We start from the raw sequence: 143,299 nt of genomic DNA, 5'->3' as shown, positions 1-143,299 counted from the left end.
AGACATGGCTGGACATTTGCTTTCTTTTTTTTATTTACAAATGTTTTATTTCTTTCCAATTATATGTGAAAACAACTTTTAACAGTTTTTTTTTAATTTTGACTTCCAAATTCTCTCCTTCCTCCTTCCTCTCCTCCCTCAATGAGAAGGGAAACAATCTGATATATGTTATACATGTTCAGTCATGCAAAACATATTTCCATATTAGCCGTGTTGTGAAAGAAAACACAGACCAAAAAGAAAGTTAAAAAAGTGCTTCACTCTGCACTCAGACTGCATCAGTTCGTTAGAGGCAGATACCATTTCATCATAAGTCCTTCAGAATCGTCTTGGATCATTGAATTGCTGAGAACAGCGAAGTCATTCACAGTTGATCATTGGACAAAATTGTGTTACTGTATACAGTGCTCTCCTGGTTCTGCTCACTTCACTTTGCATCAGTTCATATAAGTCTTTCCAGGATTTTGTGAAAGTGTCCTCCTCGTCATTTTTTATAGCACAATAATATTCCATCCTAATCGTATGCCACAATTTGTTCAGCCATTCCCCAGCTCAGATCCTTTAACGCAGAAGCGGTTAAATTATGTGTCATCCTGGCTCTGGCTCCTTGATATTTGAATCGTTTCTTTCTGGCTGCTTGCAGTATTTTCTCCTTGATCTGGGAGCTCTGGAATTTGGCTGTACTATTCCTGGCAGTTTTTCTTTTGGGATCTCTTTCAGGAGGTGATTGGTGGAGTCTCAATTTCTATTTTACCTTCTGGTTCTAGGATGTCAGGGCAGCTTTCCTTGATAGTTTCTTAAAATACGATGTCTAGGCTCTTTTTTTTTTGATCAAGGCTTTTAGGTAGTCCTATAGTTCTTAAGTTATCTCACTTTGATCTATTTTCGGGTCAGTTGTTATTCCGATGAGGTATTTCACATCTTCTTTTTTATTGTTTTGATTTTGTTTCTTGATGTCTCATGAAGTCATTAGTTTCTACTTTCCTACTTCTAATTTTTAAGGAGTTATTTTCTTCAGTGAATTTTTGTACATCTTTTTCCATTTAGCCTATTCTGGTTTTTAAGGTATTTTCTTCAATATTTTTTGTGCTTCCTTTACTAAGCTATTTACTATTTTTTCATTATTTTCTTGCATCACTTATTTCTTTTCCAAATTTTTTTCTCTACTTCTCCTACTTGATTTTTTAAAATCCTTTTTGAGGTCTTCCAGAAATTCTTTTGGTTCCTGAGACCAATTCACATTTCTCTTTTGAGGCTTTGCATTCAGCTGTCCTTGACATTATTTTCATCTGAAGTTATGTTTTGATTTTCCCTGTCACTAAAGTAACTTTCTATGGTCAGGCTCTTTTTTTTTCCCTCATTTCCCCAGCCTATTTGTTGACTTTTAACTTTATGTCAAAATTGGGCTCTGCTCCCGGAATGCAGGGAACACTGTCCCAAGCTTCAGGTTTTTCATGCTGCTGTTTTCAGAGCTAGTTCATGGTGTGTGTGGGGGGGCAGGGTGTCTATAAATTTTCAGTTCCTCTAAGGTGGTATGATCTAAAGAGAGGTGTGGTCACTGTTCTGGCCTGTGAGCAACCACGAGCACTCATTTCCCTCCTGGAACTGTGACAAGGGACCCCACCCCTGCTAGTGCTCCTCCTCACCCTGGGACTGTGACCCAGAACTGTGTATGAACAATGCAACAGAGTCCTGCACCCAGTGCCAGCAAAGGATCTCCTGTAACCTTCTGACCAGTTGTCTGACCCCCTTACCTATGAGCTGAGGGCTCAGAAGCTGCTGCCGCTGATTCAGTCACTCTCGAGCCTGCGTCTGGCCCGCTGGGTGTAGCCTGCACTGGCCTGTGCTCTGCTCTCACCCCAGTGAAACAGGCCTTTTCTGCTAACCTTCTAAGTTGTCCTGGGCTGAAGAACTGTTTCACCCCAACCTTTTGTTAGTCCTGCCACTCTAGAACTTGTTTTGAGGCATTATTTTAAAGTTGTTTGGAGGGGAATTTGGGAGAGCTCAGGCAAGTCCCTGCTGTCTTGGTTTTCCCCTTGGTCACTTGCTTTCTTCATCTTTAATTGGACACTGGACCACATTCCCAGTGGTTTATCCCTTCTGTCCCAGCCCGCTGCCGCAGTAGCTGCCCGTGACAGACTCACAAAGACAGCACAGGGCCCAACCATCCACCCCGAAGAGTGCCTGCCATCCAACTCTCCCTTGAAGACCGCCATCAAGAAGGCGTCCTCTCCCTCCCAGGGCAGTCCCTTCTGCTTTCAGCTGGCTCTGGGAGCGAGCTTTCTTTTCCTAACACAAAACCCAACTTTGCCTCTCAGCAGCGTCCACTAGTTCCTTGTTCTGCCCTCTGAAGCCAGGAATGGATTAATTCCTTCCTTGAAGACAGTCACCCTGTCTTTTCTTCCCTAGGATCATAGAATTTCCCCAGTCCCTTCATTGGATGGATAAGGCATGACCCCGAGGTCTTTCACCCTTTGTTCTGACCTCCCATGGGTGGATGCTACACAGTTTGCCTTTGAGAAGATCCTTCCTAAGATGTAACACAACAACACTGAGCACCGCGCTCCCGCGACTGGAGTGGAGCACGTGGCTGTCACCTTCCCAGAGCACATTGTGCCTCTTTTAATGCACCTTAAAGCTATGTCAGTGTTCTTAGCTGCTGTATTGCCCTATTAACTCATATCGAGCAAAGTCCACTAAGAGCTCTAGATCTTTTTCTCTCCAAACTCATCTCTCTCATCTTATACTCATGAAGGTAATTTTTTTTAACCCAAGTCTAAAACTTTATATTCATCCCTATTAAATTCCATCTGTCACAGGGGGTTTTCTGGTTTGTTTGTTTTTTGCAAAGCCTCTGGTCTCCATTTCTTAGCATCTTCTAATAGCCTCCACCTTTGCTCTTAATGGGCCACATCTTGCATTGGATCTCTGATGTCACTGCCACAGGCTTTCTCCTTCTCTTCCCACCCTGACCAGCCCAGCCTGTGGTCACATGGAGACGTGAATGGTGGAATAGATATTTCCCATCTAGCGTGATTTGTGGAAATTAGAGGCAGGGCCCACTACCACGAAGGATTTCACCAAGTGCCTGGTTCAGCACCTGAAATCCCATCGTTCTTTCTTTTGGCTTACCTTGTAGGTTCTGTGGCTGTCCTTGGGTAAAGCCCAGCAGCGGTCAGCACAGATCTGACTGACCTCTAGCCTCGGGACTGGGGCTAACCACTGTGGAAACAACAAAGCACAGACCATGTGTGCTGGCACACCCAGCCCTGACTGTGCCCTCCAAGTCCTTGGGCAATAGGAGCCAAACCTTGGCTTCCCTAAGCCACGTGTCCTAAAACATTGACACTCTCCTCTTCACTCTCCTTGCTCTCCCTCCCATTTCCTGTCTGCTCTAAGTTTCCCAGTGTTAGGTTCTCCAAACACCAGTAAGTATTCCTTGAGATCCTACTATCTATTCACAAGGCTCGCATCTGGGTGTTGTGAGGGATGGGAAAACATGTCCCTGAAATAATAGTTTAGAAGTTTCTGAGACTTTACAGGTCATCTCAGGCAAGCCTATCATTTTATGGATGGGGAATGAGGCTTGAGGAGCTTATGTGACTTATCCAAAATGAACACAAGCGGTGAGCATACCTAGGATTCCAACCCAGATTCTCTGGCTTCAAATCCAGTCATCTTTCAATTGCCCATCATACTGCCTCTTGTGGATGAAGGTCACTGAGCTTTGTGGCACTTCCAGGACTCCCTCAATGGGGCCCACATTCCCACCAAGTGGCGCCCTCCCCCCATCCTGTTATGATGGCCCCACCCCACAGGGCTACCAGGCCATGCCTGGCTATGATTAGTCTGGGCTTTGTTCCAAGGTAGTGAAGAGTCCAGGAAATCCCCAGTTCTGTGGAACCTTCAGTTAAACTAGCATTGATTAAGCGCCTTCTGTGTACAAGGCACTGCAGAAGACAGGAACCAAAAGCATTCCTTGCCCACAAACAGCTTTGAATCCCTGGGTGGCTCCTCCTGGGGCTCACACAACTCAGGAGTTATCGCCAGGTGTGTGGTTTGTTCCCTGTGTTCATGCTTGTGTTGACTTAAGGTCCACCTGTAATCATTTCCAGGGTCACCTTGGCAAAGAGCTGTCCTCTCAAATACCAGCTGGTCATTTCCCACTTGGGGAAAATTCCAGACCCCAAAAATGGCCATTTCCCAGAGTTGCAGGGGTCCTAGGATAATTACATATATAGTCAGATAGCCCATGGCCCTGCATGTATCCTTTGCCCAACAAATAGCCCATGTTAATCAGGGAGTAGTAGATGTGGTGATGTATTCCTGGCCTCTGGGAGACATACCGACCTGACCAACGCAAGGGTGTCATGTCATTCCACCATTTGGTCTGTTTCTTGGGTGATCCAGGCCCTCCAGGGGACCCAGGCTTTAAAGATTCCAAGGGAGACAGAGGAGATCGAGTAAGTACCTTAAACCTTCAGGTGAATCTTTACCAGGCCATTGAGTCCCATTTATACAGCCCTGAATCCATGGACTTCCTGAATATTCTTGTATTTACCTCTCCTTGTTGTAGTTCAAGCCACACTTTGTTTTTTAAAGATATGAAGAATATGGGGAGCTCTCTGATGTTCTGGCAATCAGTAACCATCCCTGCAACCCACTGAAATGTATGGTGAGGGCCAGTGAGGTGGCACAGTGGATAGAGCACCGGCCCTGAAATCAGGAGGACCTGAGTTCAAATCCAGCCTCAGACCAAACACTTGACACTTACTAGCTGTGTGACCCTGAGCAAGTCACTTAACCCCAATTGTCTAAAAAAAAAATTTTTTAAATAAATGAAGTGTATGGTGGCCAAGGTCTGCCTCCCCCAGTAGAACATAAGTGCCTTGAGGACAAGGATTATTTCATTCTTGTCTTTTGTCTCCAACACCACCATTCATCTATAAACAAAGAAAAGCAGCCAAGACTGTGGGTTGGGAGGGATCATTTTATCATGGCCTGGAGTCTTCCAGCCAGTGCACCAGGCTCATTCCTACATCACTCTCAAGCTAATAGGGCTAAACCCTTCCTCAGAGTCCTTATGCGTGAACAAGCTACATGTACATTAACAACAAAGAGACATGATATTTAATTAACCAAATATTTGTTGAATACCTACTGTGTGCAGAGCTGAGATATGTAGCAAGACCAGTGAACAACATACATAGAGCACTTGGCTTCATTTTGGAGCTTTGTATCTAGACTGTGAAAGTCACGGCTACCATTTTAGTTCTAATTTGAATTTGAGCCGGTACAAATTGGCCCTGCCCAGGACAGAAGAATCCCACGTGCAGGTGCAGTGACTGGATGAAATTGATAAGGCAAAACCATGAGCCCACGTTAAGCTTCCATTGGACATAACTGGTTCAGTGCATTTCAAAAGGAATGGGTTTTTTAAAAAGAAAGAATGGCAATGACTGAGTAGTAGGGGTTAGAGGAGAAACCTACTGACTGTATGAACTAGGCGGGAGTTTTAAAAACTATCCCAGGAGGAGTCTGAAAGTATCAAATGAGAGGCCCATAACTCTCCTGGATCTGGGGATTTCTCCCCATGCTTTTGTACAACTATGTGGAAATTGCAGGTTGTATTTTTTCATTGCTGGAAGCAAGACAAAATATGCCATTTTGTGCAGGTCATCTGTAAAATGCTTAAAATGATACTGACAAAATGAAAAGGTTGCTCTAGGACAGCAAGTCTAAACTACAATTAAGTGTGGACCTTGTTAAGTGTACATGCAGTAGGTCTCCATACGGTCTAAAGGAACATCCCACTGCCTATAAATAATACATGTTTCTTAACACAAGAACGTCCTTTTGTTTATGTTTGCTGGGAAATACATATTTCAAATTTCTGGCCTATTGCCTCTGACTTATGCCTCCTTTTCACTTCCACCATTCCCCTGCCTGTCAACCCTTCAACACCAGTTCTGAAGTAGAAGGAGAATTTGAATCTAGACACAAGACACAAGACACCTGGGGGAAGTCAAAGGCACAGGGGGGACTCTGCTTTCCCCTTACAAATTGTGCAAAGAAAGCTGAGAGTTCAAGTAAAGGGGAATAAGCCTCATTACCTTGTGACTTGTACGTACTTTTTGGTTCTTACTCAAATTTCAGGCTTTTAGCTTGACTTTAATGAAGTATGAGAGTTTATTTATAATGAATTGATAATTTTTATAATTCATTAGTGGTGTTGACATTAGAGATGGACAATACCATTCTCGGTTTATATTGTTGCTAGAAATAAGGAATATTTTTTCACTGCTATAATTATCTTGCCCAATTCTTTGAGCCTGATTTCAGTCATCTGAACTAAGGTTTCCTGTGTAAGCTTTTAAATTTTAAATAAAAACAAATGCTGAAAGAAGCAGGCAGAACCTTGGTTCTAATATTTCCAAGTCAAGATGTTAATTTGGTAATCGTCACAAAAGATTGTGTAAATGCATTATTTACACACAGTGCTATGATTAGTTATTCAGATATAGCAGACTAGTAGGGGAAATATGGAGGACGTATGCATATGTGCAAGAATACACACGCTTTGGATGACAACTTGGACACAGGAGCCATGGGTGTTTTCAACATTTTGAAGCATCTTATGGAATTTTTCAAATTTTCTTGTATTTGTTATTTGTCTCCCATCCTTTTGTGTTTGTTTAGAGACTGGTAGTCAGAGTAAATAGTGAGAAATCTCAGAACCCTATCTTTTGGAAATACTTGTTATCTGACGCTTAAATTTTACATCTAAAATCACAGTGGGGTTTAGATACTAGCAAACTCAAGCTTCCTGGCTGAAACCAAGACTACTTATTCTTTATTTACCTTTTGTCTGTAACAATCTTGTGGGTCTTTTTTCTGTGTGTGGTGTTTATATTTGCTTCTTTGGTGGTGGGAAAACTTTAGACTTCAGAATTCCTATTTCCTTGATTGAGATGACAGATTCAGTAGGCTGTGTGTGTGATGTATTTATGTGTTATTTTGAAAGAAATATTCTCATGTAGATGTATATTAGGTTATAGTAAAAATGGAATTATTCCAATGTGGTGTGGTAGGTGGCATTTTGGGAACTCAGATGCAGGTTGAAGTAAAAGACCAGTAGAATAATGATCATCACTTGCCATCACCATTTTCCCATCATCCCTTTTGTCTCGAGTTCATTTTAACAAGTTAACTTAAAGCTGTCTGCTTTGTGATTACAATTTTTAAAATCTTATGCCTAGAGTTTGGAAGATAGAAATATGCATGTTTGCATTTGTGTAAAATATCTGCAGTGTAAAGTTTTATAATTTACTCTTTTAAAAAAATCATTGTATTTAAATAAGAAATTAAAGCCAGCAATTCTTAAAAAAAAAAAAAGACTCACCAGCTAAGGAGGGGTAGCTGGTGAGTCTGCATACCAAGAAAGGGCCCCCAGAGTTCAGGCAAGCGGAGGGAGAAGAGGACCCACACGACTAAAGGAAATGGCTGTGGTTCCCATACACTGGGTTATCTGCTCCACTTGACCCCATGACCTTTCACTAGGGAATTGGGAGGTGAGTGGGGGCTTAGCTAAGAAACAGAAGCTGCATCTACAGAACCAAAGGGAAGAATTCCTTTTGGAAAGAGATCATTGTGATTTTATACTACACATTATGAAAAGGATCAGTTTCTCTCTACAGAGCTCCATATTTCCATGAATTACAGTATCCATCAATTCCAGGGACACACAGAAATCACAGCTGATGACTACCCCATGACATTAAAGTGATTCAGGAAATGGAGACCTGGCAACTCTGTGTAGAGAGAGGGCAAGGGCATGCATTCAGCAGAGAAGTCATGTTCAGGGGGAAGAGGAGTGGGGATGAAAAAAATGTTCCCACCAGAGTGGATAATGGAGTATTTGGTAAAAGAAAACAGAAGGTAGGGTGAGAGGTTTGGGCTCGGTAATCATCAACAGAGTCATGCTGGGAAGAGTCTGGGATCCTGTGAAAACGATGCAACCCCTCCAAAGAACCTCGGAGGCCATGGAGTCCCAGCTACCCCTGCCCAAGTAGAAGCCAGATGGCCAAGGAGGAGGAGCTCACACACAACCAGGCCAGCCCATTCCACTGCTGAAGAGCTCTCACCATCAGGGACTTGTTCTCCGCATCAAGCCTTCATCATGCCATTTCAAACAAACATCGTTCCTCTCACACCCAGCAGTTTCACCAGTGTTGTATTAGTGCGCTTCTCTTTGCACAGCCCAACCCTGACTATTCTCATCTCTCCTCATCTCTACCAATGTGCCAGATGTGAGCTGAAACTTGAAGGTGGCTCTGATATGCGTTCCTTTTGTTGGTGGTGATTGGAGCATTCTTTCACATACTAGTTAATGGTTGGCGATATTTTTATTCATACATCTTGATTACTTATCCATTGGGAAATGGCTTTTGGTCCAGTATATTTGTGTTAGTTCCCTCTGTACTTTGGATATAAGAGCCTTAACAAAGATATTTGATGAACAGAATTTTCCTCAATCAACTACTTAATACAATTATATATGATGTGAAATAATTATGTTATATATCATATCCTAATTTATATCTAATTATATTTCTCTTGTTCACGTAATAGCTTTGTTATTCCATGTGATCAAAATCATCTGTTTTACCTTGTGATGGTCTCTGTCCTTTGGTGGGTTGAGAACTCTCCCCCAACCATACCTATGAATGGTACCTCACTTGTGATTCTCTTAATTCTTGGGGTTTTTAAGGACTCTTCTAGAAGCCTCCCCCCAATCCCAGCCCCACATTCGTGGCACACTTCCTCTGTCCACAGAGTAACCAACAGGCTTCTGCTGCCCCACCACAAATATGATCATCTTCATGATAAGCTGGGATTTACTGACCTTCCTTTGCTTGATAACAATCTCTTTTTTTAATTCTTTCGTCTTATTTTAGGGTGAACCTGGTTCAAAAGGAGTAGAAAAGGGAAAAGAGGTAAAAATTGCCTAAATGTTTTGATAAGTGTATTCTCTCTCCTTATTTCTCATTGACTCATGTCTATCTGAGCTGGCTCAAATTAGGAGACTTTCAGTCCTTTCTTGATGAAGCAGCATTGAAAGAACATTGAATTTGGGGTCAGAGGATCTGGTTCCATAGGGTTCTAGATCTAGAACTAAAAGAGACCTCGGAGGCCATCTAGCCCACCCACCCCCATTTTATAGATGAGGAAACTGAGTCCGTGCCAGGTCAAGTGACTTGCCCAAGGCCACACAGAGTCAGTATACAGACACCAGCCTTGTGGCTCCCCTTGCCACTCCAGCCCCTGCCTCCTGTCATGGCTGGGACACTTGGTATGGTTTGACCGGGCAGGGCACCTTCCTGCGCTAAGCCCCCGCTGCCTTATCCCGCTCGGAGGGGACTGCACTCAATGACCTCCCGTGTCCCTTTCACCTCTACATCCCAAGATCCTAGGAAATCCAGAATGCTGAAGAGCTGCGGCAGATGGAGAGGAAACAGGAGGCCTGGTCCCTGTCCTCAGGGAGCTTCCAATCCTGTTAAGGAGACAAGAGATACACACACACACACACACACACACATGCTACCCAACAGTGTAAGACTGGGATAAGCATTAAGGTACATGGTCTAGACAGGGTTGCAGGAACTGAGAGGAGGCCAGCCCCTGGCCTGCAGCTCATGGGCCTGGGCTCCAAGGAGAAGCAGGAGCTGGTTTATAGGAAAGGCAAGTGGCAGCACATTCCAGGCCAGGGGAATGGCATGAACAGGCATGGAACCCACAGGGAACAGTGCATGAGCAGGGCTGGCCAGAGTCATGACATGTAGACCACCAACAGGAGGAAAGGCATGGGGAGGAGGGGGGAGGCGGCAGCTCAGGAAGTCACTGAAGGCTGCCGGTATGAGGAGAGGGAACTTTATCCCACAGACCGCCGAGGAAGGTTACTGAGGCAGAGGTGTGCAGGGCGGATTGAGGTAGAGATCATGGAAAGGAAGCAGCATAGGAGAGACATTTTGGAAGAAAAATTGGCAGGACCTGGGCACCGACTGTCATGTAAACACACACGCACACCCCACACCTAGTCAGAGGATTGCAGCCATTGGGTGACACCCCCTCACGTTATGGATGAGAAGATCAAGGTTCAGAGAAGTGGCCTGGCACAGTTTGGAGCAGGGGCAGGGGGCTGGGTTGGGAGTCCAAGGACAAGAATTCGAGTCCCAGCTCTGCCACTCACAGCCTGCAAGTCACTTAGCTGTTCTGGTCCTCAGTTTCCTCGTGTGTAAAATGACTAGATGGCCCTATGGGCCCAAACCGCGGTGCACGCAAGAACTCTGCCAGCATCTGGCTCTTTCCTGATCAACACCTGGCCTGTCCCCGCCGCCCCCAGACCTCTCCAAGGCCAGTCACAGCTTCGGCGGCCCAGCTTTTTGCCTCTGCTCCTCATACGTATCAAACAAACCTCCTGAGGTGGGTGCTTACTTGTTCCCACAGAGTGAGGGGGTACAACAGCTTCGAGAAGCCCTGAAGATCTTAGCTGAGAGGGTGCTGATCCTGGAGCACATGATTGGAATTCACGGTGAGTGTCCAGAGGACTGTGCTAGGCGGAGTCTGGAAGGACAGCCCCTAGAATGGGGGTGGGGGTGGGAGGGGAGCGGGAGCCCAGCTGCCCAGAGGCCAAGTTTACTGGCCCCATTCCTGCCTTGAGGGATGGGCCCTGTGGACTTGGCAGCCGCTGCTTCCTTCTCTTGTGGAATCCCTCAAAGAACCCCTGCCCATCCACCTGCCCACCTACCTCTCTCCTAGAGAAACAACAGGGGGTTTCCTAAGCTGCCCAACCTTGACATGAGCTCCTCTATTAGAAGCTGCTTGGGGACCCAAGGGGAAAGGCCTGGAGGACCTGAGATCCCCAGTCCCATCTATCTCCTGCTCCCGATGGCCTTCTGAGGCGCCCCCCTTCCCTTGGGGCTGCTGCCTTAGAGCCTCCCCCAGGCCGCCTCCCTCCTCAGAGACAGAGGGCATCCCTGGCCACCCGGAAGGCCTTGCCGCCCCAGACTGCTCTCAGTGCCCTCCTCGTCAGACAGAGACCGTGTCTTTCCTTTCAGACCCGCTATCTTCCGCTGAACCAGGCTCTGGACAAGACGGAGCCCCAGGCCCTGCCTCACGAAGCAACAAGATGAAGGGAGGGGACCCCCTGGCACCCCCCCAGCCCAACGACACCGTATCTTCCTTGCTGGACAGCCTGGGACCCAGAAGGGACAGTAATGAGAGCAGCAGCCTGAAATAGCAGCCTGTCTTCCCCCTGGGCAAACCTGGGCCCCGATTAAAGATACAGTATCTCTCTGTGGACAAAAATGCTCACTGGGGGTTGGGGAGCAGGGCTGTGGCCGCGCAGGAGGCTCTGCTCACGGCAGCAGGCAGGAGACTGCCCCCCCCCAACAGCGGTCATCTTCTCCCCCTCTCCTTCCTCCTGGGGGATTCCATAAGGGTGTGTTGAGAGCCTCGTCACTGGGCACTCCCAGCCGGGGGGCCCTGTGGGACAGCGGCTTCCCCAGAGCCCCACTAAAATGAGGTTTCCCCGGTGGTCCGGCTTTCCCTCAGCACCTTTTGAGCAAACCAAGCAGGCAAAAGTAGAATCTTGTTCACAGTGGCTTGGAGATAGGAGCCCAGAGCCCTTTCTGGAAAGGCCTGACCTGCCTCCAGTGCCCCCAGGCATAAGGCTTCATCTGCCCCTCAGCACACCCGGGACCAACCCTAGACCCATCCCCAGAAGAAAAGTCCATTCCTATAAGCTCTGCTGCCCCTTTCGTCCTCAATGCCATGCTCCCTCGTCACCCCAAGTGAAAGAGGAAAACAGAATAAAACATTAAGTGCCCATGTTGTGTGAACAGTGAGAGGGATGCAGATGCTCGTGTGATCCATCACGCAAGCACGCATTTGTTAAGCACCGAGAGGGTGCCAGGCCCCGGGCCTCTGCCTCCTTCATTAGCTCTCCCACCCTGGCTAAAAGTCACACTAACCGCAGCAAGGCCAGAAGTCAGGACATGGTGAAGATGGAGGCGCTGAGCTGGGCGGGGCAGGCGCTCTTGGTGTTTTCCCATTAATCCGATTTCTTCTCTTCCAATGCGACATCTCAAAGAATAAACAGGAATCACCTTGGTTCGTCTCTGTGCCCAACAAAGCCTGTCCAGAAGCCCATCTTGCAGGAGATCAACACCTTGGAGGAGCAAGCTTCCAAAACAGAGTTCTTGTTCCCATGTGATGGCTGGCCGGAAGTCTGGGGGAAGGGCAGCAGCAGCCGAAGGGAAGTAACCAGCCCATGAGCAGCGCCCACATGGCGCCCCTTTACCTCGACCAGTTCCCTTCTAAGGACTCCTTCTCCACTCCCAGACTCGGATGACCACTTGTTTGTGAGGTTTGATGGTTGGGTTCTTCCCTAAGGCCTCCAGGGGGGAAAAGCCCAGCTCGTTGAATCTAACTGATCTAACAGCTGGGCCTGAAACATTGCCTCCCAGCTGAAGTCACTCATTGGACCCCTTTCTAATCAGAAAGATGTTACCACCCATGTGACTTCAAGTCCCTGGAAGCTGGGAGTCCTGAGACAGGATGAAAGGTGAGTGGAGGACAGAAATTTGAACCAGATTACTTACTCCCGGAATACCATGCTTAATTCAGTTCAGCCTACTAAGATAGTTAAAGTGGTCACGTTCTGTGAGTGAGCAAAGTCCCATGCCCCAAAGCCCCAAATTCGAGTTCATGAGGGTGGCTGGGGTGGGCAGAAAGAGGACAAAGCACCATCTCCAGAGCCGGCCCTCCCAGCCTGAAGTGCGTCGTCCCCATCTCCACTAACTCCATCTTGCCAAGCTGTGAAGTTTGCTTCATCCCAAACACAGCATTTCCGACTCCAACAGTTTCCTCATTGTGTGGTCCTGTATCTTTAATTTTGGTGCTGTTAGAAACCAAATGTTGGTAGGCTTTCTCTGGACCTACCCAATCACCAGCCTTAGGATAATAATCTGTCCCCCCAAAGTCACTTTCCTAGTTCAAACAGAACTTTCCAGAGCCTTGTATTGTGTCTCATCTTACAGAGTCCCATGGACAGAGGCTAACAGCAGGTACTCCAAATCTGCCTCTGCTTTAGGCAGCTAAATGAGATCCCTATTGGCTGGACCTTTAATTGGGGTTCACTGCATTTCCACGGGGGTTCATTTAAGGGTCTGTTTCCATCTCTCCAATGTCACATCACCATGCCAGTGCCCTTCTGCAGCTTTTTGGATTTTCCAAGATCACCAGCCTCCCCTCTGCCTTCCTTTTAAATGACTTTTCAGTTTGGTTTATCTCACTGAGGGAAAAATGGAAAAAAAGAAAAAACTCTTTTCTTTGCATCAAGCTTAGAACTGAGCTGGTTCCATGCTGGGCTTCCTAGGCTCCAGTAATGGAATTCTCAAATCCCGGTGAGACTGAAATTAAGTGTGGAACACTTAGGAAAAAGTTATCACAATGGAGTCTTCAGAGAAAAAAAGCCAATTCCATCTTGGATGCATTTCCCAACAGATCAGGAAAGACGGCCGGCTTTACTGGATGGAAATTCCAGTCCAGAATGATTCTTCTTGTTCCAACAGCATTCCATGCTGTTGATTTTATAGCCTAGAAGAGCCACCTCCTGGTTTCTATGATTATGGCGAAGTAAATTAATCACAAGTTCTATACAAGTCCATGGAGCACATTTCTAAGCATTGAAGAAAATGCTGGTATTAGGTTCAGTGCTAATTTTTAGACTTTTTCTTATTTATGTTGGTGTGTTCTGTATGCATTAAGTGTCCCTGCTTTCTGAATTTTACTATATGCTCTAACCCTTTTATCTACACATTGCAATTCTGTGTAGGCTCTCAAAGGAAAACACTAGCTGGCTTCTGCTTTTTGTTTTATTAACTCACTTTAGCTTGGTTAAGAGTGGCAGTGTGGCCAGGCCACCAGTGGATGGCGACTCTCGGTTTCCCTATGGTGTTATGATTCATGTTACTGATTTCTCTCTCTTTGCTTTGGTGTCGTTGGGTTGTAGGGGACATCTTGTACTTGGCATTCTTACAGAGCAGTGGGACCACCGGTGCCAAGCCCACTGAGGTCCGAGGTCTTTCATGTAATGAACTGAGAAATAAATACATCGCCTGTGACAAAACTTGTCTCTGGTGGCCAAAGCCAAGTCGTCATTCCTGCTTTCTTGTCTTCATTCCCTTCCCTCTCAAATCCTGAGAGTGACAGGGAGGGTCTTGTTCCTTGAGGAAGCATTATGTAGAATACCAGGGCTGTCTACAACGTGATAAAAATGTTAGAACTGCAAGGGACCTCAGAGGGCAGGTCGTCCAAACAGATTAAGTGACCGACCCAAGGTCATTAGGGCAGTAAGTGGCAAAGCCAGCACTTGATCCCCGGTCCCCCAGTGACCTTTCCACTCCGCCTGGAGTGGGACCTGGTCCCGTGGAGGCTGCGTGGATTTGAGGTGGCAGGTCACTAAAGACAGGGGCAAGGAATAGAGAGGTTGTGAATTGTCTGTGATCACATAGGGAGTAAAGCACCGGCCAGGGCAGCCAACTCCAGATCTAGCTTTCCGTTTTAGCACGACACTTCACGGCGTCTTTTTTTCTTTTCATTCCTTATTCATTTTGAACTTAAATATATAAAGACCAAAAAAAGAACATTTCCATGTACATGAAAGGATTCAATATAAATCTATGAATTTCATTTCAGTTTATTTAAAAAAACAACTATGAACATAAGTCCTGCCCATCATTTTCTGTGCTCCCTGCTTTTCTTGTTCTCTGCTGTGCACTTTTCTTCCCCTCCCTCCCCAATTACACGCATTAGACGTGTGTGTGTGTGTGTGTGTGTGTGTGTGTGTAAAACTATATTATCCACACTTCTGTTTAGCAGTTCTTTCTCTGGAGGCCAACAGCATCTTCCTTCATAGATCCCTGGTAGTTGATTGGAGTATTTATAATACTCAAAATGACTTCGTCGTTCAAAGTTGTTCTAAAAATGTTCCCCTTCGTTCTGCTCCCTCCCCACATCTCACTATTTTTGTGGCCTGATTTCAGGAGCATGGGAACTGACAGGTTTCATGCTGAGTGTGTAAAAGCAAACAGCTACCGTTTATATAGTGTCTGCTATGTGCCAGGCACTGTGCTAAGTGCTTCAACCTTATGACTCATTTGATCCTTACAACAGCTCTGGGAAGGAGATGCTATTATTATCCCCATTTTATAGAGGAGGAACTTGAGGCAAATGGCAGTTAAGTGACTTGTCCAGGGTCATACAGCTAGTAAAGATCTGAGGCCACATTTGAACTCAGGATTTCCTGGCCTCCAGCCCAGCACTCTATCCACTGTGCCACCCAGCTGACATAAACCCAAACTTAAATATTAACCTGGCTCCTGGGCATGGGGGAAGAAGCCAGTCCTTGGAACTGGCTCCCTTCTCCAGCCTATGAGCCGAGGCAGCTCCTGTCCAGGGACAAGTGGGTAAAGTCTTAGACCTCCTGGGTAAAGTTCTGACGGAAAAGAAGCCTGGGCCACAGCAGCCCGAATCCCCTAATATCCCCATTTAGTGCCGAGTCCGTCATATCAGAGTGAACCGTAAGCACGATGGAACTTCTGAGGACCCCGGGATACCCTGGCAACTTCAAGGAGCCTTGCACCTGCTGTTACCTGGAAGAGCTTGAGGAGAGCCTGTTCTGTCCTGGAGGCATTAGCGCCTGGAGGGCTGCCTGTGAACAAGACAACTCCCGAAGCTACTGGATCCTTTGGACATACCAGAAAAATATTTACAAGGAGAAGAGGGCGTGCATCCCGGAGCTAGGTGTGTCCACCCTTGGCCCAAGAGCCTTTTGCTTTCCTGGGTCAGCTAGGGCCCGGGGCTTGCAGGAAGAACCTTGGGGAGGAAATGTGGTTTATGTGTGTAACAACCAGAAGGGATGGCTCCCTCCCTCCGTCCATCCTATGAGAAAGTCAGACTAACAGCTTATTTTTCGAGCCTGGATTGCTGAATTTCAAGTGCCAAGACACAGGTGGAGAGCACAGAGAAAGAATGAGTTGTGACATGCCAGGAGAAGTGGATCCCATGAGACTGTAACTTGTACAATCTACATCTGGCTTGGAGACTGGGAGGCAGCAACATGGCACCACTTTAGGGCCAACAAGGTAAAGGAGAAAAATTGAGAATTTCCACTGTTCTGGTTCCTGTGAGCTGGAGGAGAGATCATAAAGCATAAGACACTACGGCCCCCAGACACACAGTCTGGACAGGCTAAGGGTCACCCACAGGCTACCAACCATTACGTGCAAAGGGCCCCCAACAGCAAACCCATTACACTGCGTGACAGTGGGGCAGCTAGGTGGCACGGTGGATAGAGCACCAGGCCTGGATTCAGGAGGACCCGAGTTCAAATCCAGCCTCAGACACATAACACTTACCAGCTGTGTGAGCCTGGGCAAGTCACTTAACCCCACTGCCTAACCAACAAAAAAGAAAAGAAAAGAATATAATTTGTTATACAGAATGGCTCCCTGGAAGAAGGTTGGTATATGGGAAAAGTTTTGGTAATGTAAAATCTAATTTTATTGATTAATTTTTTTAAAGGTGTGAGAGTGTTAGGGTAATCAGTGGGACAACCTGATGGAAGGCTAGGGTGAGTGAAGAAGCCCTGGACAGGAACAAGCTGCAGTCCATTAACGGGTGACATAAGGAAAACTGTAAGGACATTTCCTCTCCTGTTCCCTTCCCAGATCCTGCAGGGCAGGCAACCTGATAAAATCCCAGCAGTTATCTGGGCTAAGGCAGACTGGACTAGTAAAGAAAGGGAAAATGCACAGTAAAGGGAGAGGTTGGGAAGGGGATGATGGTAGGAAGAACTGGCCATGCTGGGGGATGACAGCAGTTAGGACTGGGAGCAGAAACAAAGGTTAAGAGTAGGAGGTGGGGGGAAGCTGCAAGTTTATTTTGGTAAAATGAGAAAATATAATGTGGATGAGTATTGGGATAAGATTAGGATTGTGGGTCCTGCCAGGCCAAAGGCAATAATAGCTAAACCCTTTAAATGCATGTTTGTAAAGAAGCTACCAAAGGGGGGCACCTAGGTGGCGCAATGGATAGAGCACTGGTCCTGAAGTCAGGAGGACCTGAGTTCAGATCCGGCCTCAGACCAAACACTTGACACTTACTAGCTGTGTGACCCCGGGCAAGTCACTTAACCCCAATTGCCTAAAAGCAAAAAAAGACAAAAAGAAGCTACAAAAGGGAGGAGATCCGGGCCCTGTGGAAGCCCACTCCACCTCAGCAATTAGGCTTGGAGAGCTACCTGGGTCACCAAATCAGTCACTGACTCCCCTGGTGTGGCCCAGTCCAGGCCTTGAAACCAAGCCTTCCTGGCCCACGGAGGGCCCCTCTCCCCCACCCCACACCGCCTTGCCTCTCTGGCATGAATGAAGTAGATTTGACTGGGTAAATGCAACAAAGGAGACAAACCGCCAGGACAGAAGGGAGGATGGACGAGTAAGTGCAAGAAGGACTTTGAGCAGTTGTAACAGTTCTACCTCCACGGTAGGGAGCGAGGCCTGGATCTAGGATTGCATGGTCACAGGTTCCCTGCAGCACAGCCTAGCAGCGGCAGCTGGACAACTCAGGGTCTTAGAGAGCTGCCAGGGACTGGCACGTCCCGAACACGCCTGGAACCCGGGTCTTCCTAATCCCAAGCCTCTGCCTCTCTGTTACCTACATATACATATGACAGCAAAAACTAAAGGTGCGAGGTCATGGGTGAAGGGGAAAGGAGGTAGAAGAGACTCCTATGTGGGAACTGAATGAACCACACTGCCCCCATCTTGTGACTCGGTTCTGGAGCCAGCTCAGCTCTCTTTCTATTCAATGAGGGATCGAGTCCAATTTTGGTCTTGAAAGAAAACTTTGTTCAATTATGGGAATCGTGAGAAAGCTACTGCATTGCTTGAAGCTAGGCCTGTGTGGCTGGGAAGCTGGACCACCTCCACCTGCCGCTTAGAGCCCCTGAACTAAGCACCTAGATTACGCTGGCCAGAAAGCCAGTCAGATCCAAAGACTGATGAGGAGTTTTCTCACAATTATACATCCCAAACGGCCCATACTTGCCCCATCCCGATCAGCCAGTTAGTTTGTATGTTCCTCTGAGGGAATACAGACACCTGGGGGGCAGAGGGGAAGTGGGACACTTCTTTTTCTCATTTCAGGGAATTGCACCTGTTTACCTTCCCCCTCCCAGCTCAGAAACCCCCTAATCTTTCTTCCAATTAGAAACCAGATTACCTGATCTTGCATCCTGGTTTATATCCTATTAATTATTTTATTTTAATGCATAAAAATCTGTCTCCCCCTGTATTTGGGGTCCAGTGCCAAGCTCAGGAGGCCTGGTCTCAATTTGTTATGCAGTTAGCATACATTGCTTAGTCAATCGATACACTCAGAAACAGACTTCGCCCGCCATACCTATGAGTATTTGGTATTTGTGCTACTTATCGACAAAGCTGAGATGGGCCTCAACCTACATACCTAGTGGCAATGGAGACTCCCCTAACTGTCCTGTATTTCTAATCGGTATCCCTGGGGCCACGACCATAGGAAGGGGTGAAGAGAGAACAGAAAGAAGAAAAGGTCATGGGGTATACTGTAGGTCAACTGGCAAAACCAATAGAAAGGATTAAGGATTTGGGAAACAGACCAAGAAGTGTGGTATGGACGCGTGATGTGGTGATATGGGAGTTAAACTGTCCAGATGTCTCCTGGAGCTCTCCCTCTGGCAAACCCAGAACAACTAAGAAGTTCTTGACTTGCTTGATGATCATTCTGTTCTACAAAAGATGGAAGAAGGGACCAAGAGACTCTCTTCATGCACCGGCTTCTGACCAATAAGGAAGAACTAACTGCTGAAGCAGAAGTGATGGCAACCCTGACCAGAACAGAAGAAAGGGGGATGGAGCCTAAATCTGCACCCTAGATTCGGAGACAGCAGATCTGAAAGAGTTCTGGAAGGGAGGGTTACTATTTCACAACCTCACTATCTTCTTGAGAACTTGGCCCACGAGGAATAGGAAGCTTCAAAAATTAAGTGCCGGAAATGCAAGCACATGATTACAATAAAGGTACAGGAGGAAAGTGGGCAGCGAATCAATCTGGATGCCCAAGAAATGCAATTTAGAATTTGAAAATATACATGAAGAAGGACAAGAAAGTGAAGAGAAGATTAGTATGGTCAGTAAAACTGCCAGAAGTGAGTTCTAAAACTTAGAATAAACTGACACTTCCAGTAAATGCTTAAAAAATTAAAAGCTACTTTGCAGGCAAGGGGATCTAAGAAAGGATGAGGACAGAGCTCATAGACAGCTGCCGATGGTAATGAACAAGTGGGAAGGAGAAGCACTCAACCCTCCCTCTGCCTGTTTTCTCTTCCAAAGAAAAAGACGTGTGTGCCAGGGAGACCAGAACAAAAATAGCTAATCAGGGCTCAAAACTGAAAATAAGTGAAGAGTTCCACAGAGGGGGAAATGTTCCAGCCCAAGACACTGAAAAGAGCTGGTGCACAGAATTCCTGGGTCACTGTCAGCAATCTTCAGGAAGCTGTGGAGAAAGGCAATGCTGGAGAAACAAATATTATCTCATTCCCTAAAAGAAAGGAGGGCAAAGTCTTCAAGCCACAGACCCTTGAGCTTGAGTCTGATACTAAAGGGATGGCTTGTGAGCACTTAGAAGGGGAAGGGATCAGCAAGGGCCAGCGCTGATTCATGAAGAACAATTCATACCAGACAAACCGCATTTCTCTTCTGTCAGGGTTACCTCACTACTAGACAAAGTTAGCATTCATCCTAAGCAAAGCATTTGTCAGCCTGCCCACATTCCAGACGTGGCCAACGTGTGAATGACTTGTTTTGCTGGAACAGATTTATTTGTTACTGGGGATGAGGGAAGAAGGAGGATTTATTGATACTGGTGCAAAAAAACATCACAGAACATTTAAGATACACAGGAGAGAGCAGACAGAAGCTCAGGACACAGAGGAGCAGGGCAGTATTGGAAGCATCACATTAAATTTTATATTTTTTAAAAAGCTATTCATGAAAGATGCATGATTTCACATACAATCCTGTTTGCATTCTTTGTATAGGGAAATGTTTGTTAATAATATAAAAGAAATGTTATCTACTGCTATCCAAAATGGAAGAGCATGGGGTAAACACTGCATAGCTCTGCAATGTGTTGAAGCACCAGACTCTGAGTAGTCATTAAAACAGCAAGGTTTCTAGTGGTGTGCCCCAGGGATCTGTCCTTAGCCCTGTGCTATTCCAAATTTTAAATCAATGATTTGGATTAAAATACAGGTGGCATTACAATAGCTAATACACTACATTACAAAATCCAAATCCAAAATGATCTTGACAGGCCAGAATAATGGATCAAATTTAACATTATGCAATTCAACAGAGATAGATATCTAAGTTCCATACTTAGGATCTCCCCTCAAAATCAAATGAATGGAAGGTGTGTTTATAAAAAAAAAAAAGGTGACATGGCCATGGAAAAAGCTAACTCAATGCTAAGCTGCATTAATCAGCACACAGGGTCTAGGATACAGAAGAAAATACTGCTTAAAGCCCTTTTCAGTTCACATTTGAAAGGCTGTGTCTGGTTCTGAAGAGGTAGGTATTAGATTTTAGGAAGGGCATTAATAAAATGGAACATGTCCAGAAGAGGGAGACCAGTAACATTAGTGGGCTTCAGGCCATGCTAGCCAGGGATCAAACAAAGGAATTAGGAATGTTTAGCCTTACAAAGAGAGACTGAGGCTATTATGATGCCTTCAACTACAGGGCATCCCAAAAGTCTTAAGGCAGTTTGAAGCTGCTTGGATCCAAAGTCCAAAAGTAAGCATAACAGGTGGAAGCTGTACCAAGGAAAACTTAGGTTTAACGTAAGGAAAAACTTCCTAACAATTAGGGTAGTCTAAAACTGGGGTCAGTAGTAGATTCCCTGTCACTGGAAGACTTTAACGGCGTCACATTCAGGGAGACTGAAGGGAGCAGAACTGCTGTACAGGGGACCCGATGACTGACCTCGGAGGCCCTTTTCAACTCTCAGCTTCCGTGATCTTCTTTGATTTGCTGCAGTATAAAATCAGGCAGTAATTATGAAGAAGCGACAGATCCGTGCACAGTACACTGGGACACCGTATTAGACAGTTTATAGTGGCTTGCTCCTTTTTCAGCCTACTTAATCAACTCGATTACATTTTAGGAAGTTTAAAATCCTACAAGTATGGCTTTAATGGTTCATTGTCATAAAGACAATTTGTCAGGAACCATGCTGATTTATTGAAACTACTCCTATCACTGGACGACAGCAAAATCAGATTTGATTTCATGCACGTCGATTTATTTACATGAGCTTTTCTAGTAAGGTGACCTGGTACAAAAGTTAGGCCAGCCTGTGCTTAGTCGGCAGCTTTGTTTTAAAAGCTGTTGTCTTCTAGTTCACCCTGCTTTATCAAAACGGAAGATTTAGCTATTTAGCTTGGTGATTATTTAGGTTGGGGACAGCAATTTGCCATTTAGTGGCTTTTAACTGCAGAACTCAGACCAATGCTTGGCAATTCCCTGGTGGAGGAGGTAAGAAGGAAATTAAGGGGGGAAAGCAATTTGCTCTCAGCCTCCCCAAATCTAGTAACAAAGAATTCACAAGTATGGGGCACCTTCATCGCAATAACACTGTGAGGTAGAGAGTGCAAGACAAGTGATATTCCCATTTTACAAAAGAGGAAAATGAGGTTCAGAGATACTATGCGACTTGCTCTTGGTTAAACAAGTCAATACCAGGCAAAGCCAGGATTGGAACCCAGGTATTGCCTGACTCTCTGTCCAATGCTTTCCCCAGTAAGTCACCCTGCTTCTCTGAAGCAGAACTACTATCATATCTTGAAGGAATGACTGAAGGAAAACGTATCCTTATTTACTACATTCCCAGGGTTATTCTCCACCATGAAACCTCTGATGTCTGCTCAGTGCTGAGCTGCACCTGAAGGCTTTCCCACACGCACTGCATTTATAGGGTTTCTCTCCAGTGTGGATTCTCTGATGCTGGATGAGATGAATAATTCAGCTGAAGGCTTTTCCACACTCAAGACACCAGAGGGTTCTTCTCCGGTATGAAATTTCTGGTGTTGAGCAAAGGCTGTACTCCACCTGAAGTCTTTTCCACACTCCCTACGTTCGTAGGGATTCTCTCCAGTATGGATTCTCTGTTGTTTAGTAAGTGCCGTACTCCACCTGAAGGATTTCCTACATTGACTACATTCATGGGGCTTTTTTCCAGTATGAATTCTCTGATGCTGAGTAAGGAGTGTTCCCCACCTGAAGGCTTTTCCACATTCATCACACTGGTAGAGTTTCTCTCCAGTATGAATTTTCTGATGGTCAATAAGATGGGCATTCTGGCTGAAGGCTTTGCCACATGCACTACATTCATAAGGCTTCTCTCCAGTATGAATTCTCTGATGTCGAACAAAACGTGTCCTCCAGGTAAAGGCTTTCCCACATTCGCCACAAGTAAAGGGTTTCTCTCCACTATGAATTCTCTGATGTTGAATAAGATGGGCATTCTGGCTGAAGGCTTTCTGACACTCACTGCATTCACAGATTTTCTTTCCTAAACATATTTCTTGATGTTTAATTAGGTCAGAATTATGTTTGAACCTCTTTCCACATTCACCGCTTCCCTCTCCTATAAACAATCTCTGCTGCCTGATAAGGATTGAGCTTAGACTAACGTTTATTCCAAATTCATTACACTGAGGACCCCTCAGCTCAGTGGGAATGTTCTGTTGTGTGATGGCTGAAGGTTTCAAAGATTTCTCCTGGATTCCCAGCTGCCTCCCTAACTGGTCCTTATATTCCCCGGCTCCTGCTAAGGTGGAGTACCAGAAGTCAGCTCTAACAAGTCTTTCCATCATGACCTGCTGAGATGATTCTTGTTCCCAAAAACCCTGCTTTGGAGATGACTCCTTGGCTTCAGTCAGAGTCTGGAAGTCTGGAAGTAATGAGAAATGTAAATGTCCCCTCTTCTCAGTACCAGGAGAAAGAAAACTGCTGTCATAAAAACAGCAAAATGAAAAAGCTCTCTCCACAAATGAGAAGCAGAAACCCTGGTTGGCAAAGTTCTACTTCACCCTGGCACTGCCCCCCAAGATCAAAGGGAGGGACAGTCTCATCTTTGGAATCCCAGGTGTGGAAACTGCTCTTTAACTGTGCACTGAAAGAAGACTGCCTAGCAAATCATGGGGACAGTCTTACCCAGAGGGGCCCAGGCTGTGGAAGCTCAAAACAACATATATTCCCTCTTGCCCAACAGTTAACACGCCCCTTAGGTTCATGCCCCAGTATCCTGATTCTTTAATCCAATAAAGAAGAACTAAATGCAGGCCCTGTCTTGCTGTTTCCTCTCACTGGCCTCTTGTGCCCATTCACCTATGCCCCCATTTTCTACAGCCGGCCCCTAGCAATAACCTTTGTACACCGTGTTCTATTGTTAAAATCCCCCATATCCAGTCTGTTCCTAGTCCTGTAGCTTCTGCCATCATATTACCTTTCATTTACGCCCTCTTCTCTCCTCTGACACTGACCCTCATCACTTCATACCCGGACTATTGCAATAACCGCTGGTGGGTCAGCCTGATGAATCTGTCCCCGCTCTGGTCCATCCTCCACTCACCCATCAAATTAATCTTCCTAAAGCACAGATCTGACGCTCTCATTCAATGAACTCCAGTGCCTCCCTATCACTTCCAGGATCAAAGACAAAATCCTGTGTTTGGCATTCAAGGCCTTTCCCAAGCTGCTCCCCCTCTCACCAGCCCAGTCTTCTTACTCCCCAAGTGCTCTGCAATTCAGTGGCACGGGCTCCGTCTCTGCTGAGAGATGGCAGCGCTTCCTCCTCTCATCTCCTCTGGCTCACTAGAGGTGGAGTCAGCAGAATCCTTATTTCCAGGGCCACTTCCAGACCTCTGCAGTCAAACCTAATGAAGTCTACTCTGATGTCCGTGCCATCTACTTACACCACCTTCTTTCAATTATACTACTTCTATCTACTGACCCCTGAGAGCTGACAGGTGAGGGGGGAAGGGGTAAAGAGGACATCACTCTCCCCCTTTTCCATGGTTGATATCTAGGTTCTAATCTTCCTCTTGAACCCTTCTCTGGCCATCATTTCAGAGATGTAATCTTCATGTTTATGCCCCTTCCAACAACCTGTTCTCACAGTCTCTTAAGCCCCTCAAATCCCACACAACTTTTACTCCCCCTTTAATCCAGTAACCATGATTATGGTCACACTCTAGACCTAGATCATTCAAAATTCTGCTAGTTCTAAAATCTGAAACCATGTGACTTCCCCCATGCACAGCTGTCTTTCAGAACAGCCCTAGTCCTCACTCCACCCACACCTGTTCTGTGCCCTCACTGTACCTTCCAGGCCCTGATTCCTCCATGTCCCAGCCAATGAATTAGATCCAAGCCTCACTTCGCTCTTTCCCTGATCTCACTGCTATGGTTAGCAGCACCAATAGTACTTTTACCTCTGCCCTGGGACCCTTTACCCTTCAATGCTCCCAACCTGTTAAACCTGGTTAACTGCAACCATCTGCCACCATTCCTGAGCTACCAACTACTAATGAAAAAGAGAATAAAGTTAACAGAAGTCTTTCCTGATAGCTATAAATTACAACTTCATAGATCATGCTCAACTCAGCCTAAAAGAAGGAATTTTTATCATCCCTTCCTAAGATGAGATCATGGGTGTAAACGGGGAGAAAAAAAAATAAGACAGGAAGTGTTCTACTCTTATGGCCACTGCCCCTTAGACAAGCCCTGGAGATTTGGAAACTGAAGCATCATTAACATATTATTTATAAATCATTATTTATTTTTTAAAAAGGGGGGGACATTTGGGAGCAATCTGACCTGAGACGACAGGCATCACATGACCCCAGCTAAGCAAGACCCAGACCTGAAGAATCACAGCCTCCCATGCCCCTGGCCCTCAGGACATTGGCTAACTACAAAGAAATACATCTGATTAAATCCTGTTAGGATACTTAACTTTTCTGAAGGGACTATCTTTCTGACATGGATTACAAAAGTATCAGAAAGTGACCCATGTAGAGAGAGGGAGTGAACAAGAGCTCAGCCACCTCTTTATCCCAAAACTCCCTCCCACAAACTTCCCCGCTAATTCACCGAAAAAATTTAAGAAGTCAATGCTGCCTTTAGATTCTAAGGTTGGCCGCAAGTCATATCACTGAACATCCAATCTGGGAGAGACCGCAGAGGCCATCCCCACCTCCAGAAAATGAGGCTCCCATCCAAACCTGGGTTCGAGAGGGTGTAGCTGCCTGCATACATCCCAGGGAGCATCCACTCACTTCAGTCAAGAGAACTGACCCACTAATTGAAGGCTGTATGCATTTGGCTATGGTTATGGTGTGTCTACCTCTCCTCCAGGCCTCTCAGGACAAAGCGCCCCCGGCGGAGGGGTCCATTTGCCAGAAAGGGCAGTGTAATTCCAGCTTTTGACTCATCTAGCCTGGCATTTCACATGATGTCCTCTGCATATAAGTTAAACAAATAAGGTGACAGTCTACAGCCTTGCTGAACTTTCCCAATCTTAAACCATGTTCAGTTCTAATCGGTTGCTTCTTGACCTACATACGGGTTCCACAGGAGACAAGTAAGATGAGCTGGCACTCCCATCCCTTTGAGGACTGATATAAACTCCATAAAATAGAATAAAGGGACCACACCAACCTGCAGGCCATTACACTGTCCCCCACTAATTGTTACAATAAGGTGTGGCTCGTTAAATCTCCAGAGAGAAAAGAGCAGGAAGGAGAGGGTGGTCAGGAGAAAGGGTCACAACCTAAGCCACCCTTTAGGGAGGAGACAGGAAAGGCCTGGGAAGCATTCAGATCGGCCCCTTCTAGGACCAATCCTCTGTTCCTTCTCCCTAGATTCATCCACATTTTAGGAAGAATTAAAGTAAATTAAAACTACACATTTATGAGCTAAAACCTCAGCTGAGACTTGACTTGACTGCCTCTAACCATTCTCTCCTCTCTTACTGAATGCCTACTCATCAAACACAACGCGGTCCAGACCCTGACTCAGCCTCTTCCGTCACTGAGGAGCACAAGGCCAGCTGAGAAAAACGGACTCCTTTCCTTAAAATATCTCTGCATTAAAACAAAAACGATGACATTTCTGAAGCACTTTAGAGTTTGCAAACACTGCCCACACCTTATCTTATTTGCACCTCAGGCCACGTTACCAGCATCCATTCAACTTCCCTCCTGCTTTAGAGGAAGCGCTGACCCCACTTCCAGACATTTCCCTCTTGCCTCCTCTAGGAGCGGTGCTCATTCGTGTATCTGCAATCTCTCCCCAGTGGGTCCTTCCAAACCGTATACGTGTGTGTTCTTCCTAATCTCAGTCTTCTCTCAACCTTTCTATGTCTCTTATTTCACCGGCCACTCCCCAATCACTTCAATCTGGTTTTTACCCCATCGCGATACCTGTCCACGCTCTCAGTGGTCTTCAGTGGCCTCATCACCAATTCTGGCGATGTCTTTCAGCCCTCTCTGAGCTGCTGTCAGTGCCATGTGCCCACTGCTTCTCTGTACTGTGCTCCCGGCACCTCAGATAACAGAGTTGTCCGGCCTGAGCCTGAAGGACTCTACTGACGGCTAGTCCAGGACTGCTGAGAGCATGCAATCTATTTCTGGACACCTCTGTGCAGGAAGATCTGACTGACGTGGAACTGAAATTGTGTCCCAGGCAATTCCACTTGCTGCTCTTGGCTCTACGCCCCAAGGACAAGCACAAATCGAACCCATTTCCCAGGACAAGCACATATCTGAAGACGACTGTCGTGCCCTCGTGCTAAGTCTCTCCCAGGCTGAATGCTCCATGTTCTATCAACAGGTTCTTGGCACGGCATAATTTTCACTCTGCCCACTCCCTGTCCCCAAACCCGTCTACTGATATCCTTCCTACACTGTGACACTCAGTACTAAACAGAATAACTAAACCAGGACCCAGGGTAGAATGTACCAGGACTGCTGCTTCCCTGCTTACACATACTTTGCCTCTTTAGATGCTAAGACTGAGTTCACGTTTTTGTCTGCCCTGTAACAGTCAACTCACTTCAAGCTTATTCCACTAAAGTCCCTGGATCCATAGAGGAAGAGATGGTGAGCTTCCTCTACCTCACACTTGTGACTCACGCCAAACTTCACATTTATTTATATGGGTCTTACTCCTTTTGACCCATCACCCCCCTAGCCCATCAAGGTCTTTTGAGATCCCGATTCTCCCATGCGAGTCTTATCTGTCCCTCCTACCGTTGTGTCATTTGCAAGCTTGATGTCTGTGCTCTATCCCAAGTAATTCACACAGATACTGAACAACAGAGAGCCAAGGACAGATTCCTGAGGTCCTAAGAGATCTGCCTCCACACTGATCGTGCTTTGTGTCCAGTTACTCAATCAGCACCAAATCTGTCCAACTGCATTTTTATCTAACCAAAATCACTCTATCTCGTCTTCAAAACTAGCATGAGAAATAAAAATGATTTGCTGAAACCTAGGTATACTCTGTCTACAGCATTTTCCAATTAATACCAATTGATAATTCAGTCCAAAAAAAAAAATCAATGAGGCTACCCAAATCAACAAACACGACACCTGCTTTTGATTAATCCGTGCTGGCTCTTAGTGGTCACTGCTTCCCTTTCTAATTGTTCAGAAACCATTCCTTCAATAACAATTTCAGAATTTTGCAAGAAATCAAACTTAGGGGCAGCTAGGTGGCACAGTGGATAGAGCACTGGCTCTGGAGTCAGGAGGACCTGAGTTCAAATCAGGCCTCAGACACCTGACACTTACCAGCTGTGTGACTTTTAACCCCATTACCTAGGGGAAAAAAAGAAAGAAAGAAATCAAACTTAACTACCTATATGTTTGATGACTCAACCATCTCTCATTCTGAAAATCAAGACAACACTTTCCCATTTCCAGGCCTACAACTGCTCTACCATTTTCCATGTTTTTTTTCATTGATCACTGTCAGTATTTCTGCAATTGCATCTACTTAGAATGTACTTAGCCTGCACCTGCTGAGGTGAACTGGTTGCTGGATATTCTACCCCTATCTCTGCTATCTTGGGTTTTAATTCCCTGGTAGCAATTTTTGTTCTATACATCTCAGTCCACAGATCATTGGTCTTTGTAAAGAAAACAGAAGCAAAAACAGCTGTATAGTTCTGCCTTTACTTCATCATCTGTTACTATCACTCTTTTTCCTATGTTATGATTACTCACATCAATATTGTTATATTTACATAGGAAGATTTTTCCTCCCACCTCCACTTTTATCCTAAAGCCCCGTTAATAATATGTGCAAGACTTACAACAAATATTTGTTTTACACGCCCTCCTTAGTTTCAAGGCATCCCTACCAAAGAGCTGGGGATATTCCTGCATTTCCTTTGACCAGTGGCTCAGAAATCCAACTTCTACTCTCAGATACCATCTTTTTAACCAACCATTTATCTCCCTTATGTAATCTTCAATTTCTTGCCTCAGACTTCAGAATCCACCAGTATTTTCTGTTTCTTTTCTGGCAGTATCACTTGCTCCAAAATGAAGCCCCGGAAGCTAGAAATGGCCAGCAGGTGTGACCAATCTTAGAAGTTTCTCTATCATGTCCGAGATACATACTCAGTGAAACCCACCATTCACATCAGGTCTGACAAATCGCTGCTTCTGCACTCCTGCAGAGTGGTCCACCAACAACCACCCTATTCATCTCTTCTTCCTCTGACTCTCCTGACAGTCTATATATCCACAGCATTCCTCAGACTGCAAACAGCTGCTTCCTTCCCTGCTCCCCCACAGGGGAGCCATCCTCATACCTATAACTTGGTCCCAAATGTTCACATGGCTCTTCTTCCCCTATTTTTCTTGGGTCATATTCTTCTACCCTCCAGTACAGGTCAGGGCTCCCCTCTGGCCATTTACCTTGAAACTTTCTTTCAATTTAACAGTTCACTTTCTTCCTGATAACTTGGAGGGAAGAAGACATTGCTCAAACCTTTTAACATTCCCATCTAGGAGAAAGCCTGCCCTGTACTTTAAGCATAACTTGGGGAGGGGAAGGGATTTGGTCCTGGAAGGGGCAGACCCCGCTGAAAGCCACTACACATCCTGGAAGAGCCCATCATATCAAGGGAACAGTAACAAAATTGACCTGAAGATGCCTGGTGGAGAGTGGAGGGAAACAGAGCTTAGACACGCTGCTGCTGGCAGAAACAGGGAAAGGGGAGACATTTATCACTAAAATGCCTTTGTCAGGGGATCTGTGCAGGTATTATCATCCTAATCTGACAAATGAACCAGAAACAGAGTTCAAGAGACTGGCCCAGGGTCACAGGGCTAGTATATGGCAGACTTAGGATTAAAATTCAGGCCTTCTAACTTACTATTAGTAAAAACCAGGGCTAGCTGTGTATCTCTGAGTCTTATTTGTAAAAGGAAGAGGCTGAGGGTGACCATCTTCTACAACACCACTATTAATTGAAAAGAGCAGACAGGTGACTGAATATGAGAAACGAGAGAGAAGGAAAGGCTGAGATACTGAGTGACTGACGGAGTGATAAATGCCAGAGGAGAGAAGTGGCAAAGAAGACAGAGTGAAATCAAAAGAAGCAGATTTGGAAAGAAAAAGTATAAACTCAGTTTGTGTGAACTTGAGGTGCCAGCAGGATATCCAGAAAATGCTGTCCAACAGGGATGTAAAGCTGTCAACATGGCACTGTGGGTGGAGGATAATGTCATCTCTGTAATACTGTTAGATGAAAGCATGGGAATGAATGAGCTTGTCAAGAAGAGACTGGACCTAAAGGAATGCTCTTCTCAAGGAATTAAGGAAGGGATGAGAAGCCAATGAAGGGGACAGAGAAATCACTACTAGAAAGGCAGGAAGAGAAGTAGCAAAGCGTTACGTCAGGAAGCCAAAGGAAGAACAGAGCAAAAGAAAGAAGTGTCGTTGTTCAGGGATGTCTGACCCTGTATGGGGTTTTCTTGACAAAGATACTGCAGTGGTTTACCATTTCCTTCTCCAGTGGATTAGGCAGACAGAGGTTAAGAGACTTGCCCAGGGCCACACAGCTAGAGAATGTCTGAGGTCAAATTTGAACTCAGGTCTTCCTGACTCCAGGCCTAGCACTCTATCCACTGAGCCACTTAGCTGCCTCCAAGGAAAGAAGTAATAATCCATAATATCAAATACTTTAGAGCGCTCAAAAAAGACTGACTGAAAAAGGTCAATGGATTTGGCAATCAGATCACTGATGAACTTTGTGAGAACATTTTCAGGATTACGTTAAGGACAAAACAGCCAATCTGCAAGGAGTTGGAGAATGGATAGTAGGGAAGATTTTTTTCAAGGCTTTTATCTCTGAGGAGGCAGAGAAAGATGGCACAGAAACTCGATGGAGTAAAGGGGCTGAGGGCTTTTTTTTTTTAAAAGAACTGAGGAGACTCAAGCACGTCTGTAAGGAGGCAGAAGGCACGGCACTGCTTTAGATGCATGAGGGAGGCACGTGACCAACAAAATGGCAGACGAGGCATCACCTCTAGCTCCCCACTGGCTCTCAAAAACCTCCTGAAGGAGAAATTATGCATCAAATGAAGAGCAACTGTAGCTGAATCCACAAGACAAGAAAGCAAGAAACTCCAAAAGGTGTCAGCCTTATCAATCAACAAGAAGGCATTATGGAGCTCCAGTGGCTCCACACGGCCTGTAGCACCCCTCAGCCAGAAGCCGTCACCCTTCAGCATGGTGTCCGAACTGCCCCCCACCTTTTGCCTGGGACCCTCTGGGGTTTCACCCCTGCTATAGCGACTGCAGCTGTACGCCATCCCCTACTCAACCCACTGCAATAAGCCGCAGACAATGACTCTGCCCAGCCACCCAAGGAGAGGGCAGGGAAACAGGGAAAGGGAGAGAATTCAGCTTTCTTCCACTCGAAGTGGTGGAGCCTTAACAATGCGAAGATTCTGCGCCCGCTCTGCTCTCTGACCCTGCAAAAAGTGGGAGAAGCTGATTTAGCCCAGACGGAGGAGGAACTAATGACAGTCTGAGATGGAACAGGAGCGGAGGAAGAGCACAGCTGGTTGCTGGGGCATAAAAAATGGAAACCCAGTCTTGTCCCTCCAGAAACTACTCAGAGCGATGATCAAGGCTGGTGAAAATAAATTCCCTAACATGGGAGAAAGCGGAAACAGCTTTTCAGTCTAGCCCTAGGGTCCCACCAAAGGGGAATGGGTCAGAAAACGAGTGACAGGGGAATACAAGTAAAAAGGGCTAAAGCCACCTGCGATTCAAAGAGGAAGAAAATAAAGTAAAACCCTAAAATACAAGCAGATGAAGAGAACGCTAAAATCAGCAGGGGGAATAAGTACCAAAGCGCCCAAGAGACCACAAACGGCTCTAACCAGCTCTTATAAAGTGCATGAGGAAGAGGGGAAAATCGCTGGAGCAAGGCCCTGAAGGACCCAGAAGAACAGAATTAAGGATGAAAGTGACACAGATTAGAGACAGGAGAGGCTGAGAAAATGTGAAGACTGTGGACGGCCATCGAAGGAGCTCTTACCAAATGGCTTCACTTTCTCTGCGAAATAAGAGGTCAAGTCATCTGCTGCAAGACTTGGGAGCTTGAGGAGCAAGGAAGAATTCAGGGGGAATGGTGAAATGAAACAAGGAATCAGCAATTCAGGGCTAGTGAGGCAGAACACAAGCAGCCTGAGACCCCAATTAAGAGTACGAAGCAGAAATTTACAGTAGTTTTGAATATACAATCCAGTTGTACTTGAAAAGGCAAATGTACGTTATACTGGTATATAAGGTTGACGCTTCTCTGAACTTGAACAGTGCCGTGTATGTGATTACACACGTAGTTTTTAAGGTAACTGGCTAAGAGGAAAAACTCCAATGGATGTGTAACAGCTTTATTCACTTAGGAAGCTTATTTTGTCAGGACATGAAAGACTCTCTGATATGCAGCTCCCTTCCCAAGGTGGCTCACAAGGGTGTAAACTCAGCCTATAAGCAAAGCACTAGGAATGCTTTATGCCTTCATTCTAGCCCCACCTGCCTGAGGAGGAAGGCAGAACCTTTACTAAGCTGCAACCTTACGTCAAAGCGTATGAAATGGAATGGAGGTGAAGAAACAAGGCTACATGAGCACTCCGTAGCACAAGGACTCCCCAACACACACTCACTGTCCCCTTCGTTCCTACTTCTGCAGCTTTCTCTCGGTTATTCTCCTTTCTGTAGAACCCCCTCCAGCTTCTCCTCTCCAATTATCAAGATCCTAGCCACTCTCCTGAGGCCTCAGTTCTCAAGATCCTCTCCAGGAAGCCTTGTCTGGAGCATCAGCAAATTCACCTTCTTTGTCCCTGCCTCTTAGTTATTTAACTGCCTATGTTCCTGGTCTCCCTGTTTAGTCTGTAAGCTCCCTGAGGTCCCCACAGCTCTAACTGGATATCCATGATAATACCTAGCTTAGCACAGAGCAGATAGTAGGTACTCAACAAATACATTTAAAGGGAGGAAAAAAGCATTGCATGGGGCGAGGGTCTTACTGAGGGAGAATGTTACACAAATGGTGATCATTGATATGAACTAAATGATTAGGTGAAAAGTCTCTTAGGGGAGACCAGGCTATAACTTGTGTCCCTAGAAGGTACTCTGTTGGACAAAGAAATTCCAGAATGAAGGAACAGGTGTGCTGCCCACTCTGAGAACTCTGATGATGTTCCAAAAGAGAGTGGGAAAAACCTCCACTCCCCTGGGAGCTGTCTGTCGGAAGCCCAGGAGACTTCTCTTCTTCCTCTGTGCTCTCCTCCAGAGGAAGGACAGAATTCCGAGAAGCCAGAGCTGAGGGAGACAAGACCTTTCTGTCTGGACTGGGCAATCTGACCCGGGTTCATCAAGCTGGAAATCTCCACGGACCTGGTAGGTAAGTCCTCTTGCACTTGCCAGAGTGAGAGATGCCAGGAAGATTGCTTCTTCTTTCTACATCTGAAGACGATGACTACTCTCTACTCCAGATGCGAGAAGATTTTGCCCCTGTGCTTGGAGCCGGTGCCCGCAGCTACAACCGCACGCGGGAGGACAGCGGGGGACTCAGCCCGCGCTTTGCTTCCAATTCCCTGAATTGACTCACAAGACGTAGGAGGAATAAGCTGCAGAAAAATCCGGGAAGCGGCTGCTCAGACCCGCCAGTTCTCTCCGGGGTTAACCAGGAAAACGGACCTCTCTCTCCGCTGCATTTCTTTTTGGAAAGCACAGCTCACCCGAACTCGGACGGGAAAACAGCGGGCGCCGCCGAGGCCACAGCTGCCACGATGACCACGTGCTCTGTGCCCCCTCCCCTCCCCCCAGACCTGCCAATGCACCCCTGCTCATCCCCTACTCAGCAAGCTCAGGGGCAACCCCTCCCATCCACGCCCCCAGCCCCGCCCGCGCGCTGCAGACCCCTCCCCACCCGGGGCCTGCCAAGTTCTAGAAGTTCTAGGCTCAGAGGTCTGGCCTGGGGGCGCTGGGGAAATGAGGAGGGGAGCTTCCCGAGCATGGATCCTCGTGGGGACGGCGAGGCGACGGCGCTGGACCCCAGGCCGGACCCCCGCGGACGCTCCCAAGGCCGCAGTTGGGAGGTGACCCCAGGCCCCACGCACAGGTGGAAGGCTCCCTCCCGCACACGCGCAGACGGAGAAGCGGGGCGGCGGCTCGGTTCGGTTCTTCGTGGGGCCGAGCGGGCCGGTCCCGACATGGCCCCGGTCCGGAGGGGTGGCTGCTTTCTCACTTCGCAAACCTCGGGAGCTAAGCTTTCCAGCCCTTAAAGAGGCCGGCACCCCAAAGGCTGCTGGGAAGTGGTGTGCGGAAGCAGAAAGAGCCCGGCCCCGCGGGATTCTGGGACTTGTAGTTTGGCCTCTGAGCTGCGCAGGCGCGGTTTGCTGTCTGATGATGTCACGGGTGGCGCCCGCTGTTGAACCAGCCTGAAAGCCTTCTTCCCAATCCCGGCTGAGCCCTGAAGCGCTGACCTCTGACCTCTGGCCTCCACTCCTCATACCCATAAATGACCGGGGCAGGGCACCTAGGAGGGGGCAGGTGTGAGCCACGATGTCAATACCTGGGATAGGGGCAGGGACTTTCGGAGTCAGAGTTCCCTGCTGGGGCACCTGTGCTGGTGTGACCTCGAGCGAGTTATTTCACTCTCCTAAGAGGCCCCTGGAGGGCGCCGTGGAGCGCGCTGGCCCCGGAGCTCAGGAAACTCGAGTTCGAGTGCAGCCTCAGACACTTTTAAAGCTGTATGACCCAGAGAAAGTCACTTCACCGCTGCCAGCCTTAGTTTCCTCAACTGTAAAATGGGGATAGTAATAGCGCCTACCTCCCAGAGTTGCTGCGAGGATAAAGTTAGATATTTGCCAAGTGCAATGAAGACTCTGAAGCACTTGCTAGCCCTTCTTATCTGTCCAATGACGAGGGGGACTAGGTGGTCTCGATCCCAGGAGCCTAGGCACCGGGAGGTGGGCGTTACCGCGGCAGGACTGTCTCCTTCCCCCTCCCAAAGCCGTGCCTCTGTCTCCACCTCCCGGGGACTTGCGGCTCGCTGACCCAACCCTGGAGCGTTGAGTGGCTCTGCGGGAGATGGCGCCCCGCTGGGAGCCACGGAACGTGCTGGCGTGGTGGAAGAAAGCCGAGAGCCCGCCGAGCCGAGTCACCCCAAGGCCCCGGGAGGAGGAAGGACCCAGGAGGAGGAGGACAGACAGACAGAGGCCAGGCGGGAGGCCGGCTGGGAGCGGACGCCCATTCCTAAGGCCACACTGCCAGGGAGATGCTGGGGGCTGAGCCACTGACGACAAGATGTCAAAGGCACGTGGGGAGTGGTGGGCCTCTTTTAAAAACCTGAAGAACTTTTTCCCTTGGATAATATTTTTCCCAATTACACATAAAAGCAATGTTGAACATTAATTTTTTAATATTTTAAGTTCCAAATTTACTTCCTCTCTCCTCTCCCTTCCCCTTCCCAGAGACAGTAAGCAGTTTGATAGAAGTTATACATGTGCAATCATGCAAAACGTATTTCCATATTAGTCATGTTTGAAAGAAGACACAAACAGAAAAAATGAAAAAAATAAAGTAGAAATAGTATTCTTTGCTCGGCATTCAGACTTCATAATTTCTTTCCATAAAGGTGAATAGCATTTTTAATCACCATTCTTTGGAATTGTCTTGGATCATTGTGTAGGTGAGAATAGCTAAGTCATGCACAGCTGACCATCATACAACATCATACTCATACTGTTAAGAAATTGTGAATGTGGTGAAGATGGAAAACCTTTCAGCCTGCATGCATGCCTTAGTACGCCAGAAGATTCATGCCCAAGAGCTACCCTATAAATGTAAGGAATGTAGGAAAGCCTTCAGTCACAGCTCAGACTTACTCAGCGTTTGAGCATTTCATTCTGGAGATAAATTTAAGAAGCCCTTTAATAACGGGTCTCTAATTCAACATCAGAGAGTTCATATCAGAGAAACCTTCGGAACGTGATGATTGTGGGAAATCCTTCAAGCAGAGCTCATCCTATACTAGATATCAGAGAATCCATAGTGGAAAAAACACCTATGAATATAATGAATGTAGAAAACAGTTTACTGATGGCTCATCCCTTACTCAACATTGGAGAATCGACAGTGGAGAGAAACTACATATGTGTAATACACGTGGGAAAATCTTAGTGATATCTTATTCCATATGAAACATGAAAGAATGTATTCTAGAGAGATCCTATGAATGTAATGGATGTGGGAAAGCCTTCAGTGAGAATTCATACCTCACCAAACACCAGAGAATCCATATTGGACTGAAACAGAGTGAACACGATATGGTGGAAAGCTCACTGTGGCCTGAGAATCAAAAGACTTAGAGGACCTATATGACCTAGGCTTGAGGCCCATCTCTGGTACTTCCTAGATGACTAATGGACAGCCTTGGGTTTCTCATCTGAAAATGAGGGGGCTAAATGAGATAAGTACCCTGGCATCCCTAACATTCTGTGAATGTTAGCATAGATTAATATAGGAAAACTTACAGTAATCGGTCATTTCTTACTGAAATCAGTGAATTTATACTGGAGAGCACATTCTTCTTGGCCTTGGTCAACATGAACTGACCCATCACTGCTGTAGGGGACAGGCTAAGTAGAGCAAATCCTCATTCAATGGTGAGTTTTGCACCTGGCCCTGTTTGACTTTCTTCATCTCTATCCTGGTCTTGATGTTTCATCCTCACCTCAGCTCCTGTCCTTAGCCACCTAGTATGTGATTGACCCAGCCCTCAATCCTAACTTAGGTTTCTATTGTTTCCATTGGTGTGGTGACATTCTGATTTAATAAGAGAGGCATATAGTAGAAAGAGCACTGGCCTGAGAGTCAGAAGACCTGGGTATAAATCTCAGCTCTACCAAATTATGAGCTGTAAGTCTTTGAGCAAGGCATGTCATCTTTCTGCGCTACCTTTTCCTCATCTGGTGCTACTCTCCAGTTCTCTCCCCAGCGCGATGAATACCTCTTCTTGTTTAGATGTGGTATTCTCATGATACTCCCATGAAGTCTGCAGTAATGAATCCCTAATGGTGATGGAATAGTGATGTATACCTAATCTGCAGCCATTCATCTTGGTAATACCTCAGAGGTCATGCTTAGTATCCAAGGTCATGTGGACAGGAACTGTATCTTAGCTGAACCTGACATCTCTGTTAATGCCTAGCCCAGTGCTTTTCATATAATAGTAGCTTCATAAATGTTTATTTAATTTGAATTAGACATCAGCGTCTCCTCCAGAATCCATAGTTTCTCAGACCTGCCCTTCAGCTTCCATTGTAAGTCAAGGGTTTTGACCATATACCCTTAGCCCATACTCAGCTTTGGGGTGACTGCATAAAAGCAGCCAAGACCAGAGGGATTCTGTCCTGCTACACATAAGAAGTAATTTCTGTGGTCCAAAAACACTTTCTGAAGTGCCTCTTCTATATGGACTTTTTACTACGACAGAAGCTGTTTCTCAAGGGCAAAGGACACTTGGCCAACCTCGTGGAAGGGACCTGGATCCAGCAATACCCACACTAGTTAACTAGCACGTAGGCTGCCTACAGAAGACCTTTTTGGGGTGACAGCCATCTAGTCCATTATTTGGCAAATCATTTTCGCCAGGAGTCTTCGATGACCACGTCAGGAGGTAGGAGCCACCCCAAAGTTTCCCTGGTCCTGTCTTTGCTCCCCTGTCTCACTTAAACTTGGAGCTCCAGGTATAAGCATTTCATGACTTAAGAGCATTCAGGCACACTACAGAAATGGCCCTGGGGCAGAGTCATGGCTTAGCCCCGTTATTGCTGCTACAGCATCACCGAGGGGAAGCCTTATACTGGACCCAAGCGAGATGATTTTTAGCTACTTTGACCAAGTCAGGTTTTCCTGCGTTCCTTTCAGTAATTCCCCACTCCAGACCCCACCTACTGCTGGCCTGGGGCTCTCCTTGTCATTCTTGTCATTCAGCAATGTGTTTAGTGCCACCTTGGTAATTCCTTACCCATTCCCACAAACATTGACCCCATTCCTGCAACCTTCCTGGTGCCAATAATGTCAATACTAGTTGGTAGATGGAACTATAAACCCTGGCCTTCAGTGTGATATTGTTCATGAAGAACAGAATAGGATAAATAAATGGAAAAAAAAAATCAAATGAAGTTTCCAAAAGAAATTCAAATGATGGACAACCATATTACAAAATGCTCAAAATCACTGAGAGAAATGAAAATTAGAAAAAGTTTTCAGCAGACATCCACAAAATTGGGAAACAAACAATGGAAACAGACAATGTTTGAGGGGCTCTGGAAAGACAGGCAAAATAGTATAGTGAGGCCAATTCATAATTGGCTGAATGAGCAAACCCAACTGGTCATTAATTGATCAATGTCAACTTGGAGTGAGGTTTCTAGTGCCCTGGTCCACTTAATGTGAACTTCGTATCAATCTCGAAGGGTCTAACATAGCAGCTCATGTTACATGAACGCTTATCAGGGGATTTCACTTGAGTCATGGGTTGAACCAGATGGCCTAGAGTTCTCCATCTCTAAGATTCTGTGATTTTGTGCTACTTCAGACAATTTATCTGACTCACCTCCAGGACTGTACAGGTTAAACACCACATGCCCCTTCATTAATCCTTGGGTGGTGTGGTCTCCGGTCCTTTCTTCATCCTGGTCCTCCACCTCTGAACCTGCATTGGCTGGCTTCTTAAAAATATTTCTCTTTCCTGTCTCTGGCACATCGCAAAAGCTAAATAAATGCTTGTTGCTTGGCTAACTGATTTGTCAGTGTCCTTAAAATCAAGGACAGAACACAACATTCCAGACATGGTTTGATCAGGATGCATTTGATACAAGGGACTGGCATCCTCTTAGTTTTGTAGCAGCCTGAGATTACGGGATTAAGAGATTACGAGATTACTCTTCTGGCTGCCGCAGGTTGCAGTCTGCTTTTAAAAATTTTTTTTAAAAATCTTTCAAAAATAAACTATTGTCTAGCCACGTTTTCTCCATCTTTTTTTCAAGAGTACTTTTTGAGAGAGTATGAGGCTTAGTGGACAGAGAGTCGACCTCGAGGCTTGGGTGATCTGAGTTTGAGTCATGCCTTTGACAAATCCTGGCAGGCTGACCTTGGGCAAATCACTTAACCTCTCAGTGCTCTAAAAGATCCTCTCTAGGGCAAGCATTTATTAAGTGCCTACTGTTTACCAGGTACCATCCTAAGTTTGGGGCATGCAAAGAAAGATAAAACACAATCCTTGCTCTCAAAGAGCTCATGGTCTAATGGGGAGACAAAATGCAAATAAATTTGTGCAAACAAGATAAAGACAGGGTAAATTGGAGATTATCTCAGAGGGAAGGCACCGAGATCAGGGAGGACTTTAGTGCAGACTTGGAGGAAGTCAGGGAAAGCTGGAGATGAAGAGGGAGAGGATTCTAGACATGAGGGGCAGACAGGGAAAATGCCCAGTTAGGAAATGAAATGTGCCAGTGTCACTGGATGAAAGAGTGTGCACCAGGGGTTAAGGCGTGAAGAGCCTGGAAAGGACGGGGCCGTGTTGTCCAGGGCTTTCAAAGTCAGGCGGAGGATTTTCTATTTGGTTTAGGAGATAAGACAGTGAATTCCAGGGAAAGCACCAAGCTGCATTAATGGAGGATTTCCTCACCAGGTCCAGTCTTCATCCTTGTCTTTTGAACCCAAGTGTAAGACTTTTATCTCTTAAAATTTTATCTTCATTTGTCTTTTAAAATTTTCATCCTGTTAGATCTGTCCCATCATTTTAGCTTGTTGAAACCTTTTGGGATTCAGAGGATGCATCCTATAGAAGGGGGTACCTGAGCTGACCTTGAAGGGAGCTAGGCTTCCAGGAGGCAGAGGTGAGAAGGACATTCCAAGCGTGGGGAATATTGAGGCGATGGAACACAAATGTGTATGGGGAAAGCAAGTGGGCCAGTTTGCCTAGAGTGTAGCTAATATAAAGGGCCCAGCAAGAGAGGCTCAAGACAAATTTCAAAAGGCTTTGAATGCCACATAAAGGAGTCTGCCTGCAAGAGATTTAGGAGGTGGGAAGGAGAGTTAGGCAGTTCTTTGTTTCAAAAGTTTATGAGGTTTTTTTTTCTTTTTTTTTGGCTAGGCAATGGGGTTAAGTGACTTGCCCAGGGTCATACAGCTAGTAAGTGTTATGTGTCTGAGGCCGGATTTGAACTCAGGTCCTTCTGAATCCAGGGCCGGTGCTCTATCCACTGTACCACCTCGCTGCCCCCCAAAAGTTTATGAGTTCTTTACAAGCTGGTGGGGCAGTCATGCCCCTCCAAAGGCAGAACCTTGGCTAAGCTCTCTCCAGAGTTTGGGATGCCCATTGGCATCTCATTAAGAAGACAAAGACTGAGGCTGCTTCAAGATTCATTCATTCAACATATTGCCCATGACCCAGGGTCCATTTCCTCCCACCCTCACTCCCCTTCCAAATCTGGTCCCATACAGATTAGGTTTGATCCTGGGGGCCTGAATCCAAGAGGATATGTTTCTCCTTCTGTTTCTTGTCCCCTTATAAGTTTTACTCTGGGGAAAGTTCTAAAATAAAGCCTATGTCTGGTTTATGGCAGGGTTTCCACCAGAGTGGATAATAGGATCCGAGGCTCCCATACAGGCACTCAATGTATAATATGGACACTGGCTATGGGCTACATTTATTTCCCCCACCATAGAAACTGCATGTGGCAGGCACTTAAACAGTGCATCAGACTACACCAGAAGGTAAAGGTGTGCTGAGGGTCAGCCACTCATGGCACTCAGTGGTAGAGCTGGCAGAGCTTTGATCTCTTGGCCCACTCCTACATGGGACTTGACCTCAAAAACTTCATATTTTGGAGCCTTTAGATCGCAGGGGTAGGGAACCCAAGGCCACATGTGGCCCTCTAGGTCCTCAAGTGTGGCCCTTTGACTGAATCCAAGGGAAAGGGTCCCCACCTCTGCTTAGAGTTTGCATGGAAAAACGATTATCGATAACTCTGGTCTCTGACCTGTGCTCAGAAAAGGAAACAAGGCAGGAGGTAGCCAGGAAGGTCATTAAGCTCACCTCACAGGCCTGCCCAATGACCAGATCGATGCACTATGTTCGAATCAGATCTCTCAGTTACATTTACTACAAGGAGCTTCGGGGACAGAGCTCTCAGGCAGCACAGCCTCATCATGCACTTTCTAAATTTAAATTTCTTTTTTATTATCAACTTGACAAATATCAACAAACATAAACATTTCAATATGCAAAGAACAACAAAAAAGAGGACTGTTACCAGAAATGGAACTTCTGTTTTTGTTTGTTTTTTAGAACACCATATATTAAATTTACATGATAGTACAAATACCACCTCGCTTTTTTGTGTCCCCTTAGAAATCCGTTCCCAGCCAGTGCGTCTTTAAAATATTTCACTAGTGGTAGGTTTTGTTTTTTTTAACATCACCATCACTATACACCAAACCCCCATTTTTCAAATGGAAGCCTTCCTTTATTATAAATAAATCAGTCAAGTAAAACAAATCCCCACATTGGCCAGTTCTGAAGACGTCTACCTCAATCTGCAACTCCAGTCCACTCACAAAGAACTTCTAAGAGCTGGGCTTCTGAATAAATACCCAAGCACACAAATATATTAACAAATACCTCTGGGGGAGGGGGCAGTGAACACTTGTGGAATGTTACAGAATAGAACAAGGCAAATGATGTCCAGGAATCTCAGGATATTTACAGAGCGTTCATTATCTGGCATGTGCAGATGCAATTGCTCCCATTCCTAGAATGAGCCCTTCGGTTCTTCAGGGAGGTCTCTGCTCCCTGCTGCCATCTCCACCGGCACACACTGGCTCAGTCAAGATGGAGGCATGGTCAATGGATTTCCCAAGGCCACCCAGTCACTGGAGACCAGTCAGAGGAGTTCCCTGAATCCTCAAGAGGAGAGGACACCCCATAATCCCATCAAGTTGGGGGGGCTACATCAACTAGACCTGGGGCTCCCCAGAGCATCACCCCCGTCCCTTCCATTTTATTTCTGGTTAGAAGGACGATTTGGCAGCAGCTGAGTATATCAACCACCACTTCTAAACTATCTTTTCTGTTTGAAAGAGAGAAGACATTTTCTCCATAATAATCCAAATAACATAGCTAGCCTTTATTCTCTTCCCCGCTGTTCCGAACTTCCCAATGCAGAGTGACACCTTCTTCACAGCTGTGTATCCGTCGGAGTTACTCAGGTCACTGGGAAGCTAAGGGACTTCAAAACTAAACAGGTATTTTCCCTGCAAAGCTTCCCACTGACTTGTGTCAGGGACACAGCCTGGTTTACACTGCACTTGCCCCACTTCTTGGGAAATCTGTAACAATGTGAGAGGGGTCTTCTCAAACCCCAAGCCGATGTCACTGCTTTCTAAACATCCATTTGAATTGTCCCTTCATTCTTGGCACTCAGCAAAGACAGTTTACTCAACATTTTAATACACTGAAAAGCTTAGAACCTTATGGACAAATTTATACAACAAAAATATATACATGCCATTCATGGCTTTATCAAACAAGCAATGCTTAAGAGTGATATTCCATCAAAATGTTTCTGTATGTCAATTTTTCTGAGGCTTCAGAAGCAGAAACAAATGCACAACATCTTAAAAAGGGCACTTTACACAACTATGGATGTCTGATCCCAACCCCATGACAGAAGTGGGTACCACCCTGAGATTGTGTAACAGCACATGATGCATCTCTAGAAAACACAGAGTGGCTTTAAATCACAGTAGTCATGATAAGACTCTGTCACAAGAGAGTGCCCTTTCCCTAACAATCCCTCATCGAATAGCCAAACGTTACCAACATCAAACTATGGTGTGAGAATGAGTGAAAAGGCATTTCTTAAACACCAGGCACGAGGCTAAGCACGGGGGATATAAAGACAGAAAGCTGGAGAGTCCCATGTGCATTCTAGTAGGTAACACAGATGTGGGGGGGAGGGGGTGGCTGGGCCAGGTGTTACTGGGCAGGAGTACCACCGGGCTCAGCTTTCCAGGAATAGTAGTGTACATCTGCCAGTCCGACAGACAACAAGCAAGCATTTATTAGGCACTTACTATGTGCCAGGAACTGCTAAGTACCAGGGATACAAAGAAAGGCAATAAACAGTTCTTGTCCTCAATGAGTGTATACTCTATTGGGAGGGATAACATGTAAATAACCAGGTACATACAAGATACATACAGAGCAGAGGACAGTAACGTGCTGGCAGACCTGGGAGGCTTCCTGCAGGAGGGATGTGGGCAGTCTTAAAGAAAGCCAGGGAAGCAAAGAGGCAGAGCCAGGGCAGAGGCATAGAGACAGAACATGTGCACGCCAACAAGTACTTATCAAGCACCTACTATGTGCAAGGCACTCGACCTACTAAGCACTGGGGATACAACAAAAGGCAAAAACCATTCCCGCTCTCAAGGAGCTCACAGTCTAATAGAAGAGACAACATGCAAACAACTAGACATCTGATCCGAGGTCTAAATGTGAAAATGTCATCTGAATTTAAAAGGGGGCACGGAAAAAGCCAAGGAGGAAGAGTCTTCCAGATGAGGCTCAGAAACACCCCACAGGGCAGCACAGAACTCTGGTCATGGTTTGTTTCACATGAAGGCACAGGATCATGGTAGCCTCTGTGGGTCAAGTGTTGGGTGAAATCCCCAATCTCCAAGCTGTTCCCTGGGGCCATGATACACTCCCTCATACCTACCCACTGGGCCAAGTCAACAAGCATCTATTTAGCACCTCCTGTCTGCCTGCTGCTGCTAAGCATTGGAAATACTAGGAAAGGCAAAAAAAAACCCCAAAACAAACAAGGAATCAGCCCCGCTCTCAGTCTAAAGGGCGAGACAACAGGCAAACCAGTCTGCACAAAGAAAGCTATGCTGGAGTTAATCAGCAAAGGGGAAGGCACAACATGAAGGGGGACTGGGAAAGCTCCTTCCAGGAGGCTAGACTTTAGCTGGGACTGGGATGAAGGAAGCCAGGAAAGCCTGGATGGAGATGAGGAAGAAGAGCATTCTGGGCATGGGGGCCAGCCAATGAACACGCTCAGTCAGGAGACGCATCGTCTTGTCTGCGGTATGGCAGGGGTGTCAGGTCACTTAGCTGGCAGAGAACGCAGAGGGAAATAAAGTATAACATTCATTAAGCACCTGCTATATGCCAAGAACCATTCTAAGCACTGGGGATACAGGGAAGGGTGAGTTCCTGCTCCCAAGAAGCTCACACTGTAACAAGAGATACATGCAAATACGTACACAAGAGATAGACAGGATAATTGCAGATAATCAATAGAGGGAAGGCACTAGCATTATGGGGGACTGGGAAAGGCTTTGGGGTTTTAACAGGGACTTAAAGAAGCCAGCAAAGGTAGAAGATGGAGATGGAGAGAACATTCCAAGCATGGGGACAGCCCAGAAAAACAGAGTTGGGACACAAAATCACATTCAATGAACACCCAGGAGACCAGTGTCACCAAGCTGAAGAGTACACTGTGCATGTGGGGTGGGGCAGGAGAGGCACCAGAAGTGTGGAAAGGTAGGAGGGGGCCAGGTCAAAAGCCAAAAATCTTCTGTTTGATCCTGGAGGTAACAGGAAGTCACTGGAGTTTACTGAATCAGGTGGGGGTGCGCCAGGACATAAGTCAGCCTTAGGCTATAGGAAGATCAGTTGGACAGCAGACTGAAGAATAGCCTGGAGTGGGAAGTTGCTTGAAGCCCGGGACACCAATATATTGTAATTGTCCAGGTGTGAGGCATTGAAGGCCTGCCCTAGGGTGATGACAGTGACAGAGGAGAGGAGAGGGCATGCATGAAAGATGTTCCAAAGCTAGAAGCCTGTGTGTCGCAAGTCAATCTGACAGCCTCCAAACCCCAGAGGCCAACTGGGCAATGGACGGGTGGAGGGCAGAAATCGGACGATACTTAAGTTCCTAAGACTGTTGCTGCCATTCTTCTGCCTCCCCCACAAACAGGCCTACAAGCACCTTCTTTTAATGTATGCTGACCACAAGCTCTGGAGCACTCTGAGGTGGCTTGCCAATCTTATATATGTCAGAGAGACTCTGATGGTACCACAGGACAGCTAGCTAGTACTGCCCCACCTTGGACAAGTTATGTCACTGACTCCTACAATTACATTTCACTTTACTACCCACTAAATCCCAGGACACTACAATCATTCTGCGGATATGCTATGACAGCAGCCTAATTCTAACTAACCACAAAAAAGACAGTGCCTCGTCTACTGCAGATATAAATAGCCCAGAGGACTACAGGTTCTGAGAAGCTGGTTGGGGATGTGTCCCATTTGCAATCTTCACAACACAGTCTTTGACTTGAGAATAAACCTTCTATATCTGAACAAAACAATTAACAAAGCAAGTTACAGGTGACCAAATGCAGTCTCTTACATAGCCACATATGGATGACATAGGCCAAGGACAGCCATCAAGGTTTCCCCTGGAGTTTATATACACATGGTGTCCTCTTCTGGAGCACGATGCTTGTAAGCACCAAGTTGCTTATCTGTGTGATCTGTTATGCTGGGTGTGGGAGGCCTTGAGGCTTCTGGAGTCACTGCACTCAGGCTGGATGGAAATGACGTTCTCTATTTAGACTATCTACAGATTATGACTTGAAATAGGCTTCTCCTATGTAGGATTCTTGTACAGGCTATCCTGGCTTTTCACTGGTTTCTAGTATTGGGGGAACGTAGGTTATATTACAGTCAAATCACCTGATGCTCACCAATGAGAACTCACACATACTCACCTTTGGGGTTGTCTGAGATTCTCAGGAGCAATATGATTGGGGAATGGGCCTCTTCTAGGTTATTCTGTCAAGCCCGAATAGTGCCTTCCTCAAAAATATAATTCCACTAGGCTTGTGACAGATTGTAGGAATAGTACACATGTAGGCAGGACATGGTGAAAGGCACAGACTGGAAGGCTCTTACTGCCATGCTTCTTCTATAATGTGCCCCATCTCCTATTACTTTAACAAGAGCACTTTTCAAAAACTAAAAACAGTATTTGCGGAGGTGGCAAGTACAGACTAGATTAACTGGATGTTTTGATCACGGTCCTAGGAAAAGACACCACTCCAGGTACCAAAAGCACAAAGTCCGGCAGGTTTTGGAAGATAGCAATCTCGAGTCTTTGGAATACCAATGACAGTATACAGTATGATGATCCAGGCTTGTTGGCCTCCCAGTCATAGATCAGACTCTGCTTCCAACATACCTAGTTAGACTCAAGATAGGTGGTGCAGGATTACTGGGAAAGGCTAACAAGCCTGATCTTGCCACTGATCATGAAAAGCACTAAAGCAGACATGGGAATTAGATGGCTGAATAAGCCGGCCCTGGCACCAGGCTGCTTACAGTTCCCAGTTCTCCAGGATCCGGCTGTGGTGACACCAAACATTTGCTGAACTCCTTGCCAGAGAGCTCTGGTTACCTAGTGGGAAGAGAAAGGGCTGCAGGCTGAGACCATGTTGAATGCCAAGGGTCAAAAGCCCTCTTCAAAGTGCTCCATGGAACTGCAGATGAACAGCTACGAAGTTCCACAAGAACTACTGGGGGACAAGCAAGGCTTGGACTGAGAGCCCCCTGAAAAGGCTGTCTGGAGTGACTAAGTCCAATAAGAGGGCTGTGTTTTCTCTCTCCATGGTCAAACATACTGGCAAGATCCTGGCAGTGACTGGGAGTCACTACTTGTCACACGAATCCAGAAATTCTTTAATACATCATGTACATGAGGACACAAAAGTTTACCCACTAACTCAGGCGTAGCAGGAGCACAGAGCAGGCTTCACTGCATTCTTTGGACAGTGGCTGGGCAGAGCCACTCAATGCTGTGAGGGAGCATCACAGCTGGTCACTGAGAACAATGACCTAAGAAAGGGATGATCTGTAGGTAATATAGTTATAACCACCACACCACCCCAGTTACCAGCAGCAATTGTAAGGAACTGCAAGATACAAGCAGTTTCCTGTTGGCCACCAACTTGGGCCCACAGGAAAAGGGTCTACTGGCTGGGATGGCCGGAGGGACAGAAGGAGGAGGAGCTACCCTGGCCAAGTTACAAATCTTTTAAATAATAAAGAAGGAGGAATCCAGGTAACAACACATTAGGGCAGTCAGATTCTCTTCCAATTAGTTGTGGAAATTTCTTACACCACTTGAAATTTCAAAGATTAAGTCATAAAGAGAAAGAATTTAGTGAAAACTTAGGAGTGTGATGGTGGAAGTGGTGGTGATGACAAGGGAAAGAGTATTGCTTAGGGGACATTTTGATGGTGAGATAAGATTCTCAGATGATGAATTTTGGGGTCCTCACATTTTCTCTGCCTTTGGATTTTAAGTGGCTTCTAGCTTCTTTAGAAATTATACACTAGGGGCAGCTTGGTGGCGGGCAGCTTGGTGGCGCAGTAGGTAGAGCACCAGCCCTGAAGTCAGGAGGACCCGAGTTCAAATTTGGCCTCAGACCAAACACTTGACACTTACTAGCTGTGTGACCCTAGACAAGTCACTTAACCACAATTGCCCCCCCCCAAAAAAAGAAATTATGCACCAAAATATTTATAGCAGGACTTTTTGTGGCACTGGAAACTGGAAACAAAGTAGATGCCCATCAATCAGGGAAATGCTAAAGAAATGTTGGAATATTAATGTAATGAAACATTACTAACCCATAAGAAATGGTGACTAGAAACACAGACAAGCATGGGAAGACTCCGATGAGCTGATGCATTGTGAAAACAAACACTCTATACAATGACTTCAGCTTAAGTCAAAAAGAAACAACGCTCCATGAGAAGCCCATGGGAAAACCAGGCTCACTATTCTCCTAAGAAATGGAGGTATAAAAACAAAAAGTATCAGCAATGATGAAAACTGATAAGTTCGGGGCTCCCTCCCTCTTCATGACTAGTCTACCTTCTCCTTCCACCGAAGATGCCCACTCCCCTCCAAAACTGCCCTGAGCGTCGTTTCTCATGTGCAAAACTTCACCAGCAATGAGCAGGTTGTCAGCAGGGGCCACTAGGCCTAATTTCATTGCTATTTCTACAGTTTTTAGGAAAGAAAATGTTCAAATACAGACTTGTTGACCAAGTCAGCAATCAGTTCCAATTCCAGATCATTTCTGTGGGAGGTTTTTGAGACGTCTATGAATCTATTTGGAGGTAAAATACATTAATGTTATAAAACATTTGCACAAGACATGTTACTAAACTACCTACAGCTATCAGGAGAAACAGGTCTTAGTTTTATTTTGAGTTGTTAATTTTTCCAATTACTAGTTTCTGGTGAAAATATTTTCATTACTTCTAATCATGCTTTTGGAAGAGCTTTCCCACCCCCTTCCCAACTTTAACTCAATTTTAAATATATATAAAATTAGCTGAAGCTAAGGAAAAAAGTTAAATTTTCAAAAACCAGATATTAAGGACTTTTTGATGATGGTCTACAAACTGAAACTGTTTTTATCTTGTTCAATAATAATGCTGGCCTTCATTTTCCTTTGGATACTGGCGTATCAATCTTCTGGAGCTCTTAGCGGCAACTGTTTCTCCCTTTGTGTTATTTCTGACACTCCATGCTTGATACGTTTAGGCCAATGTAAAAATTGCTGAGCTTTTAAGAAAATGGACATGGCTAATGCAGAAATTGGTTTTGCACGACTACACAATTTGTAATAGCTTTTTGCTTTCTGCTTTCACAATGGGTGAGGAAGGGGAAGGGAGGAGAGAGAGAGTATGAAACTGAAAATTGACTTTTCTAGAAAAAGAAATTGCCATGCTCATCTATTCCTCATCTATATTCCTGCTAGTCATTTGAGGTTCAAGAAAGAGCTTAATATTACCAAGAAGTCACGTTTGAGTAGAACTTGGCCAATCTGTTCCTTAAAAGTCACACTTATATCACATCATCAGAGTGGAGTAAGAACATATACCTTGAGAGTCATAACTTCATGCCAATCCTGAAGGCTGCTGGGTTACTGCTCAAATAAACAAATGGGTCTATTGTTTTTCCAAAGAAAGCCTGGTGTTTGTTAGATTGGCATTAAGGGCCGGAAAGAACTCAACTATGTGCCCAGTGTAGAGGACATGAAAGGAAGATACTGTGGTGACAGACTCGTCTCCTTCATTCCCGGGCCATTTCATATCATCTCGGGGCCACCACCAGTCGTCCTGATCTATACCTGTCCACTGGACCCTGATGGCTAGAAAGTGAGGCGGGTGACTTTGCCCAACCCTCTCTCACTTGAATCCAATTCACTTGCAAGATGCGGCAGCACCTTCCTGATGCCACGGTCCTCTTTGAGAATGAAGGACAAACAACATTTCATCTCATCACAGAGCAACTATGTTTTTCACATTGCTCCAGTGCATGGATTTTGAACTGGGCTCAGGTAGCTCTCCAAGCCACGAAGTGCTGAGAAGCCTGCTCATCCAGCACTGAACATCGGGCTGGGAGAAATCAGACCCAAGCCCCTTCACATCTGGATGCCACTCAAACAAGGGGCGTAGTGCGGTGTAGCAGGAGCATTTCATTTGAAGTGATGAGGCCCTGGGTTCAAACTCTGCTCTGGAATTCACTAGTTTTGTGAGCTTGGAGGCCACATAACCTCAGTATAAAATGAGGGTACTGGCCTAGGTGACCTCCAAGGAAACTTCAGGCTCTACATCTATGACCAGAAGATCCCGTTCAGGCTGGGATACAATGAAGGAAGTTACCCAAGTAGCATGGGGCCCCACCTCATTCATTTAGGCCAGCCAAGTCAAGAGGCGTGGCATCCTCGGACATCTCTAGGGGATCGTTCCTAACGGCTCACTTGCACTTTCTGGCTGGTCTTGTGTTTCATCGATTTCCCACCCTATTTGTCACTTCAGGTCTACCTCACTTTTATCTCAGGTGCTTTCATAAAGCTATCATCACGTTTCCATCGTTGCTTTAAACTCCTTCATCCTCTCACCTGCACCGAAAACTCCCTTAGGTAACTAGTATGGCCTCCCAACTGCCAGATTTTCTCCAACCTCATCTCTGCCCCTTTCTGGCTTCATTATCCTTCCTTTACCTCATCCCTTCTTCAAAAATTAAAAAGTCATAATAAAACAACAATAATGTATCAGGAAAAGATGATAAATACTAAAACACTAATATTTTTAAATTCCTATTTTTTAAAAAACGTGAGCATATTCACCTCTAGGAAAGTAGTAGGGATTCAAGCAAGGGAGTGCCGATATCTTGGATGCTCAAGAGCAGCATGGCAGAAAGAGTGCTGGGTTTGGAGTCTGAAGACCTGGACTTAAATTGTGACTATGCTACTGCCATCAGAATGATGGTGGACAAGCCACTTAGCTTCTCTGGGACACTACATAGGTCTGTGAAATGAAGGGAGGGGACTAGATGAAGTTCCTTCCAGGACCAAATCTATGATCCCATGATCCCTTGAGTTTCCCTCCTACTAACATGACAATCAAGAAGCTTGAGCTGCCACCACAGGAAACAGACCCCATGAGCCAACCTTTCAGGGAAGGAAGGGGCACACTGACCCCAACTGCAATTTCTCCTACCCACTAGTTGCCTACATGGTAGTGACCCGCTTGTTAGCAGTCCAAGCCTGGGTTTAGTTGCCTTGTCCATTCCAAAGTGGACCAGTGGGAGTGACCCCTATTTAGCTTTTGAGGCTCCTCCACATTAAACATGGTGGTCTTATTGAGGTTAGGGGACCTCAGGATATCAGTCCAGGTCCTAGACCTGCTCCCAATCCAGTAAATCAGAGAGAAAAAGGATGTATCTGCTTCATGAATTTATCCTTAACCACACCCACGGAGCGCATGGACAGGGGATGTTCTGTTGTCCCTCCTCCCAAAAGAAGTCCTGCTCCTGCCTGGAATGAGTTGGAATAATCCAAGATTGAGCCCTGCCCTTGTTTAAAGGCCCGGGGCGTTGCCGCCTGGCTGGAGAGAAATCTCTCAAAGAGCAAGGGGTCTTTTTCACCATAAATGCAATCACTGATCATGATGCAAACCGACTAAGAAATTCTATGGCCAATTTGTTCCTGATCATTTAGGCATCTGAGAGGCTAGAATGTAAGAAACAGATTTACCTAAGCTAGGAACTGGCTGAAGAAATGAGAGGAATTGTGAACAGTGTAGCTGCAGGAGCATGTACGTCACTGGATGACATGGCTGTGGCCACAGCTTTGCCATCATGGAGGCTCCTGCCTGATGCCAAGTTTGTGACAAGGCATGGTGTTGATGGAAGCTGGGACACACCTAGACAGCAAAGAGATCCACCCAAGAAAAACAAAAGAGCCTCTTTGGGGCTCCTGGGGTAGCTATATTAGAAACCCAGGAGCAGGTAGGCGATAGACAGTTAGCAGGATCTGCATACCAAGTGGCCTTTGGTCCGTGGGCTGTACTTTTAGCAGCCTGCCCATGCATCTCTTGATCCCTGGCAGCCATGCTAATAGAGAAGCGCAGATATTTTGGAATGAATGGGTATAAAGAATGTGGTCGCTAATATATTTGGGAAAGAAGCGTTGGTCAAGCATACGTCCTTCTTCCCATCCCCCACCCTTCTTTGCTCTCCTTTTTCTGCCTTAGTGGGAAGTACCTGTCGATTAGGGCCATGCAACACGACACTTTGGAACTTCTGATCTTTAGGTCAGGCTTCTCAATACTGGGATTTGGGGAAAGTTATAGTCCACTTTTGAATTCTTTTTTTTATACACAGATGTGTTTAAAAGGATTTCTGGGTTCCATATTCCCACCAAACTCTCCACATACACATATCATTTGCACACTAGATTTTGAAACAAAATTCCACTTAAGTAGCCAATATGTATTTTAGTGTTGTTTCCTCAAAATCTATATAAATATATTGTGGTTGGAACCTGTTAAAGCATACTATCACCACTGTCTAGATTCCAGTGTTTAGAAGACTAGTTCCACGTAGAAATCTGTAGAACAGTCTTGATTTAAACTTGTGGGAGGCTCTGGAAGAGCCCAAGCAGTTTTGCTGACAACTCTTGCCAATCCCTCCTCCCAATACACACACACACACACACACGCATGCGTGTGCACACGCACACACACACTCTTCAGGTATCGACCAAGATCAGGCACTGCTCCTCGACTGAACTGCATGTATCACTGCCAGTTAAGTATGATGAAATGGTAGGAATGAGTGGCCAATATAAAAGGTAAGAAGGCAGGGTCAATCCAGGTCAAGAGGTGTCCCTTGATGAGCAGGCACTGAAGGATCATCTTGGCATGGTGGTTGCCAATTTCACAAAGGTCAGCTCATACTAGATGGATGCCATCAACTTCTCCATTAATTGGTCCAACAGAATTAGCTCATTTAAAGAGATGTGCTCACTAAGGACAAAAAAAATGAGCCAGCATCATTAATCAGTGATCTACTACCCTTCTATGCCAAGTAGCTGATTAGTCCAAGGGGCTTACTGAATGCTCTTAAAAACTAATACATAAGGGGCAGCTAGTGGCACAGTGGACAGAGCACCTGCCCTGGAGTCAGGAAGACCTGAGTTCAAATCTGGCCTCAGACACAAGCTGTGTGACCCTGGGCAAGTCACTTAACCCCAACTGCCTCACTTAAAAAAAAGCAAAAAAAAAATGATACCCATCTTCCCTGTAATAAGGGAGATTTTTCATAGGTGGCTTTATGAAAAGAAGCCTACCTTTTCACCACTAGATGTGCACTTGTGGAAAAATAAGCTCATGAAAAGGTGATCTAAGCAAGAAACTGTCATTTTACCAGTCAGATCTTCAGTTTGGATTAAGAATCCAGGTTCTCCAAAGCCTCAGGCTGCACAGGAATATGAAAAGAATTCCATGACAATTCCATGACAATCCATGACGAAATGTTAGTTAGTAAATGAGCAATAACTGAGAGGCAGCTTTTCATCACACAAGTGAGGGAACAGGGAGGTGGAAGTGGACACAGAGGTAGCAAAAAAAAGTCAAAGTAAGAGGCTAAAGGTCAAATTGATGAATCAAAGGAAAGGAACCATGATGCCAATGGGAATAGCAGAAACAAAAGTTGCAGGTGAAGGTCAGATTTCAAATACAAAGTATCAGGCAAGCAAGAATAGAGCCCCGGGCAAGAATGGAACATTTGGAGGAGCCCAAGGGTTTGGGAAATCTGAACCAATCCATGAATTCAAATAACAACTGAATGACAGGCTGTTTTTGCAGTCAGGGGATGCTCAAACTGCAAGACATTTTTTTTTTAAACAGAAGATGGATACATGCTGGACACTGCTGCCTTGCAAAGGGGCACAATGTTATAGGCAGAAACTCAGATACTCCCAAAACAAATTCCTTGCTATCTCGTGTATACTCTAGCTGGAGGCTTTCCCACATTCATTACCTTCATATAGTTTCGCCTCTCCTATGGATTGCTTGGTATTCAGTAAGATATTTATTCCACCTAAAGCTTTCCCCACATTCACTGGTATTTTTTCAAGTCTGAATAAAGACTGAACTCATGAAGTCTTTCCCACTTTCATTACAGTTCTATGATAGCTCACCTGTATGAATTTTTTGATGTTTAGTAAGTGAAGATGTGTCACCGAAGACCTTCCCACATTCATCACATTCATAAGCTTTCTCTCTACTGTGAATTTTTTGATGTTGAGTAAGGGAGGAAATACGACTGAAAGATCTTCCACATTCTTTACATCTATAGGGTTTTTGTCCAGTATGAACTATCTGATGTCGAGTAAGGCATATGCTCTGGTTGAAAGTTTTCCCACATTCATTACATTCATAAGGTTTCTCTCCAGTATGAATTCTCTGATGTTTAGTAAGCTGTCCACTCTGCCTGAAGGTTTTCCCACATGCACTGCATTCATAAGGTCTCTCTCCAGTATGAATTCTTTGATGTTCAGTGAGGTGTGTACCCCATCTGAAAGTTTTCCCACATTCGTTACATTCATATGGCTTCTCTCCAGTATGAATTCTCTGATGTTGACCAAGATCTCTACTTTGTCTGAAGGATTTTCCACATTCAGGACATTCATATGGTTTTTCTCCACTATGAATTCTCTGATGTTCATTAAAGTAGTTACTCCACCTGAAGGCTTTTCCACATTCATGGCACTCATAGGGTTTCTCTCCAGTGTGTACTCTATGATGTTGAATAAGTTTTGAACGTCGGCTAAAGACTTTCTCACACTCATTACACTTATAAGGTTTTTCTCCAGTATGAATTCTTTGATGTTTCGTAAGTGACGAGCTGTCACTGAAAGCTTTCCCACATTCATTACATTCATAGGGTCTTTCACCAGTATGAACTCTATGATGCTGAGTAAGGGAGGAAACCCGACTGAAAGATTTTTTGCATACTTTACATTCATATGGTTTCTCTCCAGTATGAATTCTCTGATGTCGGGTAAGGCATGCACTTTGGCTGAAGGCTTTCCCACATTCATTACATTTATATGGTTTCTCTCCAGAATGAATTCTCTGATGTTGAGTATATTGTGTATATTGAACAAAAGTTTTCTCACATTCATTACACTCATACAGTTTCTTACTTGAAGAATTTTTTTTACTTTTGGCCCGGTCTGAAGAAGGCTTGGAGCTCTTTCCACTTCTACCTCTATTATGGGATTCTTTAGGAATAGTCAGTTCTGTAACAGGGACTGGGGTCAGACAAAATTTTATTCCATATTCTTTACAATGAGGATCTTTCTTGTGGGTAATAATCATCTGACCCAAGTACTTTACTTGAGGTCTCCTTTCTAACTGACCACCACATTCCTTGGCTTCTCCTAACTTGAAGGCCTTTGGGACTGTTTCAATTGCAGTTTGGGAAGATTCTTCTTCAGAAAGGTTTGGCTGCAGAATTGACACCTTGGTTTCAGGCCTAATCTTGAAGTCTAAAAGAAATAAAAAATGTCAAATGTGTGCTGTTCCCTATAAGGGAACAAAGGAAAGTTTTGTGATGGAAATGGAAGAATGAAACTTATAAAAACAAGTGCAGGGCACAGTTGTCTTTTCGTTGAAAGAACAGGAAAGGGGAAGAAAGAACATGATCACCGACAACTTGGGCAGCCTTGGGACAAGTGACCTAGTCCCTGTGGGCCAGTTTTGTTCACACATGTAACAACATTCCTGGGGAGGGAGGGGATTGGACTACAAGCTCTAAATCCTATGATCTCTTGATAAGGGAGAATGGGACATGAGTGACTATGAGGGTGTAGGGTGTAACATAAACAGAAAACGAGACTACTCTCTTGAAAGGCAGTAGAAGGAAAGGGGTGGCCAGAGAAACAGACTAAGTGGGGGTGGAGGTAGAAAGCAAATAGGAGGATGTGTGATGAGTGAAAGAGGCCCTGGAGATCGGGGCAAGGCCCCCATTGCCTCATGCCAGGACTACTGTACAAGGCTTTCCACTAGTAACCCTGCCTCCTCTCCATGGAGACTCTGCTACTGCCAAGGTGACTAATGTGGGGGCAGCTCTCTCACCACAATCCTAGCCTAATCAGAGTTATCTGCAACCATAGCAGCCCTATTCCTTTCTAGTGGGAATTCCTTCCTAGCCCACTGGCTGTTCCTCATACACGCCCTATCTCCTGTCTCCAAGTCTTTGCACTGGCTGTGTCCCATACTTGGAATGTTCCTCCTCCTCCTCATTTGTGCCTCTTGGAATTCCTGGTTTAATTCAAACTCAGATCAGGCACCACCTTCTGCATGAGGCCCTTCCTGGGCTTTCCTTTCCAAGGTAACCTCCTATCTGCTTGTGTGTATGTATATGGTTGTATATACCCTTTGAGTATACCCCTCTACACAGACATTCATCTCCCCCATTAGAATATAGGCAAGTACAGTTTCACTTTCATCTTTGTCTCTCCAGGGCTTGTGTGACCAAGACATAAGGGATATTTTCAACCTTCTCTGAGGGGAATGGCTGTAGAGAAAGCATAGAGGACTAAGGTGGCCAGCTCCAGGAATGGGCTATCCACCCCTTCCATAGAATGTGCCCTACCTCCTCCCAGTAATCCTTCAGCTGCCACACCCCCCAGGAAATGGTCCCAAGCCCCTCAGCCCTCAGTCCTCTCTTACTCCTCCAATTATCTTCTATTTACTTGTCTCGGTTTACACCGTCTCCCCAGTAGAGTGGAAACTCCTAGGAGGCAGAAACTACCTTTTCTTTTTTGTCTTTGCAGTCCTCATACCCAACACAGCACTGGCATACTACAGGTACCAAAAAATGTTAGGAAGCTCTGGACAAAGAAAGAATGAAGACACCAGAGAGGGCAGAAGCCATCATAAGATGAAGGTCTTGGAAGATGCTGGGAGGAGTGGGATCCAGAATAACAGGAAAGAATGTTCTTTACGAAGAAGGAGGGCCCCCTTTTACTGTGAGTCCAGAGCAAAGACAACAGAAGAAAAAGGTTAAAAAAAACTCAGATGCAAAGGAAGGTGATTTTCCAATATTTGATGGGTAGTTACCTACTTACCAGAGGAAAACCCAAGAAGCAATAGAGGAAAGGTCAGATGAAGCAGTTTTGCAATCGTGAATTTTACCTTTCTAAAATTAGCACAGATTATCTCACAAAGCAATAAGGTCCTGATCAGTGAAAGCGTTCAAGCACAGGCCAAATGCTCATAACAACAGGAAAGCCAGAGAAATGATGGAGTTGAAGTCAAGTGAAGGGAGGGAGCTCCTGCCAAACACCCTGGAGCTTCTCCAAAGGCTGAGGAGGCTCTAGAGAAAGACAGAGAGATTTCACTCTCTCCTGTCAACCATGACTCCCACTGAACTAGGTCACTCACTTACCTGGGCAGCTGCCTCTTAGGATTTTGGCCTTGACCATCCAGGGCTCTTTCCCTTGCTCCAACTGGGAGATCACATCCGGTTTGAAAACTTGGCAACCTGCTCACAGGGAAAGAAAAGGTTCAGTATGTTTATTCTGGTCACAATAAACTATCCCAGGATTCAATCCTAGCCCCTTGGTCCTCAGGACCTCTGATGGATGAGAAAGACACACCAGCCTGGGTGGCAAATTAAACTGCTCACATCCAATTTGATGTCGATCATGTTTCATCTGGAAAGAGTGTAGGTAGCCATGTTCTATGGCCCAAAAGGATTAGCGGCTGCTAAGAGAAAGCATGGTACTGCGAAAAGAACAGTGGGCTTAGAGCTGGGGGGTCTCTGGTCAAGTCCCAGCTCTACCATGCCTCAGCTGTGGAGGTCAATGACCAATCATCTAAATGAACAAACAAACAAACCAGGAAACATGGGCTACTTGTAGTACCAACCTCCCAGGGAGGCTGCAAAGAAAGCCCTTTGTGAATCACAGGATGCTCTAAAACTGTGAGCCCCTCTTTGGGATTCCTGAATCCCAAAGCCCGGATTTACTCAGCCCTTTAGCGAGCTCATGCCTCTTCACAATTTAAGAAAACAGACATAACCATAGAAGGATTCTGAGGATCAAGGGAAGCTGTTCTTACCCAATGAGACCAGGTTTCGATAGTTCTCCAGCATCACGTCCCTGTACAGGGCCCTCTGGGTGGGGTCCAGGTGCCCCCACTCCTCCTGGGTAAAGTCCACAGCCACGTCCTTGAACGTCACTGACGCCTGAAATGCCAAACACATTCCTGTTCTGGGCTGAGCCCTTGACACAGCATAGGAGATGATCGTGAATGTTCCAACAATGCTCCAAGGTCCCGGAGTTACTGTGTGTCTGGGAGGGACCAAGGTACATGGGCCATGCCCTGGAGGAACAGTTATGTCTTAGAAGGAAACCTTTATCCATAAAATAAATGAGAATGTAAGACAATGGTTAGCCTAGCTCTAAAGCACAAGGCACAAAGTGCCTTGAAAGAAGGGTCACAGTCCTGAGGGTAGAATTCATAAGAAAATATGGAAGCTCAGCATTGGAAAAGGCCTTAGATGGCTCTGATTCCAAACTTATACTCAACGTGGGAACGCCCTACTACTCCATCCCCTGGGAAAGGGATAAGGAGTTGACTGCTTCCTAGGGGAATCCACTTTGGGATCCCCCTAATTGTTTTTGTATCTCCAGCATTTAGAACAGTGCTGGAAACACAGTAAGCACTTAATCAATGTTTACTGACTGACTTTGCACTGAGTTGAAATCTGCTTCCTGGTAACTCTACACTTGGTTTTATTCTACCCTCTGAAGCCAGAAATCAAGTAAGCTAAGAGCATTTAGTAAGCACTTACCAGACGCAGGAAGTGGTAGGTGCTGGGGGTACAAAGATAAAAAATGAAACCCCATTTTCAAGTAACTTACATTGTATTAGGGAAGAAACATTGCTTACATATTTAAGTATATACAGCACAAACACACAATAAATGCAAAGCTATTAAATACAAGGCAGTTTGGGAGTGGGGCCCACTTTGGGGGTGGGGGGCAGAATCAGAAAAGTCATCACGTTCAAGATGGTCTCTGAGCTAAGTCTTGAAGGAACAGAGGGTGTCTATGAGGCAAGGGTGAGGAAGCTGTACATTCCACGAGTAGGAGGACGCCAGTGTAAACATGTGGTGATGAGAGATGGGAGAACCTTGTGTGAGGGACAGACCACAGAGTGTGGGAAGATGATGAAGAAACAGTTCTAAGCTATGAGCTTAAAGTGCACTAGGACTTCTGGGACACCCGAGGCTGGTAAGATAAGTTGGGAGAAAGCTGTAAAAGGTTTAAAGAACAAAACAGGAGCTTTCATAGACTGGGGAGGACAGAGGCTGGCTGCAGGGAAACTAATCAGCAGACAATTACCACAGTTCAGGCAAGGTGCAAGAAGGGGCCAAAGTAAGGTGGTGGCTTCATGAGAAGAGGCTGGGTTGGAGAGATGTTACAGAGATCAAAGGGACAAACATCTGGCAGAGAAATGGATGTGTGGGGTGGGGGCTGGGGAGCTCATCATAAATGTGGGAGAATGGAGGACAGGCAGTGTTTCTGGTCTGCTGGTGGGAAAGTTCAGAAAATCTGAGTTTGGTTGGGGGGTTGGGGGTGGGAAAAGAATGAGGTTTGTTCTGCACAAGCTGAGTGTGAGGTGCCCACCAGACAGTCAATGCTGCAGGACTGTAGTTCAGGAAAGAAACAGGCTGGATCCTGGGCTCCACCTCCTGCTTTCCTAATCATGGGGCATTTTAATTCACTGGTTACTCTACAGATTCAGAATATATAGTGTGTATATATGTGTGTGTGTGTGTGTATACATATACATACATACATACCTACCTATATATAGAGAGAGAGAGAACACATAGACACCTACATTCTACATACGCTGTCCACTCTAACCCTTATAATTCATAAATCATAGGTGCAGAGCTAGAAGGGATCTCAGAGGCCACCAGTCCAATCACCTATTATAGATGAGGAAACTGAAGCCCAGAGAAGGGAAAGTGACTTGCCTAGGGCCATACATCTTGTAAATGTCTAAAGGGGAATTTGAATCCAGTTCTTCCTGAGTAGGCTAGTAGGCAGTAGATAGAGCACAAACCTGGAGTCAGGAAGATTCAAGAGTACAAATCTGACCTCAGACACAGACCAGCTAAGCAACCTTGGGTAAGTCACTTAACCTGTTTGCCTCAGTTTCTCCAACTGCAAAATGCAGATAACAAGAGCCCCCCCAGTCTCAAATGAGATAATATTTGTAAAGCACTTAAACACAGTGTTCTGCATAATCCCTTCCCTTCCCCTCTCCTGATTCCAAGTCCACTGCCCTATTTCCTAGGCCATGCTTACTCCAATGAACTCTAGTTGAACTTCATTTATTGCCTGGGTCAGCAAAGGAAAATCAAGCATGAAAATGCTGAGCAGGGCATTCTTGTGGCATCCAGACACACAGGGAAGAACTGAAGGCGCTGCTCTTTAAGGGGGAGTCAAGCTTCTATCAGTTTCCCCTGCTATGGGAGAAATGGCTGGTCCCACTTCCCCCAACATTTCACAAAATCTTTTATAATTTTCTTATGGAAGAGACAGAGGGGTAGACAAGATGACAGTGTAGTTAGGTGACTTCAGAACAGAATGAATTACAAGAAGAACAGAATGCTCATTAATGGATCAATGTCTTCCAAGGGCAGAGTCTGCCCTGGGCCAGGTTCTCTCCAACATTTCTTATCAATGACTTGGATAAACACAGATGACACTCACGATTCAAAATAAGTCTCAAAAACAGACACAGAAAAGACACCCTACTGAACTCCTTTAATGAAACAAATATGATCCTGATACCCAAACAAAGGGAGGAACAATGCAAAGGAAGAAAAATCATATACTAATCTTACTAATGATTATCGATGTTAAATTTTTAAGTTAGATAGATCCTCACAAGGAAACTACAGAAAAATATCATGAAAACAATTCACAGCATGACCAAACCGGATTCACACCAGAGATAAAAGGTTTGTTTAGCATAATTAATCACATGAACAACAAAGATAACAAAACCACATGATTTTATCAATAACACAGAAAAGGCTTTTGAGAAAACACAGCATTCATTTATGTGGAAAAGCTCTGCAAAGCACAGAAATGGAAGGGCCTTTCCTTATTATTATTAAAATCATGTATTTAAAACTAAGACCTAAAGCTCTTTTCAAGGGAAAGTAAGCATAGCCCCACAGCCCCTCTTCCAAATACCACTTGATATAATTCTCAAAATGCCGACTAATGAAATAAGAAAAGAGGATAAAATCAAAGGTATTAATATCCACAGAGGAAGCAAACCATATGTGCCATGTTAGAAAACCCCAGTAACAAAATAATTGAGATGCTTATCAGCAATTTGCAAGGCAGCAGGAGCCAAAATAAATCCTAAAAACTCATTAGCATTTCCATACTGTGCTGACAAAAACCAGGAGGAAATGGTAATAAGAACAACTACATTCAAATTAACTGCCTTATTAAGACACACACAAAATTCATATAAAGACAAGTATAAAACACTCTTCACAGAAATAAAGGGAGACTTGAAGAATTAGGGAGACATTGACCACTCATGCCAACAGACTGAATTAATGTAAAGATTTAATGCTAATCCAATTAAGTTACTGAGGATCTACTTTTCGGAACTAGACAGATTATTGACAAAATTCATTTGGAAGAACAAAAAGTCTAGAATCTGAAGGAGAAAGGGGTATATATGAAGGAGGCATAACATTTTCAGATCACAAAGTACATTATAAAGCAGTAAGCATCAAAACTATGTTATTGTCTGAAAATGAGAAAAAAATCAGTGGAATAGACTAGATAAGCCAGCAACAAAAGCAACTGAAAACCAAATTACTGGGGGAAGAATTCCTTTCTTGACATCTGACCATCAGGCCCCTGAACAGAACTCTGTTAGGGAAAGAAATTCCAGAATGTATGAAGGAAATATTTGCAGCCCCTGAGACTCAACTCACCTGTGAGCTGACAGTCAGGATCCCAGAAGACATTCCCTCTTCCTTTGTGTTAACCTCCAAGGGAAGGGCAATATCCTCAGAGGAAGACCTGTGCAGGAGAAGGGAACCATGAGGAAGACCATCCATCCTAGCCTACAGTTGTCAGAACTGCCTGCCTAGAAAATCCCTATTGCAGAGTGAAGGGGTTAAACGGGTAACGAACAGAACAGAGGCTGGTTCAGGCTCCCATGATGGAAAACAAAGCTCATGGTATTTACACAATCCCTAAAAAAGCTTTTTTTGAAGAATGTGCTTGTGTGGCGGGCAGGGCACTGGCCTTGGAGGCAAGGAGCCCTGGTTCAAACAGACCTGTGTCACCATTGACTTCTCCATGTGCTCTTCCCTGGGGCTGAAACACAGGATTCACCAGATGCTACAAGGGGGAAGATATCCACAAGGAAAATGCAACAATGAAGAATCAGCAAAGGGAAATCATTTTTAACCTGTCTGAGTCTCAGTGTCTACTCCTGGCACCTAAAAAGTGCTCACTAATGCTTTATCTAACTGTAACCGTATAACAAACTATACAATACCTCTTAGTTTAAATACACCCCCATTCCATCGCCATGGCTATATTTTCTTTTTTTTCCTTTTTTTTTTCACAAAAGTCACTTCTTTTTTTAGTAATTAATTTTTAACATTCAGTGTTTAAAATTTGGGGTTCCAAATTCTCTTCCCTCCTCCAGCTCCTCCCTTGCCCACTGAGAAGGCAAGCAATATGATACCCATTCTACATGTGAAATCACACAAAGCCCACAGGATCTCTTAGAAATGTTTCAGCATTTCTAAAGCTGAGAGAATAATGCCTGAATCCTCCTTCCCTCACAAAAATGGTGTGAATACAAATGATATGATAAATCTCAGGTTATCTCAAGAATCTGGACTCTGCCAGTCTCACCTATGAAACCTTGGGCAAGTAACCTCCCTTTTCTGGACCCCAATTTCTTTTTTTTTAAGGTCAAGAATGTGTGTTTAATAAACACTTATATTATTCCAAGCATTGCACTAAGGGCTGGGAATACAAAATTAAGAAATAAAGAAAGCTTCAGCAGCCATCTCTCTCCATCTGTGTGATCCCTTTCTCCCACTGTTGAATTTAACCTTTAACTACCATTAAAAAATTTTTTTATTAATTTATTTTGATTTATCAACAATCACTTCCATAAGCTTTTGAGTTTTAAATTTTTCTCCCCCTCCCTTCCCACCTCCCTCCTAAGATGGCGTGCAATCTCATATAGGCTCTACATATACCTTCCTATTAAACATATTTTCACATTAGTCATGTTGTAAGGAAGAATTAGAACCAATAGAAAGAACCATAAGAAACAGGAAACAAAACAAAACAGAAAAAAAAAGAGCAAATAGCATGCTTCAAACTGCATTCAAACTCCATAGTTCTTTTCTTGCATGTGGATAGCATTTTCCATCATGAGACTTTTGGAGATGTCTTAGATCCTTGCATTGCTGAGAAGGGATAAGTCTATCAAAGTTAGTCATCTGCACAACGTGGCTGTTATTGTGTACAACATTCTTTTGGTTCTGCTCACTTCACTTAGCATCAGTCCATACAAGTCTTTCCAGGTTTTTCTGAAGTCCGTTTGCTCATCATTCTTATAGCACAATAGTATTCCATTACATTCATATACCACAACTTGCTCAGCCATTCCCCAATTGATGGGCATCCTCTCAATTTCCAATTCTTTGCCACCACAGAAAGAGCTGCTATAAATATTTTTGTACATGTGGGTCCTTTTCCCATTTGTATGATCTCTTTGGGATACAGCCTTAGAAGTGCTATTGCTGGGTCAAAGGGTAGCACATTTTATAGCCCTTTGGGCATAGTTCCAAATTGCTCTCCAAAATGGTTGGATCATTTCACAACTTCACCAACAAAGCATTAGGGTTCCAATTTTCCCACATCTACTCCAATGGGCCCCGATTTCTTTATCCAAAACAAAATGAGAGGGTTGGCTCATGGTTCCTTCTAGCTCTGATTATACGATTACAGGCCACCTCCTCGATAAATTCCTCTCTGCTCCCCTGAGCTGAAAGGGTTTCACCCTCCTCAAGTTTTTCTAGATAATTTTGACAGTTTCTCTCTCTTTCTCTTCCTCTCAGGCCCCATCCCTCCCGTTCTCGCATAATAACCATCTGTGAACCTATCATGTCTCCAGTACTGTAGACTGTAAGCTCAGTGAGGGTAACTACCCACCAAGGTGGTCATTTCTTCCATTTTGCCATCACCCACAAATGCTCTACTTCCATGTTCACAAACTCTGAAATTCCTTCACTGATCACAATCATGTTATCTCACCTCTCTTTCTGCCTAACCCTCTTCTCCCCAAGACTCCAAGGTTCTTTCCTCAGTTCTTTCCCAGGCTATCACCCCTGCACTAACTACACTCTCTTCCCTACCCCATCTTCAGCCCTTGCTGAACTAATTCAATTCTACACTATCCTCTTCTCTCAAGTGCCTTGTCTCTATAGCCTAATGGAGATAGGATAAACCTCAAACTCTGCCCAACCCCAATCCTGGATTAGTTCCTCCATCCACTGCCTTTGTTTCTAGTCATGTGCTGCTGAATGAAGTTGGGACAAATCATGAAACTGTGCTGACTGGACCCATTACAAATTCATGTTACATGATCTCAGTTGAGCCCTCACCAATCCCTTTACACCTCCCTCAGTGACTCACTGTCCACCTCAGCTGCTCTTCTAAACTTCTCATCCCTCCACAGCCCTCCTTCCATCCTCTCAGTTGAGAATCTTGCTTCATATTTCACTGAAAAACTGAGGCCAATCACCCAGAGCTCTCTCTTCTCCCCATCTCACACCACTGAGATGCCTTCTACCTCCTCTCCTCCTCTCACACGTAGACAGGGTCCTTCCCTTGCCAAGACCAACCTCTTTCTGTACACAAGGGATCCCACTGCATCTTGTCTTCTCCAACAGACTGCCCCTCTGTCTTCACCACTCTCTCACTTACCTCCAGTCTCTCCCTGTCTGCTGGCTGCCTCCTCCATCCTCAAAAACCCTCGCTGGATCCATCCGTCCCAACCCCCTACAGTCCTCTCCCTCTCCTCCCTTTTGTGACTCACCTCTCTGAGTAGGCCATCTGCCATACCTGCCTCCACTTCCTTTCCTCTCACTTTCTCTTTTAATCCTCTCCACCCTAGTTTCAGTTCTCATCATTCAACCTGAACTTCTCTCTCCTAGTTGCCAAATCCAACGGCCTTTTCTCAATCCTCATTCCCCTGATCACCCTTTCCTCCTTGATACTCTCTTCTCTCTAAGTTTCCTGAACACCACTCTCTCCTAGTTCTCATCCCATCTATCCAATCGCTTCTACTCCGTCTGCTTTGCTGGATCTTCATCCAGTTCTGTGGGAGTCCCCAGGGATCCGTCCTGAACCCTCTTCTCCTCTCCTTCTATACTGTTTCACTTGGAGATCTCATCTGATCCCACGGCTTTAAGTATCACCTACTTATCCAGCCCTAACCCTCTGCTGAGTATAGCATCATGAACTCAATGTCCCACAGACATCTAAGATGCAACATGCCCGGGGGCAGCTAGGTGGCACAGTGGATAGAGCACCGGCCCTGAAGTCAGGAGGACCTGAGTTCAAATCTGGCCTCAGACCAAACACTTGACACGTACTAGCTGTGTGACCCTGGGCAAGTCACTTAACTTCTGTCTGCCTCAGTTTCTACAACTGTAAGATGGGGATAATAATGGCACCTACTTCACATAGTGGTTGTGAGGCCACAAAGAGATATTTATAAAGTGCTTAGCACAGTACCTGGCCCATAGTAGGCCCTTAATAAATGCCTGTTCCCTTCCCTTTCTGTCCCTAAACCCTCCATTCTTTATAACTACCCTATTACTGTTGAGGGTACCACCATCCTCCCAGGGGCCCTGCCTTGGAACCTTGGTGTCATCCTAGACTCTTCATTATCTCTCCCCTACCCCCCCTTCCAAGCTGTTGCCAAGGCCTGTCAATTTCACCTCTGCACCATCTCTTGTCCACCTCACCTGTATAGCATCTCTTGTCCATTTCACCTCTGCAGCCTCTCTTGTGGATTTCACCTCTGCACTCTCTTGTACATTTCACCTCTTCAGCCTCTCTTGTCCATTTCACCTCTGCAGCCTCTCTTGTCCATTTCACCTCTGCACCATCTCTCCAATAAGCCATATGCACTGCTTCTATCCTGCTGCAGGCCCTTAGCACCTCATGTCTGGACCACTGCAGTAACCTTTGCGTGGATCTGCCTGCCTCAGGTCTCTCTCCACTCCAGTCCACCCGACCATGTCAACCCCCCCCCCCGCATTCAATTAACTCCAGTGGCTCCCTAACACCTCCAAGATCAAATCAAATATAAAATCCTCTTTTTGGTTTTTAAAGTCCCTTGTGACCTGGCTCCTTCTTAGATTTTTCCACATAATCTACACCTCGGTGGCACTGGCCTCCTTGCTCCTTGACGGCAGAGACTGTCTTTTGCCTCCTTACGTAAACCCAGTGCTCAGCACAGCGCCGGGCACATAGTAGGCACTTAATATTTATTGACTGATTTGCTCAAATACAGACAAACATAATAATGGGGGCTCCCTACCCTCTACACAAGCGCACAGGCATAAATAAATATAAGGCATCTCCTTGACACACAGAGATGACTATTTCTTCCATGACACACGTTTACATGAGTTCTCACACACACTATAGCTAACATTCACATAACATATTTGAGATTCCCAAAGTGCTTTACATATATTATCTTGTTTGATTACAGCAATATTATTCTTTTGAGCACCCTCCAGGCTCTTCTCAGATACAAATCATGGCCTCAATATGGGGCTTTTCTCTCACAGAAACAAGCATGAAGAGCCAGTCCTTCTCTGAAACATTCTCTGACTCACATGCGCATGCCTTTCACACACACACACACACACACACACACACACACACACACACACTTTTCCCCTCCCTTCCCTTTTTCTCTCTTCCCTTCTCTCCTCCCTGTATCTAAATATACTGCTTTTAAATAAGTGAGGGAAATGATACATTTCAGTTAGAGGTTAATGTAAATAAACACGTGATTTCCCCCCCTCCCAAGTTCACAGAAACCATGAAATGAACCCTTGATCTAGGCGAATTCCTTGATCTGAGGCTCAGGGAGCTTAAGTGACTTGGGACCACAGGTTCAGGTTCTTAACCCAGGGTCCTGAACTTGGTTATTTTGGGTTTTTTTTTATATTTGGATAATTATTTCAGCATATCTGGATTCCTTTGTAATTTTATTTTATGCATTTAAAAATACAATCCTAAGAAGAGTCCGTCCACAAGCTGCACCAGGCGTTGGGTCCAGAACAAAAAACTCGGTTATGCCCCACTCCCCATTCGGGGGCTGGAAGTGGCCTCGGGGGCCATCCGGGCCAACTCCCTCATTTACAGAAGAGGAAACTGAGGTCCAGAGAGGCGAAGAGGGCAGCCCCAGGTGACACCCGCGCACGCAGGTGGCCACTCTTCCTCACTGCCAGACACTCCAAAGGGAGGCGTGGCAGATTTGACCTTCTCCTCCCCCTCCCGCCACTCCACGCGCCTGCGCAGACAGAGCTCCGTCCCGCGCCAATCCTCCAGAGCCCTCAGACGTGTTCCTCGTGCGGGCAGATCACCGTGCGCCTGCGCAGACGGAGGTCCGCAGTGACCAAACCCGAGGTGAACCCATACAACCCCAACCCCTCCCTGCGCCCGCCCAGAGCGAGGCTCCCACGAACCATAACACGAGCCAGCCGGCGGACTCCGCCTCCGGCCCGCCCTCCCACCATCATCACCGTCAGCCTCCACGCAAAAAACCAACCAACCAACCGTCCCCTGATACCGCAGCAGCCGCCGCCCGGGCCGAACGCTACCCGCTGCCTCCGTCCCACCGAGCCACGGAGTTTGTCTGGAGCTAGGCGGCCGGCGGCGGTCTAGGCTAGAGATGGCGGCGCGCCTGCGCGGGCATCCCACCCAGAGAAGCCCCCTCCTATGGGGACTGCCGGCCGCCTCGGAGTCCGAGAACTACAACTCCCAGAAGCCTCGGGAACTGCGCGCTTCCGCTTTACGGGGAGCAGGCCTTTCCCTAGAGCTAGCTTTGACCGCAACGGTGAGAAAAGCCTGGAATTTGAGGGAGTCTCCCCTCCGCCCCCTCATAGAACGGAGCCCAATTTTAACATAGATTCAGTGACAAAATGGGCTGGAAAAATCAACCGACAACAACAAAAAGAACCTGACCATAAAAAGCTGCTGTGATGACAGGAAAGATCAAGACACAAACAGAAGACAGTGAAGTTGGAACAGCTACAAACAAAACCTCAGCGGAAAAACAATGTAGCTTGGACACAGGCTCAACAAGAAATCCCGGAAAAGCTACAACAAATTTATTTTCAAAATCAAATAAGAGTGGTAGCGGAAAAAAATAGGCAAGGAAGTGAGAGCAAGGGAAGAGAATTATGAAAAGACAGTTAAGAGCTTGATAAAGAGGCACAAAAATCCTGAAGAAAATGAGTCCTTAAAAAATAAAACTGACTAAATGGAAAAGGGGGTACAAAAATTCACTGAAGGAAATAATTCCTTAAAAATTAGAGTTCAGCCAGCAGATGCTAATGACTCCATGAAACATCAAGAAACAATAAAACGAAGTCAAAAGAATGAAAAAATGGGGAAAATGTGAAATACCTCATCAGAAAAACCACTGACGTAAAACAGATTGAGAAGAGATAGTTTGATTATTGGACTGTCTGAAATTCATAATCAAAGAAAGAGCCTGGACATATTTCAAGAAGTTATAAAGGAAAACTGCCCTGCTATCCTAGAACCAGAGGGTAAAATAGAAATTGAAAGAATCCACTGATCACCACCTGAAAAACTTACCTGCCAAGGAAGTAGGAGGGAAAAGGTTAAGAGGATGGGGAAAGGGGTGAGGGAGAGAGAAAAGGGAGGGAGGATAAAGGAAGGTGGTAGCTAGAAGCAAAAAAGACTTTAGACTAGGGGGAGAGAAGGATAAACTGAAGAAAATTGGGCAGAGGAAAATGTACAGTCATTGTAATTGTGAACATGAGTGGGAGGCACTCATCTATAAAATGGAAGCTGACAGCATAATGGATTAAAAACCAGAAGCCAACAGTATGTTGTTTACAAGAAACACACTTGAGACAGAAAGAGATACGCACAGAGTTAAAATAAGAGGCTGCAACAGAATCTCTTGTGCTTCCACTGAAGTAAAAAAACTTAAAAAAAAAAGGACGGAGACAGCAATCATAATCTCAGACAAAAGCAAAAACAGACTTAAATAAAAGAGTAGGGAGAGCTAAAGGGCACCATGGACAATGAAGTAATATCAACACTAAATATATATATATGCACTATATGGCATAATATACAAATTCTTAAAGGAAAAGTTAAATCAATTATAGAAGCAAATAGGAAAACTGTACTAGTGGGAGACCTCAATTATTCCCTCTCAGAGCTGGATAAATCTAACCACAAAATAAGAAAAAAAAAATTAAGGAGATGAATAGAATCTTAGAAAAGTTAGATAGAGAGACCTCTGGAGAAAATTGAATGGGAATAGAAGGAATATGCCTTTTCTTGTAGCTGTACAATGCACCGTCACAAAAATTGACCATTATTAGGTCATAATTAGGCATTATTAGGTATTAGGGCATAAAAACCTCACAATTGAATGTAGAAAAGCAAAAATACTAAATGCTCCCGTTTCAGACCATAATGCAACTAAAATTACATTCAGTAAAGGTCCATGGAAGCATAGTTTAAAAATTAATTGGAAACTAAATAATCTAACCCTAAAAAATGAGTGGGTCAAAGAAAAATCATCAAAACCTTAAGTTTATTAAAGTGAATGACAACATATGAGACAATATACCAACATTTATGAGATGCAGGCAAAGCAGTACTTAGAGAGAAATTTACGTCTCTAAATGTGTATATCAATAAAAGAAAGAGCAGATCAATGAATTGGGCATGCAAAACAAATTAAAAAGAAAAAGAACACATTAAAAATCCCCAATTAAGCACCACTAGAAATATTGAAAAATCAAAGAAGAGATGAATAAAATTTAAAGTAAAAAATATATTTAACTAATCAATAAAACTAGGAGCTAGTTTCACAAAACAATAGCAAAAATAGATAAACTATTGGTTAATTTTATTTTTTAAAAAGGAAAACAAAATTACCAGTATCGAAAATGAAAAGGGTGAATGCACCACCAATGAAAATGAAATTAAAATAATTATTTTGAATAATTATATGCCAGTAAGACTAAAAAAACAAAATGGATAAATATATACAAAAACATAAATTGCCTAGATTAACAGAAGAGGAAATAGAATATTTAAATAGCATTATCTTAGAAAAAGAAATTGAAGAAGCCATAAATGAGTTCCTTAAGAAAAAAAATCACCAGGATCAGATGGATTTAAAAGTGAATCCCAGCAAACATTTAAGGAACAATTAATCCCAATATTATATAGAGTATTTGAAAAAAATAGATAAAGATAGAGTCCTACCAAATTCCTTCCATGACACAAATATAATACCTAGACCAGGGAGAGCAAAAATAGGAAAATAAACATAAAAATACTGTAGACCAATTTTCCTAATGTATATTGATGCAAAAATTTTAAATAAAATTCTAGCAAAGAGATTACAGCAAGATATCACAAAGAACATACAGTAGGTGGGATTTATACCAGGAACACAGGGTTGGTTCATTATTAGGAAAACTATAAGCATAACTGACCATATCAATAACAAAACCAACAGAAATCATATGACTACCTCAAAAGATTCATAAAAAGCTTTTGAGAAAATATCACAGCTATTCCTATTAAAAACACTAGAAAGCATTAGAATCAATGAAGCCTTTCTTAAAATGATAAGTAGTATCAATCTAAAACCAAAAGCAGCCATTATCTGTAATGGAGATAAACTTAAAGCCTTCCCAGTAAGATCAGAGGTGAAGCAAGGATACCCATTATCACCACTATTACTCAATATCATATTAGAAATCCTAGCTATAGCAATAAGACAAGAAAAAGAAATTAAAGGAATAAAAATAGGCAAGGAGGAAACAAAAGTATCACTCTCTGTAGATGATATAATGGGATAGTTAGAGCACCCTACGGAATCAACTGAAAAACTGGTTGAAACAATTAGGATGTAGGATATAAAATAAACCCACATAAATCATCAATATTTTTATATATTGCCAACAAAATCCAGCAAAAAGAGATAGAGAAATGCCATTTAAAATAACAACAGGCAATATAAAATACTTGAGAGTCTACCTAAACCTAGGGACAATATGAAAATAATTACAAAACACTTTTCACAGAAATAAAGATAGATCTACATAACTGGAGAAATATTATTTATTCATGAGTAGACCAAGCCAATATAATAAAAATGACAATTCTGCCTAAGTCCATTTACTTATTCAGTGCCATACCAATAAAACTACCAAAGAATTACTTTATAGAGTTAGGAAAAATAATACAATTCATTTGAAAGAACAAAAGGAGAAGAATATCAAGGGAATTAATGAAAAAAATTGTGAAGGCAGCTAGCAGTACCAGATTTCAGAGTATACTACAAAGCAATAATAGATTGAAATAGACTGAAAACAATCTGGTACTGGATAAGAAATAGAGCAGTGGACCAGTGGAATAGATAAAGCACACAATACACAGTAGTAAATGATCATGGTAAACTAGGGTTTGATAAACCCAAAGATCCAAGCTTTTGTGATAAGAACTCACCATTTGACAAAAATTGCTGAGAAAACTGGAAAGCAGTTTGGAAGAAACTAGGCATAGACTAACATCTCACATCATATACCAAGATAAGGTCAAAATGAAAAAATGATTTAGACATAAAGGGTGACATTATAAATAAATTAGATGAGTATGGAAAAATAATACTTGTCAGATCTATAGACAAGGGAAGAGTTTATGATCAAATAAGAGATAGAGAACATCAGTGGATATAAAATAAATAATTTTGATTACATTAAATTGAAAAGGTTTTACACAAACAAAACTAATGTAGCCAAAATTAGAAGGAAAAAAGGAAACTGGTGAAATTCTTCAGCAAGTTTCTCTGACAAAGGTCTCATTTCTCAAATATATAGCGAAGTGAGCCACATTTATAAAAATATGAGCCATTCCCCATTTAATAAATGGTCTGAGGATATGAACAGGCAGTTTTCAGAGAAATAAAGCTATCAATAGTCACATGAAAGAATTATCTAAAATCACATGCGAATTAAAACAACTCTGAGGTACCACATTACACCTATCAGCTTGGCTAACATGACAGAAAAGGAAAAGGACAAATGCTAGAGAGGATGTGGAAAAATTGAGACACCGATGTGCCGTTGGTGCAGTTGTGAACTGGTCCAACCATTCTGGAGAACAATTTGGAACTATGCCCAAAGGATAATGAAATTGTGCATACCCTTTGACACAGCACTACCACTACTAAGTCTCTATCCCAAAGAGATCAAAGAAAAGGGGAAAGGACTTATATGTACAAAAATACGTGTAGCAGTTCTTTCTGTGGTAGCAAAGAATTGGAAATTGAGGGGTGCCCATCAATTGGGGAATGGCTGAACAAGTTATGGTATATAATTGTGATGGAATACTATTGTTCTATAAGAAATGACGAGGATTATGGTTTCAGAAAAACCTGGGTAGGCTTATATAAACTGATGCAAAGTGAAGTGAGCAGAACCAGGAGAACACTGTACACAGTGACAGCAACATTGTGCGATGATCAGCTGTGAATGACTTATCTATTCTGATCAAGACAATGATTCAAGAAAATTCCAAAGCATCCACAATGAAAAAATACTGTCTGCCTCTGGAGAAAGGACTCATGAATTCTGATTGCAGATTGAAGCATATTTTTACTTTCTTCATTTTTCTTTTTGTGTGTATGTGCATGTGTGTTTTCTTTTGCAATATGGCTAATATGAAAAAGTTTTAAAAGAGCAATAAAATTTCAAAAAAGAAAGTGATGTTAGGGAAGATTTGTTATGTTGCAAACTTGTTGATGGCAATCCTAGATTCAGAGAAGTTTTCAGTATAATTGACAGGTTTTTTTTTAAATAAAGATGATATCATTTGGGAAATCATACTAGATCCTGCACTGAAGGTTTTCAATTAATATTAGGATCAAATGTAGGTCTACAAACAATTGATTGAAAGTGCCTCTCATGTAATAACTTGTCTGGAGAAATATGTGGGAGCTACATGTTTTCAGATTATTAAAAGACTAATCAACTTTATACAAATTAGTCCACCAAAGGGAAAGCTCTTTGCAAAATTGTGTGATGATATGAAGGCAAAGTATAGGGAACTTTTATCTGGTTTTCTTATGCCAAAGTAGTCTGAACATTGCTTGAATCACAAGAACTAATTCTTGCTTTTCTCAGAGATATGAATGAAGATTGATCAAATTCATTTTGTACCCAAAGTCTTCCTCTCTTGCATGTTCAACAGAAATTGTCAAAATAATGAGTACTCTAAGTGAATCAAGGCAAGGCTGTCAAATTCCTATTGTCACCCAGAAAGAGCGAGTGATTGCATTTATGAACAATCTAGAATTGGGGATACTTATAGTGCTTTGATGTTTTCGCATTAAAATAGATGCACGAATAAAATAGAACAATAAAGAGCTGCTTATTAATTACTTTACCATTCTACAGAAGTAATCTTCATTTTAGTTTACCCAGACATTTCATAAATAGATAATGAATTAACTTGCCATAGACACATATGATTCATTTAGCCTTATTCTATCTGAAGAAAAAGGCTTAATAGACATTTTTTTTGTCATTTAAGTGTTAATGTTGGTGCCAAGATCAAAACTAGTAGCCTGGTCCTTGAGCATGCGAAAGGATAGAATATTGATGTTGTTCCACGTGGGAAGTGGTTGTACTGATCCTGTCCATCAGTTTCTGATGCCTGATGTGTCTTTGACATGATGGCTGAGGCTTGTTCCTGATTCTGAATAAGTCAAGCTTAAGTTTGAAGAGACCACAAAAGAACTAAGTCTAGCACTGGATATAACAAACAACTTTTTTGATTTATCAAGCAAAACAATATAAATCTCCCTACCTTTCATGAATATACTATTTGTGTCAAATGGAATTTTTCTGTTGTAGCTGTTATAAAAGACAAAACATTGGTAGTGATTATTCCTTGGAAAAGAATTAAGAATAGAAGTATCATTAATAACTTCACATTTTGAGACACTTTGCACTGAAAAGCATTAATATTATTATGCTAATTATTTTTATGTCATTAATTAATATGATTGTGGCAATTGTTTTATGTGATTAATTATTAATATCACTGTGGTAATTATTTTTGCATTATTAATACTATTATTGTGGTAATTGTTTTTATAAGTTACTGAAAGGGATGAACAAAGTCAACTCCATCTTGGACCACACTGAATGTAGAACTGACTTTGCTTTGAAACACTACAACATTTGTGGCAAACACACTTGTGCAAAAACACAAGGATGCTTATGACTGCAAACTGTTTTAGAATTAAACAGAGTGCATAATGTTCTAACACCCTTGATATTTTCCCATTTTGACTTAGACAGTGCCCCCTCCCTCTAAGCCTATTTTTAAAGTGTACAACTGGGCTATGTATATACGAGATCGGTGCTCAGGGCAATCTGACTCTTTTTCTTTTTTAAACAAATTAAATAAATATCTGTTTGGTTTAAGTGACTGCTCTCAGTCTGCTTTTTGATATTACATATTGGGAAAAGGGTAATGGTTTATTTTTTAAAATAAATATGTACCTGTTATTCTAGTTTAAGGTTTGTGTTATAAAAGTGTAATGTTATTAATTTTGTTTTAACAAAATATGAACTAAGAAACTTATTTGCTTATGTGGGGAGGGGTCGGGCTCCAGAGTTGCCATTCCTGATTACCCAGAAGCTTGGGGCCCCCCCACGTGAAATCACAGGCCCAGGCCCTATATGCCATACCTATAAGGCATGTTCTGGGGATACAAAGTAAAAAATGACATTATCCTCGTGATAGTTAGCATGATATCCACGCTTTGAGGTTAGCATTTTTATTATTATTTAATTTAATTTAATTATTGTTAGTATTTCACAAATATCTCTTGTGAGGTTCACAACAACCCTAGTTGGAAGATGCTATTATTATGCCCACTTTACAGATGAGGAAACTGAGGCAGACAATGGTCAAGTGCCTCACCCTGGGTCACGTGGCTGGCAAGTGTCTAAGGCTGGTGTTGAAGACAGTCCCTCACATTCACAGAGTGGACTTGAAAGATTTGTTGGCCCAATGCCTTTATTTGACAGGTTGTGAAACAGAGGCTTAGAGGTGTTGATGGTTGGCTCCGCCCCGCTGACCTCAGCTCTATCAGGTCCCGCCTCCCTCTTCGCCCAGGAGGTACTGCGGGGCGGGGCGGAGGCAGTTGCTATGGAGACACCCGTTAAGTGGAAGGGGTGGGAAAGGAGCCTCCTTAGGCCTGCGTGAAGCGGGGTCTTCTGGGAATTGTAGTCTTAGCGTGGCCTTTGCGCAGGCGCGCTGCCCATCCGGCCCGGGCCATTTCCGGAGGCAGCAGCTGGGAGGAGGCGGTTCTCAGGTGCTCGCACGCCAGGTATTCCCTGACCCCCGCCCCGCCCCCGCCGCAGCCCGGCTCGCGCCCCTCCCCGCCCCCTCCCCCGGCACTCTGTAACGGCGCAGGGGACTTGCGGCCATGGCGGACAAGAAGCTGCCGCAGCCCCCACCGACCGCCCCTCCTCCCATCCTGCTCATTCCCAAGGCCATCGCCCACCCCCCGCTCCTCTGCCTCCCCGAGGTCCCCCCTCGGCCGACCATCTTCAGCAACGAGCCCCCTTCGCGCCCGCTCATCTTCTGCCCCCAGCCCTCGCCCCACCACCCCGCCCTCACCAGCTGCGTGCCCCCGGCGCAGCCCACCTTCTTTCTCCGGGCCACGCTCCCCGCGCAGCCCCGGGCCAGCCCCGGTGCCCCGGGGCCCCAGACCTGGCCCTCCGTAGTCCTGTCCGAAAGCCTGCCCCAGCCCCCACCGTGATCCTGGGGGAGCCCCCGCCTCCGCCACCCTGCACTGTGGCCCCCGACCCCCCTGCCAGGCCTCCTATGATGGTCGGCTCGGACCCCTCGGACAAGCCGCCCGTCATCTTGGCGAAGGAGCCCCTTCCCCTAATGCCCGCCATCGTGGGCGCCCTACGCTCTAAAAACCCCTTTCGCCCCCCCACCTTCGGGGGCGGTGGCTCAGAGCCAGAGCCCCCTCCTCCCCCCGCCCTCGCAGACTCGGGGGCCTCTCCGAGCCAGCGCGCTGTCATCACATCTGGGAGCCCCTCGGAGCCCCTTCCTTGTGCACAGGCCATCACCCCCTCTGGGGGCCCCTCGAAGGCCCCTCGGAGTCCACAGGCTGTCACCCCCTCTGGGGGGCCCCTCAAAGTCCCCTCCAAGCCTACGCACCATCATCACTTCTGGGGGCCCCTCGGAGTCCTGTCAGAGTCCACGGGCTGTCACCCCCTCTGGGGGCCCCTCGCAGTCTCCTCCGAGCCTACTGGCAGTCATCACCTCTGGGGGGCCCCTCCCCTCAGAGTCCACCGGCCATCACCCTCTCTGGGGGTCCCTCGCAATCTCCTCCAAGCCTACACTCAGTCATCTCTGGGGGCCACCGGGAGCCCCCTCCTTGCCCACAGGCCATCAGCATTTCTGGGGGCCGCTCGGAACCCCCTCCTCACCTACAGGCTATCAGAATTTCTTGGTGCTGCCCGGAACCCCCTCCTCGCCCACCTGCCATTGGCAGCTTAAGGGGTAGCTCCGAGCCCCCTTCTCCTGACAAAACACCAACTTTGAAGTCTCTCCTCAAGCCCCCCAGCCAACAGTCAAAGGCCATAGCTGCCATGGCAGCTCAGCCCTACTGGATCACTATTCTGACCCCTCCTTGTACCCTTGTCCCCAAGTCTGAGGCTGTTACTTACCCCACCATCATCAAGGCTAAATCCCTTCCTCCTGCTCCTTACGTCATCAAGTCTAAGACCCAACCTCACCCCCCTTTCCTCAAGGCTGATCCTCATCCTCCCACCCCCTCCACCACCGGTTCAGAGCTCCTTCCTCAGCCCCCCATACTCAGCAATGAGCCTTCAATTTCCATCCCCCCCATCATCAGGTTTGAGACCCCCATCCTCAAGCCTAGCTCTCCTCCTGGCCTCTCCATCATCAAATCTAAGCCTCCTCCTCCTGACTCCATCATCACCAGGGTTGAGCCTCCTCCTGATTTCTCCATCATCAGCTCTGAGCCCCCTCATGACCTGTCCATCATCAGCTCTGAGCCTCTTCCTGACTCCTCCATCAGCTCTGAGCCCCTTCCTGACTCATCCATCATTAGCTCTGAGCCCCCTCCCGACTCCTCCATCATCAGCTCTGAGCCCCCTCATGACCTGTCCATCATTAGCTCTGAGCCTCCTCCTGACTTCTCCATCATTAGCTCTGAGCCCTCTCCTGACTCCTCCATCATCAGCTCTGAGCCTCTTCCTGACTCCTCCATCAGCTCTGAGCCCCCTCCTGACTCCTCCATCTTCAGCTCTGAGCCCCCTCCTGACCCATCCATCATCAAGCTCTGAGCCTCCTCCTGACTCCTCCATCATAGCTCTGAGCCCCCTCCTGACCCCTCCATCATCAGCTCTGAGCCCACTCCTGACTCCTCCATCATCAGCTCTGAGCCTCTTCCTGACTCCTCCATCTTCAGTTCTGAGCCCCCTCCTGACCCATCCATCATCAGCTCTGAGCCTCCTCCTGACTCCTCCATCATCAGCTCTGAGCCCCCTCCTGACCCATCCATCATCAGCTCTGAGCCCACTCCTGACCCATCCATCATCAGCTCTGAGCCCCCTCCTGACTCCTCCATCATCAGCTCTGAGCCTCTTCCTGACTCCTCCATCAGCTCTGAGCCCCCTCATGACCTGTCCATCATTAGCTCTGAGCCTCCTCCTGACTTCTCCATCATTAGCTCTGAGCCCTCTCCTGACCCCTCCATCATCAGCTCTGAGCCCCCTCCTGACTCCTCCATCATCAGCTCTGAGCCTCCTCCTGACTTCTCCATCATCAGCTCTGAGCCTCTTCCTGACTCCTCCATCATCTCTGAGCCCCTCCTGACCTTCCATCATAGCTCTGAGCCCCTCCTGACTCCTCCATCATCAGCTCTGAGCCCCCTCCTGACTCCTCCATCATCAGCTCTGAGCCTCTTCCTGACTCCTCCATCATCTCTGAGCCCCGTCCTGACTCCTCCATCATCAGCTCTGAGCCTCCTCCTGACTCCTCCATCATCAGCTCTGAGCCCCGTCCTGACTCCTCCATCATCAGCTCTGAGCCTCCTCCTGACTTCTCCATCATCAGCTCTGAGCCCCGTCCTGACTCCTCCATCATCAGCTCTGAGCCTCTTCCTGACTCCTCCATCATCTCTGAGCCCTGTCCTGACTCCTCCATCATCAGCTCTGAGCCCCTCCTGACCCTCCATCATCAGCTCTGAGCCCCTCCTGACCCTCCATCATCAGCTCTGAGCCTCCTCCTGACCTCCATCATCAGCTCTGAGCCTCTCCTGACCCTCCATCATCAGCTCTGAGCCCTCCTGACTCCTCCATCATCAGCTCTGAGCCCCTCCTAACCCATCCATCATCAGCTCTGAGCCCCCTCCTGACTCCTCCATCATCAGCTCTGAGCCCCCTCCTAACCCATCCATCATCAGCTCTGAGCCCCCTCCTGACCCATCCATCATCAACTCTGAGCCCCCTCCTGACTCCTCCATCATCAGCTCTGAGCCTCTTCCTGACTCCTCCATCAGCTCTGAGCCTCTTCCTGACTCCTCCATCTTCAGTTCTGAGCCCCCTCCTGACCCATCCATCATCAACTCTGAGCCCCCTCCTGACCCATCCATCATCAGCTCTGAGCCTCCTCCTGACCCATCCATCATCAGCTCTGAGCCCCCTCCTGACTCCTCCATCATCAGCTCTGAGCCCTCTCCTAATCCATCCATCATCAACTCTGAGCCCCCTCCTGACTCCTCCATCATCAACTCTGAGCCCCCTCCTGACTCCTCCATCACCAGTGCTGAGCTTCCTCTTGATCCCTCCACTAGCGGCTCTACGCCTCTTTAACACCATTAGTTTTGAACTCCTTCCTTATCCCTCTCCCTCCCTTCCATCATCTCTGAACCCCCTCTTTACCCCTCCATCAGCAGCTCTCAACCCCCTCCTCACTCCCCATTGTTGCTCTCAGCCCCCCTCTCACCCACTAACATCAGCGTCTCTGAACCTCCTCCTTAGCCCCCGACCATCTGTATTATTAGCTTTGAACTCCTTTCTTATCCTCCTTCCTCCTTCCTATTACCTCTGACTCCCTCTTCCTCCCACCCCACTATCAGCTCTGGGTCCCTTTTTCTCCTTCTCTCCGCCATTAGCTCTGAGCCCTCTATTCCTCCCCAACCATCGCTGAGCCCCCTTCTCACTCCTCTATGATCAGCTCTCTGCCTCTTTCCCATTCCCCATCATCAGATCTCAGCTCTTTCCTTGCCATTAACTTTGAGCCCCCTCTTTATCCCCTTTTTTCTCCTGTGCTGAGCTTTGAGCCTGTGGACCCTAGTGTTCTCCTGTTCTGGGCTCTGTCCTCTCTCTTTCCCCCTCTCCAGCTCTGAGTCCCTCCCGTACCTCTGACCATCAATTTATCTGCTCTTCGTTCCCTTCAGCTTTGAGCCAGTCCTCAGGACCTCAGACTTGTTTTCATCCTTCTTTCAACTCCAAGTTCGGGTTTTCCAGCCTTCTTACATACAAACTGCCCCTACTCTAGCTCTGAGCTTCACGTCCCCACTTGCTCAGATTAGCCTTTCCAGCCCCAGTTCCCACACCCTAATTCTTCCCTTTCAACTGTACCCCATTCTCCAAGTCTCTTGCTGCTATCCTTGCCTGGCCCTGCTCTGCCTGGGCAGAGACACAGAAGGTCAGTGTTGACCTGTGAAAAAGGAGGTAGAGGAGGCTTTAGCGGTTCATAAACTTGCTTAAAATTGTTTTATAACTTTTAATGTGATTGGTACTCTCTTGTCGTTTATGCATTAAAAAACAGAGAAAGGGTCCCTAGGCCTCCCTAGATTACTGCAGTGGTCCAGGATACAGAAAACCTTAAACAACACACCTCTAGTTGTCTACTTTCTTCCTTGGTTCAGAAATAAAAAACATAATAGTAGTTTCAGTGGGCCTACCAGGCCCAAAGGAAGGCCAAAAGCTGAACATGTCAGTAAGCTGGTGGTAAAGTGTCATCAGAGAGGAAGAAATCCGAACAGGATGGAGAGAGGATGGGGGCAGTGACTAAGTTCTCGTAACTCCCCCCCTCCTCACTGGTGTATGCATATGTACATACATATGTGTGTATGGCAGTTAAAGTGAAGCTTTGTCCTCCTTGACCCTCCTCCAATCCCCTTGGGAATTCAAAGTTGCTGCAGTTTCTCTGGCAAAGGAAAAATGTTTGCCAGAAATCACTGTTTAATTGTCATTTCAGTCACTCCAATTTCTGTCATGGACACAGTTATTTTCATATAATCTTTTTTTTTTCTTTGAAGGAGGTTCAGTTTGAAGTTCATCAAATAAGTGTATTTTTGGAACTTTTGATTCCTAACTTAGTTCAGATTCTTATTCATGCCTCCAGCGTCCAATACACTCTTCAATGTCTGTTTAATCTTTCCAGACTGAGAAAGGAGAGAAAATGGGAAGAACGACAGAGTGTTCACATATTTGCATGGACATAAGTATTTCTATTGGCCACAACTCCCAGAGTTTCTATTTATGCTTTAGAATGGGATTCACCCATCCATAGGCTTGGGCTTTGACAATCTGAAGGGTTCTGGGTGGTGTGACTCAGGCTGCTGGGCGCCTCATCTTGACTCTGATGTATACCTTAAAATGTACAGGTATTGAGCTGGCATGGACAAGACACTTCCTGGTGGTGACAGACATTCAGATCCCCACGTGAAGGTCCCAGTTAGAGAGATGATATCGCTTAATAAGGTAATAGCTGCTCCTGAGCCTTGGGAGGGAGAAGAGGACATGGACAGGGGTGCTCTGGAGGGGGGTGCAAGTGTGCCAGCTTCCAAGGTCAGTGAGTGAGACTGCCCAAGATGGGTCCCCTTATATATTGCGTTTTAAAATAATAGCTAACATTTATATTGTGCTTACCATGTGCCAGGCCAACCCTGAGAGGTAGGTGCTATTATGATCCCCATTTTGCAGATGAGGAAACTGAGGCAGAAGTGAAGTGACTTGCTTAGGGTACAGCAGCTACCAAGTGTCTGAGGCCGGATTTGAACTCGAGTCTCCCTGACTTTAGTCCCAGTGCTTTCTCCACTGCGCCCTTATCATTACTATGTATACTTGTGTCGCATTTTATAATTAGAACTTTCATATGTATTACTGCATTTACTACTTGCTACATAACTTGTTAATTATGTGGAAGATGAGAAGATGTGGAAGATTTCAGGGATATAGAATCCTAGCTTTAAACTTAGAAGGGACTTTGGAGAGTGTGTTATCCGACTGTGCATTTTATTGATGAAGAAACAGGCCCAGAGGGTTTTAAGTGGTTTGCTCAAAGTCCTAAAAATATGAAGTGGGATTTGAACCCAGCTCTTCCACCTCCAAATCCCTTGGTTTTACTCCATCTCTCTTATGCTGCCTTTGAGCTTGTGGGATGGGAGGCTGAGGAAGTGGCCCAGGTATGCGTTTAAATTTGGATTGGACCCTTTCACTTTTGGTGTCTGTGCCATGCAGGCAGTAAGGCACAGGGGGAAGTGACCTGGCTCTGGGGTCAGAGCTCTAGCTCTGCCACCTTTTGCCTACATGACCTTGGACACAACCTCTCTGGGCCTCAGTTTCCTTGTTTGTTAAAAAAAAGTTAAGTGTTTGTGTTAGATGACCTTTATTGTTTCTCTCAACTCTAAATCTGTGATTCAGCTGAGTCTGTCGTGCTCTCCAAGTCCTTGTCACCGTTATCCACTCTCCCTGCACACGTTCTTGTTTTGCTATGTCTTCTCCATACATTTCCTGCCGTTATCATCATCATCACTGGCTTCAGTACATTAATGAGTCACATTAATGCACACTAATGACTCCTTGTCCTCACAGTCTGTCTAGTTCCTCCATTCTAACCTCTCTTTCTACCCTACGTCACACTTAGACTTCACCATCACCCCAAAGCACTCTGCTTTTAAGACCCTGAAATCGGACCACAGTCTCTTGTCCTTCCACTTCTTCCCTCCCTAATGCCCTCCATGCTTGTTCTTTGCACTCATCGTGACCTTGACTCTCTGGCTCCCTCTTTCTTCTCCCAGGCTCCCTCTTTTTCTCCTAGATTCCAGTTTAGTTGGTCTGGCCAGTACATGACATGGAGAAATGGTTGTTTTCTCTTTTCCTTTTGTGAAAAATGGCTCTTATTTTTGGGGGGGGAGATGGAAAGTGGGAAGGGAGAGACTCCCGACTTGAAAAGGAAACAAAATAGAAATTTAAAAATGTTTTAAAATTTAAAAAATTCTTAAGAAAGAATTTTTATGTTTGTTAAGCTGACTCTGGCCGAGTCATTTATTGAACTTCTAATTACCCTGGATAATTCCCTGCAGGGTTCTTGACCTGGGATCCAGGAATTTTAAAAAAATAGTCTGGTCACTGTATTTCTGTATAATTAGTTTCCATTGTAATCTGAAGTGTTTTATTTTATATATAGAACCCTATCATTCCAAGGAGTCCATAGATTGGGTCAGCCTGCTAAAGAGGTCCAGGACACACCAAGGTTAATAGCCCCTGACCAAAGATGAGACTGGTTTTGGGCTGCACTGGTGGTAGGGGCTTGGGAAGGTTGAAGAAGGGGTTCTTGGTCAAACACAGGTCATACTGTGGATGGAGGTCCTTCCCACCTTTTAGGCCGTGAGTCTACATTTGGGTGATTCTCTGAACTTGAGCACAAAAACCCAGCATTCCTTACTTGGAGCTCCAAGAATGGTGCCTGGCTAGAGGGGCAGGTTCCCAGTGTTCAGAGGGAACCGGGCCTAGGTTACTTGGGTCTTTTATGACCTTCTGATTCTTGAGCAGAAGATCCTGGAGTGAACACAAATGACTCTGGTGTTTCAGAAATCAGTGACGTTCAAGGATGTGGCTGTGGATTTTACTGAGGACGAGTGGAGACAGCTGAACCCTACTCAGAGACAGCTGTACAGGGATGTGATGCTAGAGAACTACAGAAACCTAATTTTTCTAGGTAAGCCCTTGTGACTCAGTCTCCCTTTTCTGACTTCTCGTTTTCCTGTGTTGTTGAACACCCTGGGATGATCTGAGGTGATTAGCTGAGCTTTGGATTGGGGGGGGAGGGGACCTGATAATTCTCTTTTCTTTCAGACAGTAGAGGATTCTTCTCTTTGTTCCCTGGTGAAAAGTTGTTTTAGAAATAGAATTAGAGATGAGTAAATTCATTATGTGGTTCTTGAGGCTGGACCTTCTCTGTCATTGCAAATGTCCTGACATTGTGAATTCTTTCTTGGTTCCCAGTGTTTCTGTGAGAAGATTCCATCCTTTTAACCAGGAGAGGGCTAAGTGAGCCTTCCAAGCTCTGATCGTATTTGTGACTTGTGACCCGTCCCCTTATAGTTTCTGGAAACACAATACTGAACACCACAAAGGCCTTTCTATACTCATGTTTGCCTTCCTAAAACGACCTCTTTTCCTTAATGAGAAGTCTAGGATTGAATTCTGAGGTGCCTTTGCCTATAGCATGAGCAAACATCTTCTTTTCTTTCTCCACGAGTAGGGTTTTCAGTTTTCACACCTGTTGTGATCTCTCGTTTAGAAGGAGGAGAAGAGCCATGGACAGTGGAGAGAGAAATCCCAGGAAGCCCCGGTGCAGGTAAGGAAGTAAAACCATGCAGCTTTGAGTAACTGCCCACAAAAACTTAGATGGCCATTTGGGAAATGGGCGTCAGCTGATTGGAGCTTGGATTCCATGAGCTCCCAGCGTCTGGCTATCCCGGATACCTGGTGCAGAAGAAGACGTTTCTCTTCTCTCTCCATCTAACCTTTCCACCTTTGCTTTGGATCAGAGATTGTATCTCTGCAGCATCTTTAGTAGCTCCTTCTCAGGCTGGTTCCTTTGTTTCCAGTGCTTAGGGTGACCCTTTTTTTTTTTTAAAGGGCAGTGGGAATTTTTTTTTTTTAGGCAATTGAGGTTAAGTGACTTGCCCAGAGTCACACAGCTAGTAAGTGTCAGGTGTTTGGTCTGAGGCTGGATTTAAACTCAGGTCCTGCTGACTTCAGGGCTGGTGCTCTATCCACTGCCCCATCTTGCTGCCCCAGCAGTGGGAATTCTTATTTGCTTCTGCTGCTCCTTCCAGGTGCTATCCAGTTTCTTATCATTACCCTGCCAGATTTACAAACATCCTACATTCACTGGTTTCCACTTTCTCATTGCTAAGCACTGAGCCCCAGCACAATCCTTAAACTGCTCTTGAAGGTCATGGCCACCTTCAGGCTACATCCAGGGATCTTTTCTCCATGGTTATTGTCTCAGCCTTCATGTTCTTCAGCATCTTTGCTTTATTTCCGAGTGTTGGACATTATAACCTCGTGACTTTTTAAAAATTGATCTTTGTCAATATCTTTTAATTTTATATTGCCTAGAGTTCTCCAATTTCCTCTACTTCCCTCTCCCAGACAGCTATCTCTCATAATAAAGAATACTTTTTAAAAGAAAAGAAAAGGCCCCAAAAGGAATAAAATTGACCAATATTTGATCGCCTGTTAGACAAAGCATCATCCAGGTTGTCTGGCTGCCCCGAGGGCTCTGTCCTGTGCTCTCTACCTTTTCAGAAGCTCATACATTCATAACATTCTCTTTTCTGTGCTAATGATTCCCAGAGCCAAATATCTATTCCTGACTAGTTGTCTACAGAGTGACCTAGAACAGGGTACCTTTCTGTGGCACACTCAGCAAGGGCTTATCCAGCCTCTTTGGGGAGCACGGTGCTAACTGGAAATGCCATACTCCCCCTTTCCCTCTTCTGTACACCCCCCTCCCCCTCCCCCCTCCCCTCTTCCCCCTGCCTGGTTCTTTTTTGAACACTTATAATCGCCAGGAGATTGGTCTTTATATTGGACCTCATCCTTCCTCTCAGCATCTGTGTCTCCTTGTGTCTAATTCTTCCTTTTTGGGACCATATGGAACCATCCTAATCTCTTTGAAATGCTTGAAGACAGCTGTGAGGTCTTCTCAGGCCCAACATCCCTGAAACCTTCAAATGAGAAGTGAAGGGAAAAAGCATTTCTTGGGTGCTTACCATGTGCTAGGCACTGGGGATACTGTTGCAAAATCTTATTATTAATAACTGTCATTTATTTCTATGGCATCTAGTAAGTAACTGTCACTGTGCTAAGTGCTTTACAAATATTATCTCCTTTGATCGTCACAGTAACCCTGAGAGGTAGGTACTGTGTTCTTTTCCCCATGTTATAAGTGAGGAAACTGAGGCAGACAAAGGTTAAGTGACTTGTCTAGGGTCACAGTTTCACCAAAAATGAATTAGTGGGCCTGTTTTCCCACAACCCCTCTGGGATTTATAGGACACAGGAATATGGGGATATGGACATTCATAAGACCTGGAATCCTTAGATCTCAGAGGGGTCCATGGCTAGATTTCCGGGGGGTCCATGAGCTTAGGTGGGAAAGAAATCATCCCTTTATTTTTACTAACCTCTAGTTGAAATGTACTATTGCCTCCAGTTATTTCAAAGCATAAGAAGGGCTACCTCAGCTTCACCAGACTGCCAGGGCAGGATCTTTGGGGTCATAGACTAAAAGGTAAAAAACTCCTGCAAACTCATCTGTTCCAGGCCATCCTTCCTGCTGTCTGACTTCTGTCCAAACAGCCCTTTAGGACGGTGTGGCTCCTACCACCCTGCTTTTACACAGGTGGCCCTGAATTCCTGGTGTGCACTGCCTTCTCCTCTTTGCCCTGTGGGATCCTCAGCTGCCTTCAGAACATCGCTGAGGCACCTCCTTCTGCAGAGGTTCTTTGGGGGCCCTCTCCTACCCCCAGTCATGTGGACTCATTGTGGGTCTACATTTTCTATTTGCTTTTAGATGCAGAGGTAGTTTCTCCAGATGGAATATTAACTCCTTGAAGACAGAATCTTCAGCACCGAATCCAGGCACTTAATAAATTCTTATTGAATGAAGGATTTTAGCACCAAGCTCCATCTTTTCCTCTTCTCCATCCAGCCTCTTATCTATGTTGATAACCCATCTAACAGAGTGACTGTGTAATTCCTTCATGCCAACGACCACCACTAATTTCAGTCACAAGCCAGCATGGCCATTCCTTCAAGCTTTTCAACTCATTTAATTGTCAAGAGCCTAAACTTTGTCATTTCACTTTCTGACCATGACCTCCTAACCTTTTCCCTTTTCCATTTCATTAATTCCCGCTAAACCTGCTCTTCACATTCACTGTGACCTACAGTCCCTTGGCTCATTCCTTTTCTCTAGGTGTTTCTCCCCATGTTGGCTTTGTTTTCCTTTGCATCTTGCTTTGGCCTTCCCCATCAGCTACTTGTAAAGATGACCAGCCACTGCCCTAGAACCTTTCCCTCTTCTGCCTCAGCCCTCCTCCACTCCAGTCTTCTAAGTGTTCCAGCCTGTTAAACCACAAGTCTGGATAAATGCCAACATTTCTAGTTATTCTCTTTTGGCTTTTGTTCTCAGTCTGCTAAGCATCACTGGACAATTCACAAAGTTGAGCTGATTCCACTCACTTGAAATATAACCTGTATTGAAACCTTACTTTTGTTTAATGTACTTTTGTTTAACAAAAATCCTTATGCTTTATTTTTGTTAACTTCCTTTCAATCCTGTTTCCCACAGTGATTTTTCTAAGCCTTTTCTCTCTTTAAACCTCAGAATATACCCTTCTTTCTAATTAAAGCAGATGACCTTACCTACTTCATAGAGATCTGTGCCTTCTGACAGTGACTACCTCAGCTTGCCTTCTTCATTCCTCAGCTTTCGACAGCCTCATCTGTTTTTCCTTACCTTTTGTCTTTTTTAAAAAAAATTCAGTATACATTATTTTATTGTAGTTTCAACAGTCTTAAGTAGCTCTTTGCAATCTTTAAAACAATGCACTGAAAAGAAGTCTTCATTTTAGACTTTTATTGTGTTGCACTGAGGAACAGCAGGGTGGATTCACAATGTTCTCTCTTCGTTTCTGATCTGAAAATCTAAGGTATAGCTTAAAAGTCCTTAAGAATGTCATTTATCAGATTTGAGGAGGGAAAGATCAGTTTCATTTTCAGGAAGCAAGGAAGGTCTCATAAAGGAGATGGCACCTGAGTTTGACCTTGAAAGAAGAGTAATATTGCAATAAGCAGCAGTCCGAGGTGAAGAGGTCCAGGCCTGCGAGCTTGAGCTGTGCTAAAGCCAGAGTGGATGGGGGTCATGGGGAAGAGCAGGAAAGGCTGTTGAATTCCTAGTGTCCTTTTTTGGCCATCAGCTTACTTCATTAAATAATGAATAAGCCAAAAAAATATCCTTTATCACTGAATTGTAACAATTAGAATACTGAATTTCTTACTAAGTGATTTCTACAAATAAAACATTCAAAATAACTTTAAATGCATTCCTTCAAAGATAATTTAGTACATACTGTTACTAAGTTCACTTATGCTTAAGAATAATGTATATACATTTTATGAAACTATTGTAGCAAATTCCTTGGTCATACAGTATATAGGGCTAATATTCAGATGTTAAGAAAAAAGTCCCACTGTTCTTATTTTTGCAAATATATCTATATAATCTTCTACATGATATATGAAGAAACCTATAAGGCTTCCCACAAGGTCACATATGCAGAGTTTTCGATCCTTCTAAAGCATTTAATCTAATTAGTAGGTATTCCAATAAAACCAAAATAAGCTATTTACAAGCTCTTCTAAACGAAAACTTCCAATAGACTAAGGACGGTCAAGTAATTAATACAATTATTCAGAAAATTGTGACTGTTCCTTAAGGAGTACAGGTTCGAATCTTTTAATACCAGAGGTAATCCTTTTGTATTCATTCATGCATAATTCTTTATAATTTCTTTGTCCAAGCATAACATATCAAATCAGTCTTTCCACAAATAAAAAATGTGGAAATGTTTTAAAAATAAGGAGTCTGTTTTTTAAAGTAACTAATAATATTCTTTAAGCTTATTTCAGAAACAGGTTTTTGTTGGATAGAATCCTTTCACTCTATTCCATTTGCATGCACTTACCTGGACTGAGTACATTAGGAGCTTACTGAAACATAAATCATGCCAGTGAGGTAGTAAAAAAAAAATAATAGGTAAAAAGCTAATTTGCTTCATCCTTCTTTCTGTCATCTGCTGGAATATCTGCATTCATGATGGTTGTAGGTTCATAAAATCTTGGTCTATTCATCATTCGTCTCCTCATATACCTTCAAATGTGTGTATTGAGACCCAGTGTAACCCATAGTACTGCACAGGGCAACATGATAACAGAAGAAAGTGTGGAAGAGATATTCTAGAAGTTCAGGAGGATTGAGTATATTTCATTGCTCTGTAGTCTTCAGTTCATCAGATACTATAATGTGCCAGATGGCAAAGAAAATGAGCATGATGGTGAGCAAGGGCATCAGCATGTAGAAGAAAAGGAATATGACTGTTATGGCCCAGGGGAGAAAGGAAAACGGTGTTGGCTGAAGTGACTGAAGCAAAGGCCAACACCCCTTACTTTCTGTCCCAGGTATCTTTGCTCAGGCCCATCACTCATGACTCCATCCCCTCCTGCCTTGTTCCTGCAATCATCCTACCTCTTCTCTCTCAAGAACTTCGGATCTTTCTCTTTCCATTGGTTTCTTCTCATAGGCCTAGAAATATGTCCAGTTCTCTCTAATTCTAAAAAAGCCTGTACTTGATGCTTCTACCCTGTCCCTCTACTAAACTCTCTCCAAGCGCACCAACAGCTTTCTAAGTGTTCCTTGGCCTGAGAGGTGTCATGCTTTCCTGATACTCCTACCTCACTGTTCCTTTTATGGCTCTTTCTCTGGTTCCTCTACTTCTTCCTGACTCCTTAAGGGGTGTATTAAGTTACGGAATCAATTGAGTTTCTCCATAGATCTTTTTTTTTGAGAAGTGAGACATTTGTCCATTTCCAATCTGGCAATTCCATCCCCCATGATTTGTCAAGAGATTACCAGCAGTGCATAGGTTCTTTCATTCCCTATATTTGTTTGGACCTGAATACTTGACCTAATTTATAAGAGCTGTGTGTCTCTTCTTTCCTCTTCCTCACCTTTAAGCTTCATTTCCTGTTGATGATGTTTTAGAAGCAGTGCCATGTAATAGATCATTAGAGTAGGAGTGAGAAGAACGGGGCTCCATGTCTAGTTTTTCTTTGTCAATGATTCTTGGTCAAATCATTCCTCCATTCTGAGTCTCAGTTTCTTTACTTATAAAATGCAATGGTTAAAACTTTCCTTCAGTTATTACTGGGTTATGAGGAGAAAAATGAGGCAATGTGACTATCTATATGAAACTATAATTTGAAGTCCTATGTAAATGTAGGATTTTATTGGTTTTTTTTCTATTCTTTCCAGTATGAAGAGGATTCTCATTGATGAAGGAGACTACAGAATTTTACTTTCTTTCAGAACAATAAACGATATATGTTATTTTTGTTCTTTCAGATTGGGAGACTAATCCTGAAGCCAGGGAATTAGCTCCAAAGCTAAGCATGCCTGTGGAAGAGCTGTCCCTGCAAAGCTTTACAAGGATTAGTTCCCAGGGCTACAGGTTGGGAGATACCTGGGAATACAATGTCAAGTTTGGGGAACAGCAGGACAACCAAGAGACAGATTCTATACAAGTAACAGTCACCCAAAGGAAAGTTCCTAATAAGCTGAGGGGCCATGAATATAATAAATTTGGAAGAAGCTTCAATGTTGGATCCATCCTTGTTCCACCACAGAAAATTCCTATGAAAAAGAGTCTGCGTAAATATAGTACATATGGAAGAAGCCTCAAACAGTATTCCAGCCTGATGAAATGTAGTAGAATCTCCTCAGAATTTTGTAAGGGTAATGAATCAGGCAAAGCCTTCTGTTACTACACAGACTTTCATCAGTATCATAGAGTACATACTGGGAAAAAGGCTTATAAATATAATGAAAATGGAAAGGCTTTTAGCCAGAATACACACATTACACAGAATCAGAGAATTAGTCCTGGACAAAAGTCCCATAATTGTAATGAACCTGGTCAGATCTTCACCCGCAGTTCATCTTTCACTACACATCTGAAAGTCCATATCGGAGAGAAACCTTATAAATGTAATGACTGTGGGAAAATCTTTGGCTACATTTCATCCCTTATTAATCATCAGAGAATACATACTGAAGAGAAGCCTTATGCGTGTAATTCATGTGGAAAGTCCTTCAGAGACAGATCATACCTTACTCAACATCAGAGAATTCACACTGGAGAGAAACCCTATAAGTGTAATGAATGTGGAAAAGTTTTCATCCGAGGTACACATCTTACTCGACACCAAAGAATTCACACTGGAGAGAAACCTTATCATTGTAATGAATGTGGAAAAGCCTTCAATCAGAGCACGCACCTTATTCAACATCAGAGAATTCATACTGGGGAGAAACCCTACAAATGTAATGTATGTGGAAAAGCCTTCAGCCAGAGCACATACGTCATTCAACATCAGAGGCGTCACACTGGAGAGTACCCCCATAAGTGTGATGAATGTGGCAAAGCCTTCAGCCAAAGGTCATCTCTCATTGAGCATCAGAGAATCCATACTGGAGAGAAACCCTGTGTATGTAATGAATGTGGGCGAGCTTTTAGGAGTTACCCATCTCTTACTAAACATCAAAGAATTCATACTGGAGAGAAACCCTATTTGTGTAATGAATGTGGGAAAGCCTTTAGCCGCAGTGCTTACCTTACTCAACATCAAAGAATTCATACTGGAGAGAAGCCCTTTAATTGTATTGAATGTGGGAAAAGTTTCATTCGGAGTGCACACCTTATTGAACACAAAAGAATTCATACTGGAGAGAAACCTTATGAATGCAGTGAATGTGGAAAAGCCTTCAGCAATCGCTCATCGGTTACTAAACATCAAAAAATTCACACTCAAGCAAAACACTATGAATGCAATGAGTGTGGGAACACCTTTATTAAGAAATCATTACTTCTTCAACATCGGAAAATTCATATTGGCAAGTAACTGTAAATATAATGACTATGGTAAAGCTTCAGCCACAGCCACCATTAGCCATATGTATTCATGAGAGAATTCATACTGGTGGAAATCCCTATCAATGAAATGAATATTGGACAGCCTTCAGATGCGGATATCATTTGAGACTTCACACTAGAGAATGATCTTGAGATTCGAAAGATTCATGATCTTGTTGATGTGGGTACTTTTTCTTCCTGATGTAGACAGTAATCTCTTAGTAGACAGTTTGTGTGGTGGAAAGAACCTTGTGTATATAGTCAGGATTTTGTTCAATCATTTTCAGTTGTGTCTGACTCTTCATGACCACATTTGGGGTTTTCTGGGCAAATAGGATATGTGGGTTTTAATCCCAGTTCTGCCATTTTCTGCTTTCATGATTCTCAGCAAATCTCTTTCCCTCTCAGGCCTTCAGTTTTCATGCATGATGGGGTTGGACTAGATGAACTCTAAGGTCCCTTGAAGGTCTAAATTCTGTGATCCTATGAGTTGGCATGGCCAGAACCAAGTCATTACCTGGTGTCAACCTTCTGGGGATGAGCTTAGGTAGGCTGGTCCCTCAGACCCGACGTGGATTATGTGCACTGGTCCTATACGTAGAGGAACTCCAACTTAGGACCTGCCACAGCTTGGGCTCCACTGGCATGCCTGTCTAGGATCACCTCCACATCGTGCTGAGTCATCAGAGTAGGACGTTTACAGTGATGCGAGTACTATTATCCCTATCTATTGGGGAGAGCGGGTGGAAGTGGAGTGATAACAGCGCTCTGGGAGAAATGTCACTCAGGCTTGTTTTTTTTACTTATATGAGATTGTTTTGAGTTGTCAGGTCTCCCTCCATAATGCCTGAGGCTTCTGTCTCCATGCGTAGTGCCGCTGCTCTATCTCAGGCTCTTAGCGCACCTTGCTTGGACTGTCATAATGGCTGTACATCTGGTCTTCCTGCCTCCAGTTGTCTTCCTTCTCCCTCTTCATTCTGTGCTAAACCATGTAGTTGCCAAAATCATTTCCCCAGAAGCTCAAGAAGCTTCGGCATCTCCCTGTTGCCCCTGAGAGAAAACACAGCTTTCCCCTGCTCTTTAAGGTCCTCCACAGTCTGGTTCAAACCTACCTTTCTTGCTTTGTCTCAGTGCTTATCATACTCTTCATTTCTTTCCTTTACGCACCGCAGGTTCACCAGCCCTGGTAGCCACACGGGATGACCCAAACTTCTTTCTACACTTTCATTTCTTTCTCCTCATATTCATACTGGCTGTCTCACACTGGAATGTACTCTTTTCCCAGCTTCCTTAGAGATAGCTCAGGTGCCACCTCCTCTGGAAAACCTTCCTTGATCTCCCTAACTGAAAGTGCCTTCTTTCTTAGAGTTCTCTAGAGTACTTTATCTTTGGCTTTACCTATGTTCCTATCTTATTCTACATCCCATCCCCCCATCCCTAGGAGAATGTAAGCTTTATGAGTATAGGGACTTACATTTCCCCCCCCTTACTCTCTAGCACCTCAGTGCCTCACACAGTGCCCTGCACATAGTAGGTGCTTAATAAAATTTAGTTGAATTGACTCTTGAACATTTCAAAAATGGCCTTATCCCATTTTGCTCCCTTTTTCTTGTAATATATGTTGTGTTCATTATTATAGTAATTTCATTATTGAGGTACTTCTAGCCTGAACCATTTGGGGATGAGTATTGTCCTTAGAAGGAAATGTCAGAGCAATGTAGATGTTGCTATGGACATTCAGATCATTGGTCTTTATTAAGCAGTTCAGGAGTTTGCATGCAGACAGAGAAAAGTTGATCTTGAGAATATATCAGGGTCACCACTTAGGTGCCTCCTCTAACTGAGGTGCACTGAAGGGTTAGGGTTTGGGATTGGGGATTTTTGGGTAGGGGTTAGTATCAGGTGTTAACATTGGGGTCCCTTCATTATACCACGTAGTGCAACCAATTATTCTACTTACCCGTGAGAGTGACCAGTCAAACCCTCTCGAGATGCTGTTTGGGGTGGATGGCATTGCTTTTCAGGATCTTGGATCATAAGTCTGTACCCTCCATTTTGCAGATGAGGGAGCTAAGTCCAGAGGGGAGGCTGGCAATATAATTGGCAGATATAGGACAAGAATCTAGGTCTTCTAGTAATGGATAGATAGTATCTATTTGGTGCTTCAAGGTTACACACTGTTCTTGTACCAGTGTTCTGTCATCACACCTGGGAGGTACAGAGCTCACTTATTCTGTCCATTTTGCAGATGAGGAAACTGAGACTTAAGAGAGGGGAAGCGACTTCTTGAAAATGACACAACTATGAAATGTCAGAGGTGAGACTTGAAAAATTGGTCTTCTGCCTTTAAAACGAGTGTTCATCTCTTGACTTCCAGTGCAGATCTCTTCTTCAGCACCCTGATTCTCCTACCCCATCACATCTGTTCAGTGTTCATTCTTCTAGGCTGTTCTTGGTTTCTACCAAGTTCACAAAGGTGAGATTCTGTGGTTTGTCCAAGTGTTTATATACAGGCCCACAGAAACACGCCCACTCTTAACACTGGTGTGAAGGAAATGGGGAACCGCCTTCATTCATTTCCTGCGGCCCTGCTATGTTCCAGGTATTGTGCATAGTGCTGTGGGCAAGACAAAGAAGAATTCACGACAGTCCCTGCCTTCATTGAACATTGGTCCTAGTGAGAGAGACCACACACCACGTCCTGTCCTATGTTATATAACTACTGGAAGACTGATGAGGGAAGCACAAAATACTATAGGAATTTCTGAAGATGAGGTCACCTTCAGTTGGAGAACTTGGGAAATCTCTAGGAGGAGGAGGGAGGATTTTTTAGGTCTTGAGGACACTAAGTTGGCATTTGCCAAGAGAGAAGAAGGGAAGATGTTCTAATTGAAGGGATGGTGACCAAAAGCACAGAAGGTGGGAAAGAACTCTCCAAGGGACATGTTGGGGAGCAGTGAGATCTACACCCAGAGAATGAGAAGGGTGGATGGTCCCGAATGCCAGGCTTAAGTGGAGGGACTTCTGTAGGGACAGTGTTGTGCAGGAGACCTGTGTTTAGATTGCAGCTTCAGAACGACTAGCTAGCATTTATAGAGTGCCTACCATGTGCCAGGCACCGGGCTAAGCACTCAACAAATATCTCATCTGACCCTTACAATGGCTCTGGGAGGTGTTATTATCATTCCCATTTTACCCATGAGGAAACTGAGGCAGAATGGTGAAGTGACTTGCCAGTGGTCACAGCTGAGTGTCTGAGGCAGGATTCAAATTCAGGTCTTCCTGACTCCAAATCCAGTACTTTTTCCATTGCACCACCCAGATGGGCCTTAGTTTCCCCATTCATGGGATGGAGATAATTATAACTACCTCTCTTGCAAAGTTATGAAAAAATGCTCTCTGTGTCTTAAGGTGATATAGAAATGTGAGTTACTTTGTATAGGTGAAGAGAGCAGTGGGGAGGAGCTACTGCTTCCTCTTAGAATTTGTCATAGAAAAGTAGATGCGGTATAGTATGATGGGCACTCACCAGCTGTATGACCACAGGAAAATCTCTTAACCTTTCTGATCCTCAGGCAAATCTCTGACTTACCTACTATGGCAGAGAGAGGTCATCATCTACCTTGAAGGAGGACATTCCCAAACTTGGAAAAAATCACAGATTCTTGACATATTGAGGATTGTTTCAATGGACAGGTACTTATCAAGCACCTACTGTGTGCCAGGGACCGTGCTAGGCATGGAGGATATAAGTACAATCAATGAAATGATCCCTAGGCAATGGGGAACCACCGAGTGGGAATTAACTTGACCAGAGGTGTGCCTTGGGAAGGTCATGGGCAGTTAGTGAAAGATGGCTGGAGAGAGACAAGGAAACCAGTTAGGAGACAATGTGATGGCTAGGAGTTGTGGGGATGGAGACATGTGGAAGCAGCTGAAATCCAGGAACTTTGGGCAGCACCAGTGTCCTCTTAGCTGCCTGACCTAATGCTGCAGTGTAGAAACACGTTTTGGGGGGTGAGGAGGAGTAGGAGTGTCGGACCTGTCTGGCCAGGGTCATCTGCTGCCAAGGAAAAGCCAGGCACTGGTCTGCTGTGGGAGTGCTGTTTAGCTCAGCTTAGCTCTCACTTCCACCTATTAGACTGATCAAAGGACACTCACTTGTAGATCAGAGCAGAGACCTCTCCCCTTTTCTGTTGATAAACTGATCAGAAATTGGCAAGGTCACACAGTTGTGGACTCTCCCTTTCCCCTTGTTGGCCTGCGTTCCTCCACATTGAAAGGAAGTGTTTCTGCAGCCTTGTTTCTTCAGTGTCCTATGTTCTGCTGGATGGTGGCATTAACAAAACTCCCACTATGTAGAGGCTTAATTAGGACACAATCTCTGCTCTTAAGGAGATTGCCAATTAGTGTTAATGAGGGGATCAGGCAGGTAGAAAACACATCACCTGGTAGAGGCATTAGGTTCACACTGAAGTGCCATGTGAGTTCTGAGTGGGGAGAGGTGCTATGAGTTATCCGGGAGAACTTCCTGGAGGAGGAGGAGGAGGAGACATTGGCATTGGACATGAAAGGAAGGGGATAAAATCAGCTGGTGAGGCAGAAACAATGGGAGAAAAAGCACCGAGGTCTGAGAGGGCAGGAGGGGTTGAGGAGGCAAGGCTGGAGTCCAGAGTCGTGACAGCTGGTAGCTAGTCGTATGAGGTGAGGCTAGGGGGGCTGGGGGCAGGGGGAGGGTGTATGGGCAGGGGACCCTGGTTGCCTATAAAGCATTCGAGTTGGAACTTGACCTAGGTGATAGGAGCCCAAGGAGAACTTAGGAGCAGAGTAACTATACTGTCCCTCTGAAAATGGAATGCCCTAGCTGAGCTCCCAAGGCTTAGGAGGGAGAACTTAGCTAATGATGATAAGTCTGTGGATCTCTCAGGGAGAACAGTCTCCCTAGCATGAATTGCTGTGCTAGTAGGCACTTTCTGCAAGGTAGATCAGTGGTTAGAGCACTGGGCCTGAAGTCAGGAAGATCGGGGTTCAAATCCCGCCCCAGACGCTTCCTAGCTTTGTGACCCGGGGCAAGTCGCTGAACCTCTGATTGCCTCAGTTTCTTCATCTGTAAAATGAGGATAATAATAGACCCTCCCTAGAAGGTCTATAACAAAGTCACAGTGATCAGTTGATGACATCGGCTTATGAGTACCCAATATGGGAACCAAATATTCCTGGCCACCAAAGCCGACAGATGCCAATCCTCAAACCACTTGTCTTGTTTTCTTGTTTGAGTCCAGAAGTGCCCTCTCACCCCTTACTCTGTATCTGTCCTTCCAAAGGCTCTTTTCAGAGTCTTGTCATGTCAGCAGCAGCATCTGTGACAAGGGCCCTTGTTACTTCTCTGACATCCCTTCCTACCTGTACAGAGCAATAACTCTGCCCTCACTGGGACTGAGAGTGGTTGAACCAAACCCTTTGTGTTTTCCAGGGGACTGCTGATAGCATGAAACCCAGACTTAGGACCTTCTGCTTGTAAGACATGCCTGCAGCCCACCTAAAGGATCAGCCCATAAGTCCTTATCTGTGTGTGAAGCCTGCTTCACATACCTGCGGGTGGTGTTGGGGAGAAGCCTCTTTTGTCCTCCTCCTCTGCTGCTCTTCTGGGTAGCAGTCCTGGGTGATTAGAAGGCCCTGGCCTCCATGCTCCAGGGGAAGGCACCAGGACTAGAGAGTAGGGTGAGCCCCTTCTAATCTGCAGAGAGAAGAGGCAGACATTAAAGAGGTGCTGTGTGTCCACGTGGAATGGAAGACAAACCTGGCCTGTGAAGTGCAGAGAGGAGGGCGTGTTTAGTCCTGGGGGCCTCTTGGCTGTGAGATGTGAGGCTGTGGGCCTGGTGTACAGTGAAAAGGGCCACTCTGGCTCCAAGGTGAGTTTTTGAGTTCTCGGTGCACTCAGCATCTTCTTCCCATTACAGGCCAGTTGCTAGAGAGCTGGTCCCCTAGGAGGGGCATGAACACCATCTTCTGGAGCTTGAGGAGAACGTCGAACTATAGAGGACAGTACGTGCGTGGGGTTGGCAGAGAAGGAAGGGACCACTGACTGGAAGGTGAGAGGAGCTTGGATAAGTGGTTTGCCGAGGCTAGAAAGAGGGCGAGGGATGAAACGACCACCTTCTGGGAGCTCAGGAGAGCTGCAGAAAGAGAGTCTGCAGAGGCCTGAGGACCAAGCTGGGGATGAAACACCCGAAACTTGCTGCGAGCCAGGAAGAACTAGAGGGACAGAGGACAGGCGCAGGCACAGCTACCAGTCACCTGCTGAGCATCAAGAGGGAAGAGGCTGTGTGTGTGTGTGTGTGTGTGTGTGTGTGTGTGTATGTGTTTGTGTGTGTGTGTAGGACAAACTCCTTTTTTCATTTGATTTTTCAATTAACAGGTATTTTTTTCTTTCCTTCCCTGCCCCCCCCATTTAAAAGGAAAACAAAATCCTTCTAACAAATATACACGTCAGACAAAACAGATTCCTAACATCCACGTTCAGAAATGTCTCATTCTGCGTATTTAATCCATCACCTCTCCATCAGGAGGTGGGTAGTATAGATCATCCTCATTCCTCTGGAATTATGGTTGGTCATTGCATTAATCAGAGATCTTGAGTTCCAGAATTGTTTGGTTTTATGATATTGTTATTATAGGAATTGTTTGAGGATCAGACTCCTACACCCCTTGCTTTTAGCCGATAGAAGGAAGTTCTGTAAGTCATTAAGACTTTATGGACCTATGGGGTAATGGTTGCTCATTGGTGGGTATTCTTTCCTATGGGCTTGGCTATTCGTTCTATAGGTTTCCAGTAACTTGTAAATAACATTGTTCATGTTATGAGACTTGTGAGCCTGTATGCTTGTAAGGGGAGCTGGTGATTACCCTTGAGATGATGTCATAATGAAGTTCCCAAATCACCAGGAGGCAGTAAGCAAGAGAGTATACCCAGGATCTTTGGATCAGGAGGGTGCCTTTGACAGGTTTTACCACATTTATTATCAGTTTCCTTCCCAGAGTCACATGGGTGCATTGAGTCTGGCTTCTTCATACTGTTATTTTTCCTTCTCACGCACACTAAATATCCCCAAATTGCTAGAAATGCTGTCAGTTCTTCCTTCACACCCTTCCCAAAATGTTATCGATTACTTTTCCCATTTCTAAAATGGAGCTAATAATTTTGACAGCCAACCAAAGTGGCTGATCTGTGTCCAGGATCTCCTGTGTCCAGGATGTCTGGGCTGTGCATTTCAAGGGATATAAACATCTTTCCAAATTTAAACCAGATGAGCTACTATTTTTAAAAAATCTGAATACCAAATAATGCACATTTATATATTTGAAATAGAACTGAAAATGAGGCTTATACATGAAACTGTAAATCTCTTACTTTTCCTTTTAAGTTTGCTTTCTCTTTAAAGTTTGTAATAAATTCAATACAGGACTTTCAAGCTGTCTGCTTTGTATTTCCTTCTGGCCTTCCTTCTGCTCACTGTCTGTGCATTAAAAAAATTCCTTCAAAGACTTTTTCTTTGACAGCCTTATCTCTATTTCCTTTCTTCCTACTTTGCTCCCCTTGCGCCCTCTCCACCTTAAAAAGAAACAAAAAAGCAGAACAAAACTCTTTTTAACGTATATGCATAGTTAAGAAAAAATCCCAATGTTGGCCATTTCTGAAAATCTGTGACTCATTTGGCCCCTTGAATCTATCACCTCCCCAGATTAGCTGTTAGGCTGTAAGGCATACTTGTCCTGCTGCCCAAGAGTAAGACTTCACATTATCCCTACTGAATTTAATCTTAGATTCAGCCCAATGCTCTAGCCAAACCCTCCTCTCCTCTCCACTCCCCCCTCCATTCCAGTAAGCACATTCTGCTGTACTTTGGAAGCTGGGGATAAGCACTCCATTTTGTTAGCCTTCCCAACTTGGGGCATGTCTCCAATGAGGGTACTTTCTACATATCCCTCTACTTAGAAAGCCTTAGTTACTTAATGGTAGGGAAACAGGCTGGGTAGACTGATTGCCTCCTTAGCCTTTCTACCACCTTCTAGGTGGTGAAGATGATGATGAACCAGTGAAGGGGACTGAGAAGAGTCCAGACAGTTGGGAAGAGAACCAGGAAAGACCAGGGCCACAGAAAGCAAGGGAGGAAAGATTTTCCTAAAACACCAAAAGAAAAGGTGATAAATGGTGTTAAAACTGTAAAAGAAAGGAAGAATGAGGAATGAGCAAAGGCATTGGAATTTAGCAATTAAGAAATGTCAGTCGACAAGCATTTACCATGCCACAATTCTTACCTTTCTAAAGAAAAGCCAAGCATAGACTGACGTACACTCTTGATTTGGGGAGATCATATTTCAAATAATTCAGAGAAATGATAAACAGGATTCCCTAGCCTAACATTTTGCAGGGAAGTTAGCCAAGAGGATTAGGAAACTCAGCTATGAAATTTTGAAGACACAAACATAATGGAAATTACTTTGATGAGGAAGAAAACAGTGGGTTTGATTTTTATTTTAAAACATGCTGTTGTGACTACAGAGTGGTTGGGGGTCCATGGAAGAAGAGGAGAAGGAAGCCAGAAAAAAAAGTGATTTACTAAACACCAGGTCATGATGGTGAATGAAGCAGGGGAATGAGCACTGACCTTGGCCCTCTGACTTTGGCTACATTGGACTTACTTTCCCAGTGTATTTGGGTTGGGTGTCAGGAGACCCGGGTTCAAATCCTGATTCTGATCTCACCTGTGTGACTTTGCTGAAGTCATTTCCTTCTCTGTCTCCTTATCCATCAAATGGAGTGGTTGACATACAAAGTCCCTCTGAGCTCTGATTCTCTGATCTTCTTATCTAGGACCTCCCTCAGGTTAGAATATGACAGAATAATAACCCTTCCCCTCCATGAGGACTCGAATTCTTCCTAAGCTACAGCCATGAGGACATGCTCTAGCCCTCATCCATCCATCCATCCATCTCTCCCCTACTTACAAAGCATCAAGAATTGCCTCCTCGAACGTTGTACATGGTAACAGTTACACTGTGCAATGACCACCATTGATAGGCTTGGCTCTTCTCAGCAGTACAATGATCTAAGACAACTCCAAAAGACTCACGATGGAAAATGCTGTCCACGTCAGAGAAGGAACTGTGGAGTCTGAATGCACATCGAAGCAGACTGTTTTCTTTTTTCTTCTTTCTCATGGTTTTTGTCTTTTGTTCTGGTTCTTCTTCCATAACGTAACTAGAGTGGAAATATGCTTAATATGATTGGACATGTATCACCTATATCAGATGCTATCTTGGGGAGCGAGGAGGGAGGGAGAAAAGTAATTGGAACTCAAAATCTTATGAAAGCAAATATTGAAAACTATCTTTACGCGTTAACGGGAAAAAATAAAATACTACTAAATGGGAGAGAAAAAAAGAATCACCTCCACTCAATGTGGCTCCCCGAGGGTGCAGAAGTACCAGTGGTCCTGAACGATGCAATGATTTTAAGTCTAAGATGAATGGACCAGCTAGGGCGATGCCGGATCGGGCCAGTAGGTGGCGAAATCATCCCATTGTTGAAGCCCATTCGACCCCATCCTACTTGGTAAGGAGCCTGGCCTCGGGGAGCTGTAGTTGGGGGCAGGCAGAAGGGGGCTCAGTGGAGAGACCTTGCCCAGTCCTAGCGACTTTGTCCCCATGGAGCAACCCTGAAAGAAATTCAACTGAATTCTTCAGACCAAGCAGTCATAGAATCATAGCTCTGGATCTGAAAGGGCCTTGAGAAGCGGCTTAGGGCCGAGGTCTTGAACTCACCACCCGCAACACTCCTCAGACCCGAATTAGATCAAAATGAAATTGGAAGACAATGAAATAAATAAAAATACAGTCACACATGGATAATATTAGATTTTAAAACTTGTCATTATGCAGCCTGCCTTTGATGCCACTGCTCTAGAGTACCTCCATTTTACAGGTGGTGAAACTGAGGCTTAGAGAGATCATAGGATCAAAGCTCTAGAGCTGAAAGGGTCCTTAGAGGCCTTTTAATTCAATCCTCTCATTTTAGAGTTGAGGAGACTGAGGCCCAGGAAGTTTGTGACTTAGGTCTATCAGAGGTCCTATGACTCCCAAACCACTGCTCTTACCACTCAATTTATTGTCGTCTTCAGGCTGCCTAGGCTTATGCTAGAGCAGGTTATAGAGAAAATAGGAAAAACAAAAGGGGATGTCCCTACCCTTGGGGGTCACTGAATTTTTTGATGACTTTGGTTTTTTCTAAGTGCCAGGCAAACATCAACCAGAGGGTCCATGGCGTGGAACCACAGGGACAAGTACAAAAGGAAATTGAGCTGAGCATGGTAGAAAGAGCATTGAGATGGGAGTAGACCACATGTGCAAGACCAAGCTTGTTACATGCTTGGTGAATTGGGCAAAGGGATGTGGTGTTATAGGTCAAGCAGTAGACTGGGAGTCAGGACAACTTGAGTTCCAATCATCCCACCTTGGCTACTGTATGATCCTGGTCAATTCACTTAGCTTCTCCAGGCCTCAGTTTCCTCGTATTTAAAATGAGGAGATTGGACTTGAGGTGCCTGGATGCTTTAAATCTATGCTTCTGTGGGTTCTAGCCTACCAGAACTAAGTAGCAGCATGGCCTCGACAAAGCTGCTCTATAAATCTCTGGGCCTTGGCCTACTTCCATCCCTCCCTCCATGCATCCATCCATCCGTGCATCCATCCCTCCATCCATGCATCCATCCCTCCATCCATGCATCCATCCCTCCATCCGTGCATCCATCCATCCATGCATCCATGCATCCATCCATGCATCCATCCATCCATCCATGCATCCATCCCTCCATCCGTGCATCCATCCCTCTATCCGTGCATCCATCCCTCCATCTGTACATCCATCCCTCCATCCGTGCATCCATCCCTCCATCCGTGCATCCATCCCTCCATCTGTGCATCCATCCAGCCATCCGTGCATCCATCCAGCCATCCGTGCATCCCTCCATGCATCCATCCATCCCTCCATGCATCCATCCATCCATCCATGCAATCAGCAAACATTTCTTAAACATCTACTAGATGCTAGTCATCATGTTAGGCGCTTGAGATACAAAGACTAAAATGAAATCGTCACTGACCTCAAAGAGTTTCCATTCTATTGGCTGCACAATTTGTAATCATAATAACAATAGCTAGTATTTAGATTGTTCCTTAAGGTTTTCAAAGCACTTTACAGATATTAACTTGTTTCATCCTCACAGCAAGTAGATGCTATTATTATTCCATTTTACAGATGAGGAAACTAGACAGAGGTTAGGTGACATACCCAGAGTCACTCAGCTAGTAACTACCTATGGCCAAATTTGAACTCAGGTCCTCCTATCTCCAGGTCTAGCAATCTATCTGCTGTGCTACCTAGCTTAAATTTTTGTTGTTTGGCCATTTCGGTCATGTCTGATTCCTTGTGACCCCATTTGGGGTTTTCTTGGTAAAGATGCAGGGATGGTTTATCATTTCCTTCTCCAGGTCATTTTACAGATGAGGAAAGTGAGGCCAACAGGTTTAAATGACTTGCCCAGGGTCACACAACTAGTAAGTGTCTGAGGCCTGATTTGAACTCAGGTCTGCCTGACTCTAGGCCCAGTGCTCTATCACCTGTGCCACTAGCATTTATGTAGCTAAAATGAACTAAAAATAACCCCTCCATCTACTGCGGCCCCTACAATTAAGGAGTTAAACTAACTGAGCTTTGAGATGGCTTTTGGCTCTCAGATTTTATAATTCCTGAAGCGCTAAGGACTCCACGGCTAATCACAGAAGTAACGTTTTGCTGTGTCCTTGAACAGGTCAATGAAACCTTTGGTAAGGTGCGGGACTGTAGCTTTCACATGGTCCACCAGAGGGCAGGAGGCGTTCATGCTAGAAACAATGACTTTCTGCTCACAGGATGGTAGATTTAGAGGTGTAACCTGTCCCACTCGTTCTATAGATGAAGAAACTGAGGTCGAGGTAGGTGGAATGAGTTGCCCAGGGTCACACAGGTAGTAAACAGGAGAGACAGACTTTATAACGGAGTTGTCCAATTCCCAATCCAAATTCCTTTCCACTGCACCGGGGTGCTATGCTAGGGAGCTATCGTAGGGCCCTTAGTGGAAGATCATTTCTGTATGTGCTTCTGAATCCCGAAGATGATCAGAGAGGCAATATGGATAATCACGTGGGCTCCAACATGGGGTGTGTGCGTCTCGGGAGATGTAGAAGAAACTGTGGAGGTGTAACGGGGAGGAAGCTGATGAGAGACAAGAGGATTGTCTTCAAGGCTTGAAAGGGCTGTCGAATGGAATGGAAGATTTCTAATGAAGAACTGTCTTTAAGCATTTGACAGGCTTTCTAACATGATATTAGAGCGTTCTTCTTGATCCCCAAAAGCAGACCGAGGAGAAATGGATGATAGCTACAAAGAAACTTAATGGAAGGCCAAACTTATAAATAAGGAGAGCTATCCAAAAATGGAACGGGCTGCCTCGGGGTGGTGGGCTTCCCATCCCTGGAGGTCTCTAAACAAGGCTTGGGTGACTCTGTCAAATACCTATCTATTGCAGCGGGGATTTTTGTTCAAGCTGATTTGGACTAGCTGGTTTCTGAGGTCCCTTCCAGCTGGAGATTCTGTGGAATGCCCCCAGAGTAGAGAGATGCTTTGTGCCTTGACTGTCTGGATCCTCACCCACTAGACCATTTGGATTACACCCAAACTTTGACCTTGGCATCCAGGTAAAAGAAGAAGTCAGTCATTTTATGGATAAGTACATCTTTCTCATTTCCACTTAAGCCATTGACAATGTGTAAAAGATGAACATGGGCTTATTTTCCAAATCTTGGATACTAGAAAACTTTCAAGGACCTCTCTGGAGCTCCAAAGGATCACCCACCACAGTGCTTTGAAGAAGGGGCAGGAAGGGGCATGCACCAGACAAGACAAACTACTACCTCCCATCAGTCACCCAGCTGGAATAGTCCAGAAAAAAATAGTCCTGAACCCAAGAGCCTGGGGAATGGCAGTGCCCTCCAGATCACCGTCCTCCCATTACAGCCCCATAGCCAACACCAAGAGAAGCAGTCACTGTAGGGAAGTGACCTACCCCCCTCACTACCACCACCACCAACTGCTGACTCATTGCTATTGTCTTACTTTTCTTTTTGTATCCCAGGGCTTGGCTATGTACTTTGCACATAGCAAGCACTCAGATGCTTTCTTTTCTTTTTCTTTGTTTTTCTTTCTTTCCTTTTCTTTCCTTCCTACCTTTCTTTTTTCTCCTTTCTTGCTCCTTTTTTCTCCCTCCTTTCTCTTTTTCTTTCTCTCTCTTTCTCCCTCTCTCTCCTTCTTCCCTTTCTCTCTTCCTCCCTTCTTTCTCTCTACCTCTTTTCTTCTTTCTTTCCTTCTTTTCTCTTTCCTGTCTTTTTTCTCTCTCCTTTCTTCCTCCCTTTCTCTCTTCCTCCTTTCTCTTTTTCTTTTTCTCTCTTCTTCCCTCTTTCTCTCCTTTCTTTTTCCCTTTCTGTCTTCCTCCCTTCTTTCTCTCTTCCTCTTTTCTTCCTTCTTTCTTCTTTCTTTCCTTCTTTTCCCTTTCCTTTCTTTTTTCTCTCTCATTTCTTCCTCCCTTTCTCTCTTCCTCCTTTCTTTTTCTTTTTCTCTCTTCTCCCCTTTTTCTCTCCTTTCTTCTTCCCTTTCTCTCTTCCTCCTTTCTTTTTTCTTCCTTCCTTCCTTCCTTCCTTCCTTCCTTCCTTCCTTCCTTCCTTCCTTCCTTCCTTCCTCCTTCCTTCCTTCCTTCCTTCCTTCCTTCCTTCCTTTCTCTTTCCTGCTTTTTTCTTTCCTTTCCTTTCCTTCCTTCCTTCCTTCCTTCCTTCCTTCCTTTCCTTCCTTCCTTCCTTCCTTCCTTCCTTCCTTCCTTCCTTCCTTTTTTCTCCCCTCCCCCGCTTAGTGCCTCTCTCTAGGCAGCTAGGTGGCTCAATGCACAGAGCTCAGGGCCTGAAGTCGAGAAGAGCTGAGTTCAAATCTGGCCTCAGACAGTTACTAGCTTCCTCACTTAACCTCTGCCTTCATCTACTGGAGAAGGAGATGGCAAAGCACTCCAATACCTTTGCCAAGACAATCCAATGGACGGTATGGTCCATGGGGTCACAAAGAGTAGGACACAACCAAACAGCTGAACACCACCACCCCTACCACTATCCTACACGTGGCTGTCGGCCACTGTGCTTTCTTCTCAGCTATAATCCTCCAGTTTGGTGGAGCGGGGAGGGAGGAAGAGAGCAATGCCTCGGGACAAGCTGTCAGCAGGACGTGGATTTGAATATCTGCAATTCCAGCTCTCTCTGACCAAAGGTAAGTTTGCCTCAGCTTCCTGTATATATACACATGTGAATGTCAGTTTTCCTGAACTTTCTTGTATCTCACTCAGGACATGAATAGAGAAGATAAACTCTCTGCTCTTGATTCCCATAGTAAGAAAGGGCAGAGAACAACTGCAGATTGACCCAGCATGTTAGGGAAAGGGCAGACTCAGCATACCCCAAGTCAGAAGAGTGACCTGGCTTTCTAAGCCTTTCTGGAATCCACTGCATAGTTCTGGCCCTCCTGAACAATAGGTCCATCATAGCACATCCCTGTCAGTGGACTGCTGGTGGGATTTTTTATGCTTTCTATATATTCCCTTTCCCTCCAGGATGTGAATGTTGGCAATAGATTGTCTTCTATCTGGCATGTGCTTACCTGTATTACTGAATATTTCTGGCTCCCTACTAAACAAAGGATGCCTCTTACAAGCATGATTATCTTGAAAAGAGATCACTTTTAATTTCCTAATGTCTAAAAATACCCTTGACACTGAATATTATCAGTTCTGATTACTTCTATATATAACAATGGATTTCTGGGACCTCGTATTATTGTCCTACCAGTCAGCAATACATTAGCAAAATGCCCTCTCTGTGCCAGGCATTGTACTAGTGCACTGGAAAATATGAAGTCAAGAATAGACTAGTCCCTGTCCTCAAAGAGCCCATATTCTATGGCTGAGGATTGATTACGGTGGTAGAAACAGAGGATTGTCAGGATTGTCAGCAGAATGTATTACATCCCACCTGGACAGAAAGAAGAAATCAGGACATAGTGGTGATGGGACATTTCACTCATCAGTTCATCTGTTAGATGGAGACAATTAGATTGTCAAGTCCTGGAGAGTAGGGACTATGCCATTCCAATCTTTTCTGTTTCTATGGCTATGCAAGGCTTTAGCTAAGTTTCTTAGTACATTAAAATTGGATTCAATTTACACAGCTATTTGGGAACACACCTTTTGCATAAAGTTTGAAGGTACTTGCATATTCATTTTCCACCCACTTAAATAAATCTTGCACAAGAGATGGATGTAGAAAGGGCCATGTCTACATGATGCCAAACACCTGGATGAGAACTAAAAACAGGAATACCCAAGTATTTCCAAACATTCATTCTATTATTTAGTCAAACATGTATCATGGAAACAAAATTAGTGAATTTTGTTTTATTTTTTCCCTTTCTTCAGTGGTTCTTTATTGAATGTAATTTTATTGCTTTGTAATCAATAAAGGATATTTCTAATATTTCTATTTTTCTGTATTTGTGAAGTTTTTATGGCCTAATACATGGTTAGTTTTTGTAAAGGTGACATGTGCCTCTAAGGATATGTACATTCCTTCCTCTTCCTATTCAGTAATCAGAGATTTATCATATACAACTTTTTAAAGATTCTGTATAGGTCATTGACATCTTTCTTGTTCGTTTTTTGTTAGATTTATCTAGGTCCAAAGGGAATACATTGAGGTCCCCTGCTATTATAGCAAAACTAGCAAATTTTGGAATGAGTGGTCTCATGTTATTGTTGAAGAGCATTGGACGTGGAATCAGAAAGACCTTGGTTCCAATATTACCTCAAATATTTACTGGTTGTGTAACCTTAGGCAGCCTCTCTTAGCACAGTGCCTAGCAGAGTAAGCATTTCACAAATCCTCATTTCCTTCTTTCTCTTTATGTGTCAGCTTTCTCATACATAAAATGGGGTTCAATGACCTCTAAAATCCTTTGCAGCCCTAAGTCGACGATCCTTCAAATATTTGTGTTTTTCTCAGATGGCTGGAGCTGGCAAGCCAGATGGAAGTCAGTGTGAGATGGACATCAATTTGAATGTGGACATCGAGAGGCTTGTGCTGAAGGTCATTGTATCTGATGTAGCCCCCCTGGGATAGAGTCTCAAGGAGAAAAGAAGGTGCCCTCTCCAGCACTGGATGCCTGTCATTTATTCTCCCTGGCTCAAGGAAGAGCAGGCATGTTCTTGCTCCCCCCGTGACTCTTCAAAGCCCACCCTTTACCCCATTCACTCAGTGTTCTCCAGTCCAGAGGAGGTTCACCCCATCCAGATAGATCAATCATCCTTTGTACATTGTAGGGGCAGGTCACCCTCCTGCCTTGAGTAAGTCAGTATCTGCTGACCCTTAGTCTTCCTCTCTTTGCCAACCCCTAATTTAGCTTTTGGGGCTTCACTTTCCAAGTGATGGCCTCTCTTCCCAGTTCTTCAACCTCCTTAATTCCTTTGATCTGTGCATTTTCCTCAGCTGTTGCAGCTGATGAATTCTCAGGCAAGTAAGATACTGGGAAGTCTTAATTTAGTCTTTCAGTTCCAATGGGGATCTTTCTTACTGGAGGTAGATAAATGGGCAGAGAGAGTAGCTTCTCCCCACCTCTCACCCCGACTCCAGACATCAAATTATGCATTAGAGAGAAGAGAGGGAGAACATGCTTATTCTGTTATTCAGCATTCATAGTGTGTTTCAGTAAGGACTGGGCAAATCATTTAAGCCCTCTGTGCCTCATTTTCGTCATCTGTACAATAAGGGGCTTAGACTCGCTGACATCAAGATTCTTTCCAGCTATAAATCTATGATCCTATGAATATTTGTGTTTTCTCCTTGTCATTTGTCAGGAGAACCAAAAATTAGAAGAAAACCCAATATATCAAAAAATCTGAACTTGAAACATTAGAGGCTGGCTATTTTTTGGTAAAATTATCCAGTGCTTTAAGTAACAATAATCTGAGACATTGGCACTTTAAGGTTTACAATGAACCTGCTAAATCTCTTAATTCATTTGAAATAGGATTCCACTTGCACAACTATTTGGGAGGAAAGCAGCTGCATTTTCCTGTTTTCACTGACTAAAAAAAAAAAGCAGCCCATGTGATGGGCCTAGATCTTAGATCTAGACTTAGATCTAGAGTCATTTTTGCAAAATGCAAACTGGATGAAAACTTTTTTAAAAAGGCAATATCTGTATATTTGCAAAGGTTCTATTATGTAGTCAAACATATCATAGAGATGAAATGTGAATTTTTGGAGTGATTTTTTTTTTTTTATCAGATGACTCTGTATATACCCATGGCATCTGAAGTCACATACAGACCTGTGGATATGAGAAGCAACATGCTGTAATGAATGGGGCCCTGAACTAGGAGCAAGGAAGACCTGGGTTCAAATCCATCCTCCAAAACTTACTAGCTATTTGACACTGGGCAAATCACTTAACCTCTTTGTGCCTCAGTTTCCTTATCTGTAAAATGAAGATGTTGGATTTGATGGCCTCTAAGGAGTCTTCCAGGGCTAAATCTATGATTCTCTGATGCTGTGATCTCGTACTTTAGCCTTTAAAGTCCTGGTGGTTCATGGGGAAAGAAAACATATCAAAGAAATAGCCTTTTCTTCACTATTGGGCAAATACCCCAAAGAGATCAATGAAAGAAACAAAGGCTGTCTCTATGAAAATATTCACAGCAGTTTTCTTTGGGGTAGCAAAAAAACGGAGGCCAACGTAGTTCCTATTGATGGGGATGGCCACACAAACTGTGACTCTAATGGAATATAACCGTACCATATAAAGCAATGACTGTGAGGATTTCAGAGAAGCTTGGGAGGGCATGGATGAAGTAATGCAGAGTGAAGAAAGGCAAAATTATGATGATGATGATAATGCATAGAATGATAATAACAATTAAATGATAACACTAAAAGCAATTGAATTGTAATAAACAATTTTTGTCCTGGAGAGCTGATAACAACAATGATAATAACTGTGGACACTTATATGACACTTTAAGCTTTACAAAGAGTCACATGCATTATCTCATTTGACGAGGAAACTCAGGTTCCTTCTCTCAGTAGAGAGGTGGGGACCACAGGTGGGAAATGTGATCTAGAATGTAAGACACAAGTATTGTGTCACTTACCATGGCTTAAACATTTTTCTTTTCGTTGTTGTTTGTTAAAAGAGAAGGTTCAGGGCAGCTAGGTGGTGCAGTGGATAGACCACCGGCCCTGGATTCAGGAGGACCTGAGTTCAAATCTGGCCTCAGACACATAACACTTACTAGCTGTGTGACTCTGGGCAAGTCACTTAACCCCATTGCCTAACCAAAAAAAAAAAAAAAGGAGAAGGTTCAATGTATAGAAGTTGGTTAATGGGAAATTATTATGATGGAAAAACAAGACAACAATAAAAACTACTTTAAAAAAAGGAAGAAAGAAATGCCCCCTCCACTTTGGAGCATTATTGGGTGCAATGTGATCCTTGGTCCATATCATCAGCACGCTGTGAAAAAGTAGTCGGAGAAACCAGACTGTTTTACCCCATGGGAGCTCAAACAGCAAGATATGAAAGGCAGAATACCTACACTTTTCCTTGTTAGAAGCCCTGAGGAAATCCCCAGTGATTTTTTTCTGAGTATAATGCCTGCTTGAGCTTCTGAAAAAAAAGCTAGGTTTTCCCTTTCCTTCCATCCTTTAAATTTTTTTTAAAAGTAATATTTTATTTTACCCCAATTGTATGTAAAAACAATTTTTAACTTTTTTTTAAGTTTTGAGTTCCAGATTCTATCCTTTCCTCCCTCCCTCCGCCTCTATGAGAAGGTAAGCAATCTGATAAAGGTTATACATGTGCAATCATGTAAAACATTTTCACGTTAATCACTTTGCCTTCCGTCCTTTCTAAAACTCTTCCGCCAGAAATGAAGCTGCAAATAATTGATTTTCGAAGCTTTTATTTGTACTAATGATGAGTTTAATTGTAGAAATGAGAATATTCAAACATTTTGAAAAGACAAAGAATAGACAAGGCTCTAGTTTTATCATTCTAAGTGTGTTCTTAGGAATTACCCAGAATTGAAAATGTGAGTCAAAGTCAAGGCATCAGTTTATAGAACATTTATAGAATGCTATCAGCTTTTACTTTAGTGAAAATCTTAGAAGAAATGTTAGTCCAGCAAGTTGAGCCTTAGTTTCCTCATCTGTAAAAGAAGGGGATTAGACTTATGGCATCTAAGGCCTTTTTCACTCTAGATTCATTATCCTGAGGAGGAGAATCTGCCTCTGGGAATTTGGCAGGTATGGATATAAAAAAGGTGACTATGTGGAAAGAGGCCAGTTCTCTTACATTTTTTGACCTAATGGGAGAATTAGGACTAGGGGATGAAAGTATCTTCTCTGAAGGGGGAGTTGTTAGGGAAGGACATTATTCATAATGGTACTTATTCAGATACGCCCATTGTGAGGGAGAGAAAACATGTCCTATCACAGGGAGGCCTCAAAGTGGCCATGAATACCTGTCTTCATCTTTATACCAATTACTTGACACTTTCTTGCATTTTTAGTGATTTTTTTTATGCATTTAAATCTTGATCCCCCTCAGCTAAACTGTGAATTTTCCATGAGACTGATAAGTATCGTCTCATCCCTTTTTTGTCTGTCCTACAACACTTGATAATGGGCTAGGCAAATTTAGGTAAGCAAAACAGCAAATTCAGGTAACCAAAAAAGTATATTGAATGAATGAATGAGTGAGTAAGTGAATGAATAAGGTTCAGTGTCTCCAATGAGGAAATAAAGCCAAACTCTTGGATAAAGTAGATCAGAGTTGTGAAAGTTGAGATTTTCTCAAAGTATATGCTTGAGTGGATTCTCTGGTGCTCTCTGAGGTCAAGGTTGATCGGCATCATGATAAAGAAGGAAGCCACTGAAGATGGAGTCATTAACATTATCTGCGTAGAGGCCATTGTGCTCTCCGTCCCCATACACTTGGAGCCAGACTTCCTCCCCACTCTCCAGGTACAATAGTACAGAGCCTGAGGCCTGGTCGACATTTTTGTCCTGATATTGGTCAAAGGTGAATATGGCTGCCTTGTCCTTCTTGAAGAGGCTGACCTTCACATCCTTCATATATACTGTGATATGGTAGGAGAAATAATACAAGCCTGGGAAATTACAGCGGAACTTGCCGGTTGTGACATCGTAGTGGTTCTGTCCATTGTAGAAAATCTTGGTGAAGCGGATGGGGACATTGGGGACTGGGGCTCGGGCAGCCAGCCCAACGCTGAAGGCTGAGTGGTACCTATTGGCTGCTTCTCCTGGTTCTCCTTTCTTCCCTGGAAGTCCAGGAAACCCTCTGGGACCTTCAACTCCTGGAACACCCATCTCACCAGTATCACCCTTGGGACCCAGCAGACCTGTTATATAAGAGAATATCAGTAGCCACAGTGAGCTGGGCTCATTTCCAAATCTCATCCCAACAGAGCTCCTGTCACGTCAAGACTCGTGACCTCTCTAGCCATCATGGCAGAGCTAACTGGTGGAAGAAGATCCTTAAGGGAGAGACAACCCATGTCTTCTTTTCTGGTGTCCCTCATAGTGCCAGGCATATAATGGGTGCTCAGTTAACATTTGCTTACTGATAATTTCTCTAGCCAATATCCTAGGAAAATACCCAAAGAGGCATCTTTTATTATTCTCTGCACTCCTTCCATCTCCTGTCTTCTTCACATGCATTCTCATCTCATTTCCTCTGCTTCCTGTTTTCCTGTTCTTTCTACACCTCTCATTCATTCATTCATTGTCATTTTCCTACACAAATTACATTGTATTTACTTGTGTGGACATATTGTATTCCTTTGTATAATGTATGCTCTTTGAAGGCAGGGATGTTTCCTTCCTGTCTTTGTATCCCCAGGGCTAGACCCAATAAATGCTTGCTATTAAATTTACTAGTCCATTCCTTCAGTCAACAAACATTTGTTAAATACCTGCTGTGTACAGAGCACTTGGTACTAGGGATTCACGGTTTAGATAGGACAGGCTGATATTGTTTTCAGGTTGCCATGGTCCAGAATTCGTCCCCAAGTGGGTGGCCTGCTGATGGTGAGCATCTTGGTATTTAGCTAGTCTGGCCCTCGGAAAGCAGACACAGTCTGTTTCCAGGGCTATACTCAAAGCCTTTCCAGAATGGGGAGATCTACAGAAGTCATGGCAGGATGAAGTAAACGATAAACAAAGTGCTTAGAACGATATAAATGACAACAGCACTAAAAGATCCCTAAACTTAGGGCAATGTGCAGTCTCAGCTCCAGGGGATAGAGCGTACATCTAGAATTGGAAGGGGCCTCGCTGGCTGTCTAGTCCAACCACGGTCCTATGAGTAACGAGCATCAGAGGCAGAATTTGAATGCAGTTCCTTTAATTTCAGAGTCAGGGCTCTTTTTCCTAGGTTGCATCGCCTTCCAGGGAGGCTTAATAGAAGTGAGAGGTCTAGGGCTGAGGAATGTTTCAGACTGTCAGATGTGGTCTCTTCATTGACCATTTTTTTAAATGATTTTTCTTTGTTACAAGGGAAAGTTTAGTGGAGTAGAAGTGGTGAGATAATAGGAAATGACTAATGTTAAAAAAAAACCACATCCATTACAAAAAAAAAAAACCAAACAAACAACCCAGGTCATTGTGAAGAATGAGATAGAGAGTTCATTAGGATGAATAGAAGACTTACAAATAGCAGTAAGAGTCAGCTGAGAATATCCATTGCAAAATTATAGTGGGTGAATTCTGCTCAATTTTGTAGGTTCCAGAAAAGCTTAGCCTCTCGTGATCTTCCCTTGCCTTCCATTGCCTACGGTCTCTGCTATCCCAAATGGCATCGACTTGTGATCATTTTAACGCTTGCCTGTAATTGTTCCCTAATTGTTTTATGTGCCTTCTCTTTTCCTCCTAGCACCAGCACTGGGCTGGCTAGACAGCAAATACTCATTGCCTGGACTTGAGCAAAATGGAATTAGATCAATAGAATAGATTGGAAAAGAGACAAGAGTTAGAGAATGTGCATGATTGAGTACGGTCTATCCCCACTGCTAGGGGAAAAAAATGCAGAGTGATTGTCAAACTTGGGTCCTATTCCAGATTCTCCAGATTTTTCTATGTCCTTATCAGCAAACTTTTGACCCTGGAGATGCCTCCGACTTAGGATCCCCTCTTCTGCTTGGTGAGTCCCTGTCCAAGACCACCAGTTCATGATGTGCCCAAGACATCCATGCTCACACCTTGTCTTTCTATCCTTTTTTTCCAGCTTCCTTTTACATGATGTCCTCCATTATTAGAAGAGAAGCTCTTTGAAGTTAAGGATTGTCTTTTTTGCTTGTATTTGTATCCCTAGTACTCAGCCTAGGACCTGGAACATAATAAATGCTCTATCTAGCTCTCTAGCTATCTATCTACTAGGGGTTACATAAGAAAGACAAATTGTAGTACCTTTCCCTTTAAGATCTGTTGTTCAGTTGTGTCTGACTCTTCATGACACCATTTGGGTTTTTTTTGGCAAAGATATTGTAATGGTTTGCCACTTCCTTCTTCTGATCATTTTACCGGTGAGGAAACCAAGGCAAACAAGGTGACTGGCCCAGGGTCACACAGCTAAGAAGTGTCTGAAGTCAGATCTGAACTCAGAAAGATGACTCCAAGCCCAGTGCTTTGTGCACTATGGCACCCTAGCTTCCCCCCTTTAAGATTACCTGCCATCTACTCTTTGTACCTTGGAGGGATCTCTGTCATTAGAATGTAAGCTACTTGAAGTCACAAGCTGGCTCTCCCTACTTTGTATCTCCAGGTGGCAGCACAGTGCCCGGCACTCAGTAAGTGCACAATAAATGCTCATTGCCGAATGGAGGCTCCTTGAGGGGAGGGACTGTCGTTTTTGTCTTTATAGCTTAATAAATGTTGATTGGTTGATTCTCAGTCTAAACTATAGCTATATGATTTGCAACAGTGACCACAGTGATGTTCCACTTAACTTCATGCATGACCCTGATGCAGTCTCTCTAACCTGCTTTGTGGAACTGCTCAGAGGGATAGAATGAAACCCAGGAAGAGATATGGCCTTTGAACTCACCTGCATCTCCTTTCTCCCCTTTCTCACCATTGATGCCATCTCTCCCATCCCGGCCCGGAGACCCATTGTAGCCAGGGTGGCCTGGGGCACCCCCTATCCAGTTGATGCAAGCCCCCTTGGGTGGTAAAGATTGCAGCTCCTCTGTGGAGTGGGTGGGCCCCGAGCAGTGGCACAACACAGCCAGCAACAGCAAACCCAGCAGTGGACTGGTGCATGGCACCATCGTGAACCCTGGAATTCACATCCACAAACATCAGTGTTAAGAGGGAATGGGTGGCAACTAGGGGGCTGAGCTCATCAATGCAGGTGGCTTCTGAGGGTTTCTCTACAACCCCGTCAGCTCAGGAATGAGTCCAAATTCTTCCCATGCACCCGCCCAGCCCAGATCTCTATCTTCCTTAGTAAGCCTTCCCAGTTGACCCTGAAACCTTTCTGATCTCCTACAATTTGGGCCAACCAAACCACGCAATGTACCACTGGACCATACGCTGTCACTTATTATTCTCTATTGTCTCAAGTACCTGAGTCTTGTTTTCGAAACGAGACTAAATGAACTGTGAGCTTGTACGCTTTCATCTCCTGCTATGCCCGTAACACTTAAGCTCAGGAATGTCTTGTTAACTCCACTTATTAAGAAGCCATCATGTATAAAGATCTTATTTTTCAAATATATAGAAAACTGTGTCAAATTTACAGAAATAAGAGCCATTCCTCAACTGATAAATGGTCAAAGGATACAAACAGGCACTTTTCAGACAGTAATCAAAGCTATTTATAGTCATATGAAAAAATGCTCTAAATCACTATTAATTAGAGAAATGCAAATTAAAACAACTCTGAGCTACCACTACATACCTATCAGATTGGCTAATATGACAGAAAAAGAAAATGACAAATATTGGAGGGAAGGTGGAAAAATAGGGACACTAATGCACTGTTTGTGGAGTTGTAAACTAATCTGCCCATTCTGGAGAGCAATTTGGAACTATGCCCAAAGGCTACAAAACCATGCATGCCCTTTGACCAAGCAATACCACTACTAGGCTTGTATTCCGAAGAGATAAAAAAACAAAAAGGAAAAGGACCTATATGTACAAAAATGTTTATAGCAGCTCTTTCAGAGGGGGCAAAGAATTGAAAATTGAGGGGATGTCCATCAATTGTGGAATGGTTAAACAAGTTATGGTATGTGATTGTGACGGAATGCCATTGTGCTATAAGAAATGACGAGCCAGGTGCTCTCGGAAAAACCTGGAAACACTTATAAGAACTGATGCAAAGTGAAATAAGCATAAGCAGGTGAACATTGCACTCAGTAATAGCAATGTTATATGAAGATTTAATAACTTAGCTGTTCTCAGCAGTACAATGACCCAAGACAATTCTTGGATGACGAAAGGTACCATCCATCTCCAGAGAAAGAACTGAAAGAGCCTGAGCGCAGATCAAAGGGACTTTTTCTTTACTTTACTTTCCCTAGGTTTTTTGGCCTGTTTTCTTTCACAGATGACTTGTATGAAATGTGTTTTGTATAACTGCACATATGTACAACCTAGGTCAAGTTGCTTGCCTTCTCAATGAAGTGGTGAGAGGAAGAAGGGAGGGAAAGAATTTGGAACTCAAAATTTGAAAAAAGAATGTTAAAAAGTGTTAAAGAATGTTAAAAAAAAAGTCTTACGTGTAACTGAGGAAAAATAAAATATTAAATTTTAAAAAAGAAATTATCATGTATCAGTGTATCATGGATCCCTAGGGCACTACACTGGAGACTTCCTGCCATGTTGATATTGAACCATTAAGAGCTACTCTTTGAATTGGCCATCCAATCAGTTCTGAAGCCATCTGAATGTATTATCATCTACCCTCCATCTCTCTATCTTCTGTGCAAGAACAGGATGAGGTTTTTATTGAAAGCTTTGCTAAAATCTAGGTCAACTATACCCACAGCGTTTACCTCATCCACTACTTTAGCCATACTGTGAAAAAAATGTGATTATTCTAGCACAGCCTATTCTTGATGAAATAATGCTGGCTTCCTTAAATCACCAATTCCCTGTCTAGATGTTCAGAGCATGTTTCTAATGGTTCATTCTAGAATTTCCCCAAAAACCAAAGCTGAATTAATTCATCTCTACTTTGCTGACTGTTCTCTTTCCTTTGTTAGACATTAGGATGATATTTGCCCTTCTCCTGTCTTGTGGGACCTCTACTCTTCTCCGTGACCTTTCAGATTACTGACGGTGCTTCAGCAATCCCACTTTCCCAGCTCCCAGGTTCTTTCAGGACCATACAGGGCAGTCAATGAGGGCAGGGAGGTGCTCATGACCTTCTCCTTCCTTGTCTTAGATGCTGACCCTGGTGGTTGATTTTGTTTGTCATTTTGAGTTAAAGGGAATTCTTTTTTGCAGAAAAATAGAAGTGAGCAGCACTGCTTTGTCTCTATGGTTAGACCATCTTCCCATCCACCCTGAACAAAGGGCTTTTCTTTTCTTTGATTCTCCTTTTTTGCCCATTATAGATTAGAGAAACCCAAAACAGGTTAGTTTTTTTGTTTATTTGTTTTGGTTTGTTTTTCCCTCACTGGCTTCAGATTGAGCTGGAGGCTAGAACCAAGACCCTGCTCTTCTCCTGGGTCTGATTCACATTGCTGCTGCAGCTGCTTCTGAATTTGCTCCTGTATTCATCAGCCTGCCCCTTGCCTTGTCATCCTGGATCTGTGACCTATAATTATGTGGTAAGTGATAAGATTACTAGTTCATATCTGTTCCCATTGAGATGCCCTAGCCTGGGTATGGGCCTGGAACCTCTTCTTGCCCTCGTGTATAGCTTCTCCCTACACTGGAATGCTCTCTATGTAGCCCTCTTCTGTCCAGACCCTGTCCGCAGCATCCACAGACCTCTCCTGTCTCTGGTATGTCCAGTTGGTCTGGAGAAATAACTCCCTGTGATTTTTTCTTGCACTCCCCTTCAGGATTCAGTCTGGTGTCTTATCTAGATGTGTTTGGAGGAGTTTTGGAGGGGACCTTGCTGTACTGCATTTTTGCACCCCACCATCTTGCTTCTCTGCCTTTCCTTTGAGGGAAAACTAACCTAGTTAATGAGGGATAAGGACTCAGGATATTGCTTTTCCCAACTTTCCCTTCAACAAATCCGTGGCACTCTTTCCCAGAAAAATATTCACCTTCAGTGGGAAGGGCAAAGAGGCACAGGTCACCTATGCATATAGTGCATGTGGTCAGCATACATATGTGGAGGGGCAGCACCATGCTGCTCACACAGTAGGGCTGCCACTGTTTTCCAGTAATTTCATTTTTCTGCTCTGCTGACTCAGCTTTCTGCTGGGTAGGGCATCTCTATTGTTCCTCACCGTTCTTTCTGCTGGACTGTTTTTGCTGCCTCCATCTTCTGGGCCCCAGCTCTAGCCTGCATCTCAAATGTTACCTGTTCCCCATAACAGGAGGAGTTGACTCTGCTGTCTCTCACTTTTGCTGATAATCCAGAGGCTAAGCTTCAGCTCTGAGAAAGGCAAACTCTTGACCGTTGAGGACTGTGTGCTCTATAACACAGCCAGAGGACTGAGGGAAAGCAGTCTTCTTGCCATGAGGAGACAGGTCCATCAGCAGCAGACTCTTAACCCGGTAGGCTGAGTTATTTTAGAGTGCAAAGCAGACAGGCAGCTAAGTAGAGCTTAAAATGTAGTCTGTCTTTTGTATTCACTTCCTCCTGCTAGCAGGATCAGTATCCTAACCTAAGCCTCTAACTGATTTAGGCTTAGAAAGTACCTGGATTTCAGAAAAACCTGGAAGTTCTTGTATGAACTGATGCTGAGTGAAGTGAGCATTGTACACAGTAACAGCAACATTGTGTGGTAATCAGCTATGAATGACTCAGCTCTTCTCAGCAATGCAATGATCTAAGACAACTCCAAAAGACTCATGATAGAAAGTTCTTCCACATCCAGAGAAAGAGCTATGGAGTCTTAATGAAGCAGACTATTTCCCCTTTTTTGTCTTTTCTTTCTCATATTTCTTCTTTTTGTTCTGATTCTTCTTTCACAATGTAACTAATGTGAGAATATGTTTGACATGATTGTACATGTAGAGCCTATATCAGATTGCCTGTCATCTTGGGGAGGGGAGAGGGAAGAGAGAGAGAGAGAAAAATATTTGGAACTCAAAATTTTATAAAAATGAATGTTGAAAACTATCTTTACATGTATTTAGAAAAAAAAATACTATTAAGTGAAAAAAGTTCCCTTTAACACAGTCAGTTTCTAAATGCCAACCTGCATTCCTCTTCCAAGTCTCTGTGTTTTAGTTGGAGGGAGGGGAAAAAAAGGTCGGGAAAGTCAGGTTCTTCTAAACCACCATGGTTTCCCTCAGTTCAAGATCGCCTGATTCTCTCACATATATGAATTAATGGAGGTTGGGGGGAGGTGAAAAGAAAGAGTTGCGGCTGTAAATCTGAAGATTCTCCAGCCCAGCTCAGAAGCTTTTTCTGAATTCTTGCCTTTTGCACACAAGTGTGGCTGGAGGTGAACCTCCAAGACTAGGAGTTGCCCAGGTGTTCCAGGTCAAAATCCAATGTCGTTTTCCCTCTACCATTCTATCTGCACAGTTGTCCCCTCATTATTATTAAGCCAGGCATAAAGTAGGAAGATAAATAGAAAATTATCACACATTAGTTAGAGAGCTGGAAAGGGCCCTCTATTTTACAGATGAGGAAACTGAGACCTAGAGAGGTTAAAGGACTTGTCCAAAGCCACACAGGTAGTATGTGTGTGTGTGAATGGGTGTGTGTGCGTGTATATGTATGTGTGAGTATGTGTACGCATGCATGTGCGCTCACATGTATATGGTATGTGTGCGTGTGCATGTGTGTGAGTGTGTGTATGTGAATATGTGTATGTGTGCGTGTGTGTCTATGAGTATGTGTGTGCACATGGGCATGCAGGGGTGGGATTGAGGTCCTCTGATTCCACATTCAATGGCCTTTCCTTCCCTAGTGTTTCCTCTCTGGAAGAATCCAGGTCTCTTCCCTTACCTCCTGCACTCCACCTTTTGAAAGAATGGTATCTTTTGTTTTCACATTGCCTGAATTTCCCCCTAAATCTTGCCCTTATTCTTCACCCTATTTCTTGGACACAGCACATGGCCCCTTCTTTTAAGTGTGTGTGTATGTGTGTGTGTGTGTGTGAGTGTGTGTATTTTATTTTGTTTTTAAGGATTTTGCTGCTAATCACTCCAGGGAACCTCATATCACATCCTAAAGCAACATAGATTGAAAATTGCAAGGTGCCTCACAATTTAGCATTCCTAGGGTTGTGTCCCAGGCTTTAATCCCCCCTAGCTTTGCCCTTCTCAGGCTTGCCTGGGCTCCTCCTTCCAAATACTATTCTCAGAGTCACCTCTAGTCCAGGGTGTTTATCCCTGTTCTCCCTCACCTGGATGCTTTGGGAGTTTCCTTAGAAACACTCCCTCCTGCCCCAGTACTAGTAAGTATCATCCAAATGTTCTTTCTCCCCCAACCTCAGGGCTATTTACAGCTGGCCCCAGAGAGGCTTGAGGTATAATTTAGACCCAACCAGCCAGAGGTAGGATGAATTTACATCTCAGAGAAACTTCTAGGCTAGAGATTTCTAAATTAAACATCCCTTTACTTCAGGTGAGAAGGTCATCTGAAGTCATTTTTCCATCGCCCCACTCTTTTTTTAAGATGAGGAAGCTGGGGCCCAGAAAAGTTAGGCACCTTGCCCAAGGTCACACAGCAAAGCTGGGACCAGACGCCCCGCCCAGTGTTCTTTCCCCTTCGCCTTGATGCTTTGTGCTTCAGAAACTTCCGTTTTCCTGAAATCATCCAAAGCATTGCTTAGCTCGAATTCCTATTTAATCATTTTCTGGAATGGAAACCTGTACAAATAGATGTTCTGATCAAATGATAATAGTTTACCTTGCCATGGTGAGTGTGGATTTCATTTTCCCTCTAGCAGCTGGATTTGCCTCACAATTAGATTCATTATTAAAATATTGCATTGAGATATAGCTATATGTATACATATATGTGTATATAAATAGGTGTATATATACACGTATACACACACGTATGAATATGCATGTATGGATACACACACCACATACACACATATATACATACATATATAAAATTTTTTATGAGTGGGTTTCCCTATCTTCATTAGGCTAGAAGTTCAAAGGTAACTTATGGACCCTCGTGGGAGCCTTGACTTGTGTTTGCTCTGCTTTCTACCTAGGCTGGTTCTCCCCTCCTTTGGCAAGCTGCTAGCCCTCCTGCCCTAGGAGTCTACCATAACGATGCAGGTCTTTGTGTTTGGATTGGCCCACCGCAGCTCAGAGCACTTGTGCTCAAGAGATCTCCCAGCTCTGCTGGTGGATGGCATTGCAGGTATGCACCACTGTGTTTGGTTGATTTCTATTTTCACATCAGTTCCTGGGCTCATAGTTCTGGAGCTGGAAGAGCCCTCAGAGGCCCTCTACTTAACCCCCCCCCCCTTATTTATAGATGAGGAAACTGAGGCCAAGATAGGTGAAGTCCAAAGTAGTGATACCTCAATAGGTCCCAAGTTTTGCTCCAAGTTCAGCAGAAGGCTAAGTCTTCCTTTCACTTTGCCTGCTGCTGGGGATTGTGTCATGGTGGTCTGGTGCAGCCTACAGACTACATCGCAGAATCATTAATTCATACTAGAGGTTAATGCTAAATTTCAGTTAGAGGTTAATGAAAATAATGATATTTCCTTTTCACGTTCACAGACCCCCCTCTCCCCTCCCCTGAAATCTATCTGCAGACGCCAGGTTAATAACCCTTTCCCTGTAGTCTCCCATATTATCATTATTCAGTTCTAGCAAAAGCTGTGGGTTCCAGAAGCCCAGAAATAATCTTACCACCAGTTTGCTTTTGTGCCCGGCTTCCTGGCTGGTCAGTTCAGATGTGTGGAGGAAAGAAGAATGGGGACACTAACCTGAGACCTCTAGAGGTGTACGACCCTGTCTTTTATACTCCTTTCCCACTGGTCCATACATTTGGGACAAGGATCACCAATTAATTCCCATCAGCATCTGGGTAGCTGTCTCAAACCAAGGCCCTTGGGAATAATCCTGGTGTAATGTTCTGAGAAAGAGATGGTGTTGATTTAGCAAGGTTTAATCCAGCTGAAGAGTCCTTCTTGGAATTCCTGTTGGGATTTTGGTAGGGCTTCCAGACCTTTAGGTTCAGTTGGCGGGGGTTACAACTTACAACAGGGCCATATGGTTGAGCAAGAAGAAAACATCTTTTTGGTGTTTAAGGGTGAATTTTTATTTTAAGTGCTCTTTCCAAAAGAACCTCAAAGCAGTCATTGCACTCTGAGTGTTGCCTACAGAAACCTGTTGACCTACAAATAGGCTTCCATGAGCTTAAAGGGTAGGTAAAAACCCTAGAGTTTTTCAGGTTTAAAGGAACCTGGGAGTGAGGGAAGAAAGATGACACATATGGACTTCAGCTTCCTCCTTATGCTTCATCAAATCATGATTTCATTATAATACGATGTTTCGGAGAAATTCACAATTTATCCAGTCTTTTCCTGCTCACCCTCGTGTGCCTAGCTCTCTTCTCATTTTTTGTTTGGAGTAGACAGGAGGGGACATAATCCCAGGTCTTGAGAAATTTCCCATCTTTTCTTTGTGGTGAGGCAAGGTTCTAACAGGCAGGCAGCTGAGAGGGTAACTATTGGGAAATAAAATGGTTTTTAAATTTTAAAAAAATTTATCGTGAACTTGGCAAGCATTCAACAAACACAAACATTTCAATATATGAAGAAAAAGAGAACTATGTTTCTATCATTTAGTTTGTTTTTTTAACAAGTACATATATATATTATACATATAATTTAACACAGTAATAACCAAATTCTTCTATTTGTCTGTGTTCCCTTCTACACTCATTTTTGTTTTCTTCTGTCCATTTAAAAATATAGTATTGCTGTTCTTTTGGTGTATCTATCACTACCCCCTATCTTACATCCTCCTATCCCCTGAAGACAAGATTATCCAAAGAACTCACCGGCTGTGCCCTTTAAGTAGGAACAATGTGGATTACGTCCTTTCTCCAAGAAGCATGCTGATGCAGGAAACCCCTTTCCCTCTCCAGAAGATATCATCGCCAAAGTCTCAAACTTGGGAACCCTCAGATTTGGAAATTCTGAGGTTTGGTATCATTTGTGAGGCTCTGCCCAGGAAATTTCTTTCTTTTGTCTAAATTTTGGATCATTCTCCCTAGGGAATTTGGCATCTTTCTTCCTTCGCACAATTAACCTTGTCCATGAACTACTCCCTCAGACTGAATGGGAAATCTTTCTCCACTACGTGCGTTCTGAGGAAATCTAACTCGAAATGCTACCGTTGATTGATCTGGGAAAGTTCACTCTCAGGACTTCTGCTTTTGAGCCACGTGTAAGCACGTGCTTATTTCTGCCTTGAGTTTCTTTAGTTTTGGGGTGGTCCCCCCCTGCACTGTTACAAAGAGATATTTACTGAGAAGGCATAGCGTGAACAGAAGTACATTTTTCCCCCGATACCCAGGGTCACATTCTCCTTTATTCCACCTAGTTCTCTAGAGTCAAGGTGGGCTCAAACTTAACAGACCTTCTATGAACGTTTGTCTGATAAGTTCACTTCCGTGTTCTACAGTGTGGGCTGTGCTGGGAATTTGTCTGTTGGGAAATTCTTTTGCTCTCTCCACCTGTCAAGGCTCCCAAGCCCATAGCTATCTCCACTATTCTGAAACCTAAAAGTCAGGTAATAAAAGAGGCCTGCATTCATGGTCATGTGTGGGTCAAGGGGTTAAATTGGGGCCCGAGGCTTCTTTTCCCACTCAGCAGTTTACAATTTGCTTTTCCTCAGTCACAGTTAGGGAGGGAAGAAGAAATAAGCAGGTGGGGAAGGGTCTTTTGTAAGCATTCTCAGTTCCTGCACGATAGCCTATCGAAAGGCTCCTTTTCTTCACAAATCAAATAGACCCAAGACAATACTTGTGCGGGCTCACAAGTGGACATAGTGATTGCATCAGGAGAACATGCTGAGCAAGCCATGTGCTTCTGCTGCCAGGGTAAGACAATTCCAAAGGGCTTGTAACGACAAATGTTACCCACCTTCAGAGAAAGAACTGTTGGAGTCTGAAAGAAGATTAAAGTATACGTCTTCTTTACTTTATTTCTCTTGGTCTTTTTTTTGTCTGTGTTTTCTTTTGCAATGGGGCTAATACGGATATAAGTTTTGCATAACTTCATACGTATAACCTATATCAAATTGCTTGCCTTCTCAAGGTGGCAGGAGGGGAGGGATGGAGGAAGAGAATTTGGAACTCAAAATTTTTAAAAGTGAATGTTTAAGACTGCATATGTATAACCTACATCAGATTACTTACCATCTCAGGGAGGGGGGAGGGAAGGGAAGTAAGAATAGAAATTGGAACCCAAAACCTAAAAAAAAATCATGTTAAAAATTGTTTTTAAGGGGAAGCTAGATGGTGCAGTGAATAGAGCTCTGGCCTTGGAGTCAGGAGGACCTGAGTTCAAATCCAACCTCAGACACTTAACACTTACTAGCTGTGTGACCCTGGGCAAGTCACTTAACCCCAATTGCCTCACCAAAAAAAGCAAAAAAAAATTATTTTTACATGTAATTGGAGGAAAATAAAATATTATTTTAAAATGAATATTAAAAAGTATTTTTATGTGCAATTGAGAAAAAGAAAAAAGAAAGCTCTATGAGCCTGTGACACTGAGGTCTCAGCTAGAAGTTCCTCCCTCCCACTTCAGAGGAGGGGGATTCATCTGCTGTTCTCCATTGCTCCAGTCACTTGCTGGCCAGTCCATCAATCAGCATTGGGATGGCTGCCCATTAGTGTTGGGCATGATGCAGATTGATTGGCAGCTGAGCCAGCCAGAGGGACTTCTGGAGCTCCCATGGTGCTCCTCTGTGTATCTTGGCTCATCACCAGGCTCTAGAAATGGGATCTTTGGTGCAATAGAAAGAGAATGGCCTGCATTCAAATCCTGCCTCTGTCATTTCACATATCTAGGTCTCAGTTTCCTCATCTGTGAAATGAGTGGGTTAAACTACATGACCACCAAGGTCCTTTCTAGCTCTAAACTTGTGATCCTATGATATTATGAAAGTGTTTATAAGTGGGCAGCTAAGTGGTGCCATAGTGCATAGAACACTAGGTCTAGAGTCAGGAAGATTCATCTCCCTGAGTTCAAATCTGACCTCAGACACTTACTAGTTGTGTGTCCCTGGGCAAGTCACTTCACCCTGTTTGCCTCAGTTTCCTCAGCTATAATATAAGCTGGAGAAGAAAATGGCAAAATATTCTAGTATCTTTGCCAAGAAAACCTCAAATGGGGTCACGGAGAGTCAGACCTGAGAGAAACAGCTGAATAAGAATAACGCAATTTGTAAGTGGTGGCTTTATGCAGCTGCTTAAATGGTGTGAGATAAGGAACATGGGAAAGAAAGCTCGTGCTCCTGAATTATCTCTATGGCTCATCATGGTGTCTAACATTCTTCCACGAAAGCTCTTTCTTTCTGGTTAGAGATGCCCACAGACTAAATGCAAATGCCTCTGGGAGAAGCAAAAAGAAGAAGAAGAAGAAAAACAAACAAACCTCATAAGTCATTTACATCTTATGAATGTATTTCACAGTTATCTCCAAGGGGATAGGTGGCTGAGAGTAGGGTCCTGTAGGAATGAGACCCAAGCCAGGTGCACAGGGTAGGGGGAGTAGAAGACAAGGATCACCAGCAGAGGTAGAGGTCCTAGCAGTAAAAGTAGTATTGAATGGGGGATGGGTTGGTTCTAAAAGCAAACTTCCTTCTCCAACATTCTGAAGCCCACAAGCTGACCATCTTCTCCCAGTGGTAAGTGAGGTAGGGCCGGGGTTCTGAGAGATCTTTCTGGACCTGGGCAGAATTTTTGTTGGCAAAGATTGTATTTACTGTTCTTGGAGGAATGTGTTTGCACATTCTAGTCTTTCCTGTTTTGCAAGACGAGATGACTTTAGCCCCTAAATCCACATCAGGGTTGAGCTGGGAGCCCAGATGACAGCCAGCGGTCTTGCATCAGGGTGCTATTCTGCAATGCTGAGGGGAAAGGGTTTGTACCACAAAGTTCATCATATGGAAATAGTCACATCTCTAGAGGACAGTTTTAAAGACCATGATGGGAAAAAAGTTATCTAAGACTGACTCAAGGCTTTTTCTTTTTCCTCTCATAATTATCTGCTCCAAAGAGGAAATACTAAATCTAGGGGAAAAGAAATAAAAGTTGTCATTTCCTTCAAGGTAGCATGCCTGCAATTCAAGTAGCTGTCATTATGTATCTAGGTTATGATCTATATGACTGGGATTCTCTAAATGTGATTTTAGGTGGATCATTTTTTCTGCTCAATTTTGCTTTTATATGAAAAAAAAAACTAGACCTTGTTACTAAGACAAGAAGAAAATTATTGCCAATTGCTAAATTAAGAGAAATTATGTACAGGCCGTGTGATGCAATGGGTATAGAGCTGTCCTTGCAGTCCTGAGTCCAGTCTGACACCTACTAGCTGTGTGTCCCTGGATAAACCATTTAACTGCTCAGTGGTCCAGTCAATTCTCTAAGAAATAGATTGCAGAATAGTTGTGGATCAGTGCTGGTGTTTCCTCATTTCAGTCTCGTCCAACTCCTCATTTGGGCTTTTCTTGGTAGAGATACTGGAGTGGTTTGCCATCTCCTTCTCCATCTCATTTGATAGATGAGGAAACTGAGGCAAGCAGGGTTAAATGACTTGCCCAGGGTCACACAGCTAGTAAGTGTCTGAGGTCAGATTTGAACTCAGGAAGATGAATTTTCCTGCCTTCAGGCCTGACACTGTATCCACTGGGCAATCTAGCTGCCCATCCCTACACCAATGAAATTACAAGTCTGGAACAGAGCAAATCATCAGATAAAGGATGCGGTACACAGTGCAGAACAAGAGTTAAGGAAATACAAACACCTGGGCACAATAATAATGGGCCGTCGAAGCTCCCAGAATGCGACCACATGCTCTGGCACAGTCATGAGTAAAAGGACCTAATGCTTAGCACACTTGTGCATGCCTGGGGCATGCTGTATGCATGCTTTGGTTAAATTTTTTTCAATAATCCTTAATTGTTATGAGTTAGTATTTACCCTGAAAAAATCCGTCCTTTTCTTTATACTTCTAGACAATTGAATTGAATTGGAAAACTTCCCAGATGTGTGCATAATGTTTTGGGGGATTTAAAACAGCTGTGTATACCTTAAAACATTAAGTTATTATTTAAATGTAGTTCCACCCCCAAGCAGCCTTAGGGGACGGCTGTCCCCTAAAGGACAGCCCTGTTACTCTGTGTACCTGTAGTGGATATAAATGGATGGTCTGAGAGACTTTTGGAAGGGAGAAACAGAAAAAGGAGAGAGATGGGGAAAGAGGAGGTAAAGTATTGATGAGGTTTCAGGTATGAATTAGACTAAATATTGTCTGAGATTCTTAGAAATTCTCTGACAAATAATGACTCATCTATGTAGTGCTTGAATCAATCAATCAACCAATTAACAAGGATTTTTTAAATCTTTACCGTATGCCAGCCACTGTTAGGCCTTGGGGAGTCAAAAAAAAAAAAAGAATCAGTCCTTGTCCTCAAGGAACAGACATTCTATCATGGAGACAACATATATGAATGTAACTATATACAAATTTAAGCACTTAATGATGCATACAAGATAAATATGAGGCAACTTAGGAGAGGAAGAAGCTAAAGGTTTATACAGGAGAAGACAGAGCTCCAATGAGTGGTCAAGGGAATGGAGAGCTGCTCCCTTGCCTAGAATGCAGCCAGGAGGATAGGAAGATGTTCTGGCTTGTTTCTTACATGGCCTCGCGAATAATCACTGTTGGCTCTCAGAGGTCTCTCTGGCACCTCCCAACCCTGATCACCATTAAGCAACAGTAGCCCACCAAAGTCTCAGAAGGAGGGGCCAGGAAGCAGTTATCAGGAGACTGCTGACTTTGCTCGCCCCCATCTGCCTCCACCGAATGCTCAATCAACAAACACTTATTAGTATCAATAATATCATGTATTAATATCAATAATTAACAATAAACACTTATTAAGCTCCCACTATGTGCCACGCACTGTGTTAAGTGTTGAGTATAGAAAAAAAAGAGGAAAGGGACAGTCCCAGAAAGCCAGGTTCAAAAATGTCACCATATTGGTGAACTCTCAGCTAATGTCTGCTTAAGACTCATTTTTTTAATAGCTCTATACAGGTGATGAGTCCAGAGATTCTGGCATAGACAGGTAAATACAAAATATATGCAAATAAATACAAAGTAATTTCCTGGGGGGAAGGAAAGAGAAAGTACTGGCAATCAGGAGTGTGAGTAAAGGTCTTTGGTAGGCCAGGGGATGATGCCTGAGATAAGTCTTGAAGGGAGCTGAGGGTGCCATGGCAGAGGTGAGGAAGGACAACATTCCAGGAGTGAGTGACAGTTTGGGCAGAGTCACAGAGCTGTAAGGTGGAATGTTGTGTGTTGGGAAGAGCTGGAATGTAGAGTGTCAGAAGGTGGGGGAGTAATGTGTAAGTCTGAAAAGACACCTTGGAGTCAGATTGGGAAAGGCTTTCTGTGCTGGATAGAAGACTTAGGATTCGAGCCCAGAGGCCTAGGGGGCTGCTGAAGGTTCTTCAACATGGGAAGGATGTGGCCAGACCTTTAGAAATATCATTTCGAGAGCTGTGTAGGGGATTGATTGGGAAAGGGAGAGACTGAAGTAGACTTCTAAGTGTAAAGTCCCTTCCATCTCAGAATCTATGATTCTATGAATCTAGGAAAATCATAGCCACTAATCTTTGCCATTTTGTGCTGAGTGTGTGCGTAGGGGAAGGGGGCCTGAGAAAGGGAGGGAGGGGCACGGCCCAGGCTCCTTGAAAAGAGCCTAGAATAGTGATCTAGATCTTTGACTTTTACTCAGAGACTTGCAATGAGCTGGAAAGAGCTGGTTTTTAATCTTCTTTGGAGGCTTTCAAGGAGCCAGTCCTTGGAGCCAGCACTGGCTCTGGAGTCAGAAGGGTTGGCCTTGGCCAAGGCAGATAGAGGTTTTAGTCTGGGGCAGGATGGGAAAGGGAGAAAAGGAGAAGTGTGCATGTGTGTGTGTGTGTGTGTGTGTGTGTGTGTGTGTGTGTGTGTGTTTTGGGCCTGCGTGCCATGATATCCGCCCCCAAATATGGAAGACAAGAGGGAAGGAGAAAGAAAGAGACTGAAGATCTCTCTTTGGGGCCTTCTCATTTTATGTAAAAGTTATGATAAAGTGATGAGTGACTTGAATTTTTGTAAATGAAAACTAGTTCCCTCCCAGACTTACACTGTGGATTAAATCTATGATTTCTTTGGTTCAGTGAACACCTGGATGAGGTATGTCCCTCTACCAGTGCAGGTTGGTACCTTCTCTATAGTGTTTTTTTAAAAATTATTTTCCCACAATTATATGTAAAAACATTTTTAAAAATTTTGAGTTCCAAATTCTCTCCCTCCCTCCGTTCCCTGCCCCCTTAGTGAGAAGAAAAGCAATTTGATGTAAGTTATACATTGTGGTCGTGCAAAACATGTTTCCATATTAGTCATGTTGTGAAAGGAAACACAGACCAAAAAAAAACCAAACCTCAAGAAAAATAAAGCTTTTTAAAAAAAGTCTGCTTCACTCTGCATTCAGATGTCGTCAGTTCTTTCTCTGGAGAGGGGTAGCATTTTTCATCCTAAGTCCTTCAGAATCATCTGGGATCAGTGCTTTGCTGACCTTCTCCATGGACTTAACAAGCTGCCTAGAGCAGTGTCAGGTTGAGTGACTTGCTCAGGGCCACCCAGTCAGTAGGTCTCAAAAGAGTGACTTGCGTCAGGCTCCAGGGCCAGCTCTCTGTCCGAATACATCTTCCTTTTGGACCGTTCTCAAGGGTTCCTGTCACTTCAGGTCAAAGTGTTTCTTACTGGTGGACTCTCTCTCAGGAGGCAGCGTGGAGTAGTTCTGAGTCAGGAGCACTTGGGCGCCAGTCTGGTGTCTGACATATTCTGGCTGTGTGACCCTGAACAAGTCACTTTTCCGGGTGGGGGATGGTGGGAATAGGAAGGGACAAGGGGTGGGTATGTGTGTGTAGGCAGGCTCACTCTAGGGTGCAGCTCTGCATTGATAGACTGAGTTTCCTCTTTCAGAATTTCTGACATGATGAAATCATAGGTTTAGAATCAAAAGCCTCTCTATGATGATTGAAAACCATGCCCAAACACCCGGAGTGACCATTTTGTAGATTCCGAGTTGGAAGGGACCTTAAGGTCATCTAGTGCAACCTGCCATCTGGTCTCTTTCACAGAATTCTTGATACAGCCTTTGCTCTAACACTTCTAGTGGTGAGCACCTTATTACCCCTTGAGGATTCCTATCATGCACATTTCATTATTTTTTTTTGATAATTTATTTATTTTTAGTTTTCAACATTCACTTCCACAAGATTTTGTGTTCCAAATTTTCTCCCCATCTCATCCCTCCCCTCACCTCAAGATGGCATGCATTCTGTATACTCCTTCCCCTAATCTACCCTCCCTTCTATCTCTCCCTCCCTTCTCTTATCCCCTTCCCCTTCTATTTTCCTATAGGGCAGGATAGATTTCTATACCCCATTTCCTATATTTCTTATTTCCCAGTTGCATGTGAAAACAATTTTTTTAACATGTGTTTTTAAAACTTTGGGTTCCAAATTTTCTCCCTTCCTCCCTCCCCATCCACCCTCATCGAAAAGGCAAGCAACTTGATACAGGTTATACATATGTAGTCATGCAAAACACTTCCATGGTAATCATGTTGTGAAAAACTAAGTATATTTCCTTTCATCCTATCCCACCCCCCCATTTATTCTATTCTCTCTTTTGACCCCATACCTCCTCAGAAGTATTTGCTTCTGACTACCCCGTCCCCCCAATCTGCCCTCCCCTCTAGCATCTCCCTGCTCTCTTGTCCCCTTCCTCCCCTATTTTCCTGTAAGGTAAGATAGATTTCCATACCCAACTGAGTGTGTATGTTATTCCCTCCTTAAGCCAAATCCTATGAGAATAAGATTCACTCATTCCCTCTCACCTTCCCCCGTTTCCCTTCCACTGTAAAAGCCTTTTCTTGTCTGTTTTATGTGAGATAATTTACCCCATTCTACTTCTTCCTTTCTCCTTCTCCCAGTATAATCCTCTCACCCCTTAATTTTGTTCTTCAGCTATCACCGCTTCATCTTCAACTCACCCTGTGCCCTCTATCTATCTATCTGTATATATACATACATATAATTTTTTCCCTCCAACTACCTTAATACTGACAAAGGTCTCATGGGTTACAAATATCATCTTTCTATGCAGGAATGTAAACAGTTCAACCTTAATAAGTCTTTTATGATTTCTTTTTCCTGTTTACCTCTTCACGTTTCAATTGAGTCTTATATTGGAAAGTCAAGTTTTCTATTTAGCTTTGGTCTTTTCATGGAGAATGCTTGAAACTCCCCTATTTCATTGAATGACCATTTTTTCCCCCTGCAGGATTATACTCAGTTTTTCTGGGTAGGGGATTCTTGGATGTAATCCTATCTCCTTCGCCCTCTGGAATATCATATTCCAAGTCCTCCAGTCCCTTAATATAGAAGCCGCTAAATCTTGTGTTATCCTGACTGTGTTTTTGCAATACTTGAATTATTTCTTTCTGGTTGCTTACAATATTTTCTCCTTGACCTGGGAACTCTGGAATTTGGCTACAATATTCCTAGGTATCACTCACATTTTATTTTTAAAATTTTTTTTTATATTTTTTTGGCTAGGCAATGGGGTTAAGTGACTTGCCCAGGGTCACACAGCTAGTAAGTGTTATGTGTCTTAGGCAGGATTTGAACTCAGGTCCTCCTGAATCCAGGGCTGGTGCTCTATCCACTGCGGTCACTCACATTTTAAAGGAACCCTTCCGAACACCCTTTTTTTTTTTAAGAACAATTGCCCCTTGATGTATCTGTTCTGTAACTTCGTATGCTCCTATCTTGAGTTTTCTGAAGATGCTACCTTTCCCTCTATATTTTTGGAGATCACAAGATCATAGATTTAAAGCTCAAATAGGGGTCCTATAGATGAATACTCCCATTTCACAGACAAGAACACTGAGCTTCAAAGAAGTAAAAATCACTTGTTCGAGATCACACAAGGAGTTAGTGGTAGAAAGATCATAGTTTTAGAGCTGGAAGGGACCTCAGCAACCATTTAGCTCAATCATTTTATGGATGAGGGAACTGAAACCCTGGGAACCTAAGTGACTTACGTGAGGTCAAAGGCAGGATTTGAACCCAAGTCCTCCGACTAAAGACTCTTTCCATTGGCCCGTGCTGCCTGTGGTGACAGATGGTGGTGGGAGGCAAACTGGGACATATGAAAGCATCCCCCGGGGATGGGACAAGGCCTGAGGGTCACTCTTGCACGGGGCAGACTTCCCCTGTCCCAGGGCAGAGCTGTCGCTTTTTGGAACCCTTATTGTGGAAGAATTGCCCCCATACTAAACTCATAAAATTTCAGCCTCCCAGAGTGGGAAGGGCGCTTAGAAAAGCCCTTCCCAGGGAGAGGAGCTTATAAATAAATTTGCAAGTCAATCATATTTTCTCAGCCGGGCCAGAAATCAGGATATGGGGTGTTTATTGAAAGGCAGCTCAGAGACAAGAAAGAAGGAGGCTTCGGTGGGCCTCCCTCCACAGGCTTCCGTTCTGAGCTCTCTGGCCTCAGACATTTGCATCCTGTGGAACTTCCTTTCCTAATCTCTGTTTCCCCCCAAAATAAGCAGTTTTCTAAATGATTTCCTGTAGCTGAGGAGGAACCCTTCCTGAGGCCTTCAGGTCTGAGTCCTGAGGTCAAACAAGAAATCAGGCAGTGGGGGTGTCCCTTGGGTCAGTTGGCTGCAGCAAAATCCTGAAGCACCGACGTTCTTTGGGGCAAGCCCCTTGATCCCTTCTGGGCCTGCTCTCTCGGGCACTGACTTCTCCTAGGCTCATTGTGGGTCCTCCTCCTTTTCAACCTGGCAGAGAGAATCATAGTTGAGATGGGTCATGATCACGAGGAAAGAAAGAGCCTCAGAAACGCCCTAATCCAGCCCCTTCATTTTACAGATGAGGAACCTGAGGCAAGGGCAGCCGCACAAGCAGTTTTGGTCAGACCAGGGACTTGCCACTGAGGTTTGCTGACTCCTGGATCCCAGTTTCAGGCAAACAGCCCCTTTCCCCCACACCCATGCACACCTGACCTCTTCTTTGGGGAGGCCTAATCTGTATATCCAGCATCTGGTGGGGCGGGAAGAGCTGTGGATTTAGGGCTAGCTGTGCAAGGCTCAAAGCCCAGGTTGGCTACAAGGCATTCAATGCTTCTGGACAAAATGATGGAAGGGATTTGATGATTTTGGACATCCTTTCCAGCTCCCAATGTATTCTCCAGTGACCATGCGGCTCATTCCAGTCTCACATCTTCTTAGCGGGGGTGTATATGTTTCTCGTAGTGTAGAGGGCAGAAGGAAAAGGGCTGGTGAGCAGGACAGGCCCTCAAGTGGGAGACGCCTTGTGTTTTAAGCTTCTAGTCAGTCAGTTAACCCCTTTCCTCAAGCTGCATGGAAGGAATAAAAGAACCAGATGTATCTGAAGCAACTGCCCTAATTGAAGCTATATGAAATGAGTCAATAAAACCTTATTTTAGTTTAGCTCTGCACCCCCATGTTGGGAATGTTCCCAGCAATTAAGAAAACTCCCTCTTCATCTCTCTCCTCCCACTTTTTTCCCTCTCCCTATCTTTCTTTCAGTCTCTCCTTATTTTCTGTCCCTCTCTGTCTCCTTTCTCTCTCTATCTTCCTCCCTATTCCTCTACCTCCCTCTCTCCCTCTCTCTTTCTCTTTCTTGATCTCCTTCCTTCTCTCTTTCTCTCTCTCCATCTTCCTCCCTATTCCTCTACCTCCCTCTCTCCCTCTCTCTTTCTCTTTCTTGATCTCCTTCCTTCTCTCTTTCTCTCTCTCCATCTCCTTCCCTCCATCCTTTTCTCTGTCTCTGTCTGTCATTTGTCCATCTGTCTGTCTGTCTCTCTCCTTCATTTCCCCTTACCCTCTCCTCCTCCACCCCCTCCTTCTTCTCCTCTCTCCTTCCCCACTCCTCATACATCAGCATTTCAATTGCATTTAACTTCTAAGGGTACAAAAATCAGTATAGTAATAATGCCATGTAATCTTAGTGAAACCAATTTCTTTTAAAGCAAGTGATGAAACGGAAAATAGACTCAGTTAATGAGGATTGGAAGGGCAGAGTCATCTCTCTGTAGAGAGAGAACAAGAGGATGAGAGGAGGAGGCAGAGGACGGAAGTGTAGAATTCACCTGATTCTGAGCCTGCAGGAGCACGGGGACAGCATCCTGCACCACTCTGTCTGGCTTGTGTTCCGTGCCCTCACATATTCTCAGTGATTGGGTTTGAGTTGTGGCAGTCCCCTTTAGCCCTTGACTCAGAACACGCTGGAGATTTCTGTTGTGTGCCCCAGGCAGCCATCTCCCACATGCACTCCAGCTCCTTGGCCAGTGAGGTACTTTCCAGGAAACATCTCTACATCTTTGTCAGCCCAAAAACTCACCCCAAACTTCCATTTTCCAAGATATGCCTTCAGACAAGATTTGGGCACGGATGCCAGCTCTGGCTGCCCCAACAAGCCTTCCGGTGGTCACCAAGTGTTAATGTCCCACTTCCTAGAGGCATCTGCATTTTAAATAGAGAGGCTGAGAGATGGAAACTCTCATGTACAAATGTGACTGCCAAGGAATATATTGCTGGAAACTAAATTCATCTAACAATTTCTTAAGCTGGCATAGCTCACAAATCCTAACTGAATGACCGCTACGTAGAGGACAGGGAACGTGTTTACCACATTCTACCTAGGGCTCCCAACTGTAGCTCTGCTTTTACCAGGCCTGGGCTCATCTGCAGGGCTTCTAACAACAAACACTCTTTGGTTCATGTTCCCCACCCAGGGTTTTCCCTGAGAATGTCCAATTCTGGTTCACGTCTAGCTCTCCAAAACAAAAGGATGATACAGCGGAAGGAACATTGGCTGTGGAATCAGCGTGGAGAGTGGGGGGGCTTCACCTCCACCTGTAAGAGGAACCAGTGAGCAGCTTGACGGTCAATGTGAGTTCAAATCCCGACTGTCTCAGACACTACTTTTATGATTTTGGTCATTATTTAACTCTTTGGAGACGCAGTTTCTTCATCTGTAAAATGAAGGGAAGAAGGCTGGGTTTGATAGCCTCCAACATTCCTTCCCGCTCTGGAGCTTTGCTGCGATGACCCACGATCTCAGCTCCCGTGCAAGCGTCCGGGCTAACAACTTGGAGAGTCTAGGACAGATCTTATTTAACCCAACACGAAACTCAAAGGATCCGCACCTGCGCCCATAAACTGTCAAGACTTCTCCAAGGAATCTCATACAGCATTCTGTACTACCTTAAAGCTGTACCTTTCCACAAGAGAAAAGTAGTTGGCATTAGTCAACTTTTATTAAACACTTACTGTTTAAGCTGTGCTAAGCACTGGGGATACAAATATCCCTCCAGGATTCCAATCTAATGGGGGAAGTCAACACACTAAAGGAAGCTGAAAAGAGGGGATTCATGTTGGGGGAGTCAGAGAAGATGCAAAGGAGGGCAGCTAGGTAGGAAAAGAGAAGATGACTGTGCTGATCTTCCTCCTTAAATGGAGGTTTTGGAGTTCACAGCTCTACCCTTTAGTCAGAGGGGCAGAGGGTAGTGAGGAGGTGTGAGACCCAAGGCTGATGGGGCCTTATAGGACAATGAGCTTGGGGGGTGGGCAGGGAGGCATGGTGGAGGGGTCAATGAGAGAGACTACTTGAAAGTCAATTGAGAGCTGGTTGCAGTTTCTTCTCCTTCCCCTCCCTCCACTTCCTCCCTAATGACTGAGGTCTTCTTCCTAGGTTATAGCCACCTCTCTCCCCCACTCACCCCAACAACATTATCCCAAAGCTGTGGCTCAGCCATGGCGGACGTCCTGAGCCTCATCTGCCTCTTCATCACCCTCCAGATCCAGCCTGACAACAGACTGGTCTTCTTTGAGCAACACTTCGGTCAGAATGGACCATCAAACCACTCACTGGTTTCTCTTACAAGGTGGAGGTGAAGACCTAGCCCACCATTCTCCAAGTGGAGAACATCTCCATTGGTAATGTGCTTGTCCCATTAGAGCTGAAATCCAAAAAGCCCGATGGGGACCAAATTGTTTACACAAGAATATGTGACACAGGAGGCGTGGCCCCATCAAAAAGTGGGGATCGACAACCCATCCAAATTACCGTTCCTTTCACTGATATTGGGACCTTTGAGACAAGCTTTACAGTGACCACAAATAGGAGCATTACCGATGGGGAAACCCCTTCTCCGTCCCTGAGTATTGTAAGTACAAACCCAATGAGAAATATAGCTTGATGTGGGTGAACAAAGGTCATTCTGATGACTCCTTGATGTCTGTCATTCTGATGACGGACATGAGTCTGTCTGACATTGCCGGACAGTCTCTTCAGAAATCTACCTCAAAAAAATTAAAACCGCAATCAACACAAACCTTAACTAAGGCATACTTGGACTGATGCTCTGTCCCATTGGGGACTGGTAACACGTGAGTCTCATTTTTTGGAGACACAATCTCCCATGTTGAAGATCATGATGCATCATCCCTGACAAAAAACCTTTCTCCATTTTGTGTCTGTGCACTTGCACCCAGTGTTTGGTCACACTGTTGACCACCTCTGGCAATAGCCAAGCAGAAATGCAAGTTAGACGTTGTGTACTAACCTGGTTCTGTGGACCGCTTTTTCCCAAGTTGAATGACTTCTTCCTTTTTGTTTAATGTTGTAAAACAAAAAAGTGTACAGACCCTATCTGCCGTGTGAAATTTGGTAACGTACCCTTTGTCGATTTTTCAGAGCAGGCTCTTTGGAAAGCTACGGACTGCAATGAGCAATAGCTAATGTGGAGTTCCTTCTTTGTGGCTTGGCTTTGTGGAAGTGGATTTGCAGAGAGATAGTACTTTTACTTTTTTTCCCCTTGTATGTAAAATGAGGAGGCTGAACGCCATCTTGGGGAGGGAGAGGGAAGGGAAGAGAACGGGAGAAAATTGAAAACTCAAAAGCTTATGGAAATGAATGTTGAAAGCTAAAAATAAATTAATTAATTAAAAATTTTAAAAATGAGAGGGCTGAAATGGAAAGGGACCTCAGAGGCAATCTAGCTCTATAACTAGGCTCTTCTAAGTAACTAAAATCTAACCCAACTCAGGGTACCATTAGGCAGTAACTTCTGCATAGGGCCTAAGGGATTATCAGGACTCTGCTTTCTGCAGGTCAGTTTACCTGAATTGTCATGTTGGATCATTTCAGCCATGTCTGACTCTTCATAGCCCCATTTAGGGTTTTCTTGGCAAAGATACTAAAGCAGTTTGCCATTTCCTTCTCCAGTTCATTTTTAAAGATGAGGAAATTGAGGCATAGTGAAGTGACTTGCCCAGGGTCACACAGCTAGTAAGTGTCTGAGGCCAGATTTGAATTCAGGAAGATGAGTCTTCCTGACTCCATGCCCACCGTTCTATCCATCGTGCCGCCTGGCTGCTTGAATTGTCATATTATCCCTTTATTTAAGAAGCACTGGTTACATTACTTATGTGGTTGAGACCTGAATATTAATAGTATCACTACATGTGAACTTTGTAAAACTATGTGTGGAATTGTAATCAACTTTTGATATTTCTAATAAAGGAATTGAAAAGGAAAAAAGAAAAGAAAAGTAAATCTTAGAGCAAACCTCACTTTCCCTACAGACCTGTCCAGCATTCCAGGCTGATAACACTCCATCAGTGTTGAAGTTTCCTCAATACGGCAAAGCACTTGGGGTCTGTAGAAAGACAACCTCTTTCACCTCCAGACCAGCCTTATCCACACAACTCCCAGCACTGGTGAAGGGCCCCAATGTCCCCATTTGACCATCTACATCATAGTCCTGTCCCTTGTGGCTCTTCAGCTCCAGGTCACTTCCTCTTGGTTGAGAAACTATGGGCTGTGCCACAATGTCTCCTCCTTTTCCTGGAGGAGTTCTCGGAATCGCTTGCCTCACCTGTCAAGTCCTTGCTACTCGTCACTGCTTCCCCTCCCTCTGCTGGCATCTCTGCCATCTCCGCACAGTTCTCTGGAGAGGCCAGGTGCAGCGTGGCTTCCCTCCAGGAAACCCACGAGCTTCCTCCGGGGAACAAAGACTCTCCAGCTGGTTTGTCTCTTGCCTCTGCCTCTGCTTCTTTGTATATCTCCTATGTCTCACTCCCTGCTCCTCCTCCTCTAGGAGCCCATCTTCTGGGCTCAGTGAACTGAGATCCCCCTGAGGAGAGACCCATTATTCTTGATTTCATGGAAGGGCTCCATTAGTCCCTCCATGGACTAATGATGTCTCCTGAAGAGATCACCAGCTACATTTTACAGTTAACCAGTTCTTCCTCTGACCCCTTTTCTGTGATCAGATCAGGGAAAGACCAGCTTTCTTACTCTTCCATACAATAGAGTAAAAACCAGTGGCTGGAAATCACCAACTAGTCCGAAGGCCAAGTTCAGGTGGTGGGGGTAGGCCCTGAGCCAGCAGAAAGGCAACTCAAGAAATGGAAGCCAGCCAATATTTATAGCTGGCTGTGTGCTGGGTCTAGATTTTAATCAAGATATTTTGCTTTGCTCTTTTTATGGTGGCAAAAAATTGATGAAAGGAAAAGGACCTATTTCTACAAAAGGAGTTACAGCAATTCTTTTTGTGGTGGGGAATGGCTGAATAAGTTGCAGTATTGTGATGGAATGCTGTTGTGCTGTAAGAAATAATGAGCAGGCTGATTTCAGAAAAACCTGGGAAGACATATGAACTGACGCAAAGTGAAGAAAGCAGAACTAGGATAACATTGTGTACAGTAACAATAATATTGTACAATGATCAACCGTGTAAGACTTAGTTACTCTAATTAAGACAATAATCCAAGACAATTCCAAAGGACCCAAAATGAAAAATGCTATCCACCTCCCGAGAGAAAACTAATGAGCTCTGAGTGTAGACTGAAGCAGATTTTTTTTTTACTTTCTTTATTTTTCTTGGTTTGTGTATATGTGGGTGTTTCTTTCGTAACACGACTAATATGGAAATATGTTTTGTATGACTTCATATATACTCAATATCATATTGCTTGCCTTCTCAAACGGGGAAGGGCAAAAAGGAGGGAGAGAATTTGGAACTCAAAATTTAAAAATTAAAAATGTTAAAAGTTTTTAAAAATGTAATTGGGAAATATTTAATAAAGTAAATGAAAATACATATATTTTTAAAAAGATACTTTGTGAAGTGAGCAAAACCACAGAACATTGTACGCAGTAACAGCAATATTGTAAGGATAGACAACTATGAATGCTTTAGCTCTTCTCAGCAGTACAATGATCAAAGATAATTCCAAAAGACTCTTGATGAAAATGCGCTCCACATCCAGAGAGAACTGATGGAGTCTGAATGCAGATCAAAGCAGAATATTTTTCACTTTATATTTTTTTGTGGGGCTTTTTGGCCTGTGTTTTTTCATAACATGACTAATATGAAATGTTTTGCATAATTGTACATGCATAACCTTTATCAAATTGCGTATCATCTCAGGGAGGCGGGAGGAGAGGATAGGAGGGAGAGAATTTGGAACTCAAAATTTTATTTTTTAAATTAATTTACTTGTTTTTAGTTTTCCACATTCATTTCCATAAGATTTTGAGTATTAAATTTTCTCCCACTCCCTCTCCTCCCCCCTCCTCAAGATGGCATGCAATCTGATATAGGCTGTACATACACATTCATACTAAACATATTTTCACATTAGTCATGCTATAAAGAAGAATTAGAACCAATGGGAGGAACCATCAGAAAGAGGAAACAAAAGAAAATGGGGGAAAAAAAGAGCAAATCGTATGCTTTGATCTGCAGTCAAACTCCATAGTTCTTTCTCTGGATGTGGATAGCATTTTCCACCATGAGGCTTTTGGAAATGTCTTAGATCCTTGTATTGCTGAGAAGACCTAAGTCTATCAATATTAGTCATTGCACAATGTGGCCGTTACTGTGTACAATGTTCTGATTCTACTCACTTCATTCAGCATGAAGAACTCAAAATTTTAAAGGAGTAAATGTTGAAAGATGTTTTTTGCGTGTAATTGTGAAAAAAATTAAAAAGATCTTTCGCTTTATCTATGGCTTTCCTTTCCCTTTCCCCTGCCAGTGGCCCATAAGATAAATCCTCTTTTCAATAGTGACTGAGGCTGTAGCATGGGGTGAGGAGGGGCTGCCATAAGCATCATGGCTGGAGCACCTGTCCGGGAAGCTATATAAGCTATGACCTTGACAAGTCCTTTTCTGGGCTTCAGTCTCCTCATCTGCAAAATGGACAGGTTGGATCAAACAATTTCCAAGGTTTCTGCTGAGACCAAGTCCTGTAAGGTCAGGGGAAGGAGGCACATTTGGGTGATGAGCAAAGGGAGAATCCTACGAGAGAAGCACGTAGGGATTTGTTTTGGTGTCTCATTAGCTAGCCTTGACTAAACTCTTTAAAGTCTGCAGAACACTTTACAATTATTACCTCATTTTACATTCACAACAACTCTGGGAGGTAGATGCTGCTATTCTCACTTTATCGATGAGGAAACTGAGGGAGACAGAGGTTAACTGACTTGGCCAGGGTCACATAGTTAGTGAGTTCAGAGGCTGGATCTGAATTCCGGTTTTCCAGACTCTGGGTGAAACATTCTTTTACCAGTAGCCAAAGAGGCATGGGGGTGGGTGGTGGAAGCTTGGAGTCAATCAATCAATCCATCCATCAACAAGCCTTTATTAAGCATCCCACTATATGCCAGGTACTGTGTAAGGGGCTACAAAAAACCAAGATGAAATCCTATCTTCCAGTATATTGGGGGAAGCACCATGTAGGGATATACAACATAGAGACAAGGTGATTTGAGAGGGGCTGGAGCCCACCATGGCTCTGCCTTAAAGCTATTTTTAGATTGATGTCGTTCAGTCACGTCCGACTCTTCATTTGGGATTTTCCTGGCAAAGTTACTGGAGTGATTCGTCATTCCTTTTTCCAGCTCATTTTAGAGTTGAGGAACTGAGGCAAATAGAGTTAAATGACTTGCCCAGGGTCACCCAGCTAGTACATGTCTGTGCTGTATTTGAACTCAGGAAGATGAGTCTTCTTGACACAGGGCTCCATGCTCTATGCTCTACGGTGCCCCCTAGCTGCCTACGTTCTTAAATACTGAGGACTTTTTTCAGAGGTGAGGATGGAGAATAGAATATGTCATAGAATCACGAATACAGAGCTGGAAAAGACCTTGGAGGTCCTTGAAGTCAATCCCCTCATCATACAGATAAGGAAACTGAGGCCCAGAGAGATTAAGAAATTTTCCAGAGGTCACATGGTTAGAAAAGGCAGAGCCGAGATTTGAACCCAGGTCCTCTGATTCCAGATCCTGCTCTTTTCATTGTGGCACTCTGCCTATGGGCGGCTTTTTGTGGTATGATGGGGTTGAGGGCCTTGTCCCATTTTGTCAGTTCTTCCTGCATTGGTGGGTGGCACAAATCTTGAAAACGGGAGATTGTTGGGATTAGTGGCAGAAGGTTTCTGAAGTGTGGAAAGACCAGTCAATCAATCATATCTATCAACAAGCTTTTATTTCGCTCTTACCACGTGCCAAGCACTGAGTCAGTTGCAGGTGTTGTAAATATTTGAGTACAGCAGAGGTTCCCAAACTTCATTGGCCTACTACTCCCTTTTCAAAAAGAAAAAAAATTTCTCAGCACCCCCTCCCCAGAAATCCTTAACCCATTAAAGGGTTTTTAAAATGTTTTAAATTTGCATCATTTCAAAAAATATATAAAATATTTTTATTTTATAAGTGACATATCTTAAATTTAATAACTTATTGCAAATTTGTGAGTTTTTTTCCTGCACTGAAATTTTGATGATGCAACGTTGTGTTATGCTACTTTCATATTATAAACAAGTCATTATATACACACATTCCTGCTGATGCCTGCTGGACTTCCTGACAATGCACAACACACTGGCCTGCCAACACTTGCTTGTTAAGGCCTGTTGGCAGACTTGATTACTGTTCAGTTGTAACTTGGATTTTGTGTGTTTATTTAGAAAATAATGTAATCACTATGATTTTAACTCTGTTATGCAACAGATGAAACATGTAAGAATATTTTTTTGAAGTTTTCTTGTCTTCTTTCTGTAGACTTCCACCACTTCTTTATTTTCATTCAATGCCCCCACAATTGCACCTGAAGCTACTACTGCTCCCCCCATCATTCTAGCATGCCCCCAAGGGGTGGTATTGCCCCCTTTCAGAATCTCTATCCCTACCCACAAACAGTTTACATTATAATACAAGAAGATAATACATAAAGGGGAGCCATAAAGTGGGGTGGGGTAGGTTACAAGCATATATTAAGTGGCTATTCTGTGCCAGGTCCCATGCTAAGCTCAGGGGATAAAAAGACAAAAATGCAACAGTCCCTGCCCTCAAGGAGCTTATATTGCCTCAGAGGGAAAAATATTAGCCTAGGACTTCAGAAAAACTTGGAAAGACTTACATGAACTAATGTCGAGTGAAGTGAGCAAGACCAGGAGAACACCGTACATGGTAACAGTATTATTGTACAATGAACAACTGTGTAAGACTTATCTCTTTTCAGCAATGCAAGGATCCAAGACAATTCCAGAAGACCCATGATGGAAAATGCTAACCACATCCAGAGAAAGAACTATGGAATCTGAATGCAGATCGAAGCATACTATTTTCTTTCTTTCTTTCTTTCTTTCTTTCTTTCTTTCTTTCTTTCTTTCTTTCTTTCTTTCTTTCTTTCTTTCTTTCTTTCTTTCTTTCTTGATTTTTAGTTTTCAACATTCATTTCTATAGGATTTTGGGTTCTAAATTTTCTCCACCCCCTTTTCCTCTCCCCAAGATGATGTGCAATCTGATATAGGCTCTACATATACATTCATATTAAACATATTTTCACATTAGTCACATTGTAAAGAAGAATTAGAACTAATGGGAAACATCACAAGAAAGAAGAAACCAAAAAGAGAGAGAGAGAGAGCAAATAGTATGCTTCAATCTGCATTCAGATTCCATAGTTCTTTTTCTGGATATGGATAGCATTTTCCATCATGAATCTTTTAGAGCTGTCTTACATTGATGAGAAGAGTTAAGTCTATCACAGTTAGTCATTGAACAATGTTGTTACTGTGTACAAGGTTCTCTTGGTTCTGCTCACTTCACTCAGCTTCAGTTCATTCAAGTCTTTCCGGGTTTTTCTGAAGTCAGCCTGCTCATCATTTGTTATGGAACAATGATATTCCATCACATTCCTAACTACAGCTTGTTCAGCCATTCCCCAACTGATGGGCATCCCCTCAATTTCTAATTCTTGGCCATCACAAAAAGAGCTGCTGTGAATATTTTTGTACCTGTGAGTCTTTTTCCCATTTTTATGTTCGCTTTGGGATACAGCCTTAGAAGTGCTATTGCTGGGTGAAAAGGTAGGTACAGTTTTATAGCCCTTTGGGAATAGTTCCAAATTGCTCTCCAAAGGGATGAATCAGTTCACAACTCCACCAAAGATGCATTAGTGTTTCAAATTTCCCCACATCTTCTCCAATATTGATCACTTCCCTATTCTGTCATTTAAGTCAATCTGATAGGTATGAGGTGGTACCTCAGAGTTGTTTTGATTTGCATTTCTCTAATTAATAGTGATTTAGAGCATTTTTTCATATAACTATAGATAGCTTTAATTTCTTCCTCTGAAAATTGCCTGTTCATATCCTGTGACCATTTAGCAATTGAGGAATGACTTGTATTCTTATAAATTTGACTCAGTTCTTTATGTATTTTAGAAATGAGGCCTTTATCAGAGACATTGCTTGTAAAAATTGTTTCCCAGCTTTCTGTTTCTCTTCTAATCTTGGTTGCATTGGCTTTGTTTGTATAAAAACTTTTCAATTTAATGTAATCAAAATT

The 143,299-nt window shown here is 44.2% G+C and overlaps 4 protein-coding genes, 2 long non-coding RNA genes and 3 pseudogenes across 14 annotated transcripts in view; 4 read left to right on the top strand and 5 right to left on the bottom strand.

Annotated features, from left to right (window-relative positions):
• COL26A1 (collagen type XXVI alpha 1 chain) overlaps nt 1-14,215 on the top strand; it is a 267,961-nt gene extending 253,746 nt beyond the window's left edge. For both annotated transcript variants that reach the window (XM_021005767.2, XM_021005766.2), the window contains exons 10-12: nt 8,958-8,996; nt 10,507-10,591; nt 11,118-14,215. In XM_021005767.2, the coding sequence (XP_020861426.1) occupies nt 8,958-8,996; nt 10,507-10,591; nt 11,118-11,299 (306 nt within the window). In that variant the 3' untranslated portion in view covers nt 11,300-14,215. The remainder of the gene's footprint in view (nt 1-8,957; nt 8,997-10,506; nt 10,592-11,117) is intronic.
• A 7,225-nt stretch (nt 14,216-21,440) lies between these two features.
• On the bottom strand, nt 21,441-34,072 carry LOC110221328 (uncharacterized; annotated as a pseudogene).
• Nucleotides 34,073-40,905: 6,833 nt separating this feature from the next.
• On the bottom strand, nt 40,906-62,409 carry LOC110221346 (uncharacterized). The gene is made up of 5 exons (XM_021005891.2): nt 61,265-62,409; nt 57,340-57,466; nt 56,666-56,761; nt 53,409-54,761; nt 40,906-52,233 (listed from the first exon to the last, which is right to left on the bottom strand). Exons 1-5 carry the CDS (start codon nt 61,388-61,390, stop codon nt 52,217-52,219), a joined length of 1,719 nt encoding a protein of 572 aa, XP_020861550.2. The 5' UTR covers nt 61,391-62,409; the 3' UTR covers nt 40,906-52,216.
• Nucleotides 62,410-74,944: 12,535 nt separating this feature from the next.
• LOC110221255 (uncharacterized) lies at nt 74,945-98,110 on the top strand. 7 transcript variants are annotated; one of them, XM_078154697.1, is made up of 8 exons: nt 74,945-75,015; nt 80,347-80,443; nt 82,556-82,682; nt 83,229-83,324; nt 89,166-90,913; nt 92,981-93,049; nt 94,308-94,428; nt 96,206-98,110. In XM_078154697.1, exons 2-5 carry the CDS (start codon nt 80,360-80,362, stop codon nt 90,719-90,721), a joined length of 1,863 nt encoding a protein of 620 aa, XP_078010823.1. In that variant the 5' UTR covers nt 74,945-75,015; nt 80,347-80,359; the 3' UTR covers nt 90,722-90,913; nt 92,981-93,049; nt 94,308-94,428; nt 96,206-98,110. The 7 variants fall into 7 exon arrangements, with proteins under 7 accessions (XP_078010823.1, XP_078010822.1, XP_020861371.1 ...); XM_078154696.1 differs by having other exon boundaries at nt 92,981-93,208; nt 93,335-94,428; XM_021005712.2 differs by having other exon boundaries at nt 83,268-83,324; nt 92,981-94,428.
• LOC110221257 (protein cornichon homolog 1 pseudogene) lies at nt 87,586-88,160 on the bottom strand (annotated as a pseudogene).
• A 6,560-nt stretch (nt 98,111-104,670) lies between the features above and the next one.
• LOC144457470 (uncharacterized) lies at nt 104,671-113,881 on the top strand. Its single transcript, XR_013486792.1, has 2 exons — nt 104,671-105,136; nt 106,921-113,881. It is a non-coding gene; the product is annotated as an uncharacterized LOC144457470 (long non-coding RNA).
• On the bottom strand, nt 109,861-121,076 carry ADIPOQ (adiponectin, C1Q and collagen domain containing). The gene is made up of 3 exons (XM_021005824.2): nt 120,958-121,076; nt 114,041-114,271; nt 109,861-111,338 (listed from the first exon to the last, which is right to left on the bottom strand). Exons 2-3 carry the CDS (start codon nt 114,261-114,263, stop codon nt 110,812-110,814), a joined length of 750 nt encoding a protein of 249 aa, XP_020861483.1. The 5' UTR covers nt 114,264-114,271; nt 120,958-121,076; the 3' UTR covers nt 109,861-110,811.
• Nucleotides 121,077-131,799: 10,723 nt separating this feature from the next.
• Nucleotides 131,800-137,231, bottom strand: LOC144457469 (uncharacterized). Of its 2 annotated transcripts, none has more exons than XR_013486791.1 (2): nt 137,028-137,231; nt 131,800-132,192 (listed from the first exon to the last, which is right to left on the bottom strand). It is a non-coding gene; the product is annotated as an uncharacterized LOC144457469 (long non-coding RNA). The 2 variants fall into 2 exon arrangements; XR_013486790.1 differs by lacking the exon at nt 137,028-137,231 and adding an exon at nt 136,005-136,340.
• Nucleotides 134,110-136,008, top strand: LOC144457468 (CB1 cannabinoid receptor-interacting protein 1 pseudogene; annotated as a pseudogene).
• Nucleotides 137,232-143,299: the final 6,068 nt, after the last annotated feature.

This window comes from Phascolarctos cinereus, unplaced genomic scaffold (genome assembly GCF_003287225.1).
Source record: "Phascolarctos cinereus isolate Bilbo 61053 unplaced genomic scaffold, phaCin_HiC Scaffold_5;HRSCAF=322, whole genome shotgun sequence".
Classification (NCBI taxonomy): Eukaryota; Metazoa; Chordata; class Mammalia; order Diprotodontia; family Phascolarctidae; genus Phascolarctos; species Phascolarctos cinereus.
The sequence above is the reverse complement of the archived record's forward strand: the minus strand, read 5'-3'. Positions and strand labels throughout refer to the sequence as shown.

Coding starts and splice junctions, on each gene's coding strand:
- LOC110221346 (XM_021005891.2), bottom strand. CDS start 61,390: ATGGATGGTCTTCCTCATGGTTCCCTTCTCCTGCACAGGTCTTCCTCT. Junction 57,467..61,264: donor TCCTGACTGTCAGCTCACAG/GTGAGTTGAGTC, acceptor TTGGCATTTCAG/GCGTCAGTGACGTTCAAGGA. Junction 56,762..57,339: donor TCGAAACCTGGTCTCATTGG/GTAAGAACAGCT, acceptor CCCTGTGAGCAG/GTTGCCAAGTTTTCAAACCG.
- LOC110221255 (XM_021005711.2), top strand. CDS start 80,360: ATGGACAAGACACTTCCTGGTGGTGACAGACATTCAGATCCCCACGTG. Junction 80,444..82,555: donor AGATGATATCGCTTAATAAG/GTAATAGCTGCT, acceptor CTGGTGTTTCAG/AAATCAGTGACGTTCAAGGA. Junction 83,325..89,165: donor CCCAGGAAGCCCCGGTGCAG/GTAAGGAAGTAA, acceptor TTGTTCTTTCAG/ATTGGGAGACTAATCCTGAA.
- ADIPOQ (XM_021005824.2), bottom strand. CDS start 114,263: ATGGTGCCATGCACCAGTCCACTGCTGGGTTTGCTGTTGCTGGCTGTG. Junction 111,339..114,040: donor AGGGGAGAAAGGAGATGCAG/GTGAGTTCAAAG, acceptor CTTATATAACAG/GTCTGCTGGGTCCCAAGGGT.